Raw genomic sequence first — 121,896 nt, forward strand, 5'->3', positions numbered from 1 at the left:
TCTGTCAACTTGGTGGCAGTCGTCCATCATCCCTCCCAATGTGGTCCACGGTCCTGAGAGTAAAGATAGTGAAGAGATTAGTGTTTGTGTAATGAAGAGATTAGCAGATGATGTTAATAGATATATACTTGCCTTTATGGGTATCTGTCGACTTGGTGGCAGTCGTCCATCGTCCCTCCCAACGTGGTCCACTTCTGTCCATGATCCTCTGTATCTGGGGGACTTCACGGTCCATTTCTGCCCCCAGGATGATGGTGTCCAGGGTCCTGAGAGTAAAGATATTGAAGACATTAGTGTTTGTGTAATGAAGAGATTAGTAGATGATGTTAATAGATATATACTTGCCTTTATGGGTATCTGTCGACTTGGTGGCAGTCGTCCATCATCCCTCCCAATGTGGTCCACGGTCCTGAGAGTAAAGATAATGAAGAGATTAGTGTTTGTGTAATGAAGAGATTAGTAGATGATGTTAATAGATATATACTTGCCTTTATGGGTATCTGTCGACTTGGTGGCAGTCGTCCATCGTCCCTCCCAACGTGGTCCACTTCTGTCCATGATCCTCTGTATCTGGGGGACTTCACGGTCCATTTCTGCCCCCAGGATGATGGTGTCCAGGGTCCTGAGAGTAAAGATATTGAAGAGATTAGTGTTTGTGTAATGAAGAGATTAGTGTTTGTGTAATGAAGAGATTAGTAGATGATGTTAATAGATATATACTTGCCTTTATGGGTATCTGTCGACTTGGTGGCAGTCGTCCATCATCCCTCCCAATGTGGTCCACGGTCCTGAGAGTGAAGATAATGAAGAGATTAGTGTTTGTGTAATGAAGAGATTAGTGTTTGTGTAATGAAGAGATTAGTAGATAATGTTAATAGATATATACTTGCCTTTATGGGTATCTGTCGACTTGGTGGCAGTCGTCCATCGTCCCTCCCAATGTGGTCCACGGTCCTGAGAGTAAAGATAATGAAGAGATTAGTGTTTGTGTAATGAAGAGATTAGTAGATGATGTTAATAGATATATACTTGCCTTTATGGGTATCTGTCGACTTGGTGGCAGTCGTCCATCGTCCCTCCCAATGTGGTCCACGGTCCTGAGAGTAAAGATAATGAAGAGATTAGTGTTTGTGTAATGAAGAGATTAGTAGATGATGTTAATAGATATATACTTGCTTTTATGGGTATCTGTCGACTTGGTGGCAGTCGTCCATCGTCCCTCCCAACGTGGTCCACTTCTGTCCATGATCCTCTGTATCTGGGGGACTTCACGGTCCATTTCTGCCCCCAGGATGATGGTGTCCAGGGTCCTGAGAGTAAAGATATTGAAGAGATTAGTGTTTGTGTAATGAAGAGATTAGTGTTTGTGTAATGAAGAGATTAGTAGATGATGTTAATAGATATATACTTGCCTTTATGGGTATCTGTCGATTTGGTGGCAGTCGTCCATCGTCTCTCCCAATGTGGTCCACGGTCCTGAGAGTAAAGATAATGAAGAGATTAGTGTTTGTGTAATGAAGAGATTAGTAGATGATGTTAATAGATATATACTTGCCTTTATGGGTCTCTGTCGACTTGGTGGCAGTCGTCCATCGTCTCTCCCAATGTGGTCCACGGTCCTGAGAGTAAAGATAATGAAGAGATTAGTGTTTGTGTAATGAAGAGATTAGTAGATGATGTTAATAGATATATACTTGCCTTTATGGGTCTCTGTCGACTTGGTGGCAGTCGTCCATCATCCCTCCCAATGTGGTCCATGGTCCTGAGAGTAAAGATAATGAAGAGATTAGTGTTTGTGTAATGAAGAGATTAGTAGATGATGTTAATAGATATATACTTGCCTTTATGGGTATCTGTCGACTTGGTGGCAGTCGTCCATCATCCCTCCCAATGTGGTCCAGGGTCCTGAGAGTAAAGATATTGAAGAGATTAGTGTTTGTGTAATGAAGAGATTAGTGTTTGTGTAATGAAGAGATTAGTAGATGATGTTAATAGATATATACTTGCCTTTATGGGTATCTGTCGACTTGGTGGCAGTCGTCCATCATCCCTCCCAATGTGGTCCAGGGTCCTGAGAGTAAAGATATTGAAGAGATTAGTGTTTGTGTAATGAAGAGATTAGTAGATGATGTTAATAGATATATACTTGCCTTTATGGGTATCTGTCGACTTGGTTGCAGTCGTCCATCGTCCCTCCCAATGTGGTCCAGGGTCCTGAGAGTAAAGATAATGAAGAGATTAGTGTTTGTGTAATGAAGAGATTAGTAGATGATGTTAATAGATATATACTTGCCTTTATGGGTCTCTGTCGACTTGGTGGCAGTCGTCCATCGTCTCTCCCAATGTGGTCCACGGTCCTGAGAGTAAAGATAATGAAGAGATTAGTGTTTGTGTAATGAAGAGATTAGTAGATGATGTTAATAGATATATACTTGCCTTTATGGGTCTCTGTCGACTTGGTGGCAGTCGTCCATCATCCCTCCCAATGTGGTCCAGGGTCCTGAGAGTAAAGATAATGAAGAGATTAGTGTTTGTGTAATGAAGAGATTAGTAGATGATGTTAATAGATATATACTTGCCTTTATGGGTATCTGTCGACTTGGTTGCAGTCGTCCATCGTCCCTCCCAATGTGGTCCACTTCTGTCCATGATCCTCTGTGTCTGGGGGACTTCACGGTCCATTTCTGCCCCCAGGATGATGGTGTCCAGGGTCCTGAGAGTAAAGATATTGAAGAGATTAGTGTTTGTGTAATGAAGAGATTAGTGTTTGTGTAATGAAGAGATTAGTAGATGATGTTAATAGATATATACTTGCCTTTATGGGTATCTGTCGACTTGGTGGCAGTCGTCCATCATCCCTCCCAATGTGGTCCAGGGTCCTGAGAGTAAAGATAATGAAGAGATTAGTGTTTGTGTAATGAAGAGATTAGTAGATGATGTTAATAGATATATACTTGCCTTTATGGGTATCTGTCGACTTGGTGGCAGTCGTCCATCATCCCTCCCAATGTGGTCCACGGTCCTGAGAGTGAAGATAATGAAGAGATTAGTGTTTGTGTAATGAAGAGATTAGTGTTTGTGTAATGAAGAGATTAGTAGATAATGTTAATAGATATATACTTGCCTTTATGGGTATCTGTCGACTTGGTGGCAGTCGTCCATCGTCCCTCCCAATGTGGTCCACGGTCCTGAGAGTAAAGATAATGAAGAGATTAGTGTTTGTGTAATGAAGAGATTAGTAGATGATGTTAATAGATATATACTTGCCTTTATGGGTATCTGTCGACTTGGTGGCAGTCGTCCATCATCCCTCCCAATGTGGTCCAGGGTCCTGAGAGTAAAGATATTGAAGAGATTAGTGTTTGTGTAATGAAGAGATTAGTAGATGATGTTAATAGATATATACTTGCCTTTATGGGTATCTGTCGACTTGGTTGCAGTCGTCCATCGTCCCTCCCAATGTGGTCCAGGGTCCTGAGAGTAAAGATAATGAAGAGATTAGTGTTTGTGTAATGAAGAGATTAGTAGATGATGTTAATAGATATATACTTGCCTTTATGGGTCTCTGTCGACTTGGTGGCAGTCGTCCATCGTCTCTCCCAATGTGGTCCACGGTCCTGAGAGTAAAGATAATGAAGAGATTAGTGTTTGTGTAATGAAGAGATTAGTAGATGATGTTAATAGATATATACTTGCCTTTATGGGTCTCTGTCGACTTGGTGGCAGTCGTCCATCATCCCTCCCAATGTGGTCCAGGGTCCTGAGAGTAAAGATAATGAAGAGATTAGTGTTTGTGTAATGAAGAGATTAGTAGATGATGTTAATAGATATATACTTGCCTTTATGGGTATCTGTCGACTTGGTTGCAGTCGTCCATCGTCCCTCCCAATGTGGTCCACTTCTGTCCATGATCCTCTGTGTCTGGGGGACTTCACGGTCCATTTCTGCCCCCAGGATGATGGTGTCCAGGGTCCTGAGAGTAAAGATATTGAAGAGATTAGTGTTTGTGTAATGAAGAGATTAGTAGATGATGTTAATAGATATATACTTGCCTTTATGGGTATCTGTCGACTTGGTGGCAGTCGTCCATCATCCCTCCCAATGTGGTCCAGGGTCCTGAGAGTAAAGATAATGAAGAGATTAGTGTTTGTGTAATGAAGAGATTAGTAGATGATGTTAATAGATATATACTTGCCTTTATGGGTATCTGTCGACTTGGTGGCAGTCGTCCATCATCCCTCCCAATGTGGTCCACGGTCCTGAGAGTGAAGATAATGAAGAGATTAGTGTTTGTGTAATGAAGAGATTAGTGTTTGTGTAATGAAGAGATTAGTAGATAATGTTAATAGATATATACTTGCCTTTATGGGTATCTGTCGACTTGGTGGCAGTCGTCCATCGTCCCTCCCAATGTGGTCCACGGTCCTGAGAGTAAAGATAATGAAGAGATTAGTGTTTGTGTAATGAAGAGATTAGTAGATGATGTTAATAGATATATACTTGCCTTTATGGGTATCTGTCGACTTGGTGGCAGTCGTCCATCGTCTCTCACAATGTGGTCCACGGTCCTGAGAGTAAAGATAATGAAGAGATTAGTGTTTGTGTATTGAAGAGATTAGTAGATGATGTTAATAGATATATACTTGCCTTTATGGGTATCTGTCGACTTGGTGGCAGTCGTCCATCATCCCTCCCAATGTGGTCCAGGGTCCTGAGAGTAAAGATATTGAAGAGATTAGTGTTTGTGTAATGAAGAGATTAGTAGATGATGTTAATAGATATATACTTGCCTTTATGGGTATCTGTCGACTTGGTGGCAGTCGTCCATCATCCCTCCCAATGTGGTCCAGGGTCCTGAGAGTAAAGATATTGAAGAGATTAGTGTTTGTGTAATGAAGAGATTAGTGTTTATGTAATGAAGAGATTAGTAGATGATGTTAATAGATATATACTTGCCTTTATGGGTATCTGTCGACTTGGTGGCAGTCGTCCATCATCCCTCCCAATGTGGTCCAGGGTCCTGAGAGTAAAGATATTGAAGAGATTAGTGTTTGTGTAATGAAGAGATTAGTAGATGATGTTAATAGATATATACTTGCCTTTATGGGTATCTGTTGACTTGGTGGCAGTCGTCCATCATCCCTCCCAATGTGGTCCAGGGTCCTGAGAGTAAAGATATTGAAGAGATTAGTGTTTGTGTAATGAAGAGATTAGTGTTTGTGTAATGAAGAGATTAGTAGATGATGTTAATAGATATATACTTGCCTTTATGGGTATCTGTCGACTTGGTGGCAGTCGTCCATCATCCCTCCCAATGTGGTCCAGGGTCCTGAGAGTAAAGATATTGAAGAGATTAGTGTTTGTGTAATGAAGAGATTAGTGTTTGTGTAATGAAGAGATTAGTAGATGATGTTAATAGATATATACTTGCCTTTATGGGTATCTGTCGACTTGGTGGCAGTCGTCCATCATCCCTCCCAATGTGGTCCACGGTCCTGAGAGTAAAGATATTGAAGAGATTAGTGTTTGTGTAATGAAGAGATTAGTGTTTATGTAATGAAGAGATTAGTAGATGATGTTAATAGATATATACTTGCCTTTATGGGTATCTGTCGACTTGGTGGCAGTCGTCCATCATCCCTCCCAATGTGGTCCACGGTCCTGAGAGTAAAGATAATGAAGAGATTAGTGTTTGTGTAATGAAGAGATTAGTAGATGATGTTAATAGATGTATACTTGCCTTTATGGGTATCTGTCGACTTGGTGGCAGTCGTCCATCGTCCCTCCCAACGTGGTCCACTTCTGTCCATGATCCTCTGTATCTGGGGGACTTCACGGTCCATTTCTGCCCCCAGGATGATGGTGTCCAGGGTCCTGAGAGTAAAGATATTGAAGACATTAGTGTTTGTGTAATGAAGAGATTAGTGTTTGTGTAATGAAGAGATTAGTAGATGATGTTAATAGATATATACTTGCCTTTATGGGTATCTGTCGACTTGGTGGCAGTCGTCCATCATCCCTCCCAATGTGGTCCACGGTCCTGAGAGTAAAGATAATGAAGAGATTAGTGTTTGTGTAATGAAGAGATTAGCAGATGATGTTAATAGATATATACTTGCCTTTATGGGTATCTGTCGACTTGGTGGCAGTCGTCCATCGTCCCTCCCAACGTGGTCCACTTCTGTCCATGATCCTCTGTATCTGGGGGACTTCACGGTCCATTTCTGCCCCCAGGATGATGGTGTCCAGGGTCCTGAGAGTAAAGATATTGAAGAGATTAGTGTTTGTGTAATGAAGAGATTAGTGTTTGTGTAATGAAGAGATTAGTAGATGATGTTAATAGATATATACTTGCCTTTATGGGTATCTATCGACTTGGTGGCAGTCGTCCATCGTCTCTCCCAATGTGGTCCACGGTCCTGAGAGTAAAGATAATGAAGAGATTAGTGTTTGTGTAATGAAGAGATTAGTAGATGATGTTAATAGATATATATTTGCCTTTATGGGTCTCTGTCGACTTGGTGGCAGTCGTCCATCGTCTCTCCCAATGTGGTCCACGGTCCTGAGAGTAAAGATAATGAAGAGATTAGTGTTTGTGTAATGAAGAGATTAGTAGATGATGTTAATAGATATATACTTGCCTTTATGGGTCTCTGTCGACTTGGTGGCAGTCGTCCATCATCCCTCCCAATGTGGTCCATGGTCCTGAGAGTAAAGATAATGAAGAGATTAGTGTTTGTGTAATGAAGAGATTAGTAGATGATGTTAATAGATATATACTTGCCTTTATGGGTATCTGTCGACTTGGTGGCAGTCGTCCATCATCCCTCCCAATGTGGTCCAGGGTCCTGAGAGTAAAGATATTGAAGAGATTAGTGTTTGTGTAATGAAGAGATTAGTGTTTGTGTAATGAAGAGATTAGTAGATGATGTTAATAGATATATACTTGCCTTTATGGGTATCTGTCGACTTGGTGGCAGTCGTCCATCATCCCTCCCAATGTGGTCCAGGGTCCTGAGAGTAAAGATATTGAAGAGATTAGTGTTTGTGTAATGAAGAGATTAGTAGATGATGTTAATAGATATATACTTGCCTTTATGGGTATCTGTCGACTTGGTGGCAGTTGTCCATCATCCCTCCCAATGTGGTCCACAGTCCTGAGAGTAAAGATAATGAAGAGATTAGTGTTTGTGTAATGAAGAGATTAGTAGATGATGTTAATAGATATATACTTGCCTTTATGGGTATCTGTCGACTTGGTGGCAGTCGTCCATCGTCCCTCCCAATGTGGTCCAGGGTCCTGAGAGTAAAGATAATGAAGAGATTAGTGTTTGTGTAATGAAGAGATTAGTAGATGATGTTAATAGATATATACTTGCCTTTATGGGTCTCTGTCGACTTGGTGGCAGTCGTCCATCGTCTCTCCCAATGTGGTCCACGGTCCTGAGAGTAAAGATAATGAAGAGATTAGTGTTTGTGTAATGAAGAGATTAGTAGATGATGTTAATAGATATATACTTGCCTTTATGGGTCTCTGTCGACTTGGTGGCAGTCGTCCATCATCCCTCCCAATGTGGTCCAGGGTCCTGAGAGTAAAGATAATGAAGAGATTAGTGTTTGTGTAATGAAGAGATTAGTAGATGATGTTAATAGATATATACTTGCCTTTATGGGTATCTGTCGACTTGGTTGCAGTCGTCCATCGTCCCTCCCAATGTGGTCCACTTCTGTCCATGATCCTCTGTGTCTGGGGGACTTCACGGTCCATTTCTGCCCCCAGGATGATGGTGTCCAGGGTCCTGAGAGTAAAGATATTGAAGAGATTAGTGTTTGTGTAATGAAGAGATTAGTGTTTGTGTAATGAAGAGATTAGTAGATAATGTTAATAGATATATACTTGCCTTTATGGGTATCTGTCGACTTGGTGGCAGTCGTCCATCATCCCTCCCAATGTGGTCCACGGTCCTGAGAGTGAAGATAATGAAGAGATTAGTGTTTGTGTAATGAAGAGATTAGTGTTTGTGTAATGAAGAGATTAGTAGATAATGTTAATAGATATATACTTGCCTTTATGGGTATCTGTCGACTTGGTGGCAGTCGTCCATCGTCCCTCCCAATGTGGTCCACGGTCCTGAGAGTAAAGATAATGAAGAGATTAGTGTTTGTGTAATGAAGAGATTAGTAGATGATGTTAATAGATATATACTTGCCTTTATGGGTATCTGTCGACTTGGTGGCAGTCGTCCATCGTCTCTCACAATGTGGTCCACGGTCCTGAGAGTAAAGATAATGAAGAGATTAGTGTTTGTGTATTGAAGAGATTAGTAGATGATGTTAATAGATATATACTTGCCTTTATGGGTATCTGTCGACTTGGTGGCAGTCGTCCATCATCCCTCCCAATGTGGTCCAGGGTCCTGAGAGTAAAGATATTGAAGAGATTAGTGTTTGTGTAATGAAGAGATTAGTAGATGATGTTAATAGATATATACTTGCCTTTATGGGTATCTGTCGACTTGGTGGCAGTCGTCCATCATCCCTCCCAATGTGGTCCATGGTCCTGAGAGTAAAGATATTGAAGAGATTAGTGTTTGTGTAATGAAGAGATTAGTGTTTGTGTAATGAAGAGATTAGTAGATGATGTTAATAGATATATACTTGCCTTTATGGGTATCTGTCGACTTGGTGGCAGTCGTCCATCATCCCTCCCAATGTGGTCCAGGGTCCTGAGAGTAAAGATATTGAAGAGATTAGTGTTTGTGTAATGAAGAGATTAGTAGATGATGTTAATAGATATATACTTGCCTTTATGGGTATCTGTCGACTTGGTGGCAGTCGTCCATCATCCCTCCCAATGTGGTCCAGGGTCCTGAGAGTAAAGATATTGAAGAGATTAGTGTTTGTGTAATGAAGAGATTAGTGTTTGTGTAATGAAGAGATTAGTAGATGATGTTAATAGATATATACTTGCCTTTATGGGTATCTGTCGACTTGGTGGCAGTCGTCCATCATCCCTCCCAATGTGGTCCAGGGTCCTGAGAGTAAAGATATTGAAGAGATTAGTGTTTGTGTAATGAAGAGATTAGTAGATGATGTTAATAGATATATACTTGCCTTTATGGGTCTCTGTCGACTTGGTGGCAGTTGTCCATCATCCCTCCCAATGTGGTCCACGGTCCTGAGAGTTAAGATATTGAAGAGATTAGTGTTTGTGTAATGAAGAGATTAGTGTTTATGTAATGAAGAGATTAGTAGATGATGTTAATAGATATATACTTGCCTTTATGGGTATCTGTCGACTTGGTGGCAGTCGTCCATCATCCCTCCCAATGTGGTCCAGGGTCCTGAGAGTAAAGATAATGAAGAGATTAGTGTTTGTGTAATGAAGAGATTAGTAGATGATGTTAATAGATATATACTTGCCTTTATGGGTATCTGTCGACTTGGTGGCAGTCGTCCATCGTCCCTCCCAACGTGGTCCACTTCTGTCCATGATCCTCTGTATCTGGGGGACTTCACGGTCCATTTCTGCCCCCAGGATGATGGTGTCCAGGGTCCTGAGAGTAAAGATATTGAAGACATTAGTGTTTGTGTAATGAAGAGATTAGTAGATGATGTTAATAGATATATACTTGCCTTTATGGGTATCTGTCGACTTGGTGGCAGTCGTCCATCATCCCTCCCAATGTGGTCCACGGTCCTGAGAGTAAAGATAATGAAGAGATTAGTGTTTGTGTAATGAAGAGATTAGCAGATGATGTTAATAGATATATACTTGCCTTTATGGGTATCTGTCGACTTGGTGGCAGTCGTCCATCGTCCCTCCCAACGTGGTCCACTTCTGTCCATGATCCTCTGTATCTGGGGGACTTCACGGTCCATTTCTGCCCCCAGGATGATGGTGTCCAGGGTCTTGAGAGTAAAGATATTGAAGAGATTAGTGTTTGTGTAATGAAGAGATTAGTGTTTGTGTAATGAAGAGATTAGTAGATGATGTTAATAGATATATACTTGCCTTTATGGGTATCTGTCGACTTGGTGGCAGTCGTCCATCATCCCTCCCAATGTGGTCCACGGTCCTGAGAGTGAAGATAATGAAGAGATTAGTGTTTGTGTAATGAAGAGATTAGTGTTTGTGTAGTGAAGAGATTAGTAGATAATGTTAATAGATATATACTTGCCTTTATGGGTATCTGTCGACTTGGTGGCAGTCGTCCATCGTCTCTCCCAATGTGGTCCACGGTCCTGAGAGTAAACATAATGAAGAGATTAGTGTTTGTGTAATGAAGAGACTAGTAGATGATGTTAATAGATATATACTTGCCTTTATGGGTATCTGTCGACTTGGTGGCAGTCGTCCATCGTCTCTCACAATGTGGTCCACGGTCCTGAGAGTAAAGATAATGAAGAGATTAGTGTTTGTGTAATGAAGAGATTAGTAGATGATGTTAATAGATATATACTTGCCTTTATGGGTATCTGTCGACTTGGTGGCAGTCGTCCATCGTCTCTCACAATGTGGTCCACGGTCCTGAGAGTAAAGATAATGAAGAGATTAGTGTTTGTGTAATGAAGAGATTAGTAGATGATGTTAATAGATATATACTTGCCTTTATGGGTATCTGTCGACTTGGTGGCAGTCGTCCATCATCCCTCCCAATGTGGTCCACGGTCCTGAGAGTAAAGATAATGAAGAGATTAGTGTTTGTGTAATGAAGAGATTAGTAGATGATGTTAATAGATATATACTTGCCTTTATGGGTATCTGTCGACTTGTTGGCAGTCGTCCATCGTCTCTCCCAATGTGGTCCACGGTCCTGAGAGTAAAGATAATGAAGAGATTAGTGTTTGTGTAATGAAGAGACTAGTAGATGATGTTAATAGATATATACTTCCCTTTATGGGTATCTGTCGACTTGGTGGCAGTCGTCCATCGTCTCTCACAATGTGGTCCACGGTCCTGAGAGTAAAGATAATGAAGAGATTAGTGTTTGTGTAATGAAGAGATTAGTAGATGATGTTAATAGATATATACTTGCCTTTATGGGTATCTGTCGACTTGGTGGCAGTCGTCCATCGTCCCTCCCAATGTGGTCCAGGGTCCTGAGAGTAAAGATAATGAAGAGATTAGTGTTTGTGTAATGAAGAGATTAGTAGATGATGTTAATAGATATATACTTGCCTTTATGGGTATCTGTCGACTTGGTGGCAGTTGTCCATCATCCCTCCCAATGTGGTCCACGGTCCTGAGAGTAAAGATAATGAAGAGATTAGTGTTTGTGTAATGAAGTGATTAGTAGATGATGTTAATAGATATATACTTGCCTTTATGGGTCTCTGTCGACTTGGTGGCAGTCGTCCATCGTCTCTCCCAATGTGGTCCACGGTCCTGAGAGTAAAGATAATGAAGAGATTAGTGTTTGTGTAATGAAGAGATTAGTAGATGATGTTAATAGATATATACTTGCCTTTATGGGTATCTGTCGACTTGGTGGCAGTCGTCCATCATCCCTCCCAATGTGGTCCAGGGTCCTGAGAGTAAAGATATTGAAGAGATTAGTGTTTGTGTAATGAAGAGATTAGTGTTTGTGTAATGAAGAGATTAGTAGATGATGTTAATAGATATATACTTGCCTTTATGGGTATCTGTCGACTTGGTGGCAGTCGTCCATCATCCCTCCCAATGTGGTCCAGGGTCCTGAGAGTAAAGATAATGAAGAGATTAGTGTTTGTGTAATGAAGAGATTAGTAGATGATGTTAATAGATATATACTTGCCTTTATGGGTATCTGTCGACTTGGTTGCAGTCGTCCATCGTCCCTCCCAATGTGGTCCACTTCTGTCCATGATCCTCTGTATCTGGGGGACTTCACGGTCCATTTCTGCCCCCAGGATGATGGTGTCCAGGGTCCTGAGAGTAAAGATATTGAAGAGATTAGTGTTTGTGTAATGAAGAGATTAGTGTTTGTGTAATGAAGAGATTAGTAGATGATGTTAATAGATATATACTTGCCTTTATGGGTATCTGTCGACTTGGTGGCAGTCGTCCATCATCCCTCCCAATGTGGTCCATGGTCCTGAGAGTAAAGATAATGAAGAGATTAGTGTTTGTGTAATGAAGAGATTAGTAGATGATGTTAATAGATATATACTTGCCTTTATGGGTATCTGTCGACTTGGTGGCAGTCGTCCATCGTCCCTCCCAATGTGGTCCACTTCTGTCCATGATCCTCTGTATCTGGGGGACTTTACGGTCCATTTCTGCCCCCAGGATGATGGTGTCCAGGGTCCTGAGAGTAAAGATATTGAAGAGATTAGTGTTTGTGTAATGAAGAGATTAGTGTTTGTGTAATGAAGAGATTAGTAGATGATGTTAATAGATATATACTTGCCTTTATGGGTATCTGTCGACTTGGTGGCAGTCGTCCATCATCCCTCCCAATGTGGTCCACGGTCCTGAGAGTGAAGATAATGAAGAGATTAGTGTTTGTGTAATGAAGAGATTAGTGTTTGTGTAATGAAGAGATTAGTAGATAATGTTAATAGATATATACTTGCCTTTATGGGTATCTGTCGACTTGGTGGCAGTCGTCCATCGTCCCTCCCAATGTGGTCCACGGTCCTGAGAGTAAAGATAATGAAGAGATTAGTGTTTGTGTAATGAAGAGATTAGTAGATGATGTTAATAGATATATACTTGCCTTTATGGGTATCTGTCGACTTGGTGGCAGTCGTCCATCGTCCCTCCCAATGTGGTCCACGGTCCTGAGAGTAAAGATAATGAAGAGATTAGTGTTTGTGTAATGAAGAGATTAGTAGATGATGTTAATAGATATATACTTGCCTTTATGGGTATCTGTCGACTTGGTGGCAGTCGTCCATCGTCTCTCCCAATGTGGTCCACGGTCCTGAGAGTAAAGATAATGAAGAGATTAGTGTTTGTGTAATGAAGAGATTAGTAGATGATGTTAATAGATATATGCTTGCCTTTATGGGTCTCTGTCGACTTGGTGGCAGTCGTCCATCGTCTCTCACAATGTGGTCCACGGTCCTGAGAGTAAAGATAATGAAGAGATTAGTGTTTGTGTAATGAAGAGATTAGTAGATGATGTTAATAGATATATACTTGCCTTTATGGGTATCTGTCGACTTGGTGGCAGTCGTCCATCATCCCTCCCAATGTGGTCCATGGTCCTGAGAGTAAAGATAATGAAGAGATTAGTGTTTGTGTAATGAAGAGATTAGTAGATGATGTTAATAGATATATACTTGCCTTTATGGGTATCTGTCGACTTGGTGGCAGTCATCCATCATCCCTCCCAATGTGGTCCACGGTCCTGAGAGTAAAGATATTGAAGAGATTAGTGTTTGTGTAATGAAGAGATTAGTGTTTGTGTAATGAAGAGATTAGTAGATGATGTTAATAGATATATACTTGCCTTTATGGGTATCTGTCGACTTGGTGGCAGTTGTCCATCATCCCTCCCAATGTGGTCCACGGTCCTGAGAGTAAAGATATTGAAGAGATTAGTGTTTGTGTAATGAAGAGATTAGTGTTTGTGTAATGAAGAGATTAGTAGATGATGTTAATAGATATATACTTGCCTTTATGGGTATCTGTCGACTTGGTGGCAGTCGTCCATCATCCCTCCCAATGTGGTCCACGGTCCTGAGAGTAAAGATAATGAAGAGATTAGTGTTTGTGTAATGAAGAGATTAGCAGATGATGTTAATAGATATATACTTGCCTTTATGGGTATCTGTCGACTTGGTGGCAGTCGTCCATCATCCCTCCCAATGTGGTCCAGGGTCCTGAGAGTAAAGATAATGAAGAGATTAGTGTTTGTGTAATGAAGAGATTAGTAGATGATGTTAATAGATATATACTTGCCTTTATGGGTATCTGTCGACTTGGTTGCAGTCGTCCATCGTCCCTCCCAATGTGGTCCACTTCTGTCCATGATCCTCTGTATCTGGGGGACTTCACGGTCCATTTCTGCCCCCAGGATGATGGTGTCCAGGGTCCTGAGAGTAAAGATATTGAAGAGATTAGTGTTTGTGTAATGAAGAGATTAGTGTTTGTGTAATGAAGAGATTAGTAGATGATGTTAATAGATATATACTTGCCTTTATGGGTATCTGTCGACTTGGTGGCAGTCGTCCATCATCACTCCCAATGTGGTCCACGGTCCTGAGAGTGAAGATAATGAAGAGATTAGTGTTTGTGTAATGAAGAGATTAGTAGATAATGTTAATAGATATATACTTGCCTTTATGGGTATCTGTCGACTTGGTGGCAGTCGTCCATCGTCCCTCCCAATGTGGTCCACGGTCCTGAGAGTAAAGATAATGAAGAGATTAGTGTTTGTGTAATGAAGAGATTAGTAGATGATGTTAATAGATATATACTTGCCTTTATGGGTATCTGTCGACTTGGTGGCAGTCGTCCATCGTCTCTCCCAATGTGGTCCACGGTCCTGAGAGTAAAGATAATGAAGAGATTAGTGTTTGTGTAATGAAGAGATTAGTAGATGATGTTAATAGATATATACTTGCCTTTATGGGTATCTGTCGACTTGGTGGCAGTCGTCCATCATCCCTCCCAATGTGGTCCAGGGTCCTGAGAGTAAAGATAATGAAGAGATTAGTGTTTGTGTAATGAAGAGATTAGTGTTTGTGTAATGAAGAGATTAGTAGATGATGTTAATAGATATATACTTGCCTTTATGGGTATCTGTCGACTTGGTGGCAGTCGTCCATCATCCCTCCCAATGTGGTCCAGGGTCCTGAGAGTAAAGATAATGAAGAGATTAGTGTTTGTGTAATGAAGAGATTAGTAGATGATGTTAATAGATATATACTTGCCTTTATGGGTATCTGTCGACTTGGTTGCAGTCGTCCATCGTCCCTCCCAATGTGGTCCACTTCTGTCCATGATCCTCTGTATCTGGGGGACTTCACGGTCCATTTCTGCCCCCAGGATGATGGTGTCCAGGGTCCTGAGAGTAAAGATATTGAAGAGATTAGTGTTTGTGTAATGAAGAGATTAGTGTTTGTGTAATGAAGAGATTAGTAGATGATGTTAATAGATATATACTTGCCTTTATGGGTATCTGTCGACTTGGTGGCAGTCGTCCATCATCACTCCCAATGTGGTCCACGGTCCTGAGAGTGAAGATAATGAAGAGATTAGTGTTTGTGTAATGAAGAGATTAGTAGATAATGTTAATAGATATATACTTGCCTTTATGGGTATCTGTCGACTTGGTGGCAGTCGTCCATCGTCCCTCCCAATGTGGTCCACGGTCCTGAGAGTAAAGATAATGAAGAGATTAGTGTTTGTGTAATGAAGAGATTAGTAGATGATGTTAATAGATATATACTTGCCTTTATGGGTATCTGTCGACTTGGTGGCAGTCGTCCATCGTCTCTCCCAATGTGGTCCACGGTCCTGAGAGTAAAGATAATGAAGAGATTAGTGTTTGTGTAATGAAGAGATTAGTAGATGATGTTAATAGATATATACTTGCCTTTATGGGTATCTGTCGACTTGGTGGCAGTCGTCCATCATCCCTCCCAATGTGGTCCAGGGTCCTGAGAGTAAAGATAATGAAGAGATTAGTGTTTGTGTAATGAAGAGATTAGTGTTTGTGTAATGAAGAGATTAGTAGATGATGTTAATAGATATATGCTTGCCTTTATGGGTATCTGTCGACTTGGTGGCAGTCGTCCATCATCCCTCCCAATGTGGTCCAGGGTCCTGAGAGTAAAGATATTGAAGAGATTAGTGTTTGTGTAATGAAGAGATTAGTGTTTGCGTAATGAAGAGATTAGTAGATGATGTTAATAGATATATACTTGCCTTTATGGGTATCTGTCGACTTGGTGGCAGTCGTCCATCATCCCTCCCAATGTGGTCCACGGTCCTGAGAGTGAAGATAATGAAGAGATTAGTGTTTGTGTAATGAAGAGATTAGTGTTTGTGTAATGAAGAGATTAGTAGATAATGTTAATAGATATATACTTGCCTTTATGGGTATCTGTCGACTTGGTGGCAGTCGTCCATCATCCCTCCCAATGTGGTCCACGGTCCTGAGAGTAAAGATAATGAAGAGATTAGTGTTTGTGTAATGAAGAGATTAGCAGATGATGTTAATAGATATATACTTGCCTTTATGGGTATCTGTCGACTTGGTGGCAGTCGTCCATCATCCCTCCCAATGTGGTCCACGGTCCTGAGAGTAAAGATAATGAAGAGATTAGTGTTTGTGTAATGAAGAGATTAGTAGATGATGTTAATAGATATATACTTGCCTTTATGGGTATCTGTCGACTTGGTGGCAGTCGTCCATCATCCCTCCCAATGTGGTCCAGGGTCCTGAGAGTAAAGATATTGAAGAGATTAGTGTTTGTGTAATGAAGAGATTAGTGTTTGTGTAATGAAGAGATTAGTAGATGATGTTAATAGATATATACTTGCCTTTATGGGTATCTGTCGACTTGGTGGCAGTCATCCATCATCCCTCCCAATGTGGTCCAGGGTCCTGAGAGTAAAGATATTGAAGAGATTAGTGTTTGTGTAATGAAGAGATTAGTGTTTGTGTAATGAAGAGATTAGTAGATGATGTTAATAGATATATACTTGCCTTTATGGGTATCTGTCGACTTGGTGGCAGTTGTCCATCATCCCTCCCAATGTGGTCCACGGTCCTGAGAGTAAAGATATTGAAGAGATTAGTGTTTGTGTAATGAAGAGATTAGTGTTTGTGTAATGAAGAGATTAGTAGATGATGTTAATAGATATATACTTGCCTTTATGGGTATCTGTCGACTTGGTGGCAGTCGTCCATCATCCCTCCCAATGTGGTCCACGGTCCTGAGAGTAAAGATAATGAAGAGATTAGTGTTTGTGTAATGAAGAGATTAGTAGATGATGTTAATAGATATATACTTGCCTTTATGGGTATCTGTCGACTTGGTTGCAGTCGTCCATCGTCCCTCCCAATGTGGTCCACTTCTGTCCATGATCCTCTGTATCTGGGGGACTTCACGGTCCATTTCTGCCCCCAGGATGATGGTGTCCAGGGTCCTGAGAGTAAAGATATTGAAGAGATTAGTGTTTGTGTAATGAAGAGATTAGTGTTTGTGTAATGAAGAGATTAGTAGATGATGTTAATAGATATATACTTGCCTTTATGGGTATCTGTCGACTTGGTGGCAGTCGTCCATCATCACTCCCAATGTGGTCCACGGTCCTGAGAGTGAAGATAATGAAGAGATTAGTGTTTGTGTAATGAAGAGATTAGTGTTTGTGTAATGAAGAGATTAGTAGATAATGTTAATAGATATATACTTGCCTTTATGGGTATCTGTCGACTTGGTGGCAGTCGTCCATCGTCCCTCCCAATGTTGTCCACGGTCCTGAGAGTAAAGATAATGAAGAGATTAGTGTTTGTGTAATGAAGAGATTAGTAGATGATGTTAATAGATATATACTTGCCTTTATGGGTATCTGTCGACTTGGTGACAGTCGTCCATCGTCTCTCCCAATGTGGTCCACGGTCCTGAGAGTAAAGATAATGAAGAGATTAGTGTTTGTGTAATGAAGAGATTAGTAGATGATGTTAATAGATATATACTTGCCTTTATGGGTATCTGTCGACTTGGTGGCAGTCGTCCATCATCCCTCCCAATGTGGTCCAGGGTCCTGAGAGTAAAGATAATGAAGAGATTAGTGTTTGTGTAATGAAGAGATTAGTGTTTGTGTAATGAAGAGATTAGTAGATGATGTTAATAGATATATGCTTGCCTTTATGGGTATCTGTCGACTTGGTGGCAGTCGTCCATCATCCCTCCCAATGTGGTCCAGGGTCCTGAGAGTAAAGATATTGAAGAGATTAGTGTTTGTGTAATGAAGAGATTAGTTTTTGTGTAATGAAGAGATTAGTAGATAATGTTAATAGATATATACTTGCCTTTATGGGTATCTGTCGACTTGGTGGCAGTCGTCCATCGTCCCTCCCAACATGGTCCACTTCTGTCCATGATCCTCTGTATCTGGGGGACTTCACGGTCCATTTCTGCCCCCAGGATGATGGTGTCCAGGGTCCTGAGAGTAAAGATATTGAAGACATTAGTGTTTGTGTAATGAAGAGATTAGTGTTTGTGTAATGAAGAGATTAGTAGATGATGTTAATAGATATATACTTGCCTTTATGGGTATCTGTCGACTTGGTGGCAGTCGTCCATCATCCCTCCCAATGTGGTCCACGGTCCTGAGAGTAAAGATAATGAAGAGATTAGTGTTTGTGTAATGAAGAGATTAGTAGATGATGTTAATAGATATATACTTGCCTTTATGGGTATCTGTCGACTTGGTTGCAGTCGTCCATCGTCCCTCCCAATGTGGTCCACTTCTGTCCATGATCCTCTGTATCTGGGGGACTTCACGGTCCATTTCTGCCCCCAGGATGATGGTGTCCAGGGTCCTGAGAGTAAAGATATTGAAGAGATTAGTGTTTGTGTAATGAAGAGATTAGTGTTTGTGTAATGAAGAGATTAGTAGATGATGTTAATAGATATATACTTGCCTTTATGGGTATCTGTCGACTTGGTGGCAGTCGTCCATCATCACTCCCAATGTGGTCCACGGTCCTGAGAGTGAAGATAATGAAGAGATTAGTGTTTGTGTAATGAAGAGATTAGTGTTTGTGTAATGAAGAGATTAGTAGATAATGTTAATAGATATATACTTGCCTTTATGGGTATCTGTCGACTTGGTGGCAGTCGTCCATCGTCCCTCCCAATGTTGTCCACGGTCCTGAGAGTAAAGATAATGAAGAGATTAGTGTTTGTGTAATGAAGAGATTAGTAGATGATGTTAATAGATATATACTTGCCTTTATGGGTATCTGTCGACTTGGTGACAGTCGTCCATCGTCTCTCCCAATGTGGTCCACGGTCCTGAGAGTAAAGATAATGAAGAGATTAGTGTTTGTGTAATGAAGAGATTAGTAGATGATGTTAATAGATATATACTTGCCTTTATGGGTATCTGTCGACTTGGTGGCAGTCGTCCATCATCCCTCCCAATGTGGTCCAGGGTCCTGAGAGTAAAGATAATGAAGAGATTAGTGTTTGTGTAATGAAGAGATTAGTGTTTGTGTAATGAAGAGATTAGTAGATGATGTTAATAGATATATGCTTGCCTTTATGGGTATCTGTCGACTTGGTGGCAGTCGTCCATCATCCCTCCCAATGTGGTCCAGGGTCCTGAGAGTAAAGATATTGAAGAGATTAGTGTTTGTGTAATGAAGAGATTAGTTTTTGTGTAATGAAGAGATTAGTAGATAATGTTAATAGATATATACTTGCCTTTATGGGTATCTGTCGACTTGGTGGCAGTCGTCCATCGTCCCTCCCAACATGGTCCACTTCTGTCCATGATCCTCTGTATCTGGGGGACTTCACGGTCCATTTCTGCCCCCAGGATGATGGTGTCCAGGGTCCTGAGAGTAAAGATATTGAAGACATTAGTGTTTGTGTAATGAAGAGATTAGTAGATGATGTTAATAGATATATACTTGCCTTTATGGGTATCTGTCGACTTGGTGGCAGTCGTCCATCATCCCTCCCAATGTGGTCCACGGTCCTGAGAGTAAAGATAATGAAGAGATTAGTGTTTGTGTAATGAAGAGATTAGCAGATGATGTTAATAGATATATACTTGCCTTTATGGGTATCTGTCGACTTGGTGGCAGTCGTCCATCGTCCCTCCCAATGTGGTCCACGGTCCTGAGAGTAAAGATAATGAAGAGATTAGTGTTTGTGTAATGAAGAGATTAGTAGATGATGTTAATAGATATATACTTGCCTTTATGGGTATCTGTCGACTTGGTGGCAGTCGTCCATCATCCCTCCCAATGTGGTCCACGGTCCTGAGAGTAAAGATAATGAAGAGATTAGTGTTTGTGTAATGAAGAGATTAGTAGATGATGTTAATAGATATATACTTGCCTTTATGGGTATCTGTCGACTTGGTGGCAGTCGTCCATCATCCCTCCCAATGTGGTCCAGGGTCCTGAGAGTAAAGATATTGAAGAGATTAGTGTTTGTGTAATGAAGAGATTAGTGTTTGTGTAATGAAGAGATTAGTAGATGATGTTAATAGATATATACTTGCCTTTATGGGTATCTGTCGACTTGGTGGCAGTCGTCCATCATCCCTCCCAATGTGGTCCAGGGTCCTGAGAGTAAAGATATTGAAGAGATTAGTGTTTGTGTAATGAAGAGATTAGTGTTTGTGTAATGAAGAGATTAGTAGATGATGTTAATAGATATATACTTGCCTTTATGGGTATCTGTCGACTTGGTGGCAGTCATCCATCATCCCTCCCAATGTGGTCCAGGGTCCTGAGAGTAAAGATATTGAAGAGATTAGTGTTTGTGTAATGAAGAGATTAGTGTTTGTGTAATGAAGAGATTAGTAGATGATGTTAATAGATATATACTTGCTTTTATGGGTATCTGTCGACTTGGTGGCAGTTGTCCATCATCCCTCCCAATGTAGTCCACGGTCCTGAGAGTAAAGATATTGAAGAGATTAGTGTTTGTGTAATGAAGAGATTAGTGTTGGTGTAATGAAGAGATTAGTAGATGATGTTAATAGATATATACTTGCCTTTATGGGTATCTGTCGACTTGGTGGCAGTCGTCCATCATCCCTCCCAATGTGGTCCACGGTCCTGAGAGTAAAGATAATGAAGAGATTAGTGTTTGTGTAATGAAGAGATTAGTAGATGATGTTAATAGATATATACTTGCCTTTATGGGTATCTGTCGACTTGGTTGCAGTCGTCCATCGTCCCTCCCAATGTGGTCCACTTCTGTCCATGATCCTCTGTATCTGGGGGACTTCACGGTCCATTTCTGCCCCCAGGATGATGGTGTCCAGGGTCCTGAGAGTAAAGATATTGAAGAGATTAGTGTTTGTGTAATGAAGAGATTAGTGTTTGTGTAATGAAGAGATTAGTAGATGATGTTAATAGATATATACTTGCCTTTATGGGTATCTGTCGACTTGGTGGCAGTCGTCCATCGTCCCTCCCAATGTTGTCCACGGTCCTGAGAGTAAAGATAATGAAGAGATTAGTGTTTGTGTAATGAAGAGATTAGTAGATGATGTTAATAGATATATACTTGCCTTTATGGGTATCTGTCGACTTGGTGACAGTCGTCCATCGTCTCTCCCAATGTGGTCCAGGGTCCTGAGAGTAAAGATAATGAAGAGATTAGTGTTTGTGTAATGAAGAGATTAGTGTTTGTGTAATGAAGAGATTAGTAGATGATGTTAATAGATATATGCTTGCCTTTATGGGTATCTGTCGACTTGGTGGCAGTCGTCCATCATCCCTCCCAATGTGGTCCAGGGTCCTGAGAGTAAAGATATTGAAGAGATTAGTGTTTGTGTAATGAAGAGATTAGTGTTTGTGTAATGAAGAGATTAGTAGATAATGTTAATAGATATATACTTGCCTTTATGGGTATCTGTCGACTTGGTGGCAGTCGTCCATCGTCCCTCCCAACATGGTCCACTTCTGTCCATGATCCTCTGTATCTGGGGGACTTCACGGTCCATTTCTGCCCCCAGGATGATGGTGTCCAGGGTCCTGAGAGTAAAGATATTGAAGACATTAGTGTTTGTGTAATGAAGAGATTAGTAGATGATGTTAATAGATATATACTTGCCTTTATGGGTATCTGTCGACTTGGTGGCAGTCGTCCATCATCCCTCCCAATGTGGTCCACGGTCCTGAGAGTAAAGATAATGAAGAGATTAGTGTTTGTGTAATGAAGAGATTAGCAGATGATGTTAATAGATATATACTTGCCTTTATGGGTATCTGTCGACTTGGTGGCAGTCGTCCATCGTCCCTCCCAATGTGGTCCACGGTCCTGAGAGTAAAGATAATGAAGAGATTAGTGTTTGTGTAATGAAGAGATTAGTAGATGATGTTAATAGATATATACTTGCCTTTATGGGTATCTGTCGACTTGGTGGCAGTCGTCCATCATCCCTCCCAATGTGGTCCAGGGTCCTGAGAGTAAAGATAATGAAGAGATTAGTGTTTGTGTAATGAAGAGATTAGTGTTTGTGTAATGAAGAGATTAGTAGATGATGTTAATAGATATATGCTTGCCTTTATGGGTATCTGTCGACTTGGTGGCAGTCGTCCATCATCCCTCCCAATGTGGTCCAGGGTCCTGAGAGTAAAGATATTGAAGAGATTAGTGTTTGTGTAATGAAGAGATTAGTTTTTGTGTAATGAAGAGATTAGTAGATAATGTTAATAGATATATACTTGCCTTTATGGGTATCTGTCGACTTGGTGGCAGTCGTCCATCGTCCCTCCCAACATGGTCCACTTCTGTCCATGATCCTCTGTATCTGGGGGACTTCACGGTCCATTTCTGCCCCCAGGATGATGGTGTCCAGGGTCCTGAGAGTAAAGATATTGAAGACATTAGTGTTTGTGTAATGAAGAGATTAGTAGATGATGTTAATAGATATATACTTGCCTTTATGGGTATCTGTCGACTTGGTGGCAGTCGTCCATCATCCCTCCCAATGTGGTCCACGGTCCTGAGAGTAAAGATAATGAAGAGATTAGTGTTTGTGTAATGAAGAGATTAGCAGATGATGTTAATAGATATATACTTGCCTTTATGGGTATCTGTCGACTTGGTGGCAGTCGTCCATCGTCCCTCCCAATGTGGTCCACGGTCCTGAGAGTAAAGATAATGAAGAGATTAGTGTTTGTGTAATGAAGAGATTAGTAGATGATGTTAATAGATATATACTTGCCTTTATGGGTATCTGTCGACTTGGTGGCAGTCGTCCATCATCCCTCCCAATGTGGTCCACGGTCCTGAGAGTAAAGATAATGAAGAGATTAGTGTTTGTGTAATGAAGAGATTAGTAGATGATGTTAATAGATATATACTTGCCTTTATGGGTATCTGTCGACTTGGTGGCAGTCGTCCATCATCCCTCCCAATGTGGTCCAGGGTCCTGAGAGTAAAGATATTGAAGAGATTAGTGTTTGTGTAATGAAGAGATTAGTGTTTGTGTAATGAAGAGATTAGTAGATGATGTTAATAGATATATACTTGCCTTTATGGGTATCTGTCGACTTGGTGGCAGTCGTCCATCATCCCTCCCAATGTGGTCCAGGGTCCTGAGAGTAAAGATATTGAAGAGATTAGTGTTTGTGTAATGAAGAGATTAGTGTTTGTGTAATGAAGAGATTAGTAGATGATGTTAATAGATATATACTTGCCTTTATGGGTATCTGTCGACTTGGTGGCAGTCATCCATCATCCCTCCCAATGTGGTCCAGGGTCCTGAGAGTAAAGATATTGAAGAGATTAGTGTTTGTGTAATGAAGAGATTAGTGTTTGTGTAATGAAGAGATTAGTAGATGATGTTAATAGATATATACTTGCTTTTATGGGTATCTGTCGACTTGGTGGCAGTTGTCCATCATCCCTCCCAATGTAGTCCACGGTCCTGAGAGTAAAGATATTGAAGAGATTAGTGTTTGTGTAATGAAGAGATTAGTGTTTGTGTAATGAAGAGATTAGTAGATGATGTTAATAGATATATACTTGCCTTTATGGGTATCTGTCGACTTGGTGGCAGTCGTCCATCATCCCTCCCAATGTGGTCCACGGTCCTGAGAGTAAAGATAATGAAGAGATTAGTGTTTGTGTAATGAAGAGATTAGTAGATGATGTTAATAGATATATACTTGCCTTTATGGGTATCTGTCGACTTGGTGACAGTCGTCCATCGTCTCTCCCAATGTGGTCCAGGGTCCTGAGAGTAAAGATAATGAAGAGATTAGTGTTTGTGTAATGAAGAGATTAGTGTTTGTGTAATGAAGAGATTAGTAGATGATGTTAATAGATATATGCTTGCCTTTATGGGTATCTGTCGACTTGGTGGCAGTCGTCCATCATCCCTCCCAATGTGGTCCAGGGTCCTGAGAGTAAAGATATTGAAGAGATTAGTGTTTGTGTAATGAAGAGATTAGTGTTTGTGTAATGAAGAGATTAGTAGATAATGTTAATAGATATATACTTGCCTTTATGGGTATCTGTCGACTTGGTGGCAGTCGTCCATCGTCCCTCCCAACATGGTCCACTTCTGTCCATGATCCTCTGTATCTGGGGGACTTCACGGTCCATTTCTGCCCCCAGGATGATGGTGTCCAGGGTCCTGAGAGTAAAGATATTGAAGACATTAGTGTTTGTGTAATGAAGAGATTAGTAGATGATGTTAATAGATATATACTTGCCTTTATGGGTATCTGTCGACTTGGTGGCAGTCGTCCATCATCCCTCCCAATGTGGTCCACGGTCCTGAGAGTAAAGATAATGAAGAGATTAGTGTTTGTGTAATGAAGAGATTAGCAGATGATGTTAATAGATATATACTTGCCTTTATGGGTATCTGTCGACTTGGTGGCAGTCGTCCATCGTCCCTCCCAATGTGGTCCACGGTCCTGAGAGTAAAGATAATGAAGAGATTAGTGTTTGTGTAATGAAGAGATTAGTAGATGATGTTAATAGATATATACTTGCCTTTATGGGTATCTGTCGACTTGGTGGCAGTCGTCCATCATCCCTCCCAATGTGGTCCAGGGTCCTGAGAGTAAAGATATTGAAGAGATTTGTGTTTGTGTAATGAAGAGATTAGTGTTTGTGTAATGAAGAGATTAGTAGATGATGTTAATAGATATATACTTGCCTTTATGGGTCTCTGTCGACTTGGTGGCAGTCGTCCATCGTCTCTCACAATGTGGTCCACGGTCCTGAGAGTAAAGATAATGAAGAGATTAGTGTTTGTGTAATGAAGAGATTAGTAGATGATGTTAATAGATATATACTTGCCTTTATGGGTATCTGTCGACTTGGTGGCAGTCGTCCATCATCCCTCCCAATGTGGTCCAGGGTCCTGAGAGTAAAGATATTGAAGAGATTAGTGTTTGTGTAATGAAGAGATTAGTAGATGATGTTAATAGATATATACTTGCCTTTATGGGTATCTGTCGACTTGGTGGCAGTCGTCCATTATCCCTCCCAATGTGGTCCAGGGTCCTGAGAGTAAAGATATTGAAGAGATTAGTGTTTGTGTAATGAAGAGATTAGTGTTTGTGTAATGAAGAGATTAGCAGATGATGTTAATAGATATATACTTGCCTTTATGGGTATCTGTCGACTTGGTGGCAGTCGTCCATCGTCCCTCCCAATGTGGTCCACGGTCCTGAGAGTAAAGATAATGAAGAGATTAGTGTTTGTGTAATGAAGAGATTAGTAGATGATGTTAATAGATATATACTTGCCTTTATGGGTATCTGTCGACTTGGTGGCAGTCGTCCATCGTCTCTCACAATGTGGTCCAAGGTCCTGAGAGTAAAGATAATGAAGAGATTAGTGTTTGTGTAATGAAGAGATTAGTAGATGATGTTAATAGATATATACTTGCCTTTATGGGTATCTGTCGACTTGGTGGCAGTCGTCCATCGTCCCTCCCAATGTGGTCCAGGGTCCTGAGAGTAAAGATAATGAAGAGATTAGTGTTTGTGTAATGAAGAGATTAGTAGATGATGTTAATAGATATATACTTGCCTTTATGGGTCTCTGCCGACTTGGTGGCAGTCGTCCATCATCCCTCCCAATGTGGTCCAGGGTCCTGAGAGTAAAGATAATGAAGAGATTAGTGTTTGTGTAATGAAGAGATTAGTGTTTGTGTAATGAAGAGATTAGTAGATGATGTTAATAGATATATACTTGCCTTTATGGGTATCTGTCGACTTGGTGGCAGTCGTCCATCATCCCTCCCAATGTGGTCCACGGTCCTGAGAGTGGAGATAATGAAGAGATTAGTGTTTCTGTAATGAAGAGATTAGTGTTTGTGTAATGAAGAGATTAGTAGATAATGTTAATAGATATATACTTGCCTTTATGGGTATCTGTCGACTTGGTGGCAGTCGTCCATCGTCCCTCCCAACGTGGTCCACTTCTGTCCATGATCCTCTGTATCTGGGGGACTTCACGGTCCATTTCTGCCCCCAGGATGATGGTGTCCAGGGTCCTGAGAGTAAAGATATTGAAGAGATTAGTGTTTGTGTAATGAAGAGATTAGTAGATGATGTTAATAGATATATACTTGCCTTTATGGGTATCTGTCGACTTGGTGGCAGTCGTCCATCATCCCTCCCAATGTGGTCCAGGGTCCTGAGAGTAAAGATAATGAAGAGATTAGTGTTTGTGTAATGAAAAGATTAGTAGGTGATGTTAATAGATATATACTTGCCTTTATGGGTATCTGTCGACTTGGTGGCAGTCGTCCATCATCCCTCCCAATGTGGTCCAGGGTCCTGAGAGTAAAGATATTGAAGAGATTAGTGTTTGTGTAATGAAGAGATTAGTGTTTGTGTAATGAAGAGATTAGTAGATGATGTTAATAGATATATACTTGCCTTTATGGGTATCTGTCGACTTGGTGGCAGTCGTCCATCATCCCTCCCAATGTGGTCCACTTCTGTCCATGATCCTCTGTATCTGGGGGACTTCACGGTCCATTTCTGCCCCCAGGATGATGGGGTCCAGGGTCCTGAGAGTAAAGATATTGAAGACATTAGTGTTTGTGTAATGAAGAGATTAGTAGATGATGTTAATAGATATATACTTGCCTTTATGAGTATCTGTCGACTTGGTGGCAGTCGTCCATCATCCCTCCCAATGTGGTCCACGGTCCTGAGAGTAAACATATTGAAGAGATTAGTGTTTGTGTAATGAAGAGATTAGTAGATGATGTTAATAGATATATACTTGCCTTTATGGGTATCTGTCGACTTGGTGGCAGTTGTCCATCATCCCTCCCAATGTGGTCCAGGGTCCTGAGAGTAAAGATATTGAAGAGATTAGTGTTTGTGTAATGAAGAGATTAGTAGATGATGTTAATAGATATATACTTGCCTTTATGGGTATCTGTCGACTTGGTGGCAGTCGTCCATCGTCCCTCCCAACGTGGTCCACTTCTGTCCATGATCCTGTGTATCTGGGGGACTTCACGGTCCATTTCTGCCCCCAGGATGATGGTGTCCAGGGTCCTGAGAGTAAAGATATTGAAGACATTAGTGTTTGTGTAATGAAGAGATTAGTAGATGATGTTAATAGATATATACTTGCCTTTATGAGTATCTGTCGACTTGGTGGCAGTCGTCCATCATCCCTCCCAATGTGGTCCAGGGTCCTGAGAGTAAACATATTGAAGAGATTAGTGTTTGTGTAATGAAGAGATTAGTAGATGATGTTAATAGATATATACTTGCCTTTATGGGTATCTGTCGACTTGGTGGCAGTTGTCCATCATCCCTCCCAATGTGGTCCAGGGTCCTGAGAGTAAAGATAATGAAGAGATTATTGTTTGTGTAATGAAGAGATTAGTAGATGATGTTAATAGATATATACTTGCCTTTATGGGTATCTGTCGACTTGGTGGCAGTCGTCCATCGTCCCTCCCAACGTGGTCCACTTCTGTCCATGATCCTCTGTATCTGGGGGACTTCACGGTCCATTTCTGCCCCCAGGATGATGGTGTCCAGGGTCCTGAGAGTAAAGATATTGAAGACATTAGTGTTTGTGTAATGAAGAGATTAGTAGATGATGTTAATAGATATATACTTGCCTTTATGGGTATCTGTCGACTTGGTGGCAGTCGTCCATCATCCCTCCCAATGTGGTCCACGGTCCTGAGAGTAAAGATAATGAAGAGATTAGTGTTTCTGTAATGAAAAGATTAGTAGGTGATGTTAATAGATATATACTTGCCTTTATGGGTATCTGTCGACTTGGTGGCAGTCGTCCATCATCCCTCCCAATGTGGTCCAGGGTCCTGAGAGTAAAGATATTGAAGAGATTAGTGTTTGTGTAATGAAAAGATTAGTAGGTGATGTTAATAGATATATACTTGCTTTTATGGGTATCTGTCGACTTGGTGGCAGTTGTCCATCATCCCTCCCAATGTAGTCCACGGTCCTGAGAGTAAAGATATTGAAGAGATTAGTGTTTGTGTAATGAAGAGATTAGTGTTTGTGTAATGAAGAGATTAGTAGATGATGTTAATAGATATATACTTGCCTTTATGGGTATCTGTCGACTTGGTGGCAGTCGTCCATCATCCCTCCCAATGTGGTCCACGGTCCTGAGAGTAAAGATAATGAAGAGATTAGTGTTTGTGTAATGAAGAGATTAGTAGATGATGTTAATAGATATATACTTGCCTTTATGGGTATCTGTCGACTTGGTTGCAGTCGTCCATCGTCCCTCCCAATGTGGTCCACTTCTGTCCATGATCCTCTGTATCTGGGGGACTTCACGGTCCATTTCTGCCCCCAGGATGATGGTGTCCAGGGTCCTGAGAGTAAAGATATTGAAGAGATTAGTGTTTGTGTAATGAAGAGATTAGTGTTTGTGTAATGAAGAGATTAGTAGATGATGTTAATAGATATATACTTGCCTTTATGGGTATCTGTCGACTTGGTGGCAGTCGTCCATCATCACTCCCAATGTGGTCCACGGTCCTGAGAGTGAAGATAATGAAGAGATTAGTGTTTGTGTAATGAAGAGATTAGTGTTTGTGTAATGAAGAGATTAGTAGATAATGTTAATAGATATATACTTGCCTTTATGGGTATCTGTCGACTTGGTGGCAGTCGTCCATCGTCCCTCCCAATGTTGTCCACGGTCCTGAGAGTAAAGATAATGAAGAGATTAGTGTTTGTGTAATGAAGAGATTAGTAGATGATGTTAATAGATATATACTTGCCTTTATGGGTATCTGTCGACTTGGTGACAGTCGTCCATCGTCTCTCCCAATGTGGTCCAGGGTCCTGAGAGTAAAGATAATGAAGAGATTAGTGTTTGTGTAATGAAGAGATTAGTGTTTGTGTAATGAAGAGATTAGTAGATGATGTTAATAGATATATGCTTGCCTTTATGGGTATCTGTCGACTTGGTGGCAGTCGTCCATCATCCCTCCCAATGTGGTCCAGGGTCCTGAGAGTAAAGATATTGAAGAGATTAGTGTTTGTGTAATGAAGAGATTAGTGTTTGTGTAATGAAGAGATTAGTAGATAATGTTAATAGATATATACTTGCCTTTATGGGTGTCTGTCGACTTGGTGGCAGTCGTCCATCGTCCCTCCCAACATGGTCCACTTCTGTCCATGATCCTCTGTATCTGGGGGACTTCACGGTCCATTTCTGCCCCCAGGATGATGGTGTCCAGGGTCCTGAGAGTAAAGATATTGAAGACATTAGTGTTTGTGTAATGAAGAGATTAGTAGATGATGTTAATAGATATATACTTGCCTTTATGGGTATCTGTCGACTTGGTGGCAGTCGTCCATCATCCCTCCCAATGTGGTCCAGGGTCCTGAGAGTAAAGATATTGAAGAGATTTGTGTTTGTGTAATGAAGAGATTAGTGTTTGTGTAATGAAGAGATTAGTAGATGATGTTAATAGATATATACTTGCCTTTATGGGTCTCTGTCGACTTGGTGGCAGTCGTCCATCGTCTCTCACAATGTGGTCCACGGTCCTGAGAGTAAAGATAATGAAGAGATTAGTGTTTGTGTAATGAAGAGATTAGTAGATGATGTTAATAGATATATACTTGCCTTTATGGGTATCTGTCGACTTGGTGGCAGTCGTCCATCATCCCTCCCAATGTGGTCCAGGGTCCTGAGAGTAAAGATATTGAAGAGATTAGTGTTTGTGTAATGAAGAGATTAGTAGATGATGTTAATAGATATATACTTGCCTTTATGGGTATCTGTCGACTTGGTGGCAGTCGTCCATCATCCCTCCCAATGTGGTCCAGGGTCCTGAGAGTAAAGATATTGAAGAGATTAGTGTTTGTGTAATGAAGAGATTAGTGTTTGTGTAATGAAGAGATTAGCAGATGATGTTAATAGATATATACTTGCCTTTATGGGTATCTGTCGACTTGGTGGCAGTCGTCCATCGTCCCTCCCAATGTGGTCCACGGTCCTGAGAGTAAAGATAATGAAGAGATTAGTGTTTGTGTAATGAAGAGATTAGTAGATGATGTTAATAGATATATACTTGCCTTTATGGGTATCTGTCGACTTGGTGGCAGTCGTCCATCGTCTCTCACAATGTGGTCCAAGGTCCTGAGAGTAAAGATAATGAAGAGATTAGTGTTTGTGTAATGAAGAGATTAGTAGATGATGTTAATAGATATATACTTGCCTTTATGGGTATCTGTCGACTTGGTGGCAGTCGTCCATCGTCCCTCCCAATGTGGTCCAGGGTCCTGAGAGTAAAGATAATGAAGAGATTAGTGTTTGTGTAATGAAGAGATTAGTAGATGATGTTAATAGATATATACTTGCCTTTATGGGTCTCTGCCGACTTGGTGGCAGTCGTCCATCATCCCTCCCAATGTGGTCCAGGGTCCTGAGAGTAAAGATAATGAAGAGATTAGTGTTTGTGTAATGAAGAGATTAGTAGATGATGTTAATAGATATATACTTGCCTTTATGGGTATCTGTCGACTTGGTGGCAGTCGTCCATCATCCCTCCCAATGTGGTCCACGGTCCTGAGAGTGGAGATAATGAAGAGATTAGTGTTTCTGTAATGAAGAGATTAGTGTTTGTGTAATGAAGAGATTAGTAGATAATGTTAATAGATATATACTTGCCTTTATGGGTATCTGTCGACTTGGTGGCAGTCGTCCATCGTCCCTCCCAACGTGGTCCACTTCTGTCCATGATCCTCTGTATCTGGGGGACTTCACGGTCCATTTCTGCCCCCAGGATGATGGTGTCCAGGGTCCTGAGAGTAAAGATATTGAAGAGATTAGTGTTTGTGTAATGAAGAGATTAGTAGATGATGTTAATAGATATATACTTGCCTTTATGGGTATCTGTCGACTTGGTGGCAGTCGTCCATCATCCCTCCCAATGTGGTCCACGGTCCTGAGAGTAAAGATAATGAAGAGATTAGTGTTTGTGTAATGAAAAGATTAGTAGGTGATGTTAATAGATATATACTTGCCTTTATGGGTATCTGTCGACTTGGTGGCAGTCGTCCATCATCCCTCCCAATGTGGTCCAGGGTCCTGAGAGTAAAGATATTGAAGAGATTAGTGTTTGTGTAATGAAGAGATTAGTGTTTGTGTAATGAAGAGATTAGTAGATGATGTTAATAGATATATACTTGCCTTTATGGGTATCTGTCGACTTGGTGGCAGTCGTCCATCATCCCTCCCAATGTGGTCCACTTCTGTCCATGATCCTCTGTATCTGGGGGACTTCACGGTCCATTTCTGCCCCCAGGATGATGGGGTCCAGGGTCCTGAGAGTAAAGATATTGAAGACATTAGTGTTTGTGTAATGAAGAGATTAGTAGATGATGTTAATAGATATATACTTGCCTTTATGAGTATCTGTCGACTTGGTGGCAGTCGTCCATCATCCCTCCCAATGTGGTCCACGGTCCTGAGAGTAAACATATTGAAGAGATTAGTGTTTGTGTAATGAAGAGATTAGTAGATGATGTTAATAGATATATACTTGCCTTTATGGGTATCTGTCGACTTGGTGGCAGTCGTCCATCATCCCTCCCAATGTGGTCCAGGGTCCTGAGAGTAAAGATAATGAAGAGATTAGTGTTTGTGTAATGAAGAGATTAGTAGATGATGTTAATAGATATATACTTGCTTTATGGGTATCTGTCGACTTGGTGGCAGTCGTCCATCATCCCTCCCAATGTGGTCCAGGGTCCTGAGAGTAAAGATAATGAAGAGATTATTGTTTGTGTAATGAAGAGATTAGTAGATGATGTTAATAGATATATACTTGCTTTATGGGTATCTGTCGACTTGGTGGCAGTCGTCCATCGTCCCTCCCAACGTGGTCCACTTCTGTCCATGATCCTCTGTATCTGGGGGACTTCACGGTCCATTTCTGCCCCCAGGATGATGGTGTCCAGGGTCCTGAGAGTAAAGATATTGAAGACATTAGTGTTTGTGTAATGAAGAGATTAGTAGATGATGTTAATAGATATATACTTGCCTTTATGGGTATCTGTCGACTTGGTGGCAGTCGTCCATCATCCCTCCCAATGTGGTCCACGGTCCTGAGAGTAAAGATAATGAAGAGATTAGTGTTTGTGTAATGAAAAGATTAGTAGGTGATGTTAATAGATATATACTTGCCTTTATGGGTATCTGTCGACTTGGTGGCAGTCGTCCATCATCCCTCCCAATGTGGTCCAGGGTCCTGAGAGTAAAGATATTGAAGAGATTAGTGTTTGTGTAATGAAGAGATTAGTGTTTGTGTAATGAAGAGATTAGTAGATGATGTTAATAGATATATACTTGCCTTTATGGGTATCTGTCGACTTGGTGGCAGTCGTCCATCATCCCTCCCAATGTGGTCCACGGTCCTGAGAGTGGAGATAATGAAGAGATTAGTGTTTCTGTAATGAAGAGATTAGTGTTTGTGTAATGAAGAGATTAGTAGATAATGTTAATAGATATATACTTGCCTTTATGGGTATCTGTCGACTTGGTGGCAGTCGTCCATCGTCCCTCCCAACGTGGTCCACTTCTGTCCATGATCCTCTGTATCTGGGGGACTTCACGGTCCATTTCTGCCCCCAGGATGATGGTGTCCAGGGTCCTGAGAGTAAAGATATTGAAGAGATTAGTGTTTGTGTAATGAAGAGATTAGTAGATGATGTTAATAGATATATACTTGCCTTTATGGGTATCTGTCGACTTGGTGGCAGTCGTCCATCATCCCTCCCAATGTGGTCCAGGGTCCTGAGAGTAAAGATAATGAAGAGATTAGTGTTTGTGTAATGAAAAGATTAGTAGGTGATGTTAATAGATATATACTTGCCTTTATGGGTATCTGTCGACTTGGTGGCAGTCGTCCATCATCCCTCCCAATGTGGTCCAGGGTCCTGAGAGTAAAGATATTGAAGAGATTAGTGTTTGTGTAATGAAGAGATTAGTGTTTGTGTAATGAAGAGATTAGTAGATGATGTTAATAGATATATACTTGCCTTTATGGGTATCTGTCGACTTGGTGGCAGTCGTCCATCATCCCTCCCAATGTGGTCCACTTCTGTCCATGATCCTCTGTATCTGGGGGACTTCACGGTCCATTTCTGCCCCCAGGATGATGGGGTCCAGGGTCCTGAGAGTAAAGATATTGAAGACATTAGTGTTTGTGTAATGAAGAGATTAGTAGATGATGTTAATAGATATATACTTGCCTTTATGAGTATCTGTCGACTTGGTGGCAGTCGTCCATCATCCCTCCCAATGTGGTCCACGGTCCTGAGAGTAAACATATTGAAGAGATTAGTGTTTGTGTAATGAAGAGATTAGTAGATGATGTTAATAGATATATACTTGCCTTTATGGGTATCTGTCGACTTGGTGGCAGTTGTCCATCATCCCTCCCAATGTGGTCCAGGGTCTTGAGAGTAAAGATAATGAAGAGATTAGTGTTTGTGTAATGAAGAGATTAGTAGATGATGTTAATAGATATATACTTGCTTTATGGGTATCTGTCGACTTGGTGGCAGTCGTCCATCATCCCTCCCAATGTGGTCCAGGGTCCTGAGAGTAAAGATAATGAAGAGATTATTGTTTGTGTAATGAAGAGATTAGTAGATGATGTTAATAGATATATACTTGCCTTTATGGGTATCTGTCGACTTGGTGGCAGTCGTCCATCGTCCCTCCCAACGTGGTCCACTTCTGTCCATGATCCTCTGTATCTGGGGGACTTCACGGTCCATTTCTGCCCCCAGGATGATGGTGTCCAGGGTCCTGAGAGTAAAGATATTGAAGACATTAGTGTTTGTGTAATGAAGAGATTAGTAGATGATGTTAATAGATATATACTTGCCTTTATGGGTATCTGTCGACTTGGTGGCAGTCGTCCATCATCCCTCCCAATGTGGTCCACGGTCCTGAGAGTAAAGATAATGAAGAGATTAGTGTTTGTGTAATGAAAAGATTAGTAGGTGATGTTAATAGATATATACTTGCCTTTATGGGTATCTGTCGACTTGGTGGCAGTCGTCCATCATCCCTCCCAATGTGGTCCAGGGTCCTGAGAGTAAAGATATTGAAGACATTAGTGTTTGTGTATTGAAGAGATTAGTAGATGATGTTAATAGATATATACTTGCCTTTATGGGTATCTGTCGACTTGGTGGCAGTCGTCCATCGTCCCTCCCAACGTGGTCCACTTCTGTCCATGATCCTCTGTATCTGGGGGACTTCACGGTCCATTTCTGCCCCCAGGATGATGGTGTCCAGGGTCCTGAGAGTAAAGATATTGAAGAGATTAGTGTTTGTGTAATGAAGAGATTAGTGTTTGTGTAATGAAGAGATTAGTAGATGATGTTAATAGATATATACTTGCCTTTATGGGTATCTGTCGACTTGGTGGCAGTCGTCCTCGTCCCTCCCAACGTGGTCCACTTCTGTCCATGATCCTCTGTATCTGGGGGACTTCACAGTCCATTTCTGCCCCCAGGATGATGGTGTCCAGGGTCCTGAGAGTAAAGATATTGAAGACATTAGTGTTTGTGTATTGAAGAGATTAGTAGATGATGTTAATAGATATATACTTGCCTTTATGGGTATCTGTCGACTTGGTGGCAGTCGTCCATCATCCCTCCCAATGTGGTCCAAGGTCCTGAGAGTAAAGATATTGAAGAGATTAGTGTTTGTGTAATGAAGAGATTAGTAGATGATGTTAATAGATATATACTTGCCTTTATGGGTATCTGTCGACTTGGTGGCAGTTGTCCATCATCCCTCCCAATGTGGTTCAGGGTCCTGAGAGTGAAGATATTGAAGAGATTAGTGTTTGTGTAATGAAGAGATTAGTAGATGATGTTAATAGATATATACTTGCCTTTATGGGTATCTGTCGACTTGGTGGCAGTTGTCCATCATCCCTCCCAATGTGGTCCAGGGTCCTGAGAGTAAAGATAATGAAGAGATTAGTGTTTGTGTAATGAAGAGATTAGTAGATGATGTTAATAGATATATACTTGCCTTTATGGGTATCTGTCGACTTGGTGGCAGTCGTCCATCATCCCTCCCAATGTGGTCCAGGGTCCTGAGAGTAAAGATAATGAAGAGATTATTGTTTGTGTAATGAAGAGATTAGTAGATGATGTTAATAGATATATACTTGCCTTTATGGGTATCTGTCGACTTGGTGGCAGTCGTCCATCGTCCCTCCCAACGTGGTCCACTTCTGTCCATGATCCTCTGTATCTGGGGGACTTCACGGTCCATTTCTGCCCCCAGGATGATGGGGTCCAGGGTCCTGAGAGTAAAGATATTGAAGAGATTAGTGTTTGTGTAATGAAGAGATTAGTAGATGATGTTAATAGATATATACTTGCCTTTATGGGTATCTGTCGACTTGGTGGCAGTCGTCCATCATCCCTCCCAATGTGGTCCAGGGTCCTGAGAGTAAAGATATTGAAGAGATTAGTGTTTGTGTAATGAAGAGATTAGTAGATGATGTTAATAGATATATACTTGCCTTTATGGGTATCTGTCGACTTGGTGGCAGTCGTCCATCATCCCTCCCAATGTGGTCCACGGTCCTGAGAGTAAAGATATTGAAGAGATTAGTGTTTGTGTAATGAAGAGATTAGTGTTTGTGTAATGAAGAGATTAGTAGATGATGTTAATAGATATATACTTGCCTTTATGGGTATCTGTCGACTTGGTGGCAGTCGTCCATCATCCCTCCCAATGTGGTCCAGGGTCCTGAGAGCAAAGATATTGAAGAGATTAGTGTTTGTGTAATGAAGAGATTAGTAGATGATGTTAATAGATATATACTTGCCTTTATGGGTATCTGTCGACTTGGTGGCAGTCGTCCATCGTCCCTCCCAACGTGGTCCACTTCTGTCCATGATCCTCTGTATCTGGGGGACTTCACGGTCCATTTCTGCCCCCAGGATGATGGGGTCCAGGGTCCTGAGAGTAAAGATATTGAAGACATTAGTGTTTGTGTAATGAAGAGATTAGTAGATGATGTTAATAGATATATACTTGCCTTTATGGGTGTCTGTCGACTTGGTGGCAGTCGTCCATCGTCCCTCCCAACGTGGTCCACTTCTGTCCATGATCCTGTGTATCTGGGGGACTTCACGGTCCATTTCTGCCCCCAGGATGATGGTGTCCAGGGTCCTGAGAGTAAAGATATTGAAGACATTAGTGTTTGTGTAATGAAGAGATTAGTGTTTGTGTAATGAAGAGATTAGTAGATGATGTTAATAGATATATACTTGCCTTTATAGGTATCTGTCGACTTGGTGGCAGTCGTCCTCGTCCCTCCCAACGTGGTCCACTTCTGTCCAGGATCCTCTGTATCTGGGGGACTTCACGGTCCATTTCTGCCCCCAGGATGATGGGGTCCAGGGTCCTGAGAGTAAAGATATTGAAGATATTAGTGTTTGTGTAATGAAGAGATTAGTAGATGATGTTAATAGATATATACTTGCCTTTATGGGTATCTGTCGACTTGGTGGCAGTCGTCCATCATCCCTCCCAATGTGGTCCAGGGTCCTGAGAGTAAAGATATTGAAGAGATTAGTGTTTGTGTAATGAAGAGATTAGTAGATGATGTTAATAGATATATACTTGCCTTTATGGGTATCTGTCGACTTGGTGGCAGTCGTCCATCATCCCTCCCAATGTGGTCCACGGTCCTGAGAGTAAAGATATTGAAGAGATTTGTGTTTGTGTAATGAAGAGATTAGTAGATGATGTTAATAGATATATACTTGCCTTTATGGGTATCTGTCGACTTGGTGGCAGTCGTCCATCATCCCTCCCAATGTGGTCCAGGGTCCTGAGAGTAAACATATTGAAGAGATTAGTGTTTGTGTAATGAAGAGATTAGTGTTTGTGTAATGAAGAGATTAGTAGATGATGTTAATAGATATATACTTGCCTTTATGGGTATCTGTCGACTTGGGAGGGACGATGGACGACTGCCACCAACGTGGTCCACTTCTGTCCATGATCCTCTGTATCTGGGGGACTTCACGGTGCATTTCTGCCCCCAGGATGATGGTGTCCAGGGTCATGAGAGTAAAGATATTGAAGACATTAGTGTTTGTGTTATGAAGAGATTAGTAGATGATCTTAATAGATATATACTTGCCTTTATGGGTATCTGTCGACTTGGTGGCAGTCGTCCATCATCCCTCCCAATGTGGTCCAGGGTCCTGAGAGTAAAGATAATGAAGAGATTAGTGTTTGTGTAATGAAGAGATTAGTAGATGATGTTAATAGATATATACTTGCTTTATGGGTATCTGTCGACTTGGTGGCAGTCGTCCATCATCCCTCCCAATGTGGTCCAGGGTCCTGAGAGTAAAGATAATGAAGAGATTAGTGTTTGTGTAATGAAGAGATTAGTAGATGATGTTAATAGATATATACTTGCCTTTATGGGTATCTGTCGACTTGGTGGCAGTCGTCCATCGTCCCTCCCAACGTGGTCCACTTCTGTCCATGATCCTCTGTATCTGGGGGACTTCACGGTCCATTTCTGCCCCCAGGATGATGGTGTCCAGGGTCCTGAGAGTAAAGATATTGAAGACATTAGTGTTTGTGTAATGAAGAGATTAGTAGATGATGTTAATAGATATATACTTGCCTTTATGGGTATCTGTCGACTTGGTGGCAGTCGTCCATCATCCCTCCCAATGTGGTCCACGGTCCTGAGAGTAAAGATAATGAAGAGATTAGTGTTTGTGTAATGAAAAGATTAGTAGGTGATGTTAATAGATATATACTTGCCTTTATGGGTATCTGTCGACTTGGTGGCAGTCGTCCATCATCCCTCCCAATGTGGTCCAGGGTCCTGAGAGTAAAGATATTGAAGACATTAGTGTTTGTGTATTGAAGAGATTAGTAGATGATGTTAATAGATATATACTTGCCTTTATGGGTATCTGTCGACTTGGTGGCAGTCGTCCATCGTCCCTCCCAACGTGGTCCACTTCTGTCCATGATCCTCTGTATCTGGGGGACTTCACGGTCCATTTCTGCCCCCAGGATGATGGTGTCCAGGGTCCTGAGAGTAAAGATATTGAAGAGATTAGTGTTTGTGTAATGAAGAGATTAGTGTTTGTGTAATGAAGAGATTAGTAGATGATGTTAATAGATATATACTTGCCTTTATGGGTATCTGTCGACTTGGTGGCAGTCGTCCTCGTCCCTCCCAACGTGGTCCACTTCTGTCCATGATCCTCTGTATCTGGGGGACTTCACAGTCCATTTCTGCCCCCAGGATGATGGTGTCCAGGGTCCTGAGAGTAAAGATATTGAAGACATTAGTGTTTGTGTATTGAAGAGATTAGTAGATGATGTTAATAGATATATACTTGCCTTTATGGGTATCTGTCGACTTGGTGGCAGTCGTCCATCATCCCTCCCAATGTGCTCCACGGTCCTGAGAGTAAAGATATTGAAGAGATTAGTGTTTGTGTAATGATGAGATTAGTAGATGATGTTAATAGATATATACTTGCCTTTATGGGTATCTGTCGACTTGGTGGCAGTTGTCCATCATCCCTCCCAATGTGGTTCAGGGTCCTGAGAGTGAAGATATTGAAGAGATTAGTGTTTGTGTAATGAAGAGATTAGTAGATGATGTTAATAGATATATACTTGCCTTTATGGGTATCTGTCGACTTGGTGGCAGTTGTCCATCATCCCTCCCAATGTGGTCCAGGGTCCTGAGAGTAAAGATAATGAAGAGATTAGTGTTTGTGTAATGAAGAGATTAGTAGATGATGTTAATAGATATATACTTGCCTTTATGGGTATCTGTCGACTTGGTGGCAGTCGTCCATCATCCCTCCCAATGTGGTCCAGGGTCCTGAGAGTAAAGATAATGAAGAGATTATTGTTTGTGTAATGAAGAGATTAGTAGATGATGTTAATAGATATATACTTGCCTTTATGGGTATCTGTCGACTTGGTGGCAGTCGTCCATCGTCCCTCCCAACGTGGTCCACTTCTGTCCATGATCCTCTGTATCTGGGGGACTTCACGGTCCATTTCTGCCCCCAGGATGATGGGGTCCAGGGTCCTGAGAGTAAAGATATTGAAGAGATTAGTGTTTGTGTAATGAAGAGATTAGTAGATGATGTTAATAGATATATACTTGCCTTTATGGGTATCTGTCGACTTGGTGGCAGTCGTCCATCATCCCTCCCAATGTGGTCCAGGGTCCTGAGAGTAAAGATATTGAAGAGATTAGTGTTTGTGTAATGAAGAGATTAGTAGATGATGTTAATAGATATATACTTGCCTTTATGGGTATCTGTCGACTTGGTGGCAGTCGTCCATCATCCCTCCCAATGTGGTCCACGGTCCTGAGAGTAAAGATATTGAAGAGATTAGTGTTTGTGTAATGAAGAGATTAGTGTTTGTGTAATGAAGAGATTAGTAGATGATGTTAATAGATATATACTTGCCTTTATGGGTATCTGTCGACTTGGTGGCAGTCGTCCATCATCCCTCCCAATGTGGTCCAGGGTCCTGAGAGCAAAGATATTGAAGAGATTAGTGTTTGTGTAATGAAGAGATTAGTAGATGATGTTAATAGATATATACTTGCCTTTATGGGTATCTGTCGACTTGGTGGCAGTCGTCCATCGTCCCTCCCAACGTGGTCCACTTCTGTCCATGATCCTCTGTATCTGGGGGACTTCACGGTCCATTTCTGCCCCCAGGATGATGGGGTCCAGGGTCCTGAGAGTAAAGATATTGAAGACATTAGTGTTTGTGTAATGAAGAGATTAGTAGATGATGTTAATAGATATATACTTGCCTTTATGGGTGTCTGTCGACTTGGTGGCAGTCTTCCATCGTCCCTCCCAACGTGGTCCACTTCTGTCCATGATCCTGTGTATCTGGGGGACTTCACGGTCCATTTCTGCCCCCAGGATGATGGTGTCCAGGGTCCTGAGAGTAAAGATATTGAAGAGATTAGTGTTTGTGTAATGAAGAGATTAGTGTTTGTGTAATGAAGAGATTAGTAGATGATGTTAATAGATATATACTTGCCTTTATAGGTATCTGTCGACTTGGTGGCAGTCGTCCTCGTCCCTCCCAACGTGGTCCACTTCTGTCCAGGATCCTCTGTATCTGGGGGACTTCACGGTCCATTTCTGCCCCCAGGATGATGGGGTCCAGGGTCCTGAGATTAAAGATATTGAAGATATTAGTGTTTGTGTAATGAAGAGATTAGTAGATGATGTTAATAGATATATACTTGCCTTTATGGGTATCTGTCGACTTGGTGGCAGTCGTCCATCATCCCTCCCAATGTGGTCCAGGGTCCTGAGAGTAAAGATATTGAAGAGATTAGTGTTTGTGTAATGAAGAGATTAGTAGATGATGTTAATAGATATATACTTGCCTTTATGGGTATCTGTCGACTTGGTGGCAGTCGTCCATCATCCCTCCCAATGTGGTCCACGGTCCTGAGAGTAAAGATATTGAAGAGATTTGTGTTTGTGTAATGAAGAGATTAGTAGATGATGTTAATAGATATATACTTGCCTTTATGGGTATCTGTCGACTTGGTGGCAGTCGTCCATCATCCCTCCCAATGTGGTCCAGGGTCCTGAGAGTAAACATATTGAAGAGATTAGTGTTTGTGTAATGAAGAGATTAGTGTTTGTGTAATGAAGAGATTAGTAGATGATGTTAATAGATATATACTTGCCTTTATGGGTATCTGTCGACTTGGGAGGGACGATGGACGACTGCCACCAACGTGGTCCACTTCTGTCATTGATCCTCTGTATCTGGGGGACTTCACGGTGCATTTCTGCCCCCAGGATGATGGTGTCCAGGGTCATGAGAGTAAAGATATTGAAGACATTAGTGTTTGTGTTATGAAGAGATTAGTAGATGATCTTAATAGATATATACTTTCCCTTATGGGTATCTGTCGACTTGGTGGCAGTCGTCCATCGTCCCTCCCAATGTGGTCCAGGATCCTGAGAGTAAAGATATTGAAGAGATTAGTGTTTGTGTAATGAAGAGATTAGTGTTTGTGTAATGAAGAGATTAGTAGATGATGTTAATAGATATATACTTGCCTTTATGGGTATCTGTCGACTTGGTGGCAGTCGTCCATCGTCCCTCCCAATGTGGTCCAGGATCCTGAGAGTAAAGATATTGAAGAGATTAGTGTTTGTGTAATGAAGAGATTAGTAGATGATGTTAATAGATATATACTTGCCTTTATGGGTATCTGTCGACTTGGTGGCAGTCGTCCATCGTCCCTCCCAATGTGGTCCAGGATCCTGAGAGTAAAGATATTGAAGAGATTAGTGTTTGTGTAATGAAGAGATTAGTGTTTGTGTAATGAAGAGATTAGTAGATGATGTTAATAGATATATACTTGCCTTTATGGGTATCTGTCGACTTGGTGGCAGTCGTCCATCATCCCTCCCAATGTGGTCCAGGATCCTGAGAGTAAAGATATTGAAGAGATTAGTGTTTGTGTAATGAAGAGATTAGTAGATGATGTTAATAGCTATATGCTTGCCTTTATGGGTATCTGTCGACTTGGTGGCAGTCGTCCATCATCCCTCCCAATGTGGTCCACGGTCCTGAGAGTAAAGATAATGAAGAGATTAGTGTTTGTGTAATGAAGAGATTAGTAGATGATGTTAATAGATATATACTTGCCTTTATAGGTATCTGTCGACTTGGTGGCAGTCGTCCATCATCCCTCCCAATGTGGTCCAGGGTCCTGAGAGTAAAGATATTGAAGAGATTAGTGTTTGTGTAATGAAGAGATTAGTGTTTGTGTAATGAAGAGATTAGAAGATGATGTTAATAGATATATACTTGCCTTTATGGGTATCTGTCGACTTGGTGGCAGTCGTCCATCATCCCTCCCAATGTGGTCCAGGGTCCTGAGAGTAAAGATAATGAAGAGATTAGTGTTTGTGTAATGAAGAGATTAGTAGATGATGTTAATAGATATATACTTGCCTTTATGGGTATCTGTCGACTTGGTGGCAGTCGTCCATCATCCCTCCCAATGTGGTCCAGGGTCCTGAGAGTAAAGATATTGAAGAGATTAGTGTTTGTGTAATGAAGAGATTAGTGTTTGTGTAATGAAGAGATTAGTAGATGATGTTAATAGATATATACTTGCCTTTATGGGTATCTGTCGACTTGGTGGCAGTCGTCCATCATCCCTCCCAATGTGGTCCACGGTCCTGAGAGTAAAGATAATGAAGAGATTAGTGTTTGTGTAATGAAGAGATTAGTAGATGATGTTAATAGATATATACTTGCCTTTATGGGTATCTGTCGACTTGGTGGCAGTCGTCCATCATCCCTCCCAATGTGGTCCAGGGTCCTGAGAGTAAAGATATTGAAGAGATTAGTGTTTGTGTAATGAAGAGATTAGTGTTTGTGTAATGAAGAGATTAGAAGATGATGTTAATAGATATATACTTGCCTTTATGGGTATCTGTCGACTTGGTGGCAGTCGTCCATCATCCCTCCCAATGTGGTCCAGGGTCCTGAGAGTAAAGATAATGAAGAGATTAGTGTTTGTGTAATGAAGAGATTAGTAGATGATGTTAATAGATATATACTTGCCTTTATGGGTATCTGTCGACTTGGTGGCAGTCGTCCATCATCCCTCCCAATGTGGTCCAGGGTCCTGAGAGTAAAGATATTGAAGAGATTAGTGTTTGTGTAATGAAGAGATTAGTGTTTGTGTAATGAAGAGATTAGTAGATGATGTTAATAGATATATACTTGCCTTTATGGGTATCTGTCGACTTGGTGGCAGTCGTCCATCATCCCTCCCAATGTGGTCCACGGTCCTGAGAGTAAAGATAATGAAGAGATTAGTGTTTGTGTAATGAAGAGATTAGTAGATGATGTTAATAGATATATACTTGCCTTTATGGGTATCTGTCGACTTGGTGGCAGTCGTCCATCATCCCTCCCAATGTGGTCCAGGGTCCTGAGAGTAAAGATATTGAAGAGATTAGTGTTTGTGTAATGAAGAGATTAGTGTTTGTGTAATGAAGAGATTAGTAGATGATGTTAATAGATATATACTTGCCTTTATGGGTGTCTGTCGACTTGGTGGCAGTTGTCCATCATCCCTCCCAATGTGGTCCACGGTCCTGAGAGTAAAGATATTGAAGAGATTAGTGTTTGTGTAATGAAGAGATTAGTGTTTGTGTAATGAAGAGATTAGTAGATGATGTTAATAGATATATACTTGCCTTTATGGGTATCTGTCGACTTGGTGGCAGTTGTCCATCATCCCTCCCAATGTGGTCCACGGTCCTGAGAGTAAAGATAATGAAGAGATTTGTGTTTGTGTAATGAAGAGATTAGTAGATGATGTTAATAGATATATACTTGCTTTTATGGGTATCTCTCGACTTGGTGGCAGTCGTCCATCGTCCCTCCGAACGTGGTCCACTTCTGTCCATGATCCTGTGTATCTGGGGGACTTCACGGTCCATTTCTGCCCCCAGGATGATGGTGTCCAGGGTCCTGAGAGTAAAGATATTGAAGAGATTAGTGTTTGTGTAATGAAGAGATTAGTAGATGATGTTTATAGATATACTTGCCTTTATGGGTATCTGTCGACTTGGTGGCAGTCGTCCATCATCCCTCCCAATGTGCTCCACGGTCCTGAGAGTAAAGATATTGAAGAGATTAATGTTTGTGTAATGAAGAGATTAGTAGATGATGTTAATAGATATATACTTGCCTTTATGGGTATCTGTCGACTTCATGGCAGTTGTCCATTGTCCGTCCCAACGTGGTCCACTTCTGTCCATGATACTCTGTATCTGGGGGACTTCACGGTCCATTTCTGCCCCCAGGATGATGGTGTCCACGTTCCTGAGAGTAAAGATAATGAAGAGATTAGTGTTTGTGTAATGAAGAGATTAGTAGATGATGTTAATAGATATAAACTTGCCTTTATGGGTATCTGTCGACTTGGTGGCAGTTGTCCATTGTCCCTCCCTCCGTGGTACACTTCTGTCCATGCAGTGTCTTCGTGGCAGTCGTCACTGTGTGTGGGGGACTTCACGGTCCATTTCTGCCCCCATGATGATGATTTTCACGTTCCTGAGAGTAAAGATAATGAAGAGTTTAGTGTTTGAAACAATTCGATTTACTTGCCTTTATCGGCCTCTGTCTGCTTGGTGGCAGTTTCCCATCGTCCCTCCCTCCACGGTCCTAATAGAAAAGATCACGTGAACTTGAATGTGTAGCCTCATTGTCGCTCACTGCATTTATAATGAATGCCAAAGGTATGTGTTTATGTCTCTACCACGATCCTACTAATAAAGGTAAACATAGTTTATCTCTTTCATACTTACCACAGATGTTCTGACTGCATGAGTGTAGTATGAGCGCCGCTTTTAGCAATATTACAACGTCACAATTTGGAACAACAAGTATAAAATGATGTTAACAAAGAATTTAATGCAAAAGATATATGTCGGATCGTGTAAAACGAGATTTAACCTGAATATCAAACTGAAATATTGCAATATTTTAGCAGATGGTGGCCACAGGTGGCCAGTACACTGCCCTCAAAGAGACCATATAGGACGTGTTCAGAATGGGAAGGACCTCCTGAAGAAATTAATAGTGGGTAAGCACTGAATTATGAGATCTCTATGACAACATCATGCAGGGCATGCATGAGGAGGCTCTATCTACCTAACCCCCTAAACTGGGCCCACTGGGGAATGCCGAGAAACACTGGGTGCACAGAGTGTACCAACCCTAACTTGCTACAACAACCATCCTGACTGGACAGTCAGGCCCTAGCACCGAACCTACTCCACAGTTTCATCGGCTGAGAGCAGGGACCGCATTTCTTACTGAAAACAGAGGGGGTACGGGTGGAACTCTTTCCACACAAAATACATAATGGTCAACCTTAGATTCCAGATAAAGTAATACATGAACTTACCCTATGTTCCCTGGCGCAGAACATGTGCTCACTGGCAGAAGGGAGAAATAGTCTGCTGATGAGCCAAACGTTTGAAGTTTCATCGGCTGAGAGCAACGCGAAAAGTGGAGACACTGTAGAGTCACCATCAGACCTGAACTCATCCCATCAGTCTCTCGGAGAAGCAGTGTACTGAAGTTCGAGTAGAAGCGGGTGTGGAGGGATCAAAACCAAATCCAAAATGTGCCAATGTTCCTGCGTCTGAAAGAAACGGGTCATGGAATCACATTTTAAGGTATGTAGATTTGTTTAATAACAGTGTGTAAGTGTGGTTTCTGTCGTTTTTAGCAATTTTCCAACGGGTCGTCATTGACACGGTTTAGGAATGTAACTGCAGTACTCATGTACTCTCAATCACAAGCGAGTACTTGCGGGGTTCGAGGGATATATTTGTGTAAATGGTAGTCCAGACCTGTTCTAAGACATAGTATTACATAATTCAATCATAAATATCATGCCACTGCACAGACACAATGTAACCATGTTATTTATAACACTTTCAGGATTTACAATTCATTTGTATATACTTTACAAATCCCTTTAGATAAATCATATTACACTTTATACAAAGATCGTGCACATAGATACATTACCTCCTCAAAGGGACGCAGGCTGGATTAACATACTCTATAAATTTATGATAAAGTTTATGGAACACTAGCATGTACAGATTATGTTATACACTTCCAGAAATAATATACATACATGATATATAAGAAACTTCTAACCCCCGTTTACACATACAAAATGTACATTTATATCCTGTGTAATACATTTTGTCTATACCTCTATGAAGTACACAGGTAAGTTGAATAAACACTACCATACAACATAATACATTACATACTAAAATACTGCACATATAGCAAGGCTTAAAATACAGGTAAGAGTTCAGCTAGTACACACCCCCCCCCCCCCCCCCCCCCCCAACCCAACCAAAACATAAAACATGTAAAGTATAGACCTCTACTGTCCTCCAGAGTAAATGGAGCCAGTGCCCTCTAGGATTTGAATAAAAATGTCTCTCTCAGCACTACAGTGATACATATATTCGGCTAGATGTAGAGCAAAGTAGTGTCGCCGAGTGTGTGTTGTCGGTAGTTGCCTTTTGATGCACCACCGCCGGTTTTCGATCAGGTTTGTACAGGCACCGGTGGTGGGATTTGGTACGAAATACAAACGATTATTACTGGAAATTGTGGATCATTTGCAAATTATTCGCGCGCATATACTCTACTGCATACACTAACCTTAAAATATTGAATATTACCCCCAATCCCCATTAAACGCTTTAACCCCCCCCCCCCCCCCCCCCAAACATTTATATCATCGCCCCTTTTTAGCATATTAGATGGGGGAATAAATCCCCGGGACCGCATTTCTTACTAAAAACAGGGGGGGGGGGGGATTGGCGGGAACTCTTTCCGCACAAAATACATAATGGTCAACCTTAGATTCCAGATAAAGTAATACATGAAATTACCCTATGTTCCCTGGCGCAGAACATGTGCTCACTGGCAGAAGGGAGAAATAGTCTGCTGATGAGCCAAACGTTCGAAGTTTGACCTCACATGACTGAAACGATCACGTGACCCCAGAGAACAATAAAACCCCAATCACAGGCCAAGCCCGTGACTGCCCAAGTGACAATACCCAGGAACCTATATACAATAAAGAGGCTAAACTATCCAAGTGCTGGAGTTAACACAGGTATTAAAGTGAAATTAAGTGTTACATGCTTAGGTTTAAGTCATGAAATATTTAGGTTTAGGTTATCAATTTACTTCATATAAGATTAATATGATGATGATTTAAAATCTAACAATATACTAACAACATACTGCTACATGAATGCGAAAAGCATATGCTGGATTGTAAAAGTAAACCTGTAACATGATGTCTTGGTCGTCCGTTTCCCTCGGAATTTGTCACGTAGCCCTTTAAACCTGGTTGAGAAAGTAAGTGCATGATTTGGAAAGCTGTGGGTAGTTTTATGCCGTTTGTGTTTCCCTGTGATCTCTAATGTCTTGCTAATCAGTATCCATGCTCTGATAGTAAGACCAGAGCGTGAGAGGAGTGGAACAATGGTGACCAATCAGCCACCCGTTTACTCCTGATTATCAATCACACAATCAGTGCACCAACTTAATTGTCCGCCAGTCAGTATAAACACACTATATGTGAAGGGGAAAATAAGGAAAGGATGTTTTAGATTTGGATGGAAAGTGAACAGTCTATGTACCGTCCATGCGACTAACCACGAACGTTTACAAAACAAAACCAGTAATAGTTCCAACTGTTTACTCAATGCTGTCGTCTGGAATGTTCAGTTTTCCCAAAATACATCCACAGATATAGCTGACTTGCTTATGGAATATGACATTATGTTTTATTCTTAACTGAAACTTAGCTTCAAGAGGCAGGGGATGAAGCAATATATAGCTGAAATGACGCCACTAGGATTCCGTCATGTGCATGTCCCTGGAGAAGGAAGAGGAGATTGAGTCACAAGGACTGTCTTGTTGAGCGGATCAAACCAAAGGCATCCTTTTCCTCAAACCTTCATCTAAAAATAAACTTTGTGTTTTGGCGCTGCATCCCACGCAAGAACTGAAGATGTTTTACTTGTTTATGTTGCCAAATCGTTGATTGATGTTTATGTTTGTGATAACAAAACAAAAGAACCGGACAGGTGACTCTATAAACTTTACGAATCATTTGTCTTGTGGGCTGTGTGGCCCATTCTACAAATAAACACCTTATAATGCATACCTAGATATCAGAACTGAAGTGATTCTTTACCGTTCAGTAAAAAGTAATAAAGAATCAGCCACAGGTATGGGATCGTTTCCAGGAAACTGAATATAAAAGGAAATCGCCCTAAATGTTTTATACCATGTTTACACATCGGAGAGTAACGCAGTTTATGTCACGTGACTGCTGACTAACCCTCCAAACTCTGTTTCTATATTTTGGGAGATAGCCTAGTGGTTTGTATAGTGTGTAAAGCCCATTTCTGGTGATATTGCTGAAATTGCTTAAACCCCTGTAAACCCATACTCACCTACTTTCGTCTGTTCAATCATACTGTACGTTTTAAACAACTGGTGATGTTTTTCTAGTCAATACCACAGTCAGTATTCCTTAGTCAAGTTTAAAGTTTGAAGGCCGAAAGTTGAGGTTAACACTATTCCTGGTGGGTTTCGGCATTTGAATCCCGAATCTGAACATTTTGTTCAGATTCGGAGTTATGAACAACAATGTCAATATACTTTATCTCACCCCTTCTAAGGTACTAGGGGCCGCTAGTAAACCTGGGTATCGCAAACGCATGAACACCCAACCCTACATTTTTCCATGTTTCAGCCTCAAGTTAAACTTTTCTTCAAATCGAGGGTTTTTTTTATATTTTTTTCAGATTCGGGATTCGAATCTGAAGTCAAAGTTGAGGCTGATACAGACATACGTACGTACGTATGTCGCAGGGTTTCTATAACTGGACCACTGGGCTGGTGTTTGATGCCTTTATTTACTGTCACTTGACAAAACATGCGCCATAAACATATCTGTAATTAGTGAAATTACTTGACGTAATTGAGCTGTCACTGCCAGCACGGTGTGTCCACCATTAGTGACAATTTATAAACTATTGCGACATTTACATGAAATATAAACACAATTGTAAAAATTACCTATTACTGAACCATTATTAGATATGAGTAATTATGAATACTAATGGTTTCTAACCTATCATTAAATACAATTATTTAAATACACGCCAACAAGAAACTGTTTTAAAATAAACAATTCAAACAAACTTGCATACCTGTAATTAGTGAAATTACCCGACGAAATTGAGCTCTCACCGCCAGCACGGTGTGTGCCAGGCACATGGCACATGCAGTTTTTATAGCACCTCATTGCACAGACTGCAGGAGCAGCATGTGCCAGCGCCCCGGATGCACCCGCTGGCCGCCAGCCCAACTGTACGGCAAGCTGTTAGGGACAAAATTATCAATTTGTGATGGGTGTTGTGCAATATAAAAAATGCAACCTGTGATACATACATACATACATACATACATACATACATACATACATACATACATACATACAGTTTAGAATATGTTCACGCCCTTGTAGCCCTCTGTATATTATCTGTAATTTTCTTTAAAAAGAGTCTTTTTCAAAGACTTTGAAAACCATCCATGAGTGAGTGACGAGAACGATTAATTATAAAAAATACAAATAAATTGATAGCACATACATTCTAAAAAGCTGTCAACGAAAGACATTAAAACTAACTAGAATACCACAGAGTAAAGCGTAAAACTAGTGATTAACCCTAAAACAATTTATCTATAGAGGACAATACAATATAAATATGAACTATAGGTAGCCAAGAACTGAAGATAGATCACTATACTAAGGACCATGGAGACTTACAGTACATTTGCTTCCTGCATGGACTCTAGTTGGATTTACATCATCAGCAATTTAGACAAATCTAGCCATACAATAAAAGAACACTTATTCTACGATTAAAAACCTGGAAAACGTACATTTACATCAAATATTTGGGACTTAAGTACCCTCTCAGGAGGACAATGTTTTTACAGTACTTCAACCCCCTTTGAGGGTACAGCCACTAACGATTTGAGGTACTAATTTAATCTTCCAATCATAAAACATTTTATGTATTAACAATTCATTCAACAAATCTAATTCCTTTAAAATGCAATAATTAAACGAGGACTAACATTGCTGAAAAGATCCTTCATAGTTCGTGAATTAAAATACTGATCCCTTGTAATGGAATATTCAACACAGTCAAGCTGGATATGCTCGACTGTGATTCTTTCATCACAAGGGATGCAGAACGGAGGATCCTCGCTTTTCAAAAGGTGTATATAGAATATATGAGTGAGTTAGTGAGTTTAGTTTTACGTCGCATTCAGCAATATTCCAAACAATCCAGTGATCAACGGCATGAGCATCGATCTACGTAATTGGAAAACGATTACGTGCATCAACCAAGTCAGTGAGTTTGACCACCCGATCCCATCTTACGACAAGCACGGTTTGCGCTAAAGGATCAGTTCTATTCCGGATCTTCACCGTTTTTAGTCCATACCACCACCAAAGGATGGGGAACAGTTGCTCAGACATAAATGTTATACTCCGTATAGTATATAACACACACACACGCCTAGTATAATTTCACCGCCAAAGGCTGATTTGCTTATCACGTGACCGGACTTTTCTCTTGTTTGTAAACAAATGCGCACATTCATTAATATGCTGTGACTGGTATAAAGCAAGCGTAAAGCAAGGTTTTCGTAATGCTTTACACTGTTACGTAAATACAACTGCTTCTTTTTAAGGAATCCATGAAAGATTCTGTCAAAGAGGAAATTATCTAGAACCTCTTCCCCAGCGCGATACCCAAATGTTTCTTCTAAACAGAACTCAGTCATGTCATTTTTGTTTCTCCACATTGCTTGCATTTGTCACGTTGAATCTAAGTCGATGTAACACGTGTTCTGATTGGACAGAAAAAAGAGAGATAAATCTGCTGCCATTTTTTGCCGCAAAGGGATTTTATGAGAACCACCAAATACGGCCGTATTAGAACAGAGGTTCGTATGAAAATATGACAAGTACCCTCTGTGGGAAGAGAATGTACCTTAGGATGTAATTTCTCAATCGGCATGGAGATTTATTGTAGCATGATTAGCATTACATTGGGTGAGTGAGTCGAGTTTTACGCCGCACTCAGCAATATTCCAGCTATATGGGGGCGGTCTGTAAATAATCGAGTCTGGACCCAGACATTCCGTACTTTGATTGGTCGGCTGTTTACAGCGTTGCGAGTTTCAAAGCAAGCACAGACGAATATACTGTGTCAAATGCGTCTAGGTTTATGTTAAGGTAAGGGAGTTACGGTCACCTAAGGTCGCTTTCTACAGCGGTATTCAGGCCCCAATATCTTGAAACAAACTTAAGTCTGAGTTTTGAGTTTTTGCTCAAATTTGAGAAAACGCAGGAACATGCATTTTCCAGAATGAACGGAAATCGGAATCAAAGTGAGTGAGTGAGTTTAGGTTTACGCTCAGCAATATTCCAGCTATATGGCGGCGGTCTGTACATAATGGAGTCTGGACCAGGCAATCCAGTGATCAACAGCATGAGCATCGAACTGCGCAATAGGGAACCGATGACCCGTGTCAACCAAGTCAGCAAGCCTGACCACCCGATCCCGTTAGTCACCTCTTACGACAAGCACAGTCGCCTGTCATGGCAAGCATGGATTGCTGAAGGCCTATTCTACCCCGGGACCTTCACGGGTCTCAGAATATATACACACGTAATTATGGGGCAAGCACAGTCTCCTTTTGTGGCAAGCATGGGTTGCTGAATACCTTCACGGGTCATTACATGGAGAGAAATAAAAGTAAAAATCTACCTCTTAAACATTAGAAATCATCATAAATACATTTAGAATTGTGGTTATTTCGCAATGACGTCAGTAAATCTTTAGGTCCATATGAGGTCACACTGTTTCTGACAAATCAAATAAAACTCGGACACCATAAACACTATACCATTAAAGGAGCGGCCGTTCTTGGTCCCTCTCTAAAGGAGTCTGTCCAGTCCGTGACGTCACATTGAAGACATCGATTGAGACACTGGAAAGATATACGTGAACAGAACAGATTTTGGGTTAATCCTTAAATAAATGTCAGTCACCCCATGAATACGTTTCTGGTTCGGGGCAGCGGGCATCCGACCCCTCACGCCTTGTCTTAGCGCAACCTCGCGCCCAGGGGAAGGACAAGATAATATCTTGACTCATCCTGAAGCCTCGGGATGTGGTAGAAAAGAGTTAGCCGTGCTCAAAGGTTGTACCGAATGCTACGCCGATGGATGTAATTCTATCCGTTAAAGAGGCAAGTCTCTAACGTCTGCTATTAATATTTGTGTAGAATTTCATTTAAATTTATAATTATTTCCTTAAAGACTTTTGCAGGTCTAGATCAGAGTCTCTGTTTGGATAAGTGTCGTCCCGAGTCTGTCTCACAGTTCCTGAATCACATACATTCCATATATTCAAAATATTCTCAGTAGTGCTAAAGCCCTAAATAGAGCAGATCTAGATTTCCTTAGTTTTCTGAATCTCAGTTCATATGGGTTCATTTCAAACCATCAAAATTATGTGCATGTATGTTAAGAAAATAAGCGTTAGTCGATAGGGTCCCTTGTCGTCCCAAACAGGAATGGGTTCCACAAGAAGTACCAGTTTACCAACACAAGATCAAATCAAAGTATCAGTGATACGTTGCAGAAAGCTATCGTGATACAGTGTAGGAGGTAACACAATCGTAGCGCTACGATAGCTTTCTGAAATGTGACGAAGTATTGAAAGTACGAGAATCGCAGCGCTACGATAGCTTTCTGAAATGAGACGAAGTATTGAAAGTACGACAATCGTAGCGCTACGGTGGCTGTCTGAAATGTGACGAAGTATTGAAAGTACGACAATCGCAGCGCTACGGTAGCTTTCTGAAATGAGACGAAGTATTGTAAGTACGACAATCGTAGCGCTACGATGGCTTTCTGAAATGAGACGAAGTATTGAAAGTACGACAATCGCAGCGCTACGGTAGCTTTCTGAAATGAGACGAAGTATTGTAAGTACGACAATCGTAGCGCTACGATGGCTTTCTGAAATGAGACGAAGTATTGAAAGTACGACAATCGCAGCGCTACGGTAGCTTTCTGAAATGAGACGAAGTATTGTAAGTACGACAATCGTAGCGCTACGATGGCTTTCTGAAATGAGACGAAGTATTGAAAGTACGACAATCGTAGCGCTACAGTAACTTTCTGAAATGAGACGAAGTATTGAAAGTACGACAATCGTAGCGCTACGATGGCTTTCTGAAATGAGACGAAGTATTGAAAGTACGACAATCGCAGCGCTACGGTAGCTTTCTGAAATGAGACGAAGTATTGAAAGTACGACAATCGTAGCGCTACGATAGCTTTCTGAAATGAGACGAAGTATTGAAAGTACGACAATCGTAGCGCTACGATGGCTTTCTATATTTGTATAGTAATCGCTCTTGAAAGATGATTGGTGTATGACGTGAAATTTGTATGCGAACGAATATCATTTTCCAAACAAAAACAAACATCTAAAAACAATGCTAACAACTGTGGATGCATCATGATTATCAAGACTGACGGTCAACAGAGAATCATGTAACTGCTTGAAAACCATCAAAATCAAGAATGACACTCCATGCACTTGTATGGGGCTACTGCGTTGTGCACCTGCATCCCTTTTTGAAGAGTATGCATGTACTTTGCTGGGTGCAACAAGGATACTTCAAAATCTTTTATAGATTAACCATAATCCTTATTTATCAAAAACAAAGCAACAAGTATTTTCAGTGCAATCGCAACAGTGATTCTGGAGGTTGTTACTTGAAGGTAAATATTCAAAGAATATATAACCTTCAGTGACAGTCAAAATTGATTTATCTGATAGCATTGATCACCCGAACACAACCACCTAGCATGCAAAATGTGTGGCCTGAAGTTGCTCCACGTTCACACATGCAGACCGGTCGGTTAAGTGTTTTTTCAACAGCGATCTACAGTGAAACACTTGTAATACAATTTTACAGGTTTTAAGGCCTAGGACCAAGTAATAAAATGAAAGATAATTCTAACATTAAGTTAGGTGTGTTTGAAGGCTTTCCTTGAGTCACCTCGTAGGTTGTCATAGATTATGCAGTGGTATGTAGAATAAAATAGTTGTATTTGCAGGTGAACAGTTACCGATTGGGACAATATGGTTGCCGTCACCAACTCTGGTCCTAAGAGGCCGAAAAGAGATTCGACAGCTTGTATAATCCACAAGGGTAGATCTCTGTACCATGCTTTGATAAGCGACAATTTCGCAACGAATCATCCAATGTCTGCTGTTCATTTGGCATTGTATTATAAAGTCACAGACTGAAATAAATCTAAATACAACAATAAACTGTATTTCCCTGGGTTGCTGAAGGAAGGTCCATTACGGGTTGAATCACAGCTGAGATTACAGCAGTTGCCTCCCTTCGCCATATGGGTCAGTTGTAATTAATAGTATGGACATTCTAGTGGATAACATCACAAACATCGATCTACAAACCTGGGAGTAAGTTAAGCAAACTTTGTTCTTTCCCAGTATACAGCAACAGCATATACGTTCCTCTAAACCATACATAATATTTTGAGTTAGTGCGTGCATAAACATTGCCAATTAGCCAGTCAGAAGATCAGTTTTAACCGGGATCTTCACGAGTATTTTTCTCTTGTATATGCTCAGATGTATGCTTGTGTTCTTGTGTGAGCCAAATGAAATACTATCCTTCAATTAAACATGGATACGTCCGGACGCACTAAAATCTGTTCTCGTTCACTGGACATATATATACATGGAATGAGGTCTTTGGAGAGACCAGGGGAAGCACCCATCTCGTCAACAGTCCAAATTCTAAGCCGAAAAACTACTCCCAAGGCACCCGAAAAGCTAAAAGATACCCCATATATCTGGAAAAAAGAGACAGGAGGATAAGTAGTTTTAACAGCAGGTCACACAGAATTCAATTCCCACCAGATGTAATTGACACCAAAAGATGGAAACATACACACAGACTTCGACCAGAGACACCTGAACATCCTCTTGGACACTGCGTAAGTGACAAACACAGAATGCATGTGCTTCAGAGTTCACGGACACTCCTACACTGCCATCGTTACGACTCTCCTAACCCCACTTCATAACGCCACAACCTACAAAAGCCTTCTGTATGAGTCTTATCGAAACTACCCTTAAGGGCTGTATATATTCCCACTTCTAAATCTAAACATAAATCTAACACAACCTTAAGATACAACCCCCACAACCCCACCCCAAAAATAGCAACGAACAATAGCCAAAGTTTTCCGTACCTCGTGTTTTCATCTTGCCCCATAATTACGTGTGTATATATTCTGAGACCCGTGAAGGTCCCGGGGTAGAATAGGCCTTCAGCAATCCATGCTTGCCATGAAAGGCGACTGTGCTTGTCGCAAGAGGCGACAAACGGGATCGGGTGGTCAGGCTCGTTGACTTGGTTGACACATGTCATCGGTTCCCAATTGCGCAGATCGATGCTCATGCCGTTGATCACTGGATTGTCTGGAATATTGCTGAAAGCGGCGTAAAACTAAACTCACTAACTCACTCATATATTCTATATACACATGTATATAATTTTTCTGTATGGTTAGAGTTGACCATTGCTGCAATTCTGTAATTTCTAGTTTCTAACTAAAGGGCCTACACACTCTGACCAGGGCAAGCAAAGTCGTAGGAAAATATGTCATAGATTTGGCTAGGATAAACCGCCATAAGAAAGACAGTAATAAACTCAAAAAGGTCAATATCTGACAATGTATTTATTTAACATGTCATAACAAAATTATCAATAGCACTACATACATGTCTGTGAACCACATCTGAACCTAATATATTTAATGTATTTATTCCAGTGAAATAGATGACATCATACAATGAACAGATCACAAAACTATCAATCTCAGTTGTTTTAGCAAATTTTAACAATGATATCACTTGTGACTCCTGATCCTCTAATAACGACTTCCGCTTCTCCTGTTTTGCTAATATCCACAATGGAAGAAATAAATCACTTAAAAGTGAAATAGTATAAACAAAGTAAATGAAGAACAGGACAGTTGTTGCTGTTGAATTAGTTTTTTGCAAATAACTGGAAAACAGATATTTTTAGTATTGATGATGAAAGTGAAACATATAAAATACAATATAAACAAAGTAATTAACTCGAAAACAGGATGTTTTAAGATAGCCATTTTACCAATGACTTTTTTCCTGACATATTTTTTCCCCTTGACCTATTCTCCTGACTTTTTTCCCGACCACTTACAGAATAAGACCTCGCTGATCAAAGACTCAACGGCTTAAACTATTAGGTATCTGATAAATAGTGAAAGACAAAACCACACATTTAACACAAAAGTAATTTTATTCAGGTTATGAACTCGACCGATTTTACAAAAAAAAACACCATAGTTCTGTACAGCGGGAACTGAAAACATTAACAACACTTAAAATAAGCAATGTTATACCTTGTTTTCTATGTATCATGACAGGGGTAAAAGCTGTCTATGCTCAATAGGAAGCTAAGTGAGATGTTCACAAAGGCATTAACTGTGCACGCCGATGGTAGTTGCTCATATAAACAAATCAATTGTAGCGGCTGCAAAGGTACTGTTCAGGTAGTTGGTGTCGTCTGATTGATCAACTGTACGGGTAGTTGGTGTCTTATTTATCAACTGTACGGGTGGGTGGTGTAGTCTGATTTATCAACTGTACGGGTCGGTGGTATAGTCTGATTTATCAACTGTACGGGTCAGTGGTGTAGTCTGATTTATCAACTGGAGGTTGGGCCTTGGTTTGAAGCATGCAGCTGTGTATAGAATTTTATAAATCAATAAATTCATCAAAGCCTCATGCACACACGTACACTGCATTGCGGTACATTCTAACGTTACAGAATAACGTACATTACATTCTGCGTAGAACAAAGTACATTGTCTTGTCTGGATCGTGTCATTAAGTTCATGGTTTTCAACATCAGCTGTTTGCCGAAAGTCTGCTTTTCCTTTCCTCCAACGATGGCCATTTTCGTACCCAGATGTATCTATATCGCCATGCCTTTGTTTTACCTTTTCATCGTTGATTTTGTCCCATCTACGCAGTTTTAAAGCAATGCCACCGACAGGTTTTGATATCATAGCAAGAACCTCATTGAAGATACTTGGGCCATCTGTGCGCTTAAATGTGTTTTCAACCTTATTCAAAATGTGTCTTTATGGCAGAGCAAAGTTAATCGTGGAATCTCTGGCTTTAAATCATTTTGTCTGATTCTTCGAGGTGACCTGCACTTTTGTCCCACTGATAAAACGGAGGATTTGTCGGTGCAATAAGTGAAGGTCCGGGTAAGAATACTGGCCTTCAGTAACCAATGCTTGTCGTAAGAGGCGACTAACGGGATCGTGTGGCCAGACTCGCTGGCGCGGTTGACACGTCATCGGTTCCCGTTGCTCATGCTGTTGATCACTGGATTGTCTGATCCAAACTGGATTACTTACAGACCGCCGCCATACACAGCTGTAGCTGTGCGGTGTAAAACTAAACTCACTCTTTGAGTTGTTTCAAGTGAATGCCATATTAATGGATTCCCAAGGGAGTTATATTTTCAAATGTTTTAGTTTATTTTGCCAACGTCAGTATCATATATCCCATGGAGAGTCTTGCTGACTTTCTGTCGATGGTGCTTACACAATTGTTCAAAAGTGTTACATCTACGTCTCATTTTCCTGCAACCATGGAAATGCGCATCCATGACTTGCAGCAGCTGAACAAATCATTGGAGTATATACTTTTGTTGTAATACATGTAATAATAGGAATACAATAGAGGAAACGGGAACGAATCAAAATTCGATAGCTGCAACTACCAAGACACGTTTGTGAAAGAAGAAACCAACAACCCGTACAGTGATGAAGAAACTACCATCAACGAGTAGAGTTACATTTTTTGCGAATATCTCACTTGTTTATATTGACAGAAGATAAAATCTTGACACAGTGGCTACATAATCCCATTCAGCCTGAAAAAAGCATAATACGTGAAATGATTTCTGTTGATAATGGTGTAAATACGTCTAAAGCGGTCGATGCCTCAGCTTTCCCGAATCGCGCCGATAAACGTGTCAAGAAATGTTTCATCGGTTAATAAGATATAATGTGTCATGACTCAATGACTCAATGACATAGGGGTTATAATCCTCAACCATTCAGCTTAATAGACGAGGCGATTTAATAAACATTTACTACTGAGGAAATATCAAAATATTATAAAGTTTGGGACTCTGGGAAAATGGTAGCCGGTTCCGGTTGAACATAGACAGCGTTTACCCCTATGTTTTCCTTTCTGTTCGTCTTAACAACTACAGGTATTGCACAATCATAGTCTATATGGACATTCAAAATTTAGTCGAAACGTATGTGATTTGTGAGGTAAAACGTGTTTCAAGTGTATTTGAATGCCTGTCTGTGAGAAGAAATAGCTTCCTCTTACGTTTGCTGAACCCAGGGCCGCAGCTACCATAAAAAAAAGTCCGAGCTTATTGTTGCTGACAAAATTGGACAAATCCTCAATACTGTATAAACAAGAGTCATCAGAAATGACATATCCCCCAGCCCAACATATTTGAAAGGACACTTCATCTGACAGTTACTTGATGTTTTCTTAGATTACGTTTGAATCGTTTCCATGGAAGTCATGAAAAATATAAATGCCTTATATCTGAAACGTTTCCATGGAAACCAAGAAAATTATAAATCACAAAAACCGGTAAATAGCAAAAGGCATCACGTTGGGGTCTGCCACATATATCTACCAAGTTTTGCTGATAGATATTAAGAACTTTTTGAGATGTGCTCCGGAAAGGAAACACACCTCTCACTTTTGAGACAAAGTCCTAATCATTTCCATGGAAACCAAGAAAATAATACATCACAAAAACCTGTAAGTACCAAAAGGCACCACTCTAGGTCCTGACTGATGTATGTAAAAGGTTTTGCAGAAAAGTATTGAACGGTTTTTGAATTCTGCTCCAGAAACGAAGCCCATCACCCCATTTTGAGACTAAGTTCGAAACGTTTCCCTTGAAACTGGGAAAGTAATACATCACAAAAACCTGTAAATACCAAAAGGCACCACTTTTGGGTCTGCAACATATATCTACCAAGTTACACTGACAGATATTAAGAAGTTTTTGAGTTCTGCTCCGCAAACGAAACACACCTCTCACTTTAGAGACAAAGTGTGAATCGTTTCCATGGAAACCGAGAAACTAGAAAATCACAAAAACCAGTAAATAGCAAAAGGCACCACTTTAGGTTCCGATTGATATATCTACCAAGTTTTGCTGACAGATATTAGGGCCTTTTCGAGACGTGCTCCGGAAATGAAACACACCTCTCACTTTTGAGACAAAGTCTGAAACGTTTCCATGGAAACCAAGAAAATAATAAATCACAAAAACCTGTAAATACCAAAGAGCATCACTTCAGGTCCTGACTGATATATCTACCAAGTTTTGCAGAAAAATATAGAACGGCTTTTGATTTCTGCTCCTGAAACGAAGCCCACCCCACCATTAGACTAACACTAAAATGGTCCATGGAAAAACAAAAAAAAACCAAAACGCCAAAACTCTGTAAATAGCAAAAGGCACAACTATAGGTTGAGATTATTATATCTATCAAGTTTGGTCCGAAAATATTGAATGGTTTCTGACTTATGCTCTGGAATCAAAATGATAATGGACAGATGAACGGAGGACGGATGGACAGACAGACAGATGAGCCATCGACAAGTATCCCCCGCAAATAGCCTGCAAAAGGCACCACTTCAGGTTCTGACTGATATATCTACCAAGTTTTGCTGCAAAATATAGAACAGTTTTTAGCTCTACTCTGAAACAAAAGGCACCTCTCAATTTTGAGACTATTTCCGAAACGTTTCCATGGAAACTGAGAACATAATAAAAATAAAAATGCCAAAACTCTGTAAATAGCAAAAGTCTAAAAATATCGAATGGTTTCTGAGTTATGCTCCAGAAACAAAATGATTACGGACGGATGGGCTTACGGACAGACAGACAGACAAGGCATCGACTATATCCCCCCGCATTACAAGCTGGGGGGATAATAAAAATCTTTGCAACCTTTCAGGCTTACACACAAAAGTTAGCTTGCTACATTCCGTTGTTCTAAGGTCTATACTTACAACAATTAGTGTTCTGGTAGAGTTTTCAGTATTACCCTGCTACGTTTCCAGGACATGAAGTATGAAAATTTTGGAAGCTGTGGAGCTCAGTCCATTTTGAGAGACAAGTACTCAGAAAAATGGAGAAAAAAAAGTCCTTCAGTCCAATATGGCTACCTAACCGTGCGAGCTAATTGCCCTTCACATGAAATGATAGGGATTCAGATTCTGGATCTGTATATTTGGAGATTTACTGGTCTGGAAATTGAAAGTTCTTTTATCAACTTGGAATTATCTCCCCTTTGTCTGCGTCTAGAGACTTAAGCATTTGTGGTAACCACATCTAGATGCTTGTTTTTAAACGATTGTGACTACTGATTGATTAGATTGGATAAAAGAATGCCGAATGATAGTTAAAAAAATAATCCTAAATCGAAAAATTCCAATAGGTCTCCAGCCATGAAGCCACGTTCACTTTATACCTTTCTTTCATTCTTAGACACATGTAAAGGTATGTATTTTTTTCAGTTTCAGACGGAATAAATTTTGTGAGAACTATTTGGCAGTCCACTGGCTAGAACAATGCCAGATTCTATAAAATACCAAAATGTCAATAACAAGTGTTTTTTGGAGCAAAGCATGACCCCATGGTTTACAGTGTATTCAAGTAAGGTCTGACGCTTACAATGACAAGCACACTTCTTAAATTAATTTATAACATCCATTTCCTCATGTCATACCAAACTGTAGATAGATTGGACAAAACATTTCTACAAAAAGGTGCAAACTATCATCGTTCTGGGACAAAAAGAACTAAACATTAGATTGTTTGTAAATCTAACAAATTTAAGCTGTATTGTAAGCATTGTTATGGTTTCATATCCATAAAAATTAATTCATACAGAACAATACAAATAGTTAACAAGTGAGTGAATCAATACTTTGATGTGTATATTTAGTTATGTTTTTAGTTTATTTTTTTCCTTTGCACCACTATGAGTGAGTGAGTGAGTGAGTATGGTTTTATGCTGCTTTTAGCAATATTCCAGCAGTATCATCATTTGGGGACACCAGAAATGGGCTTCAGACAATGTACCCATGTGTGGAACCAAACCCGGGTCTTCGGCGTGATGAGCCAATGCTATAACCATTTAGGCTACCCCACAACCCCAGAGACAGAAAGAGCAAGGTATCATACAGACAAGCTACTAGAAACAGGGGATGCATTGTTTTTACCAGGTACCGACATCAGCAAAGATAGATGTTACATCTTAGATACCTGTGTCAACAGTCAGAGGATATACTGCGACTGCAAAGTGGACAAGGTGAAGATATAGGTATGTATTTCAGCAGGTAACCATCACTGGAAAAAGAAACTTTACAACCTTAGCAATTTAAATCCAGATAAGAGTGAGTGTTTTACACCACACATAGCAATATTCCAGCTATATGGTGGCAGTCTGTATATAATCCAGTCTGGACCACATAATCCAGTGATCAACAGCATCAGCATCAATCTGTGCAAATGGGAACCGATGATATGTGTAAACCAAGTCACCAAGCCTGACCACCCAGTCCCATTATTCACTTCTTATGACAAACAGTCACCTTTTATGGCAAGCATGGTGAAGGCCCATTCTATCCCAGATAAGAGGACTGTCAGGATGTATTGGAGACTTATCACACAGCAGACTGCAGAACATATCAATTAGGCTAAAACCTTCGGAGTACACCTTCGTAGTTTCAATATATATTTTCAACACTTCAAAAACTACAACACACACTGACAGACCAATTTCCATAACATGTTTATTTCCCCTATCTCTCCCTACCCTACTATCTTCCCTCCTACTTCATTTTTAAGTAAATATATTATTATTTGGAATTTAGAACTGGAATTTGGAATTTTATGCAAAAAATCTGTGATCCCCCACCTCTTTCTGACAATTTCATAGTGGGTTGAAAGTCCATGAGGAGATATGTATATTCACCTCTGCATGAATAACCACAAATCTAAGATTACTTTACAGTTTTACTCTTTTTCAATCAAGAAAAACTTTACCTAACTCTTTCATACTTGTACTCTGAAATGATATGAGAAGTCTAAACAAAGAGAAGACCATATACTCATAAAACTACACAGAATATCTAAAACCTTTAACTACAAATATGATAAAACATTTCTCCAATAAACTCAACAAAAACGTGACTAGAAGGATAAAATGCTTCAGAAAAACAAAGTTGGGTGATGAAACTGATGAAATATGAACTAAAATTATCTTCACAGTCCTCATTTCTGGCTTGATGCTGCAACAATGTAGAACATCATCACAGACAGTTTGGATTCAAGGAGTTTAAAGTCATCAGGACAAGTAATTTTGCTGATATGATGAGTGAAGTTCCTTAGGTGACTCTTGATTCTCTGGAAAATGTACAGATCATCGTCTTCATCAGTGCATTCCAATGAGGAGTTAGTTTTAGCATCATGGTTTTGAGGTAAAATCCATCTACTCTCGTCTCCATGGACAGCTGTTTCGGTGTTGCTTAAATCTTCTTGAAGAACTTTCCGCTTTCCCAAATCATAAGAGCCAAATTTTGTCGGTTGTTTCCTCAACCTGGTTGACACTCGACCAGGATGCTGGTTCTCTTTCACTGCCGTTTCGGATACGACCTTTACTGTATGTGAAGATACTGGTCGTATCTGCTGCACTTGAGTCTGTTGGGTTTGTGTCTGTTGCCTGTGTGTTTGATGTTTAGACAAGAGTTTGCTGGCATGAATGTAGGACAACATGAGGTGTGTCACGAGGGTGATATACAAGCGACAATCTGTTACATCAGCTGTCACCTTATTGTCTTCCTCACCCAACACTTGCTGGTATAGGAAGGCAGCTGGCATAAAGTCTGTCTTGTTAAGTCTGGGAGAGTCCTCTGACTCTGAAAGGAGAATTGTGCAATCTGTCAGATTCAGTGTCATTTTCTCTCAGAATCCATAGGCAAATCCAGGAATTTTCATCAGGATGGTGGAGTAGGGTTCAAATCCTCTTACACACACATCCCTGCCTCCTTAGACCCATGAATGGAATCAATACAATGCAGATCATTTTCAGAGTTTAGGAGTGAATAACCTTCCTAAACTCTGTGTGAAAGCCCTCTGACCTCACTACTATAGTGAAAGCCCTCTGACCTCACTACTATAGTGAATCTCTCTGACCTCACTACCATAGTGAAAGCCATCTGACCTCACTACCAACATCACTACTATAGTGAAAGCCCCTGACCTCACTACTATAGTGAAAGCCCTCTGACCTCACTACTATAGTGAAAGCCCCTGACCTCACTACTATACTGAAAGCCCTCTGACCTCACTACCATAGTGAAAGCCCTCTGACCTTACTACCATAGTGAAACCCTCTGACCTCACTACTATAGTGAAAGCCCTCTGACCTCTCTACTATGGTGAAAAACCTCTGACCTAACTACTATGGTGAAAGCCATCTGACCTCACAACTATAGTAAGCTAATCTGAGTGAGAGTGTTGTGCTCAATTTGAATAATGGTACTAGTGTCAAAAAATTAATTTTAATGAAACATGTTGTATGAAGATACCCTGAGAGGAGTTGAAGTCCATGCCCCTGTGTTTCGTAGAAGTGGGCGGCGTGGTCAGCAGGGTCTGCATAGTGGGAGTCCTGGCCAGGTCAGAGGGACACTGACCTCTTGAAGTCTTAGCTGTCAGTAAGCCAGACCCTAAAACAGAGCATGCATACTGATAAACAGGGCATGCAAACTGATTTAAACTGGTAACAGAGCATGCATACAGAATTCAATGGCTGTATAGGCCATGCATGCTGAGTTGAATAGAAAACAGGCCATGCATATTGAGTTGAAATGATAATAGGACATGCATTCTTAAACAGATAAACAGAGTATGCATATTGTACTGAACAGATAAATAGGCCATGCATACCAAAATGAACTGATAATAAGCCATGTATTCTGAATTGAATTGATAAATTGGGCATTCTTACTGGCAAAGAGCTCGAGGGCATGCAAACTGACCAAAACGGAATAATAGGCCATGCATGCTGAGATGAATTGAAAATATGCCATGCATTGAAAAAATGTCATTCATACAAAGTTGGATTGATAAATAGGACATGCATACTGAGTTGAAATGAGAATGGGCAGACATAATGACTTAAATCTACCAACAGGGCCTCAACTGACTTGACCTAAATTGTGTTTTGAACCTCCAGGTGTATGCAAAAGAAAAAACACCCACAAATGCCTGTTTCCCTCAATATTCTGTTGTGAAATTATGACAACCTTGAGATGCCAAAGTGATGTCATCTTATGTAAAATGATCACAGACATGATGTTCATCAAGACAACTAGCATAAAAAAACTAATTCTTCGTCTCATTTTTAGACACGATCAAACATGGTTCTGTCTACAGCCCAGGGCTTCATGTTTGAGAACTATATTTAGCCTTTGATCATGGTGTCACAACCTCATGGTATTTACATGGTATTTCTGGAGAGTGGTATTTAAGGATTTCTACAGAAGTTACCTCCATGTGTAAGCAGGAGGCGACACACATCCAGATGGTTGCTGGCTACAGCATCGTGGAGAGGTGTGATGCCATCCGGGGTGCAGGCAAGCAGGTCAACCTTCTTGCAGGGCTGGTCTGGAAGTAAACCAAATTCATCCACCCATCATAGACGTAACACTGCATCAGAGGATGTGTGACCCTTTCATAACAGTGAGAGTGAGGTGGGTGAGTGGTTGCTTGTTACTGGTGACCTTCATGGAAACTTGTTACAATCCTATGACCAGATGGTAACCACATAAATATATGCCTACACCAAGCTGCAGGTACAGGAACATGCAGTAAACATTGACAAAGTACTGTGACTATGTGTCCCAGTCCACCCAGCTGTGATTGGGTATTTCGTAACATGAACTCTCTGTGTCTACTGGCTGCAAGAGTTGTATGTTCCCAAGGGAGTTGAGATTGATAATACAAAGTGCATTGGGGACTGACATCCAGTGACCAAGGGAAAAACAAAGCACCTGTAAGGAGCCAAGCTAAAACTTTACAATAAATATGAAGATTATACTAAATGTAAATATCAAGCCAAATTTCTTAAACAAAAGATAATTTATCTGTGTATTCTGATAAAGGCTACTCTAAATATTCAGTTCATTTGCCACCATATATCTGTTTTTTGAAGCTGAACTTTTTCATATGTCAGAAACAGGAAGAGTAAAATAGCTAATGAACATCACATGCTTTTCAAGTTTCAAGTTCACAGGCAGTTATACTTTTGTTGAGATATGAATCCATGGTTCTGGCAGGTACATATTTGAGCAGCAAGTCAACGCATTCCACATTGCCTTTGTTACATGCTTCATGGAGAGGGGTCCATCCAGCATGGTCACGTGCATTCACATCCACACCTGAAACATAGACAGGTGATGAGCAGGACCTGGAACAGTGGCTTCACGAGGTGGAGGAAAGTACTACAGTGAATTACACAGGGTGGGTGAGTGAATGAGTGAGTTTTTAGCAATATTCCAGCAATATCACGATGGCTACACCAAAAACAGGCTTCACACATTGTATCCATGTGGGGAATCAATCCCGCGTCTTTGGTGTGATGATTAACCCTACACAAGTGAGTGAATATTGTTTAATGCCACATAAGCAATGTTCTTTGCACACACTCATTAATAATCAGGTTATATAATAATTATCTCAGCAGGTAAAACAGTCTTTCAATCCCATGCTCTGGGGAACAAGAAGAGGCTACCAACCATCACAGGTTACTGGGGACTGAACTGAGAATCCATACAAGAATAATACCAGCAACATTACGTGACCTCAACATACCTGGCACTGCTAACAACTGTTTCAGCTTCACAATTTGGTTCTTCATACAGGCTAGATGGAGTGCTGTCTCACCTACAAACCCAACAAAAATTTCAATCGTTGAAACAAATTAACCAAAACAATGACTTGTCATACATCTACTATCTTGTTACTTGAGTGAGTGAGTGCGGTTTTAAGCCACTTTTAGCAACATTTCAGCAATATCACAGCATGGGACACCAGAAATGGGCTTCACATATTGTACCCATGTCATTGCTGAATACTGATTCTAACATGGATTTTCACTGGTTTCTACAACATTGTGCAAAACCATGATTATGTAGCAATTAATACCTGACGCGCTTGGTGCTTAACAATGTAATGAACAATGTCTTGGAGCACAGCGAAAAAAGTGCAATATCACCATTTCCTGAAATCCATGGACAGGTGCTGACAAACCTGTTTTATATTCAGAGCACATTTGGTACAACCGATCCATGACAAGCACATTCTGATTACAAATAAAGGTAATTACAAGGTCACTATTCTTCAAAACCAAGGAAATCCTGAATTGCAATTCCTCAGCTGTTCATCAGAATGTGCTGAAAACAGGTATTCAAGTCTGAACCGCATGGGTTTTGGTGGGTATACAAGGACTTTTGACAGCAAACCTCACTGGACGACAGACATTTTACAAGACATGCATTTAGCTCAAGCACACAGACTTGTGCCCTAAAGAAGACAGCTGGTTACCCTTGGTGTTTGTTTTGTTGATCTTTGCAGCCATGTACTGTGTGAATCCTTCCCCATTACCATCTCTTTCTCCATCTTTCTCACTCTCATGGCGTCTGCCATATTTTCTGCAGTAAAAGTTAACACTCCATGATAAGCTATTCTGTACCACTGTTCATACATGCATGCTACTAAAGAGAGGACTGTGTTGCCATACCGATCAGTTAAGTTTGTTGGTTTGTTGTTAACGCTGCAATAAGCAATAATCCTGCTATATGGCAATGACTGTAAAAAAATCAGACTGGATCAGACAATCCAGTGACCAACATCATGAGCCTCGACATACACAATTGGTATATGATGACACCACCAGCTGTCACAAAAAAACATTTTCATGTCAAGAAAACAGTTTAACTTATTGGGTAGAATGAATACATATAAATGTATAGTTAATGTTCTTAACTTCTTAGTATCATGCTCTTGACAAACATCACAAGATCAAGAGTTGTCTGCTATGCCTCTTTGAATCACATTAGTTATATCACTCAATGACAATTTAATAGGGGAGTTCACCCCAAAAGTGAGGCTAGATTTATACATTTAGTACTTAGCTGAAACCCCTAAGCAAAAATCACAATCAGGGCAAATCTTGTATTCCAACAGATAATTACTGGCTCCTGGCAGATATAAGGGACACAACTCAGTACAGATAATTGCACCTATCGAGATGATCATTTCCAAATAATGCATACTGCTGACATTTCAGCAACAGTTATTTTGCACAAACTTGCACCATGGCCAAAATACTGATTTCATAATATAGTTTAACTACCTCACCTTTGTTGCAGATCATGAATGTCCCTCATAGCTTTCTTTGTACCTGACAACCTTGGTAAGAGGAAGATGTACTGAGACACCTGTATGTAACAGAGGAAGATATACTGAGACACCTGTATGTAACAGAGGAAGATATATTGAGACACCTGTATGTAACAGAGGAAGATATATTGAGACACCTGTATGTAATGGAAGAAAATATATCGAGACACCTGTATGTAACAGAGGAAGATATATTGAGACACCTGTATGTAATGGAAGAAAATATATTGAGATACCTGTATGTAATGGAAGAAGATATACTGACTGAGACACCTGTATGAAACAGAGGAAGATATATTGAGACACCTGTATGTAATGGAAGAAAATATATTGAGACACCTGTATGTAATGGAAGAAGATATACTGACTGAGACACCTGTATGTAACAGAGGAAGATATATTGAGACACCTGTATGTAATGGAAGAAAATATATTGAGACACCTGTATGTAATGGAAGAAGATATACTGACTGAGACACCTGTATGAAACAGAGGAAGATATACTGAGACCTCTGAAAGTAACGAAGGAAGATATGGGGGAGATACCTATATGCAATGAAGGAACACATACTGAGACACTTGTATGTAAATGAAGGAAGATATACTGAGAAACCTGTATGTAACAAAGGAATATGCTGGAACACCTGTACGTAATGGAGGAAAATATGCTGAGACATCTGCATGTAACGGAGGAAGTCATGCTGAGACACCTTTATGTTATGGAGGAAGATATGCTTAGACACCTGTATGTAACGAAGAAAGGTATACTGAGGCACCTGTATTTAAGTGAAGATATTCTGAGACACCTGTATGTAACAAAGGAAAATATACTGAGACAAGTTTGTGTAACAGAGGAAGACATATGGAGACATCTGTATGTACTCGGACCTCGTATCGCGGCATTCATGGTATCGCAGCAAACAGTATTTCCGGTTTTCTGATCGAGACATGCCTCCTAGAGATCATTTGCATATGTAAATCGGCAGTCAGACGTCAGTCGCTTGTTTACATTTTGGAAAACAAGCACGATGTATCAAATCTTTATAAGTATTATCCAGGAGAAATGTTAACATTAAATTCTGGAATCTTTTGGAATCTGTTTCAACCCCATCCATGAAATAATTGCAATAATATTTACGTGTCGTTTACTACAACTCCCACTTGATCTGAACTAGGTCGCCTGCATCTTATTGATGCCATATAAGGTAATGGAAGTGACATTAGGAGCTATATTAATCTACCGGCGGATCGCAAAATTGTAATACAAATAAGGAAAGAAAATGTAATATGATCCCTGATCAATGAATGCGAATTTGCACACTCAAACAAAATAGAAACTGAGAAAGAATTTTATTGTACTCCTGTAAACATAATTATTTATTCATATTCTCTCAAGATTTAACATCATATTTTGCATTGAAATATGGTTGAAATCATGCCTAAAGTATATAATCAAACAATATATGAAATAATATAGAACATTACAATGAAAATGAAATATTTTAAGATATTACATTTTCTGAAAAATATTCTTTTCTCTTTTTTATTAAAATATTCTTAAAAAGAAATCATTTTTGAAAATATAATTTCAATTTAAACAATCATATTTATTCAGGATTGTCGCAAAGCTAAGAGAAAACTCAATTTTTCTGCTAAGGCAAGACGACAGTATGATCCTGTTAGCTTGTATCAGCATTGGACCCATTTGTCATTTTGCACTGATTTCACTTGTGTCTTAGGTGCCACAGTGAATTTCTCTGTCCACATTGTGAATAAATTCTCTAAATGACTGTGAAATTAATTTGATTGAACATTTGTGCATTCTATTTTTGGAAGCCTGGTGATTTCCCGGGATAATGTTTCATTATGGACACAGTTTTGTGCAATTTGGATAGCCAAAAAATATCTCAACCTTTTTCACATTGAGGGGAGTAAAGAAATTTCATTTTCTTTCCCAATTTCCTTTTGCAATCCGAGTTTTAGTGTTTACCGCGATATGATGGAGTCATCTCCTTTGGTAAATATTAACCGGCTTCGTTTGTCTAATGGCTCTCGCTGAAACACTATCAAAGTTAAAATAATATTTCCTACACAAATGTGCTGATTAAATGTCATGGTAATCGGATTTCATGATGAAATAGGCCATATAAGTTCCAAATTCTATTGACGATTACGGATATGCTAAGTACCGCGATACAACGAGGTCGCAGGCTAATGAAGGAACCTGTATGTAATGAAGGATGATATACTGAAACAACTGTATGTAACTAACAAAGATATACTGAGACACCTGTATGTAATACAGACGATATACTGGAGCACTTGTATGTTGATATACTGGGACACCTAAGTAAGGATTGCAAGCAATACTTGGACACTGTAAGCATCCAAGGAAACAGAAAAGAGAAATTTTCATGAAACAAAGTCAGAAGTACCAATACCAAGACAACAATATTGCTAAGATAACCAGTCAAACGCTAAGAAGAACATGATAACCACTTGGAAGTAATCATTTTAGATATACAAGCATGTTTACATCATGAATCCTTTAATGATAAAGAACTAAAACCTTAAGAACTTACAATTTTGGTGAGGTTGAGACGATCTAAATCGAGTCCTTTGACTAGCAAGTAGTCATCCATCTTGGCCAGCAGCAGCTGTAGAGAACAGTTCATAAAAATGAGCACCATGCTAAGTGCTGTCCTGTGTCCATAAGGCAGCGCACTTGCCTTGCTGACAGGTCAAATAAGATCAAAATGAAACATTAAGCTTGGAGGTAGCAACATTTCAGACTAATTACAGAAACCTCACACTAGAGGTAGTGAGTGATTTTGGTTTTACACCACTTTTAGCAATATTCCAGAAATATCATGGCCAGGGAACAACAGAAATGGGCTTCACACATGTCAAGCAAACGCTTTAACCACTAGGCTACCCCACCACCCCCTCTCATAGAAAAGTGCACCAGAGATGGGCTTTGCACACTGTACCTATGTGGGGACTGAAAATGGGTTCTTGGTGACTGGTGAACACCAAGTTCCCCGTGGTCTGGAAATTCTGTATAATTAAGATTGGTTAACAGAACAATATTCCTTCGTCTATCAATCCCTGACCTCTCAACACTAAATGGGTAAAATGACTCAATATCAGGGATTTATGTAATCAGTCCAAACTAAGTGAAAACAGAAATAGACACTCACCTGAATAACACGCAGGCACAACCAGCCTGGCTGCAGGTTACGAAGTGTAACTAGCAGAGTTGTCTCCTCCTTGATACTACACCCTGAATGGGACAAAGAGAGAGTAAGGATGGAGAGTGGGTCATAGAAATAATTAACACAACTAACTTTAATGTTACTATTGTCACTTGTGACACATCAACAATATTTAGATGATTATCAGTTTGTTCACCTGTAATTTTTCGAGCAAGTTCATTCACGAACAATGATGTCCGCTCTCCAATGTCTGGGTAGCCATCTGTCATCTTACCCTTGTCAGCTATCTGACAACATTGGGTTGCCATAGAAACAAGGCTAAGGATGCTCTCCAACAGCTGACTCTGCAACAAAACCAAAGAATTTGAAGAGAAGAAGGAGAATTGACAGCAGTAAGTACTGTTCTACAAAGTCCAACAGACTTTAAGAGTATCTGACCTTGTGTGCAGTCACTCGGCAGTGTAAGTACTGTTCTAAAAAGTCCAACTGACCTTAGGAGTATCTCACCTTGTGTGTGCAGTCACTCAGCAGTGTAAGTACTGTTCTACAAAGTCCAACAGACCTTAGGAGTACCTCACCTTGTGTGTGCAGTCACTCAGCAGTGTAAGTACTGTTCTACAAAGTCCAACAGACCTTAGGAGTACCTCACCTTGTGTGCAGTCACTCAGCAGTGTAAGTACTGTTCTAAAAAGTCCAACTGACCTTAGGAGTACCTCACCTTGTGTGTGCAGTCACTCAGCAGTGTAAGTACTGTTCTACAAAGTCCAACAGACTTTAGGAGTATCTCACCTTGTGTGTGCAGTCACTCGGCATCTGTAAGCACAGCTCCACAAAGTCCACTAGCTGCTGTGTTCGAGTGTTCGGGAACAGCAGGTAGGAAGGGTACCACAGACACTGAACCAGCATGCAACATCTCAACAGCTTCATCCTGTCCTTAACCTCTGATGACTGCAGTCTGAACAGAGATATATTACTGAAACAGATCTGGGGTTCCTTTCACAAAGCAACCTTAACTAAGGTTAACCTTAACTCCCATTCTCTTAACATTGCACTAAAGTTACCTTATACTTAGGTAACCTTAGTGCAGTGTTAAAGAATGGGAGTTATGGTTAACCTTAGCAAGGTTGCTTTGTGAAAGAAGCCCCTGTACAGTACATTTGGATTTTGTAGTTACAGTGGAAGCCCTCTACACTGTCATTTGTTGGGAACGGCAAAAAAGTCGGTTCAGAGAACTTTTCCCTCTTCAACCTGAGAATGACCTGTTGATAGTCTTCACACTTTTTATCAGCTTTACTTGTCTAGCCATCTTGGCACAGTGAGCAATTGACAAAATGTGACATTACAATTTATTTATAATACAAATGACATGTGTCACTCACCAATTTGCTACATCAATGAGTTTAATACCACAGGTAATCCTCTGTGTTGTTAATACACATTTAGTCATCAGCCAATCAAATTACTGTACAGTCAATTGGGCGGTTTTAGTTGTGCCGAAATACAAAACATAATACAATACAATACAAAATGATCATAAATTCACTACCTGCTGCCAGTACCAAATTCTAGTGCTGATATTGAGAGCATGCCGGTTTGGGGAGCTGCTGATTTCGAGAGCTTCCACTGTAATTGGTTTTGCTAACACCCAGATCTGGATTTCTAAAGAGCAGCTACAAAATCACATTACTTCATTGACCATAGATCAGAATGCATTCAAATAATATTCTCAGCTCCCTACAAAGCGTGATGAATGTGTTGTGATAAATCTTTAGTCAACTTACTCTGACAGAAAGTTGCAGAAGCTGTGTCTGAAGACGGCGACGAGGAACTGCAGCAGAAGGTGGTAATTGTCACTGTTGATATCTTTCTCCAGGGCCCCCCTGGTGAAAGAGGGATCAACAAAACATTAAACTACACAATGTCAACAAATGTACAGTGATTGGCTGATTGCCAACTCACTAATTCTGATAAGACACACGTAGCTTCGGGTATTAGAAGAACAAGTGCTATGAATCACTGTTAACTTGCAATAAAAGAGTGGCTGATCTTGTGTCCTTCATCAGTCAAGCTTATAATGCCTTTTAAAGATGGATACAAGGATACATGTTCTCCACCTATCCTGCAACAAAGCTGCCAAATTCCCATACAGGGCCTGAGGATGCATGATCTCCACCTACCCTACAACAAAGCTGATGAACTCCCATACACCCTCCCCATGGCCATCGTCCAGCAGATGGAAGGAGTTGAGGTAGATGTTCCTCATCAGTTTACTGTTGGGTGGATGGGCAGTCAGGATATTCATCAAGATCCTGTATGCCATCTGAGAGATGTGCCTAGACTTGGCTTTCTGGAATAGAGGTTTACTTAAGCATTTACTTCTTCCTTCAAGAGACTCCATTACCTGTTTTCACCAAGTTTTCATGACTTACTTTCTTGAATATAATGCAGAATATAATGCGGGGTTAGTTTTCTGCTGCTTCTAAGAACATTCGAACAATATCAACGTGGGGAAACCACAAATGGGCTTAATACATTGCACTCATGTGGGAAATTGAACCTATTTCTTTGCTTTAAAGCTCTAACCACTAGGCAGCAATCACCATTAACCATTTCACTTACCAGCCTTTACATGCAGTTTGTCAAAAATTTTAGAAATATAAAATGGATCAATATATCTTGCAGGTATCATCCATAAACCAAGGGCAAAATCCACATACAATCATAGCACTATGACATTCATAAGCCTATGACAAAATACAAAGTTATGAAAGGTCGTAACGTTATGAATGCTTTGTGGATCAGGACCCAGTTTTAAAGTCATTCACCTGTGAACTTTTTGTCTCATCAATATTAAAACAGTTTTTCATGAGGACAATGTGTGGACCACAATGGTCACTACTTATCGATCTGATGACAGTAACTATCTCACCAGAAGGACCTGCATCATTAGTGTGTGCAGCAGCTGAGATGATGGATACGTCCATATTGACGCCTGGGTCATTGTCAGGGCCTCTAGCTGAAAGTTTTCCTCAACACAGATGTTGATGATGTTGCTGATGGAGGTTGGCATCTGTCTTGGTAAGGTGTACTCACAACTCCTGGACTGAATATAACAGTAATGATGTTTAACCTAACAAGAATAATATGTAACATGTTTAAGCATGTTTTGAAAGTCATATTAGATGAAATACAGAAATGAAATGAGTGACATTTAAGACTACAACACTTACACATGTACATGGATGAACATGTGCATGGGGGCAGTGGGGTAGCCATGTGGTTAAAGTGTTTGCCAGTCATGCAATAGACCTGGGTTCAATTCCCTAAGTTGTGTGAAACCCTTTTTCTGCTTTCCCTGCCGCGATATTTCTGGAATATTGCTAAAAGCGGCGTAAAATTAAAACTCAATCAATCATTGAGCATGTATGTGTATTGGGCTGATGCTGGTGTTAAGGTCACAACCATATGCATAAGAGGTACTGTGTCCTAACTTGCCACAAAATAACCCACTCTGACCTATTATATGGCGGTTGAGCATTCTTGATTCATCCCCTTAATTAGTGAGTTTACACGGCTTTTAGCAATATTTCAGCAGTATCAAAGCAAGGGAAACCAGAAAATGGGGTTCACACATTGTTCCCATGTGGGGAATCAAACCCAGGAATTTGGCATGATGAGCAAATGCTTTCACCACTAGCCTAACCACAGGCTGGGAAAGAACAAACATCTTTTAATGTCCTGAAATTGAAGGTACCAAACAATCAACCCTCTGTACACAAAGTTAATGCTCCATCCGTGGCTATAAATCACCTGAGGTGAACATGCAAGATGAAGCAGTCTTTAAGGCATAGGAACCAAAAGAATATCCTGATGTTCCTTACAAACATCATTTCTATCATCCTACCATCTGCGAGTCCATCTTCACTCCAGACCAGAGAGGACACCATGGCTGAACTGGATGTGTTAACTGGAAAACACACATAATTTTCACACATGTTAATGACATATTATGACATGATGTAATAGTATGACCCTTTTATGCATGTTTCCATACAAGACAATACCTGCAAGCACCAACCCTAGATTAGAGCTCCAGATAAGATGCATGTTTGCATAAAATATGCTATAGAAAAGTTGAAATGCTCAAGAAAAATAAATGCCAGCGTGTGAAAAAACACTAAATATATGTTTACACTATGCCAAAATAACAATGCATATTTACTCAATACATCAAAATCATGTTGTATATTGCATCAATTCAAGCTAATCTAACTTAAAGTTTTTCCACTTCTAAATTTTCGCAATTAAAAAAAAATCTTGAATAATTCTAACTGCAAGTAAAATGTGCAACAAAAATAAAATACCATTTGATTTTTATCAATGCTTGACTGTTTGGCCCATCTGTAAATAGCGACCAATCAAATAGCTGTTTTTTTTCAGTAAACAAATTGATGACGGTGAACAAGTGTGATTGAAAGCTTCCACAAGCATTTTGGAAAAAATAACTGTTAGAGTGAAAAGCTGTTATATCATCTAATAGCATTCCGGGTATTTTGTTTAACATCAATATGGATGTAGAGTAAGGAACATATTATATCTTGAGGATAACGCGCTATTAGCTATTATTTGGCATTATTGGGGGATTTTGTGTTATTCTAATATTGCATAAAACAATGTTGCTGCAACTTTATACTTATCTGAAATGAATACCCACATTATAAAATGATGGTGGGCATCTAAAACTATAGATACCCACATGAAGTTGGAAATACACACTTTGCATCAAAAGTGTGGGTATCATTCCCTTATGACCAAAAGGTGATCTGGAGCTCTGCTACACTACACCCAGCCCAACCATAAGACCCCACACCCATTTAACACCACACCTAACCCACCCAAAATATGCTACACCTGCCCAACACAATACCTAACTCACCCACAGCACCCTTAAGCCAGCTGTTTTTAACATTACATTGTCACAACACCTTCAGCTGTCAGCATGGGTTGCTGGGGAATCATTCTCATGTGGATTCTGTACAAGTGTGGCCTATACTCCACGGTAAAAGACACAGATACTTTGCAGATGCAGACAGAATTTATGGTTTTAAGACCATGGGGGAAATTCAGCAATAATTCTGGCTACACATATCACTGCACCTTCATCTTCTTTGTCAAAGGCTGCACGCCATCACCAGCATCGTCAACATCATCCTCAAAGATCTTCCTCTTCACAGGACATGATTGCATCTGAGGGTTGGTTGGTGTCACAGACGTCTTCTCCTTCACAAGCACTTTGAAGAGAAAAAGAGAGACTCAAACCTAACGAAATCAAAGAGAGGAAGGGCAGTGGTCTCAGTCTCATCCACTGGCCATATAATACAGGATCTGAAAAGAAGGAACTACATGTTTCCTGTCTGGTGCTGGTTATTAAAGGATATGATCATGATCATGGAGATCAATATCCATCTAATCACTTTGACAAAACTAGTTTTCTAACTTTTCTAAATAACATAACAAGAGTCTTCAGCTGATGACAACCCCCCCTACCCCCACCCCCACCCCCACCCACCACTCACAAATTTGAAGGACAAATCATCTGATAGTCCACCTGTCAACCTTTTTTTTAAAGACTAAATCAAAATCATTAATGGAAACAAATATCTGCAAATAGTCAAATTAAAAAATTCAAGATCTGTTTGATATTTCTGCTAAGTTTTCTTGAAAAATATTGAACATTTTTTTAGTTATGCTATGGAAATGATTATGGATACATGGACGGATTACCAGATGAGGCTTCAACTATATACAGAACAAAAATAACTAAAGACCCAACCAGACAAGTGATATAAATATTCCTTAACCCAAAGTTTTTGTACAGCATTAAGTTACTCTTATGTATGACACAACAGTGCTCATTTTGGGGTACCCAAAAAAGTTACTTTTGAAAAGTAAAAAAAGCTCTCTAAAAATGGACTTACTTTTGTGTGATTTCTCATCAATGTCTGACTGGACTTGTTTTCTGTTGTCAGGGATGGCCTCACCAGTCTTTTTTTGAGGAGAGAAATATGTTGACAACTTCATCTCACCGACAAGCTCTGGTTGTGAACATTTTTCTGGAATACAGTTCATTAATGACTTTACGTTGATACTAAGCAGTATGTTATGTGTGAGTGTGTGGGTCAGTGGGGCTTTCAACCATGTTAACCCATGTCAGCTAGACTTGGTGGGAAAGAATAAAGTGATGCAGAACACAGATGTATATCACATCAGTGACACCCTCGACTATAGTCATTGTGTTGACAAACCTACAGGCTTATAAGGGCAAACTCAGATTTAAACCAGGATCAAAGCTCTCTGGTACACATAAAGGACCCAACTGGCAACCAAAATCTGCACCTCAGAATGGACCACCTTAGTCCTTAAAGGTACAATATCACACATTTCCACAACATTTTGGCCTATATGATATACAGTGGGACATATGAACTGACTTTAGCTTCCCACTGATGTAATGCCTGAAATCGATAATTGAAACTTTGAGGCAAACAGTTTCAAAACAGAGAACATTTGCCATATGTGAATGTGTGTTGTCGGAGTTTGCCAAACTGGTTCCAATCACAAACCATGAGTACGATATTCATAGCGAGCCTTCCAAGTGACATAACTCTATGGGGTTCACTTAAAATGTTTGAATGATAGAAGGCACAGGAATCTATTTAATACAAAGTTGCATTAATTCTTTTGAACTTTTAAATTTGACATCGTAATCTAAATACATGATTTTGGCAGGAATAAGTTAAATGGCAGCTTCCCTGAGGGCTTATAGCTAGTATTATTGAGAGAAATGAATTATTTACACTTAGAGATGTGTCATGTGCCTATTATCATAAAAGAAGTCACATCTTTATGAAAACTTTCTTTTCACTGATATACACAAAATCATGATGAAAGAATAGTCAGTGCATAATTGACCGAATTGAAATAAACATAAACATCAATCTCTGGTTGGAAATGCTAAGGGATGACATTATTCTCACCTTGTGAAGAAGACAAACTCCTGCGCAGACTACCGGACACCGTAGTTCTGGCATGCTGTTTACAGGTAGAACTGAAGCCGAAATCTCCCAGGGAACTCTGCAACACCTTTCTGGCACTGCCCTGAGACATGGGACTAGATGCAAATGATGACATGGAACTCTGTGAAAGCTTCCTTTGAGAATCATTCTTATCTTCAATGGCCTTTTTCAAATCAGATGTAGGTCTGGCAGAAATGCATGATGAAAGTGAGCCAGAGGATGAGGCAGCTGAAGCAGAACATGTTCTGAAATCTAAAACATTAGACACACTTTTCCCCGTAAGACTTCCATGCCCAGAAGCACCTTTACTCCTGACTGCTTTCAGTGACCCGCGTCTTACCCTGGGGCATGGAGAGCTGTCCGAAACAAGCACAGGTGAACTAGACATTGTAGGGGGTACAGTTTCTGGTTTCTGTGAATTGCACTTATTTTGCTGTCCAATAATCACTTCAGCATCTAAAACCACCACAGGTGTTCTTGACTTCACAGAATGTAAGAATTCAGTTTCTAATTTCTGCAAATAGCACTTCTGTTGTCCCACCACATGTCCACTGGATGTCATAGAGGTTGAAGGTTCAGTTTGTGGTTTCTTTGAATTACATTTATTAAGTTGACATTTGTTCTCTTTAATGCCTAAATCAGAATTAGATGCAGTAAGACTCATTGCTCTTCTCAGGGACCTTCTAGGCTCCTGCATGGATCTCACAATGTCTTCATCCATTATATCCCCTAACATGGATCTAGAGTCCATGCTGGATGTTTGGTTATTGGCACATCTGCTTACAAGTGCTGTAGATGATGGTCTTGAGCCTGGAACTCCTTTATATTGTGCTTGCCTTGAGAAGTTCCTTCCTTCCTGAGATGAACTTAGGCCAAAATCTGTCTCAACAGATACACCAAAAGTAGAAAGCGACAGTTGTAACTGTGACCTTGTCTTCAGAGAGGACAGATGATCTGGATCAGTTATTGCTCTTTTAGTATTCTTTGCCCTTTGTGAGAGTTCCTTTCCCTGCCTGAATCTCTGCTCTAATCCAACCAGTCTCCTCGACATCCGCTGACGGTGACGTGATAAGACTGTAGAACTAGCTGATGCCAGTTCAAAAGAGACATGTCCTTCTTCCATCACAAAATCCACATTATCTGCATCTGGAACCACAGATGTATTTTCAGCTCTTGAACCTTCTGAAGGAGACAAATGATCCAAATTTTGCCTTTGCTTGATGATGTTTGAGACAGACCTAGACAGCCTTTTGTTTTTCTTACCAGTTACACTTTCTTGCAGTTTAGCTCCAGACCTATTGGGAACTATCTGAGATCCACTACAAGGTTCTCTTCTTGTGCTGGAATCTGCAGATATCCCTTGGAGACATAGAAACTGTCCTTCTTGGAACTCGGTGACATTTTCTTGTTTATTCCTGCTAGATCTCCTTGTCTGGACATTTTCCATGACTTTCATCTTTTTATTTTTCATCTCAGATGAAGAAGATTTCAACCGTTCTGAACTTAAAAGGGATCTTCTTGGTTTATTTGATCTAGATAATGTCTCAAAAGAGCTGTCAGGATCCTTATTGGGAAAGACTTCAGAAAACCTTGAAGACCGTAATGAAGATGACCTTGGCCGGTGAGTAGATGAAAGTGTTTCTGCATCAGTCTGAGAGGAGTTTTGAGGATTAGAAGTTCCATTCATAGACTTAGAAAACTGTGTGACTAAAGACTGCTGTGACTGGAGAGTTTGTGATACTTCAGAAGACTGTGATAAAGACTTCTGAGAGGAAGTGAAAAAGGTAGGGGATTTTGAGGACGGTGTCCTGGATGCAAGATAATCCATTGGGTCAGGCTGGGGGTCCTGTTAAAATAAACATCATAGCTGTCATCATTACCACCACCACCATCATCAATCATCATCATCATCATCAATCAATCATCATCATCAATCAATCATCATCATCATCATCATCATCATCATCATCATCATCATCATCATCATCATCATCATCACCTGTGGTGATGCTTCACAATGGACTACTACCAAGAAAACAGATGGATTTTAACCCATTAATAAAAGATAGTAACTGTAATCAAAGCAAATCCAACAAAAATGCAAAACTTTCAACTTCAACAGATACGTCTACGCAGCAGAGCGAATTTAGTTTTACTCCACTTTTAGCAACGTTCCAGAAATGGGGGGTATTCAACGTATTGAGCAAATGCTTTAAGCACTATGCTACCCAACCACCCAAAAAGCACAACAGAATATGCGTCCTTAAGAACTGTGAGCAGAAGAATGTAATTTTTAAGTAAAACTGTTATTTTACACTTATCCTGACTCATGCTTATTGTGCATATCTCCTTCTATGCAAATGATAGTGGAACCATGAATCCCTCAAAATTCCCTTGATGGGGACGTAAAAGTTCACCCATTCACAAGTTGAACTCTTTTCCCACCAAAACAGTCATGTGACTTGCCATGCTTGTCAGTCTGTCCAGAATAAGCCCTAGGGCGAAACCACATTATCAGTGGTTCGAGTTGCAGGGTGAGACAACCCTAAATACAGCTTGGAGCTATGATGTTTAGTTTCGTATCTGAGAAAAACATGGCGCTGCGAAAGCGATGTATGATATCGTCCGTCAGGTTTATCATTAAAATGCTCAGGTTATTCTGTTTAGAGAGCCATTTCCATCACTATGAATAACATTATTGAGCTTCAAGACTTCTCTGCGTGTTTGTCAAATATTACCGAATTCTAGATCACCCACTTGCTGGTTACTGGAGGGACTCGGATGTGGGCCCACATTGTATAGATAGAGGTATTTTCTTAGTAATCCTACTCGAGTTATAAAATTACAGAGTACCCCATGATGTAACCAATGTCAGAGCCAGGAAAGGTAGCCTATTCTATTGTCCTTCCTTAACAGTTGAGACAACCACAAAATTACGATGCTGCATTGACATGACAACACATGTGGGCCCACTTATTTTTTATCCCTATACAGCAACTTGTGGGTGGGCCCACATTTTAAGAAGATAAATAAATCTGCATTATGTGATCGAGCTCACCTTCTAAACTGAAGTTCTTAAAGTGGACAGATTTATGGGTCCATAATTTATTTGATGTTTTCAAAGTACATTAGTTTCGAATGTGGGCCCCTGAACGAGGTAGAGGGAGAGAGTAATCTCCCTTGAACCACTGATAATGCAGTTTTGCCAGCCCTAGCAAACCAGTTTTGCTGAGACCCCAAAGTGCCTCCTGCAGGGAGGTTGGGAGGGCTTAACATCATGAGTGAGAATAAGTATAAAATATCGATTTTACTTTAAAAAAACATATTTTTCCTTATCCGGACTCACATTCAAGAATCTGACGGAAACAGTGGTGAGTCAGATCACTTCATGGATTCATCAGCAGTCCTTAGAGACATCCTCTATTTCCCCCATGTTTCATGGCACTTCTTGGATACCGTTCTTCCAGCTTTCGCTGTCAACTCGGGGAGACTACATCTTGTAATATCTTCTCTAAGACAAGGAAATCTCATAGATTCATGTGGATTTTAGATTACTACTATCTTCTTACTATTTATCTATAAACAACCCATACTTTATGATAGTATCATTACCATAAATGAGTTGCAACACCCTTCCATACAGTAAGGGTCTAGATTTTCAAAACTATCTCAGTGCAAAGGTAGTTGTAAGACTAAGAGCCATACATTAAGCTTAACTTACTACTATCTTAGCGCTAGGGGAGATTAAAAAATCTATGCCGCCATCATTACCCATACAGAGTCTTAATCATTCATGCTAGTCTGGCCTAGACAGTGCGCAAGAACTCTCAACCAAAACTCCCCTTAGTGAAGGTTTAATTGATAAAGATTGTGATTTCCAACTTAGTGACTCTGTGGAACCGTTAGTTGTACTACAACAAGTGGCCTAAACTGGTGAATGCTGTAGGTGTCTTCAGTGGCGACGTCTCTGAGGCAGTGTTTGGCAAACACTTCCAAAATTAGCCCTCCATTATAGATGATATCGTACAGTTTCCTGGTAGAGCCTGGGTGGATACCAGTTCTCTGACTTAGTGTGGGTTGGAAGTTCTTGGAGGTTCTAGTCCTGCTGCTTTGTTGGCCCTCAGTCCAAGAGCTCTCCTCCAGCATCATTGTCATTATTGACATTTCTACACACATTTCTGCTGACAAGGGGATAAATAGGCGCTTGAATTTTCTTCTCCTTGATGTAGTCTTTTGAAGATGTATCTTCAGGTCTCTGACAGGACAAAGGGATGATTCGTGGGTGTCCTCTGGTCCATGGGACCTACATAGCGCTTGGACGTGGAACTATCTATCCGGTTGGCCAGGTAACTGATGCCTTGCAATAAAGTCCCTGAACAGCTGTTGACGTTGCAGTGGACAATCATCTCACCATAAAGGTAGACTGCGTGTACCTCTCGCAGCAGTATCGGAGGGTCAGCACATATATTTGCTTTGTCAGGAACCACAATGTCTTGTCAATGTTGAATGACCTGTGATGCGTTGTTTTACTGGAATGAGTTGACGAGGTCCAAGCTAACGATGATTTCTTCAAAGCTGCAGACAATGAGGACATCTTCCTTTCACTTTCCGATGGTGCTGACTCAGCAGTAGTAGACCTCGTCTTAGACACACCTAACTCCTGACCAGCACCAGATAACTGCCCATTTTACATACTTTGCAAATCACCTGAGTTACCAGTTTCAGCAGTCGTTAACAACATACGGCTACTGGTTATTATCTCCAGATTTATCTCCAGTGACTTGATGTAACACAAATAAATGTCACAAAATATGGATACCTTTCACAAAATTCTGACACTCAATGAACGTTAACTATAGCTAAATGCCAGAAACAGCTTAATTTAGATAAAGGATCTAACATAAAAAGGCTATGGTGCCAGAATACGGGACTCCATTGCTCGCCCAACCATCTGCTTAGGCAATGAAGGAAGGAGTGACATACTGACAAGCATGGCAAGTCACATGACTGTATTGGCGGGAAAAGGATTCAACAGAGGAACTCGTGGGTGAGTGAATTGTTACGTCCTCTTCAAGGGAATTACAAGGGATTCAAGTGTTTTACTATCATTCGCATAGAAGGAAAGAAACATAATAAGCATGAGATAAGGAACAATAAATATTTACTTTAGATCAGTCTTGCCAAAATTACCATTTGCCATATCTGAAGACAGTAACATTCAATTTGGACTAGTAAGCTAAATTTGTAGTAGTCCCACTGACAACACCAAAATCTACTAGAGGAACAACATCTAATCATGACAATAGGTACAGGGGTATTTAAACAGAGTGGAAGCATGAAGCCATACCTGTAGTAGATAATCTCCGATGAAGTCTGGCTTGACCAGCAGAACTCCATACTCCATGAGAGACTGATTATAGAGTTGAACTGCCATCTTGCCATCCGTGAACATGTATGTTATAGTGTTGGCGATCTTTGATGGACTTTCCACAGGCAGTTTGACACTGTACACTTCTGCACCCCCACTCTTCAGGAGCCTGGTGGGATAGTTATATACAGCACATATTAGAATTGATCAGATAAGGAGATAAACATCACATGTTGACCAGTGAGTGAGTGAGTTTAGTTTTACGCCGCACTCAGCAATATTCCAGCTATATGGCGGCGGTCTGTAAATAATCGAGTCTGGACCAGACAATCCAGTGACCAACAACATGAGCATAGATCTGCGCACTTGGGAACCGATGACATGTGTCAACCAAGTCAGCGAGGCTGACCACCCAATCCCGTTAGTCGCCTCTTACGACAAGCATAGTCACCTTTTATGGCAAGCATGGGTTGCTGAAGGCCTGTTCTACCCCGGGACCTTCACGGGTCCACATGTTGACCAATGTCTGGGTGTTCTTCGAAGTACAGAAATTCATTTGGAATCAACAGTGTCTGCTGATGGTTTCAAATTATATATTAGTGTGCTTCAAATACTGAGTAACACCCGGAAATTGGCCAACACATGATGTTTATAGACACTATAAACACAAAAGTAAACCAATAGGCCCACATGGTTTTTACTGACTCAGTATTTAGATTGAGTATGGGTATAACAATAAAGTGTCATCAGCTAGCTGTTTCAGCTGGTTTTCTTGGCAGCATCAGGAGCTGCTCATTTGTGATGTACTAACACTTTACATCACAACATGATTTGAATGCCGTCACCACTGCTGACAACACAACAATACCAATGTGTGCAATATCTGTACGGGTCAATACATGGCGTAAATTATTGCAACTTTCGGGAATAGAATACCATTCAGTCATGCTTTTCAACCAATCAGATTAATGAACACAGTGACATTTGGCTTACAATGTAACATACACTGGGATTACACTTTCTCAGCAAAGTACAGATTCTAGTACTTTTTATGCTTTGTTTCATCCGGGATTTGAACCCAAACCCACAGTATGAGCAATTAATCGCCAAAGTCTAACCAACTATGCTACCAGAGCTTCGATTTTGTTTGCTGTCAGTTAAGTGTTTGACTAATGTTGATGCTACTTATGAAAACAGGAAGATATTCCACCAATTTTCTAAGCCTCATTTTTCACCTTTTATAGACATGTCCTCTCTTCTTGTCAGAAACAAGAACAGACACATTCCATCCCTTGAAGGCAGGGGCACCTGTGAGGGAAATATGTAGCCGCCATCTGATTGGTGCAAGCATCAAGGGATCCGATTGGCCCTTCTGTCCATGTTTTGGCTGCCACTCAAAGTCTTCCTCAGGAAGCCACTCCTTCATAAGGTCACTGGCTGTTATGTATTCAGGTCTAAGGATCCATCTTCCTGGAAAAGTTTTTCTACATCTCAGAATCCTTCCTCCTTTCTGATTCATTGTATTATCTGACTACATCTCACGTCGTACACAAATACCCATGATCCATTCACAATCAAGGCTCCAGATAAGGGGCGCATAGGCGTATTTATGGATACAAAATATACATGATACGGTAGGAAAAAAATCAGAAAACAAAGCAGATACACACCATAGCAATGGAGTACGATCTTAGAAACATTTCTGGACATATTTATCAGAAAAAAGCATTGCTTTATTGTTTATTGACCTGTTTACACAAGAGTAGCAATGTTGTGGTGCATATATGAAATGAAACATGAGATTACAGTCAGTACCCTAACATTTCCAAGTACTCTTATATTGACAAAAATAAGGCGTACATACTCTTCATGTTGAAAAATTATCTGGAGCCCTGCACAATCATGACATTGTTTTGAATGAGTATAGTTTTACACTGCTTTTAGCAATATTTCAGCAATATCATAATGGGAGACACCAGACATGGGCTTCACACATTGTAGCCATGTGGGGTTGGAACCAGGGTCTCCAGAGTGATGAGGTAACGCTTTACCAACTTGGCTACCTCACCACCCCATTATGGTTTTGCGTCATGTTTAAATATCACCATACTAAAACTAGCCATCCATTCAAATTACTCTTTCTCTCAGGGTTGAAACAAGTGGCTATAATACAGTGTCTACAATGCATAACCTGTTATTCTTTTAACAGAAATACAGCTGTGCAGCTAAGCAAATACAGCTTAGGCAAATACTGTATTGCAATCCCATTTACATATCGTACAGCTGCCAGATCTACTTTTTCCAAGGACGTACTTGGATTCAAATCAGAAATGTATGCAGATATTTGATAAAGCATCGGGTACAGTACTGTGGACATGGTGAGGTCTAAGGAATGGCTATCCAATTTTTGTATCTGGTAGCCATGTTGAAATAAGAATTTTGAAAAATCTCAAACCCGTTTTCAGTAGCAAATGTTGACACAAGATAGTTTTCAGTAGCAAATATTGACACAAAATAGCTAGGCTGAATTAGTCAAGCCTTTTTTGAGAAATGGACAACAGTCAACACGCAATGACATACCTACCAGACCTCTTAACCTAGATCAGCTAGAAGGAATAAGGTGCAATATTAAAGCATGAACACCTGGGACAACCTCATAAACATCCTTTTATAAACAAAGTGACATGATCAGTAGCAGTATTACATTCAAATGGAATAAATCAATTTATCATGTGCGATGAACTGTTTTGCGTAATTTGCATGTGTAAGCAGACCACCCTGGGCGTGGTGTTTCAGCTTTTCCAATGTTTTCATATGACGCAAAAATAGAGAGTCCCAGTATATATCAACCCTGGATGATTTTGAATATTTTCTCAGACAAAAGATCGATCGAGTGATTAAACTAATGGTAGGCAGAAACAATCAACTTTAGAACTTGCGGAATACAAGGTTCAACCACGGTAATCCATTCAGAGCAAATGACAAAAGCATGTAATCTGAGACCGAGAAACCTGTTTATTCACAACTGTGAAGTAACCACCACTCTCGGGGATTTTCCGGGGAACTTTAATTACTCGCCGAGTTCACACCCAAACGAGTTGGTTCAACGATGACTGAATTAATCAGGGTGTTATTAGGTAATTCAGTCAGTACCGTCTCACATACAAGACACAATATGCCATCTTGCATACATGTTACATCTCAGACATGATAATGAAAACAAACTAGCCATACCTGTTGCACAAGCACCCAGATACTTCTCACTGCGAGACAGTTTGCCACAGATCACGTGGGTGCAACTAGCCTTATAAGACTGAAACATAATAATAACAATTTGAAATAAATATACATGTATGTGATTGACAATAAGATCAGGCTTCAAATGTCTTTATTATAGTGCAAATCACAATGGTATGGATGAAATATATTTTAGAGTGTGTGGTTGTACAAAGGAATCTTAGCACTAAGATTATCTCCCTTACTTTACACAGAAGGTTGTTTTGTACAACAGGACCTTCATACCCAAAGCTTGATTAGTGCTTTGTTACTTGCACTGGTGGAGCTCAATATTACAAAGTGTAACACTGTTACAAAGGTTACTTGAAAAATGTGCTTCTAAATTTTTGAGAAATATATCAATAATAAATCTAACGTTATAACAATAAATGTGTCAGCTCATTTTCTTCTAAATCTTGAATAACTATGGCACCGAAACACTGCTATTCATAGACACATCTCAGCTATAACAGCTCTTGTAAACAGGGATCAGATGTGTTACTGTGTTGCTATGGTTTCATGGGTACTACATCATGGAAATATTTACCGGAGAACAAGAACACTGTTTATGTGCACAAAAGCCTCTGACTAGTTTTCATGCTACATTGCAACAGAAATTTGGTGGGTGCAATTAGGTCTTTATCTTTTGTTGCAATGGGTGCAAGTAGCTTAATATCTCTCAAATTGAGCCCAGGTACCATAAGCACAGTTTAAATCCTGGTATCAATGGATTTTGTATTCATGATAGATTTCATGCCTGCTATATCTGCAGCTTATTACGATCAGTGTTTGCCCTAGACATGAAAATTATGCGTCATCATGACTCCTTGGTGTCATGAGAAGGAGTCATGGACATGTTTTTGGGAGTCAACTTCAGTATGGAACTTTCATCAAAACATTAACTGTGATTGTTTAATTACGATAAACACAAGGTAAAGCAAGTCAGGTATTTCATCAGCACTGAGCAGTTAAATAGAAACAAGAAAAACTAAGTAGTTTTAATCAACAGCAAGTTACAAGTTTAGATTACTTGAACTTAGGCCCAGCAGCATTGCCTCAACAGTGACGCAGGCATGTAACTTCAATGCATATGTGAGTGGATTTGTGCATCAAGTTTTCTGTGTCAGGGCAAACACTGATTACGATGACTACAAACCATATTGTAGCTGACAGAATAAGGAAAGCACAACTTAAAAGCAGCAATTTAGCAGGTTATCAGAGGTAAAGTACTCTATAAAATATTCAGGCAAGGCTCAGTAAAGTTACTCACCCATAGTTCCATGTACCTTGCCTGTTCTTGGTTCAATACTTTGACTGTGACTAAATATGAAATTTCAACTTACATCAGTGTCAAAATAGATTCCTCCCAACTGCTGTATAATTTTTCCATATTTTTTCCTCTCCTCTCTAGCCAAGCCAGACATCAGAAAGACGCGACTTGTCTGCAGACGAGTCCTCAATGTACCCGACATCCTACATCTTTTGTCTCATCAGTACTCCTGATAAAAAGATGGAAGACATTCTAGAGAGACTATCTTCAATGTAGCATCGTTGCCCTCTAAATGTGTAGATTGTTCTTTAATTGTTTCACAGATGTCTACAGACAGGTGATGTTTGAACTTTTGACACGACGGCTTGAATGCAGTCTACCGGGCACAGCACCAGCCAGCCACAGCTTAGGGTTAGGGTTAGGCACCCTTTACGATCTTTAGGGTTAGGGCTTGGGGTTAGAGTCTGGTACCCTTTCTGATCTTTGGGTAGCATATCCAGGCCGACTGATCATATAATTTTTCTTTTCTATTTCTATTTTATGGATTATATACTGTCAGGTTGCGTTCTGAATATAGTTTACTGTTGTGATACTTTTTGTACCACAGCTATTCAAAGATTGATCATACATTAATGTTACAAGTAATATACAAATAACATCATATATTCATTATTGATTTGAGTGCTTCTGCAAATGCTATAGTCTTTCAAGGACCAACTATTTTCCTTCTATACTATGTATTAAGAATTGTTGAACATGTAAATCATCCACTGATAATGGATACCTGTTACAAGTATTAGATTCATCATACTAAAATACAGTCATCCTGAGCTACAATAACTGAATCTTCACCGAGGACAAGAATTGTCCCGCTTGATGGATCATAATATCAAATGCTATAGTCTTTCAAGGACCAACTATTTTCCTTCTATACTTTGTATTAAGAATTGTTGAACATGTAAATCATCCACTGATAATGGATAACTGCTACAAGTATTAGATTCATCATACTAAAATACAGTCATCCTGAGCTACAATAATTGGGTAAAGAATTATTGTAAGAAATGTTTTTCAAGTTGTGTTATGTTGTTCACTGACTGTTACCCTAATGAACCAACGGTCTTTACTTTACATATTTTGTCTTCTACTGACCATTAACTGAACATTTTTCCCCTTGAAAATATTAATTCCTTTACATTTCTTACTGACATTTTGATTCATGTCAAAGATAATTTAATGTAATATTTCATATGAGTGAGTGAGTTAGTTTAGTTTTACGTCGCACTTAGCAATATTCCAGCTATATGGCGACGGTCTGTAAATAATCGAGTCTGGACCAGACAATCCAGTGACCAACAACATGAGCATCGATCTGCGCAATGGGGAACCGATGACATGTGTCAACCAAGTCAGCGAACCTGACCACCCGATCCCGTTAGTCGCCTCTTACGACAAGCATAGTCACCTTTTATGGCAAGCATGGGTTGCTGAAGGCCTATTCTACCCCGGGACCTTCACGGGTCATTTCATATGCATACAGACTCATAAAATGATTCTTCTGAAATTGTAAGGATCATTTATGCAAATCAAATGAAGATAAATTTAAATTCTGTCTGCAATAAAAGAATAAATAAATACATGGTTTCCTGTAAGGTATGAAAAAAGAAGCAATTATTCATGTTTTTCTTTTTCCTTCTTTTCAAGGATTAACTCATGAAGTTACAGGAAATACAGAGGTTACTCCAGAAGCTTTAATATGAAATGTGTTATGATCAGTTTACTTGCTTGAACACTTTTGAGATGACTTAAGGGCAAATGTAGATATCGTCATCACAGAACTCCAGATAAGCTGTGAGTAAAATATGTTGTAGAAAAGTTAATAAATGCAAGAAAAATACATGCCAGCGTATGAAAAAACACTAAATCTTCACATATATGCTACATCAAAATAACAATGCATATTTACCCAATACATCAAATCATGTTACATATCGTATCAATTCAAGCCTAGCGAATGTAAAGTTTCTCCACCTCTAATTATTTGCAATTAAAAAGCTTCTAAATGCAAATAAAAAGTACAACAGACACGGCCCATCCATAAATAGCGACCAATCGAATAGCTGTTTTCTTTTTGTAAACAAATCAATAATAGTGAGCAAGTGTGGCAGAAAGTTTCCACACACTCATAGTAAACTGTCTTGTTTTATTAAATTTTACAAACCGAAAACTACTTCATTGGAGGACTGCTACATGAATTAATAGGCAAGCACTGTGTTTCACAATCAGAGTCTATTGCCGAAGATATTTTAAATGAACTTAACATTAGCTGTTCACAACGCGATGGGAAAAAATAATAAATAAATAACTGTTCAAGGGAAGATATGGCTGTTACACATCTAATATCCACCTTGGTATCTTGTTTCACACAAAATTGGATGTAGATTATGGCATATATTATTTCTTACAGCACAAATGACAACACTGTATTAGCTATTAGCTATAATTCAGCATTCTGAGGGGATTTTGTCTTTTTTTATAACTCAAAAAAGAATGTTGCACTTGTACTGTTGTAATGAGTACCCAGATTTTAGGAACATGGTGGGTATCTATATTTTAGATACCAACTTGAAAATAGAAATACCCACTTAGTTTCAAATACTCTTGCGGCCAAAAGAATATCTGGAGCTCTGCATCACTTTTGAAAAAAGTTTGGTTTTTTTCTCTTGATACCTTGTTGATGTTCTGTATACGTTATACATGCCAATGTGTTCTTGTAAAATCTTTTGTAACATAGATATCTAACACAGTCTTAATTGTTAATCATGCACAGCTAGTCATTCTGTTTCATTTCAGGATCCTACTCCTAGTCAAAATGGCCACAAAAAACATCAAAATTGCCATAAACCCCTAGTCAAAATGGCCATACCAAAAAGTCATAATGGCCACAAAAAACAGTCAAATGGCCATACATTATTTCATTATATTTTAATACTTGTAACATTTGTATTATTTGATATCAAGGTGTGAAAATGACAAGAGAAGTTATATCAGGCAAAACTTGATGTTTATTATGCATGTATCATCAAATCATTTTCAACAAATAACAAAACATATATGTATGTTCTTTATTCATATACAAGCACTTTTTTACAGTTTATTTTTACATATTATTCATGTAGACAATTTACTTCTAGTCATAATCTACTATACATGTATATTAAATTATTTTCAACAAATATATCTGTATGTTCTTTATTCTTTCATCGATCAATTATGGCTTAATTAGTTAAAGAGGCATTTCCATCGTGGGACCTGTCTACTGATTTGTTTCCCATCAATGAGTGAGTTGTTGAGCGCATGGCTGAGTGCATGTTTGTCTGCGAAAGTAATTCTAAAGCCTCAACCACAATTGTTAATGTATTTGTATTCTATGATGTGTTTTTGGAGGCAGAGAGCAGATATCCAGTTCATAACTGTCCAGCATTATATTGTAAAGTATCATGACACTGAGTTAAGTCAATTGACATACCCGGTAGGTAAGTGAATTACTTATTGTTATGCTATCAAAACACTACCAAATAATCAAAGGGTCTAGAAATAACCCCTCTAGTCTATGTATTAAGAAAGCATTGCAAGGTTAATTAAACATCTGCAAGTATTAATTAAGAGACCATTGCTAGAGTAATTAAGCAACGTAAGCTCAAAGTATTACATAAGAAATGACGTCAAAATGTACATAGGATAAATTTTTTTCAAATCTTAAAATATCAAATAAGTAACAATCTCAGTATCAATGGGGAAAGTAATTAAAAAGACAAACACCAAGTTTTGTGTGATATAACTTTGTTTCAACACTTTAATGTCAAATCATATAAATGTTATGATTATTAAAAACATAAATAAATAAAATGATGCATGGCCATTTTGACTTTTGTGTGTCGCCATTTTGACTTTTTTGTGTGGCAATTTTGTCATGTGGTTATTTTGACCTGTTCTCAGTTTGAAAGCTGAAATAAAGAGAATGAACATGTACATTTGTGCTCTTTATGTTTAATCATTTTTCACCTAAATTCAAAAGACATAATTGGATCAGAATGAAAAAAGTGTGTGTGGCCTGTTGACGTCAAGAAATGGCTGGGTTTCTTCTGTCTCACTGAACTTATTTCCAACAAGTAACATGTTTTCCTTTTCTGGGGCAAATAAGAATAATATAATGGAGAAAGAAACATAAATTTAGTAATTTTAAAAAATGAAATGGACATGTCAATGGATTTTTTCTTTGTTATACCAGTTCCAGTTTTATTGAATGTCTATATTTAGGGTGAGGTATGCATGTCAACTTGTAACTTTGGTATTTGATTGGGGTTTGGGGTAGGGGCTGAACTCTAACCGCGCTAATTAATCTGAAAAACCGCGCCCAGTAAAGTGCAGTACTCGCCATACGACGTTGATTTTAATTTTGTGATGCTTAGAAGGCCGTGTTTCATCACGCTGGAGGTACGCATGCATAATACTGTTCTCTCTGGCGAGAGCCAATATTTGGCTGAAGTCAAGACATTATTAGTAAACTTCAAAATAACTCCATGACAGTTGGCATACATACGCCTGCAGCTAAGTACAAACACTTCAGATGTAGTATTTTGAAAAAGGAAGCCGACACAGAGTGAAAGCCATCGACATTTTCACAGGATTCTTTACTTCATTTGAAAAAAATCATGAAAACTTACATTTGCCGCCATTATGTTGTCATTTATATGGGAGGTTACTCTAATACCTTTGCTTCAAGAGTTAATGTTAGAAGTGGCAGTAAAATCCTTCAACGTACCCCGAGACAGAGAGTTTAGTTTTACGCTGCAGTCGGCAATATTCCAGCTATATGACGGCGGTCTGTAAATAATCGAGCCTGGACCAAACAATCCACTGACCAACATTATGAGCATCGTTCTACGCACAATGGGATGCGATGGTATGTGTCAGCCAAGTCAGCGAGTCTGACCACTCGCTTCGTTAGTCGGTCGCCCTTTACGACAAGCATGGCAACGGTTATTGAACATCAGTTCTAACTCGGATCTTCACGGGTATCAGGTACTACAGGCCATACATGCATAGATTCGGTAAGTAAAAACTACAAGCATAAATATACTATAATTATATACATGGCTATAAACAAATACATACACAAAATGAATGGGTTCAGTCAGAAACGAGACAATAAAATGTCTGATTCAGGATATTTATGATTATAGAACGGAGAAATAACACCCTTGATGTTCACTCCAAGGATGAAGAAGTGAAGAGACAAGCCGTGTGCAGTCATTTTGATTCAATATGTTAATGACATGTTACCATGTTAAAAAGTTCACATGTTCAAAAACTTCAGAGAAGTTAAACTGGAGTTGGTTACTTCAGTTTAGGATCAGTCCTTTGATATAAATTATAATTTTACTGGAAAAATTAAGGCTTTGGAATTTTACAAAGCAAAGAGTGACTATTATTTCTCAAAAACATAGGGACAGGTAAAGTGAATGAGGTTAGGATTACGCCACTTTTAGCAATGTTCCATCAATATCACACATCAATATATTCTGGAGACACCATAAATGGGTTTTACACGTTGTACCCCTGTGGGGAATCGAACCCAGGTGTTCGGCGTGATAGGCGAACGTTCTAGTTACTGGGCTACTCAACCGCCCCTACAGGTAAAGTGATGACGGGGATTATTTCCAACAATTGCATCGTTAATACAGCTGTTATAATATTAGTGCACTCGTATGTTTATAGTTAGTTTCTGTTACTAAAATTGTATTAATAAGCTTGTGATATTTTAAGATTGATATAGAAACTTAATAGTATGGCGAAACATGTATCGTCTCAATGCTTATTAGTAAGCTTTTAATTATTTCGTCATTGTATCTCCGGACACGGAGAACAGAGTGTCATCTGCAAGCCTAACAAGGTGATGCTCAGTCACCAGTTGAGAAATATTTTTTGAGAAAAAGTTTCAAACCTTGTTTGTATGGGTATAAAGATTTATACAGATACATAGAGAGAACCAAAGTCGGCAAAAGCCATAGTTGGCAATAATACCGCACATTCGCCACGATGGACTGACAACAGAGGTTGTCAGTAACTACAGTCAGAACAAAATGTTAACTATGGGAAAACGAATTTTCTTGAAAATATGGGATGACAAATGGTAACTTTAGGAAGTGCGTTGTATATCTTATAAATGGATCATTACTTACTTGGGGAGTACAAAAAATGCGTTTCAGCAAGGGACTAAATGAAACTAATTATATATTTTCGTAACAAAAACATACACATTCTTCCTCAGAGCAGGATATATTCTGGGAAACACTGTTTGGACAAAGGAGACAAAGGAGTTCATTTCAGAATTGTCTCCCTTTGACAACGAAACTATCTACACGGTTATCGCCGTTTATTCTCATGAACCTGAATTTTTTGACAGGACAAAGGAGATGATTTCAGAGTTGTCTCCCTTTGATAACGCAACTATTTACACCGTTATCACCTTTTATTCTCAGACACCTGAATTTCTTGACAGGTTTGAGTGATATATGTTAATTCGAATCAGTCATACAGACTCTGAAAAAAGAATATCCAGGAAATCCCATGCAGTTCATGACTACGGCAGTTTCACACTCTGAAAATTAAGAAAGACCCTAGGCTCCTTTCATATTATATTTTATTGAGTTTACTTAAGAACTGTTTATCTGTAAGCTATATTCATTTCAGATGTGATTATTGTAAAACAAGTACCTCTGTTTAACCTCTTTCAGTATAACACGACCAGATGAGTGAGTTTGGTATTACACCGTTTTGAGCAACATTCCAGCACTATAGCTTGGGAGGACACCAGGGATGAGCTTCATACATCATGCCAACGTGGGCAAGTTATTATCCGTGTGGGCGCTGCTGTAGTCGAAACGAAAACTATGGCCAAAGGGGCGTAACTCTAGTGCCCAACACAGCGTCGCCTCAGGCGACATATCAGGGGTGTACACAGCTTTTTCAGAAAGTGGGTGGGGTTGCACACTGTGGAAAAAAAGAGGGTGCATATTTCATTTTCCCCCGAGTTTCAGTGGTCATTTAACACAATATCAGGACAAAAAGGAGAGTTGCGCACCCCTGCATCCCCACTCTGGATCCGCCTATAATTCTTTCTCTAAAGGGAGATTTGTTTACAGGTAATAAATAGCCGGATTAACGCCCGTGACTGTGCTTATTATATGTGTTCTTAAAATGTAATAAGAGGCGATTTTGACCTTAGCAAGTATTGGGACGAAACTGAACTGACGGTGTCTCACCTCCAATAGCGTGGCCGAATTGTTCAAGCGTTCGCTTGTCACCTCGAAAAACCAGGGTTCGATTCCCCAGAGGATTAAAGATAGGGACTGGTTTCTTACTGGAAGCTGGTTTCTAGTGCCATGGAAGTAAACCAACAGTTAACTGACCCATCCTTGGTGTTCAGGGGGAAATGCTTAGACTATATACGTTTAGGCGTGGTATGTCAGAGTGACCCAATGACGTAAGTCTTTCATTCTTACTATCGGATTCTGCACGTAGGCATTATTTGTCATAGTAAAGGGCTTTGGTTATTTTGTGCATAAAAAGTACCTCTTGAGAAGGAGGTTTCATCAACTAATTAATGCACAAAGATGGTTCATAATCGGTGAGGAATGCTCACCCCACATGTGCATTTACCACACACTGCGTCCACAATCGAGACCTCTTCTAATCAGTTATTAATGTATGTGTAGTCACAAAGTCGCCTGTACCATATATGTTTGAAATGAGTCGTACATCTGCACTTTCGGAACTGATAAATGATTCCAACGTGTCTCTAACAGTAGTTTTGCAACGTAGCGTAGGATTCCAGGTTAGGACGCCCCGGGCGTTGATCTACGCAATGGGGATACGGTGACACATATCAACGAAGTCACGGAGCCTGACCACCTTGTTCCGCTCGTCGCCGCTTGGGACAAGCATGGGCAGCTAGAGACCGAATTTAACCCCGATCTTCAAGAGATTGTTGCATGCTATTGGGTCCCAGTTGCTCGGATCGATGCTCATGCGGTCGATCACTGAATTGTATGGTCCAGAATAGCTTATTTGCCCTAATCCAAAAGTCCAAAGAGTCCTATAGCTCTTGGTCCATTGTTTTTTACAAACTACATTCTGTTGCTTAAATATACAACATATAGCATCGGTTTCTAGGTCACTCACAGCAATATGTCAGTATTGACCCACAATGACCATACGACAGATGCAGTAGCAACTGCACTGTGACTCAGCTGTCTGCATGGGATGATTTCTTGACCTGTCGCTTATGTTCACCTCTGTCACATGAAGTCGTGACTTGGCATTCATGGTAAGGGCGGATGATGTTACTGACAATTCGTCTCGCATGTACAAGTACGACATCAGTCTCCCAAAAAATTAATAACGTCGATGAATTAATAGAAAGAATCACGTCTAGAATGACGTTATGGCCCAACTGGGATTATTTTGAAATTGTACATCTATATTTTTAAAAAGGATAACGTGATTCACAGAACTAACTTTCTGTATAATTCGAAGTCGGTCAGGTGCATCTACAGCTCGCTTGCACGCAAGCAAGCATACATGCAAGCAAACACGCAAGCGTACAAGCAAACATAATACAAGACATACGTTTACGTTTATAAGCTGGTAGTAAAGAGCACCTAAAATATGCATTTCTAAATACATTTTGTAGTAGATTCTACACACGTGGAAACCTTATCGTCTTACGAACGTAACAAATATGAATTAAGTAATTATGTACACGATTAACGTAAGGGATATACCATATTGCGGACGTACTACTAGCTAATTACAATGCATATGAAAAAAATATATATATCCATACAGATGAAACATTCCCAAAGGAATGGAATAAAGTGACACATTTTCCTTTAATTCCTCTTCATCGTCTGTTTCCAACTTGCCTTATATCCTCTGCAATTTTTAATGGTATATTTAGAAAATATGAAGGCCCACCCTTTCATTCGTCAAAGTGGTACTTTCGAGTTTAAATTTTGCATCAATCAGTCATGCTGTTTGACACGTTGTTTGTATGAAGACCTAGGAAAGAAGTGATCTTCACCAGCCTTTGCTTGTCGTAAAAGCCGACTAACGGGATCGGGTGGCCAGGCTCGCTGACTTGCTTGATACATGCCATCGGTTCCCACTTGTGCATATTGATGCTCATGCTGATGATCGCCGGATTGTATGGTCCAGACATTACTTACAGACCGCCACCAAATAGCTGAAATACACCTGAGTGCGGCATAAAACTAAACCCACTCACTCATTCGTAAGAGGCCAACCAATAGATCGGGTCAAGTGTGGTCACTTGAATGGATGTGGTATAATGAACGCTTGACAATGTGGAACGTTGACCACACTCATAAGACTTTCTGATCCAGACTCCTTCTACATTGGCAATATACTAAGTAGGAACGGTTCCATGGTTTACATGGGGTTGATGCTCAACCCCTACCCATGTTCTTTTGGGGGAGGAAGGATGATGTTACGCTCAACTCCTACCCATGTTCTATTGGGTGAGGAAGGGCGATGTTACGCTCAACCCCTACCCATGTTCTATTGGGTGAGGAAGGATGATGTTACGCTCAGCCCCTACCCATGTTCTATTGGGTGAGGAAGGGTGATGTTACGCTCAACCCCTACCCATGTTCTATTGGGTGAGGAAGGATGATGTTACGCTCAACCCCTACCCATGTTCTATTGGGCGAGGAAGGATGATGTTACGCTCAACTCCTACCCATGTTCTATTGGGTGAGGAAGGATGATGTTACGCTTAACCCCTACCCATGTTCTATTGGGTGAGGAAGGGCGATGTTACGCTCAACCCCTACCCATGTTCTATTGGGTGAGGAAGGATGATGTTACGCTCAACCCCTACCCATGTTCTATTGGGTGAGGAAGGATGATGTTACGCTCAACCCCTACCCATGTTCTATTAGGCGAGGAAGGATGATGTTACGATCAACCCCTACCCATGTTCTATTGGGCGAGGAAGGATGATGTTACGCTCAACCCCTACCCATGTTCTATTGGGTGAGGAAGGATGACGTTACGCTCAACCCCTACCCATGTTCTATTGGGTGAGGAAGGATGACGTTACGCTCAACCCCTACCCATGTTCTCTTGGGTGAGGAAGGGTGATGTTACGCTGAACCCCTAACCAAGCTCTATTGGGTGAGGATGGATGAGGTTACGCTACTTCCTACAATGACATATTGTCTTTCTGGTCGCGCATCTGTAACTCCATGAAATGACATCTGTATTGACAATTTAATGTATATTCCTTTCGTCGAAATGCCACCTAGGACTGAGTACCTGAAAATTGTGATTTACTTTAGTGGTCCGACAAAGTGTTCATTATGATCACGCAAAGAGTTATCAAGCAGTGTAATGCATTGTGGATTACCTCCATTCTATTACAAGCACCTTTACACTTGTTGTTCGCGTGAATTTGCATTGAAGGAAACATGGATGCCATTTCAAACATACCGTGATTATTATAGTAATGACAATAATTCATAAAATCTGACGACGGTGGACGATTAGGCACACACAGTTTGTTTCTTATAACTAAACCATTAAAAGGTAAGAATCAAACTTGTAAACTTCAACGACAGGTATTAATGAAAGGTGACTGGTAGTAACGGCTACGCCCGTGTATGTATTAACATTCGGCAAGAAATAGAGTTGTACCCGCCCCTGCATACGACATCCCTTTCATCACACAGCACCACCATCCCTCCAAACTACCCCATGTACAACATGGACACCACACATTGCGAACACACCACGCCTTCCACCTGACCAAACCATCACTGCACATCTACACCACACCACCGAACTACCACACCAACCCATCACTGCACATCTACACCACACCACCGACCAACCACACCAACCCATCACTGCACATCTACACCACACCACCGAACTACCACACCAAACCATCACTGCACATCTACACCACACCACCGACCAACCACACCAAACCATCACTGCACATCTACACCACACCACCGAACTACCACGCCAAACCATCACTGCACATCTACATCACACCACCGAACTACCACACCAACCCATCACTGCACATCTACACCACACCACCGACCAACCACACCAACCCATCACTGCACATCTACACCACACCACCGAACTACCACACCAAACCATCACTGCACATCTACACCACACCACCGACCAACCACACCAAACCATCACTGCACATCTACACCACACCACCGAACAACCACACCAAACCATCACTGCACATATACACCACACCACCGAACTACCACACCAAACCATCACTGCACATCTACACCACACCACCGACCAACCACACCAAACCATCACTGCACATCTACATCACACCACCGACCAACCACACCAAACCATCACTGCACATCTACACCACACCACCGAACTACCACACCAAACCATCACTGCACATCTACACCACACCACCGAACTACCACACCAAACCATCACTGCACATCTACACCACACCACCGAACAACCACACCAACCCATCACTGCACATCTACACCACACCACCGAACTACCACACCAACCCATCACTGCACATCTACACCACACCACCGAACTACCACACCAAACCATAACTGCACATCTACACCACACCACCGACCAACCACACCAACCCATCACTGCACATCTACACCACACCACCGAACTACCACACCAAACCATCACTGCACATCTACACCACACCACCGACCAACCACACCAAACCATCACTGCACATCTACACCACACCACCGAACTACCACACCAAACCATCACTGCACATCTACATCACACCACCGACCAACCACACCAAACCATCACTGCACATATACACCACACCACCGAACTACCACACCAAACCATCACTGCACATCTACACCACACCACCAAACAACCACAATAACCCATCACTGCACATCTACACCACACCACCGAACAACCACACCAAACCATCACTGCACATCTACACCACACCACCGACCAACCACACCAAACCATCACTGCACATCTACACCACACCACCGAACTACCACACCAAACCCATCACTGCACATCTACACCACACCACCGAACAACCACACCAAACCATCACTGCACATATACACCACACCACCGAACTACCACACCAAACCATCACTGCACATCTACATCACACCACCGACCAACCACACCAAACCATCACTGCACATATACACCACACCACCGAACTACCACACCAAACCATCACTGCACACCTACACCACACCACCAAACAACCACACCAACCTATCACTGCACATCTACACCACACCACCGACCAACCACACCAAACCATCACTGCACATCTACACCACACCACCGACCAACCACACCAAACCATCACTGCACATCTACACCACACCACCAAACAACCACACCAACCTATCACTGCACATCTACACCACACCACCGAACAACCACACCAAACCATCACTGCACATCTACACCACACCACCGACCAACCACACCAAACCATCACTGCACATCTACACCACAATACCGAACTACCACACCAACCCATCACTGCACATCTACACCACACCACCGAACAACCACACCAAACCATCACTGCACATCTACACCACACCACCGAACAACTTCACGGCTCCATCACAGTCACACAATACATCGCTGCACAACTACACCACACCACCGAACAACCACACCACACCACCACACAGTCAAACATTACATCACTGCACATCTACACCACACCACCGAACAACCACACCAAACCATCACTGAACACAATACATCGCTGCACAACTACACCACACCACCGAACACCCACACCACACCACACCACACCACACCACACCACACCACACCACACCACACCACACCACACCACACCACACCACACCACACCACACCACACCACACCACACCACACCACCACACAGTCACACGTTACATCACTGGACATCTACACCACACCACACCACACCACACCATCACACATTCACACAATACATCACAGCACATCTACACCACACCACCGAACACCACCGAACTCCATCACACAGTACATTACTACATATCCACATGGCGCCACCAACGTGGCGTGATACAGGTGCCAGATGACAGGTGCTTCCGCTTGTACTTTAAGTCAATAGTTGGACATGCCAACCTGTCCATACGTCTATGAGGTCATAAACACATGAATCTTCATACACCTGTCAAATGTGATAAGTTAATGCCAGTAAGATCGTGATACACGCACGTCCCGCCAGTGTAAAGGGAACAATTTAACACCAGACTGTTCCTGTCGACAGGTCTATATGGCGTGAGACACCAGACTGTTCCTGTCGACAGGTCTATATGGCGTGAGACTCCAGACTGTTCCTGTCGACAGGTCTATATGGCGTGAGACACCAGACTGTTCCTGTCGACAGGTCTATATGGCGTGAGACACCAGACTGTTCCTGTCGACAGGTCTATATGGCGTGAGACACCAGACTGTTCCTGTCGACAGGTCTATATGGCGTGAGACTCCAGACTGTTCCTGTCGACAGGTCTATATGGCGTGAGACTCCAGACTGTTCCTGTCGACAGGTCTATATGGCGTGAGACACCAGACTGTTCCTGTCGACAGGTCTATATGGCGTGAGACACCAGACTGTTCCTGTCGACAGGTCTATATGGCGTGAGACTCCAGACTGTTCCTGTCGACAGGTCTATATGGCGTGAGACTCCAGACGTGAGGCGTAAGATTTGTATGTAAAATGTACGGCAGCTGTCAACTTGTGACGTACCGGTGACGTTGAGTTGAGTTGAGCTTGGTTGAGTTTTACGCCACACAAGCCATAATTCAGCCATATAGTGACCAAAAGAGTTTTTTAAAATAATTTTTTAAACATATGGATTCATTAAATTATTATTCACAAACAGCACACAGCACCAAATTCAAAACAAGCAATCCGTCGGGGGAAATTACTAAACTAGCATCTATTATCTGAAAACAACTTAATTTACAGAAAAAACGGTTCCTGAATTATAATCATGAAATGTAATGAAAAGGAGAACAGTTACCGATTTTCGTTCTCAGAAATTGTGGTAATCTGGACTTGCGACATATTCTAGACTTGTGTGTGCGTTTGGGTGAATATTTGTTTCAGGGTCTGTATGGCAGATTAGTTAATTACCATCCTCAGTGATCCAGTGGAATATAGTTCCATTTAGTTATGATAAAAATTATCACTCACTGTGTTCCGTTAGCGTTTCTCTCACTCAACGGCGTACTTTGATTGGTCGGCTGTTTACAGCGTTGCGAGTTTCAAAGCAAGCACAGACGAATATACTGTGTCAAATGCGTCTAGGTTTATGTTAAGGTAAGGGAGTTACGGTCACATAAGGTCGCTTTCTACAACGGTATTCAGGCCCCAATATCTTGAAACAAACTTAAGTCAGAGTTTTGAGTTTTTGCTCAAATTTGAGAAAACGCAGGAACATGCATTTTCCAGAATGAACGGAAATCGGAATCAAAGTGAGTGAGTGAGTTTAGTTTTACGCTCAGCAATATTCCAGCTATATGGCGGCGGTCTGTACATAATGGAGTCTGGACCAGGCAATCCAGTGATCAACAACATGAGCATCGATCTGCCCAATTGGGAACCAATGACATGTGTCAACCAAGTCAGCAAGCGTGACAACCTGATCCCATTAATCGCCTCTTACGACAAGCATAGTCGCCTTTTATGGCAAGCATGGGTTGTTGAAGGCCTATTCTAACCCAGGACCTTCACGGGTCGTATCAAACTCAAACTGAGTAGACAATCTGAGTTTGGTGGACAGATTTCTTCAGTTGTTTGGACTTTTTATCTAAAAAAGTGCAGCTGAGTTAAAACAGCTGTTTCAAACTGACAAATTGTCAAACTCATTTTCAGATTTCAGTGAAAACTTAAGTTTGTTTCGAGAAATCGGGGCCTGGTATTCACCATTATACTGTTTCAACAAACGGCAAATCGAAGATGTTGAACAATTAAATGGGCCGGGTGTTTGATAGACATTTTGAACCTGGAAGGTAACATAACAACGTCATAACAACGTTTGATATGGATTTACAACATTTTAATTTTTTACAACACGACGTTTCCCTTCAGCAGGCGAATGACAGAACATTTTATATGACTTTTCTGTGCTACCTTTTTCCCTTCAGCAGGCGAATGATAGAGCATTTTATATGACATTTCTGGGCTACCTTTTTCCCTTCAGCAGGCGAATGACAGAACATTTTATATGACTTTTCTGGGCTACCTTTTTCCCTTCAGCAGGCGAATGACAGAACATTTTATATGACTTTTCTGGGCTACCTTTTTCCCTTCAGCAGGTCAATGACAGAATATTCTACACGGCATTTCTAGGCTACTTCTTGTCCCCTCAGCAGGCCAATGACAGAATATTCTACACGACATTTCTAGGCTACTTCTTGCCCCTTTATTGGGTGAAAAACATACAGAAGTTATAAATCCATAACATACGTGTTTGAGTTAAATAGGGACCATTTTCCATGCCATGTTGTCTAAACCAAACCTACACAAGCAAGTACAATAAATGCTCAAATACTTAGACCCGTCATTTTCAGCATGTCATTAGCGTTATATATTTAAGACAGCAGGGTGACAATGGGATTTTAAGGCGCTTGAATCAGTCCAGTCAGGACTTTACAAATGTAAAGTCTAGAAACTATTACTGCGTATGAATTCGGAAGTGAGGCTTACCGTACCTTTCAACAGTATCGCCATAACATGGCATTAAAGTTTGGTTGCTTAGCTGTTTAAACGACACACTCAGCAATATCCTTGCTATCATGGACGTAACAAACCATTTTTGTTGTGTAAACCCGATAGGTTGCCCCGAAAACCCCGTAGAATAACAACAGAATGGAGCAACGCACAGGTTTTCGTTGAAGGGCGATTGTAAACACCTTCATTTCAGTTATGATTCTCGAATTTCATGACTGTAACAAAACATTCGCATGACAGAAAGACACCTTTAAGATTTGTGTATGAAGAACATATCATGTTTACTGAAGATGGTGACTGAATGGACGTGCTTTGTAATCAAAGAATATTGTAGTGAATATGGTTCACAGAGGGATTACCATTTTCAAATCGTTCTGGTAAAGTGTTTGTGGGTATCTTTGGCAAGAATTAGCGAAAGAAGTATTTTAGCAAATATTATGTGTAGGCCCGGGCTTGTTTCTACAATTGTAGGTACACCCTTGGCGGCGGTCGGTGAATATTGGCACCCGGACCGGACAGTTCAGAGATGAACAGTATGAACATGGATCTGCGCAACTGGGATGCGATGACATGAGTCAATCAAGTCAGCAAACGTCACCACCTGACCCCGTTTGGAATTCAGTGGAGAGAAGATGGATATTGAGTAACCTACTCGAGGCAATTAAAATTAATAATACTGAAAGTGAGTGAGTGAGTTAATACTGAAAGTTGGTCACTTACAAGAACACGAAAAGCAAGTCTTATTTAACATCTATGCAATGCCGTGGAAGATGGGTTCTTAATACACACGGAGTAAATTCTCTTCGGATGCGATCATCGTAGCTCACACGCCGATTTCTTAAAGGTGTTCTATTTTTATGATAACCATAGGTCAGTGGCCTTTCAGCCCCTTAACCTACTGAACATGCGCAATGTTTGAACTGATCCCTAGTTCCGAGATACTAGTACGAAGCACGTCACGTGAGTTCTTATATGCAAGAACATGACCTCTCATCTCTATCGCGAAGCCTGTCCGAGTTAGGAGAATATATGTGACCTACATATCCATTGCACATCAAATTACATAAGGAGTATATAGGTCACGGGTATGTGAAAATTCAGGCTAGTCTACTTATTTGCGATGGATCGATGACAGGTCAGAGAAAGTCTTATCAGAAGATTTGCATACAATGACAGCTCCTTAGGTTGAATCTAGGTTTCGGAGTATTTGTAGTGAAATAAGTATGGAAAGTTTGTTCATGTCTTCAAGGCGGAAATTTCCAGCGTTGGATCAGCAAATGTGAAGTAATCTAATTTCAGCTTTTGAATTCATTGAGTATTCAAATAGTAGTGGTATATGGTTGCTTGATACACACTGTACTCACGTTGCTTCATAACTACCTTAGTCTATCGGAAAAGGCTGATGATAAAAGCTGATATAGATTTTGAAACGCATATATAAATAAGCCATGTGGGATTTTCAAAAGATATGCTGGAAGATGCGCAGACAGGTCACATATGTGTCACCCCTAAATGGCGCACGTCGCAACAAGCGTAAAATACCAGTCATTTTTCATCCAGCAACGTGAACCTAGCTGGATTCATGCCAGGGTCCCTTCATCCACGACCGACTTTTAGCGCAAGAAGTGATGATCATAGAGATATCATAGCAATATGTCCAGGTCATGCAAAGATTTCCAGTAGCAACAGGTGTATGTTATTCAGGGATCTCCGGTAGTAATAGGTGTATGTCATACAGAGACCTTCGTTAGTTATAGGTGTATGTCATACAGGGACCTTTGGTAGTGATGGGTGTATGTCATGCAAGGATCTCCGTTAGTAATAGGTGTATGTCATGCAGGGGCCCTCGGTAGTAATAGGTGTATGTTATTCAGGGATCTCCGGTAGTAATAGGTGTATGTCATACAGGGACCTTCGGTAGTTATAGGTGTATGTCATGCAGGGACCTTTGGTAGTGATGGGTGTATGTCATGCAAGGATCTCCGTTAGTAATAGGTGTATGTCATGCAGGGGCCCTCGGTAGTAATAGGTGTATGTTATTCAGGGATCTCCGGTAGTAATAGGTGTATGTTATACAGTGATCTCCAGTAGTACTGGGTGTATGTCATACAGGGAACGCAAGTAGTAGTACATGTATTTCATACAGGGATGTCCGGTAGTAATAGGTCCACGTCATACAGGGATCTGCGGCAACAATTGGTGTATGTCATACAGGGATCTCCGGTAGCAATAACTGTGTATCATACAGGGATCTCCGGTAGTAATAGGTCCACGTCATACAGGGATCTCCGGCAACAACTGGTGTATGTCATACAGGGATCTCCGATAGCAACAGATATAGATCGTAGAGATAACATTGTGTTTAGGTGATAAGGGAAAGTTTAGATGATCGAGCAGTTCGTGATTAATCGAATATGGATGTTCAGTTGCAATAATAGATGACAAGATTTCCTGAAGCGGCAAGGGGAAAACAAAAAGGGACCTCAAGATTATATGTATATGTTACAGTCAGGTTGTGAAATCAGTTATTACGTGATATGACTAAACATTTCAGTCATTTTGCGAAATGACTTAAATTATCGGCCAATAACAATCAACATATTCAATCATCTCGTCAAATTTCATTTCATATGTGGTGGACAGGGGTTTGTGAGATGCGCCTGCTCTGGACTCAGCAAAAGCCGAACAGGTGTAAATGCTTCAAAGCCAAGCTGAGGTGCAATAGTCGCTGCCACAACAGCTGTAACTGTTAGTGACAATAAGTGATGTTGAAATAAAATCCACATTTGTACATTAAGTTGTTAAGTGAAATTTCATGAAATGACTGAAGAATATTGATTGTTGTTACGCAAAATGACGCGAAATGGCAGACCGTCTTAGTCATTTCACCAAATGACTGATTTCACAATCTGACTGTTAATATATATGGTAGCAACATCACCTGATAATGTGATTACTGACAACTATAGGTGTGCTGCATAAAGAAGCCAACTGGAGATGTAGAACAACACCCCTTCAGTAAGACGGCAAACTGAATCAAACGAAGAATGTCGAGGGTCAGGACAGCTGTTAAAGATATAAATAATACTTAATATGCATATATACATTTATATTGATCCTCAGAGTGTAAATATATAAACAAATATGTGAATATGAACCGTAAAATCAATTATACATTTAGACCGTGTAGCACGGGTGACATATGTGTAGTCCATTTTCACTTTGAATTGTGTTTTCTTTTTCAAGGAGACATTATTGATTGTATATTGCCGAATCAGCAATATTGAAGCTGACTCGGTCGTTCAACGACAATACTTTAAGACCCTGCTAATGTTCACGCTCTTCATGGGTCCAGCGATTAAATTAGTTAGAAATAACACTGCTGTATGACAAGAAGATCTTGAGAGTGTGTACGATTCAAAACAAAGGTTTGTGTGTGTCAAACCATGTGCCAGAACACCCTGTTGCCGACAGGTCAGTCACCGAGAACGCCTTATTAACTTCCAATAGAAATATGTATACATACATTGTATAGTTTTGCTAGATGTGGTCAGGGATAGGTCAAAGGGAAACCGCTAAACGTTAGGTAAGCGTTAAGGGATAGTATTTACTGGATGATGGCATACAGTTTATAGTTTGAATGTTCTTTTCTTGTATAAGTATGGACAGGGTATGTGTTTGTCAACTCCAGTGGTGTGGGGCACACACACGCTCGCACACACACACACACACACACACACACACACGCGCGCGCGCGCGCACAGAGAGAGAGAGACAGAGAGCGAGAGGGATAAATTACGTCACATGAGGATAAAAACGATGGTACGAAAAGCTGATATTAAACAATTATTTAGTAATAAATCGGGATAGTATATGTCTCACGACGACTCTTCTTCATTTACACTGTCCACTGTTTTCGTTCTTTGTGCCACATGAAAGCATTAGTGCTAGACATTGAAGGCCAAGTGATCCATTGCATAAAACGTCACAAGCGACGTAACGTCATTCTGATAGCAGGCCTACTTAGCTGACCAATCTTACAATCGTGAGCTAATGGTAAAGCGCTTGGCCGCTTTATTAACGTGACCAGGTGTTTCAGCATATATTGCATAAAGACCATACATGGATAATATGAAATATTAGTCAGCCACCGACAACGCATTGCGGATTATGTATATCGAGTAAATACGTACTACAGGTTCCGAGCCTTCAAATGTATGATTTAAGACTTGGTGACGTTAATGGATTAGAATAGATAATTTCAAATAAAGTGACAATAAAAGTGAAAAAAAACAAGCAGAACACCCTTTATAATTATTAAAAGTATAAAAATGGTTTTATCTTCGATCTATCATTTGGTACAAAATAACCCTAAAATATTCTTATATTGAGAAGGTATTAAATTTCTAAAGGCTTAGCGAAGAAATAGTGTGCTGTAAGTTTTGGCAGCCTTCACGTAAATTAAACAAAACCTTCGTTTTACATACTGGAATTATGGGCGTTGGGGAGCCGAGTGGTTAAAGCTCGTACAGGGCGTGCTGGAATATTGCTAGAAGCGACTTAAATTAGAGTCACTCACTATACCGGAATAGTGAGCTGTACTCTTACAATCACACTGTGTACTGTCCCATGTCCTACAAAGTCGAAGACGATATACAGGTTAGTAAAAAAGATGTGTTAACATATGTAAGTCCGCATACCTGTGATTTATCGCACAGCTGCCCATCATAAAAACATAAAACAGACCTCAGCGTCTTGTAAACAAGTGGATACCACCCCTAAGGTCACTCATATCGGCAAATAAATCAGCTTGTTATACATATACGTGGTATATATTTAGATATTTACACCGCTGCTACAACAGATATCCAGTTATATAAGACTGCTCAAACGACATGGTTTTAAAACGATGAAAACAACTAATCAAAGTGTGAAACACCTAGATTTGCCTTCACTCACTCGCATCCCTGAGAAGTATTAGGCTTCACGTGTTGCTGGAAAACCCCAACACCAAACGTTGATCTCGCTAGACTTGACGAGGCTCCTTCTGTTCATCAATAAACATCACCAAAGAACGTTAATATCTGTGGATGATAATTTCAACATTTATATCATAACACCTAAATTGGTATTTTGAAATAATAATTGCAACGTGATTGTTGTTTGTTAGTCTGTGGCTGTTAATATTGCAAAATGTTATGAAATAAACTTACTGTTCATTCACATATTAATGACGTATTAGGGCGTTGGTATTTTCTGCCTTTGTCTATCATACCTTTCAGGAGAAAACTTGTTATAGATGTGTTTCATTAGAGACAGGTGACGATAAAGATGTAACTTGCTTGGTTTTCAACAAAATTGAATTTTTTCAAAATAGACATATGCAAGTGTAGGGGCCTGTCGCACTGCGAAATGTGTAAACACTGTGGTCATGTGACCAATGCATGGAAACTGGTTGGAACGAGTTGCTGTAGCCGGAATATTCTGGATGAGACAGAGGTAACAGTAGTGAGCAAGACGTTGTGACAAGAGACTGAACCACGGTAAGATAAACATTTGGAATCACTTATCTCGCTGAAACCTTTCTTGCATGTTTCACAAGTCCGGCGACTGGCCGCACGGCGAGAAAAGTGGGTCATTCTACCAACAGCTGATTACTGCAAACACTCGCTGAACGCTAACCGACATTTTACTGCTATTTTCTCGCCAGCATTGCTTTAACTTGTTTTTTCTTGCACAAAATATCTCTTTTAACGCACATCACTAATTGTGGCTAGTTGTTTCCTTTCTAGCAACAAAGGTTGCCAAATTTGCCCGTTTTGGACGTAAATTGTTGGTGCAGTATGGCATTTTTTTCGAATTCAACCGACGCTTACTATTGGTGACAGACGCTACTCTGTGACTTTGTTTCAGTAAATATTTATTTGTGAACAAACTAGGAAAATGCTGGTGTAAGTGATACTCTCAACGTTGTAAATAGTCACAAACTATGATCAAACGAGAAGACTCGTTGTTATTCGCTTCAAATTTCACTTTGTGTGTGCGTCTTTGTAGGTGTATCAGTGCAGAAGTTAGAGCCAAACATCAACATCAGATGACCTTTTCCGTGAATTCCAATTAAAACAAAACTTCTGTCGTATTTGTGAATCAATTCAGAGTACTATGTGATGAAAGGGTGGGCCACATAAGGAACATTTTCTGATGTAACTCTCAAGGATTCTTTCCTGCCGATCCCCACGCACGATCTCCTAGCACTGCAGAGACAAAGCTATACACAATTTTCATATTTATATGAAATTTAGTTAAAGTAGTGTTTTAGGTCTTTGTGTTGTTAACAAATGAAATACAGATGTTTTACTCTGACGCTATCTTTGTAATTGGAAACGGACAACGCTGCGCCTGCATTAGTTATGGGCCCGGCCGGCGTTTCGTCAGCTGATTCCAGCTGGTTTGAACTAGTACTCTCACAAAGGGAACGACCAAACCTTTGAGTCACATTGTACTAGCTAAGTCGTGCCGGAACCATAGCGACCACAAAGGTGATAGATAGACAGAGTAGACTTGCAATAGTGAAGGATAATTTTGTTTATGACAAAAGTATAACCATATTGAATTATATTACTTTAGTGACAAATGTTACACTCTGTTTGAAATATGTTTCTGTTTTGTTTCAAGTGAGGGGAAGAAATTAAAGTTATTCCCAGTTCATTTGTTGATGTTAGTATTATTACACACAAAAACCATTCACATAGATCATTGCATTGTGAATATTGTTTTTCTAATTAAAGCTTTCCAGAAATTAAGCAGATTTTGTTTCAAATCATAGATAATGAACATAGATCTATTGTTGCTGCAATGTTTCAGTGTACATAATGAAATGTAGTACATGTTTGACTTACTGAGAATTTATGAAATGTTGTTGCTTTCAACAGTAATCCATTTATTTGTCAATTTTAAGCACCAAGCATGTTAGTTTTGCTCTTGTAATCTATTTGTTAAAAGTGAGACAAGAAACAAGAAATATTTAAACACAAGCACAGTCTTTTAAATTCTGGGGTGATGGTGTAACCTTGTGGTCAAAGTGTTGGCTTGTCACACCAAACATCCAGGTTTAATTGACGACATGAGTGCAATGTGTGAAGAACAACGTTCATTTATGGTGTCCCTTAAAGTAATGTTACCAGAATACTGCTGAAAGCTGTGTAAAACCATACTCACTAACTCAGTTCGAAAAATTTTATCACTTAATGAGATAATGGTTTGGATTTGAAACGTGTTAGAAATTCATAATCTCTACTTGTCTTTTGAAAAGGAGAAATACCAGTGTTATTAAAAAAGCAAAATAAGGGGAAAACACTACAAGTAAAGAATACTGCTGGAAGCTGTGTAAAACCATACTCACTAACTCAGTTCGAAAAATTCTATCACTTAGTGAGATAATGGTTTGGATTTGAAACGTGTTAGAAATTCATAATCTCTACTTGTCTTTTGAAAAGGAGAAATACCAGTGTTATTAAAAAAGCAAAATAAGGGGAAAACACAACAAGTAAAGAAACAAAGAAATTATATATTTGTTGTCTCCTGACAGAGAAGTATTTTAAGCATGCATGAGTTTGTTGGCACAATCACTGGTTCACACATACTAACCCTGCATGAGCTGTATCACTGCGAGAGCTCTAGTCAGACTTAAATATAGCAACCCTGGTTTGTGGCCTGGATTCTACCTTCACCTTGGCAGTTACCTGGATCAGCTGATTGCTATAGGCTGCCTATCTTGGCAGCATTTGTGTAACCTGTCAGCCAGCTCTCACCAACTTGTGGTCTGATGATAGGGATAACCTCCATTACTGCACAGGGGAAGTAACGGTTTATATTCACCCCACAGCTGATTAGAAGGTGACTTTTGTTCTATGATGGTTTTATTTTGTGTTTTCGACTATAATTACCAATATGCTGTTTTATGTTACCTCAAAATGTGAAATAGTAGTGTCATTGTGTCACTGTGCAACTTGTGCAATTTGTCCTTGCATTTTTGGGAAACTTGTCTCTCCTGTTAAGACTTAATTGAGATGTGCATAGCACTGTTTGTTGATATTACTTGTGACATTGTGATCATAAGGACTCCAGTTATTTGTATGTGATGTTGTGTTTGGTTGAACTATGCAGGCTGGTTGACCCACTGTAGTGCTGTTCATAGCACAGTTACTGAGGTGAGCTAGAGAGGTTACACCCTGGCCATGATTTCTTGAAACAAACTAAAGTCTGAGTTTTGATTTAAGTTCATGTTTTTGCTCAAATTTGAGAAAATGCAGGAACATGCATTTTCCAGAATGAAAGGAAATTGGTATCCAGATCAAACATAGTAGACAACCTGAATTTGATGGACAGATTTCTTTAGTTGTTTGGACTTTTTTAGTCTAAAAAATGCAGTTGAGATAAAAAAAATTCAGCTGTTTCAAATTGTCAAACTCAGTTTGAGATTTTAGTTAAAACTTATGTTTGTTTCGAGCTATCGGGCCCTGGTCAATGGCCATGCATAGCACTGACTACTTTACACAGAGCAGCGAACCTTGTTACTACTGTTAGGAATGGCCGTTCTGCTATGTTAAACTCTACTTTAGAAAGATTTCTATCCTATCAGTGTGATATTTCCCCATCTAGAATAGGAGAGGACAGTTACAATCTTACATTCATAAAGAATAGTGGATTATTTTCCTTTTGTCAGAACATGCTGAAAGCAGATACATTTCTCTTATTCAACAGAATTTGATTTGGAAACATTTGGGAAATTCAGTGAAAATTGAGTTTTTGTTTACTTGTTATAAGTGGTTGAAAACACTAGCGACTATCTTTGATGTGGGGAAGGAGTGTTGGAGTCAATATCATCTGTGGCACTGCTATTTGTTGCATACCAGGAGCAGGCAAGATGCATATGATAGTGATCACGTTCAGCTGGTTGATAGGCTTGATAATGTTTCTAGGTGTGTCAAGTCTGTACCTGTGCTTGGAGTTTGACCAAGGTGGTACACTTCCAGAATGTGCATCACTTGTAGCTTTTAGCCCACATTTTCCACAACATAACTAGAACACATTTGAAAGAATGAGCAGCAAGTGACTTTAGTTTTACACTGCTTTTAGAAATATTCAAGAAATATCATGACTGGGAAATGGACTTCACACAGTGTACCCATGTGGGGAATTGAACCCAGGTCTTCAGTTTGACCAGCGAATAGTGTAACCACTGGGCTACCTCACTAACCCACTTTTAACACAAGTGTGAGACCGTACTCACAGACTTCTGATTCTGATTTCCATGTCTAAATCATCTCCTTTTGTTTTACAGTTCAGACATCAGTAGTCTTGGCACAATGGCTGACCTAGAAGGCAAGTACATGTGCAGTGAAGACATCACACAGGCAGAGGAATCTCTGTTGTCCAAGTCTAATCAAGACCAATTCTCAGTTGAAAATGAAACCGTAAACCTGCCTCCAGTGGAAGTTGAGCAGGGGAATGAACCTGACCACCGAGGAGGGGAGGAGACTGAGGGTGAGACAGAGCCGCTCTACGACACAGACACAGACTGCACCCATAGCTGTGCCTCCAGCTCACAAGGCTCCCCTCTCCCCTCCAAGAAGTTCTTGGCAGAGCAAATGGGTATGGGTGGCCCAGAGAGCTGTGTCACTAATCCTGTGATGGAGCCATTGCCCCTGAAGAAGTATCTTTCCACGGAACTTGGGTGTGGAGATGCTGACTGTCCCAGTTGCCTGTCCAGCAGCAATGTGACTCCACTACCGTACAGAAAGTTCAAGCCTCCAGAATCTGATGCAGGAACTGATCTGTTACCTGTGTGTCGCATCTGCCAACTTCCAGGAGATGATGATGAAATACTCTTCTCACCATGTCGGTGTGCAGGCTCTCTCAGATATGTGCATTACCATTGTTTGTTGGTGAGTAGAATGTCATACTGCCCCTTTGTTAACAGTAGCATACCACTAATTCTAATGTCATAGTACTAAACCCCATGGAATTATGGAGTCTTTCAGTTCAGATACAGAAGTACATCAGGCTAGAAGAATTCCTTATTTAAAACTGGAATAATGATTTATGTATTTTAACATCTTCTGTTAATCAAAAACCTGTGTTAATGTTTGATCCGCTTTCCGGCTAGGTTTGGGTCAGCCAGGTCTTTACATATTTTTCTCTCTTCCCTTTGCAGAAATGGATAGAAGTGTGCTCAAGGAAGACAAAGAAACCCCCAAAGTGTGAACTCTGCTTCTTTCCTTACATCCGACACAAGAGATTTAAGGTTAGTATCTATATTTGTCCTTTTTCATTGTCTGTGCATGTTTGTATTTACCTGATTACTTCACTGTACACATAACCCTACATCAAAGGATCCAATACAAAAACAAGCACCTGTCCACCTATTATGAAAGTACTTTGCCCTAGCTGTGTAGAAATACAAGCAAATTTGATTCCAGAGATACCATTTTGTCTGCTACAATAGCATCTGTGTTAGTATGTGTCTGTCAGTGATTGCCGTAAATGTTGAGGGACAGCTTGTCAGTTTTATTCATTGATTATATCATCTCATATTTGATTATTAAATGTCATCGGCACTAACTAGGTCATCTTGAAGAGGGGGCAATCTGAAGCAAGGTCTAGAATATTAATGTGAAAATTCCTATGAAGAGGAGACTACACCAACTTGTCCCAAATAATATGCATTGTCTATTCAGAACAGAAAGAAGTGTCCTAATACAATATTCCTGATGAAAATATTCATTATCCCACTAGGTAGAAGGGTGGTGCTAGACATTGAATGATTGTGTGTGGAACAGGTAGTCATTGAATGAGGGAGGAGCATTGGTGCTGGTAGTTGAATTAGGGTGGGTGGTGCAGTTACTTGGGGACTGAGAGAAACAGCTAGTCATTCAATGAGGGTAGGTGGAAGCGCTAGTCATTGAATAAGGGATGGTTGGGAAAGCTAGTCATTACCTGAGGGTGGCGGAAACGACTAGTCATTGAGCGAGGGGGATGGAGAGGGACAGCAAGTGATTGACTGAGGGTTGGTGGAACAGTACCTCTTCTAAGTGGATAATTCTGTCTGAGAAACAAACTGATTATCAAATCAGCTGAGAGGTAGATTCCTTTGACCTTTAGTTTATAATAAGTTTGAAATGTATATCTCACCAGATGGGATAGGAATTTCTAATCTTTGCAAGTCAGTCTTTGTTTAACTATCACTGTAGTTGGCAAGGGCAGGCAGTTAGCTATTTCAGGCCTGACCTTTGCCCTTTATTGCCAGCAGACTGACCTCTGTCTCAACTCTGACAATGTTTGATTACATAGAGACCTAAAAGTCCATGCTATAGGGAAACCTTTAGTTAATCAGCAACTTTATCCTGTTATATAGTCTGTGTTTTAATGGACATGTCAATAAAATGGATTGGAAATTCAGTTTACATTATTCAGTCATGCTTGTTAATTACTGTGTGTATGAAGGGGGGAGTACTTATTCTTAGATCTTTGTGTGTGGGAGAGATTAAGTGAGCGAGATGAGTTTTACACCACTTTTTAGCAATATTTTAGCATTATTCCTGTGAGGTACTTCAGAAATAGGCATCACATATCAGATCTAGGTGGGGAATTGAACTTACATGAATATGAGACATACACACTTGATCTACTTTTGAATTTGTACTACACTGATGAAACAAGAAGTTCTGTAGTGGACCTACTGAAATGCATTTGTTCTACATGTTACTGAACTTCATGTCAAGGGAGTGTTTTTGTAGAGATCCTGGTTCGAGGGTTGTGTTGCCTGCATTAGTATGTTGTCTTTGATTTTGTCTTAACATTAGTCATTGAATTCCTACCTTAACAACACTGCTGTCATTATCAGTTCATATTGCCATTGAAACATGTAAGAGTTTTTTCCAAACAGGAGAGAAATCAGTTTAGTTATGACTTTGTTGAAAAAAAGATGTATTAAGATCAAGTCAAAACATGAACATTGGTGTTCTCATGGCAATACGTAGTGATTGTGCTGGCTAGTGTTCTTCAGTCAATGTCTCTTCTTATTGTCACTGTATGGTTGTATGGTATAGAACCTTATAATGACTTATTATAAAACATTGCTTCAAAAGAAAATTAAAGCATTGTGTCGAAGATTGTCGTCAAACATGCCTGTCAAACCGGTTTTGATACTGAAGACAGCATGAAAAGGCATTGATGTGAAAAGACTGATAATTGTACTGGGACATTCTGAAGAGAGAAAACTCATCACTTGTCCTTGAGATTTATTAAAACTATTTCTGGAATAAGAAACAACTGTACGATTCAATTTGCTTATTACTGCATCTTAATTAATTTCTGTGTATGAGTTGGTGGTGATTTTGGCTGTGTAAGCAAAATGAGCTACATCGCTCACATAATTTATTCATAAGCTGTTACATACAGCTGTTTAATATGAAGAGAACTTGATTGACATAGTCTTTGTTCCATCTTGTATTCTATAGTCAGTTGGAAAACAGTTTCATAACTCATTGTCACAAATGTATGTGATAAATATTCATGGTGTTAGCCAAGAAATTGCTGCTGTCATGTTAAAGATTTAAAAATAAATTGAAGGATACGGCATATACATGCAGCTGGCAGCTAACTGCATCCAAATAAGCATGTTCATAGTATGATTTGTACATGCATTTGATGAGATATTTAGAATAGTCATGCAGAATCAAATAGTGTTTCCTAGATCTTTTTCCAGAGTTGGAAATATAAATATTTATGAAAATTTATACCATATGTGGTTATCGGAATATAGGAACAAAAGTTGAAATTTTGGTACATCATGAGAAATTATGTTTTCTAGTTTATGTTACAAACTTGAATATTAGGAAATCTGATTAATTAGGAATTGTTTAATGGATTATATTTTGTTGCTATCCGATTTCAGGTGTTAATTTTGGGTAGTAATTTGCTAATTCATGCTTCCTTTGCAGCCTTTTTTTCAACTTGTGCATGTGAGCGATTGGCCGAATCAGGCAGCGTGCTTGCCATTGTTGGCTGTCAACACATTTGTGGATTCGTCACATGGTCCACTCATGTGCATGTGCCCGGCTCAATTCTTATAATATTTTATATTTTTTCAGCTGGGTGTTGGAGGATGAAAATCGGGTCCACTGCTGATTAAGACAATATCGAATGAGAAAGATTGAATGAAAGCAGTGCTTAAGCGAAAGAGGACACACAACAGTGATCCAGATCATGGTATATGGTATATTGCAGGTAGTTTTCTACTTTTCTTTCATGCCTTGTTATTTAGTTATGTCCCCATTACCATGTCAACATGTTCCTGAGCTTACTGGTCATGATTTTGTTTCTTCCAGTTCCACCACTGGCGTCTACCAAAGGTGAGCAAGAGGGACAAATGTCTACACACAGCGTTCCTGTTCAACCTGATAGTCATGATTGGATGTGCAGTGGCCACTGTTCTTTGTTTTCTCTCCGACAAGGGACAGATCACAAACTTGCCCAAGAACAAAGTGGAACTGACATCGGAGGAAGTGATAACCCTAGCATGCGGTGTGTTCTTCTTTGTGTCGTTCTTCATCGCCATGACCGTTGAGATCAAAGCGAAGCATACGGTGTACAAACTCTTCATCAAGTTCCTCACTCAGAACACAGAATGGCAGATCGAACCCTATGAGCGCACAAAGGATCCGATGTACAATATCCACCCATCGCACAATGTGTGATGATGATGTCAAAGATGGTGATGACTGATGAACTCTCTGCTTTTGTGGAAGTGGAACAATAACATTTGTCAGAGTGCATGACTTTGCTTCAAAATGGCTTGGCTGAACTCGCACTCAGCCCTTTTCTGTGTGTTCATAGCACACAAGTTCACTCTCAGTAAGCTTATGATTCATTTACACTGAACACAAATCTAAGGAGACATTTTTTAGGCTGCACTGTCACTTAGACCAACAAAGGATGAAGATGTTATGTTAAGCCTGTGTACGTGCATCCTACAGCTGAAATGTGTCCTTCCAGAGGCAGGTGTTTACCGATGTGCATTGTAATGTCTGCTGTTGGATCCTTAAGTCCTTTGCAGGTTCTCGTTAGTGATATTATGGTATGTTTTGTTCAAAGTTGTCATTTCCCAGAGATGTTTAGTTGTATCGTTTTTCTGACAACTTTGAACAAATTACCCTCAGATTATTAAACACTCTGACTTTGGAAGCATTTCATAATGCTGTTTGGAAAGGTTTGTGAGAAATATTGAAATCCAATCACTTTTATTCTCACAGGCAAAAAAAAAAAATTTGGTTTCTTACAATTAAAGCTGAATTAGTCTCTCTTTTTTTGTAAGTTAATGATTATTATGAAACTTGAGTGTGTTTATCTGTTGATAATTTTTGTATTAGAAAGCTGAGCCAGTAAATTAATCTTCTTTTGCTGCCTAGAACTCCTGTAAGAACATCTCATATATTTTAACTTTTAATAAATAAATTTGTCATTGTTTTTTCTGTGATAAGCCATTATACATCAATAGCTATCAACTATACATTTTTTTAACGAAAATATAAATTATTTAAGCTACTCTTGCCATTAGTATTATGCTTAAATTATTTTCATAAGGTTTCCTGGGTTGTCCTTCAAGACATTTTTTTGGGTGAGATTTCAGATTTTTAAAATATTCCTAGTACTTTCATCAGTGACCTGTCTGACACCTTTTCAAAATATCAGTATTATGTTTGATGTGCAAGTATTTAACAAGAACAGTTCCCATGACGACATGTGGTCTGTATCATGACTTCATTACAGTATGTACAGACAGGAAACACATGTCTCAGATGAGTATTATTTTCCAGGGTGCAGTACCACAAAGTCATCTCAGTACAAAGTTGATCGTGACACTGATTCTTTAACACAGAATTGTGAGACATTGCAGTACGATTGCTTAGTGGGATGGCCCTGTAAGAAAACATATGAATATAACACTCATTTCAAGACCGTTAATATAGCTAGAAGATTCGTTTTTTATCTAAAGCACTGCAAAATATTTGATATTACAAGTAATTAATCTGATCTAGTTGCCATGTATGAAGCATCTGCTGGCAGCAGTGCTAAAAATTCTGAAGGAATATGTCGTCACGTCCTTTGCATGATAATAATTGTGACACAGAAGCATTTTCGCAAAGTTGCTGGATACAATGTCAACTGTGATACTCAACGGTAAGGGTAAATTAGTACCTTGCAACATGATCAGCAAAGACTTTGCGACATATTGTTGGTAAGGCATAGTAGATATAGTGATAGATTATGATTGGTAGTTAGAAGAGCACTGATGATGTGAGCAATAGAAGAACAAATTGTTAAATCAAGTACTGTAGAGAGGATGAGTAAATGTTCACCAGCCAAGATTCTACTTGTTCATCACATCCCCCTACCATTATGATAGACCTATTAAGAAAAAGGGTGTTTCCTAACACCTGATTTTCAAAGATGTCTCAAGTGGCAGCCATTTTGTTTGTCTCTTTCATAATTTCTGCAAGATAATCCAGCAGAAATCTAGGTTACAGATTAGTGTCAGAAATTAAAGAAATACTTCAGTATTGTTGGCACACAAAAGTACAGTCAGTCACATCAATGGTAACAGAAGAATCTCTTTTCAGCCAGAGTATGTTGTTAGGGAAGCATCCTCCATGGAACATACAATCATTAGATCTATGCAACCCTAGCATGGCGGTGGTTAGAGCTTTCAGCTTGATCTCACTACACTGCAATGCTGTCAGATCACATGTGCACTTTGGTTACTTTCATAATCTCAATATTATACCTGAATATCATTGTACAAATTACTGTCTTCTTGGAGTTATTTGCCCATTTGCCCATTTCCAGTGTGAACCTTGAACTGTTATGGGTTCAAACTGGTATTCCCATGGTCTTGAAATTGACCTGATCATCAAACAACCCAGCATCTCATCAGCAACCCCAGTCTGCAGTCAAGACTAAAGTTCATATGTTCATCAAAAAGTCTGTCATGAATATCATGCTCATCCTATCACTCATGAATATTTATTTCACCTCTGTACATGGGCTTATATCACTGAGAACAGACAGCTGCTGTTAAGTGATAATGGTGAATGCCATATACCCATATCTAAATTTAGAAAGAGGTTTTATCATATACAGCCTGAGATGTGATGTTATACATTTTGTATACCATAGCGAATACCAGGTGCTATCAGCCATTTGAATACTATACTGCACCTTTTCAGTGTAGTTTTGAATTTATATGTTAGTTCATAATGTAATATTTTCATATGTTTCTTTGAAAAGACCAAGTGTTAATTATTGGTATTGATCATTGTACAAATCCATTTTATGAGACTGACTGGATGTTAGACTACTTACTCTGGCAATGGTAACCATGTTGGTTAGTAAGACTGGGTCTGAAATGCATGTCGGTAGTGCATTGATCACTAAGTGATTTAAATCATCATTTCGAGTAATCAAAGTACTGAGTTTGTGTGTAAATTTAGTGCTGTGAGAGATATATATTGCCATTGTACAAAACATTATTTAAATCTTTATATATATTCTTTCTATTTTTAATAAAATGTGATCATATGATTCATGCTGTTGTCAAATTATTAAATGTTGTGAGTGAAAGTGAAATATTTATGGTAATTATCAATGTTATTTGTCTCGGTGCTGTTGTACATATGACCAAGGTATAGATGTTCAAAGCTCCCTTAGCACAATGATAGTCAGTGTTAAAGTATGTGAGTTACAATCGCTTTGTTGAAGGGGGTCCAAAATGCTAAGACTGTGGTCAGTCTCTGTTAATGTATCAACACAATCACCTTAAACAGCTTCATACAAGGGAACCTCAGTTGGTAGCACAGAGCAATAATGTTAGCCTGTCTTACACCAGTCATTGAGCTGATGGTATAGCTCAGAGGTAAGAGTGAATGGCACATCAGGTAAATAAGGTTCTGTTCCCAACAGAATAATCTCAAAGACACTCTTAGAAGTTTTTGTTTTTGATAGCAAGAGATATTACTGGTAATATAACACAACATTGTTTCTCTGATTTTATTTTTTATCAGATGATAATCTAAATGAATAGATTATGCATGTTAAAATTTATTATTGTGGCAGACAGATTTTCAGCTGGATGGCACCTGGATGACAAGCTAAATGAATAGATTATGTATGTTAAAATTTATCATTGTGGCAGACAGATTCAGGAATCAAGAGTTAATTTTAGGATTGAACAGGAGATTCAAATAATACACTATTTGGTAGGAAATCTAACATTTGAAATACAATAAGGTGTTTGTCATAAATTACCTGTTATATTTTCAGCCAGTAGTTATGAAACCTTTTTCTCATTTCTTGGGTTTACTAGTATTTTGGATTCAAAGGTGTACAAGATGTTTGGGAGTTAGATGGTGCTTCAGAATCAGGGGTGTGATTGGTGAGTTTGGATACAGTGTAACCCTTGGCAGTGAGGTCCTCTTGCAGGGGGCCTCATCCACTGCTGGGGTTTACTGTGTTGATTCTTTCACAATGACTGATACACTGATAATTAAAAGCCAGAAAAGTGTAACAAATATTGTTATGTTTTAATTAATACAAGGCTCTGTTGTCTCACATCAGTCAAATTGAGAAATAATTTCCTCCTTATGTTTGTGTAACACTGATAATCAGCAGTGAGTGAGTTGGGTGTTAGGCAACATTTAACAACATTCCAGCAAGATCATGGAGGGAACACCAGAAATGGGAATCACACATTGCAGCCATGTGCAGAATTAAACCCGGACCTTTGGCATAGGAGTGAATGCTTCAACCACTAGGCTACCCCACTGCCCTTAATCATAGCTGATGAAAGTAAATGAATATTGAGTCAAGACTGACAGTATACTTGAAGTAATAGCTTGACTTTGGTTTACTGAACGTTGTGTCCAGAATGTGGCAAAGCATGGACTAATAAGGGGAAATGTGTTGTCTTGTATTTACCACCAGGCATTATCTGACTGAAAGAATTAATTGTTTGTGCTTAGCTGATGATTACAGCGCCAGTGGGTGTAGATGGAGCCATATCACAGCAAGCTGGTTGTAGTGTAGTCGTATGCAGAGATTTGACGTCAGCCACCATAAATAGACACAGTCAGTTCCCGGGCGTTGTGGAATCAAT

The 121,896-nt window shown here is 40.1% G+C and overlaps 3 protein-coding genes across 3 annotated transcripts; 2 read left to right on the plus strand and 1 right to left on the minus strand.

Moving 5' to 3' along the window:
• Positions 1-61,905: 61,905 nt before the first annotated feature.
• Positions 61,906-92,565, minus strand: LOC137290978 (uncharacterized). Its single transcript, XM_067822211.1, has 23 exons — positions 92,529-92,565; positions 87,875-88,030; positions 86,490-86,568; positions 84,491-84,725; positions 83,235-83,424; positions 77,849-79,733; positions 76,790-76,924; positions 75,969-76,102; positions 74,716-74,778; positions 73,741-73,914; positions 72,989-73,158; positions 72,593-72,691; positions 71,601-71,766; positions 71,008-71,155; positions 70,797-70,879; positions 70,179-70,253; positions 67,555-67,634; positions 66,739-66,845; positions 66,007-66,078; positions 65,439-65,573; positions 64,684-64,800; positions 63,723-63,860; positions 61,906-63,050 (listed from the first exon to the last, which is right to left on the minus strand). Exons 2-23 carry the CDS (start codon positions 88,001-88,003, stop codon positions 62,407-62,409), a joined length of 5,058 nt encoding a protein of 1,685 aa, XP_067678312.1. The 5' UTR covers positions 88,004-88,030; positions 92,529-92,565; the 3' UTR covers positions 61,906-62,406.
• Positions 92,566-98,184: 5,619 nt separating this feature from the next.
• Positions 98,185-99,515, plus strand: LOC137291931 (uncharacterized). The gene is made up of 2 exons (XM_067823485.1): positions 98,185-98,214; positions 98,619-99,515. The coding sequence occupies exons 1-2, from the start codon at positions 98,185-98,187 to the stop codon at positions 99,513-99,515; spliced, it is 927 nt and encodes a 308-aa protein (XP_067679586.1).
• Positions 99,516-109,063: 9,548 nt separating this feature from the next.
• Positions 109,064-120,326, plus strand: LOC137290295 (E3 ubiquitin-protein ligase MARCHF4-like). Its single transcript, XM_067821100.1, has 4 exons — positions 109,064-109,225; positions 113,026-113,629; positions 113,899-113,988; positions 117,074-120,326. The coding sequence occupies exons 2-4, from the start codon at positions 113,051-113,053 to the stop codon at positions 117,440-117,442; spliced, it is 1,038 nt and encodes a 345-aa protein (XP_067677201.1). The 5' UTR covers positions 109,064-109,225; positions 113,026-113,050; the 3' UTR covers positions 117,443-120,326.
• The last annotated feature ends 1,570 nt before the right edge of the window (positions 120,327-121,896 follow it).

The sequence above is a fragment of the Haliotis asinina genome, chromosome 7 (genome assembly GCF_037392515.1).
Source record: "Haliotis asinina isolate JCU_RB_2024 chromosome 7, JCU_Hal_asi_v2, whole genome shotgun sequence".
Taxonomy (NCBI): domain Eukaryota; kingdom Metazoa; phylum Mollusca; class Gastropoda; order Lepetellida; family Haliotidae; genus Haliotis; species Haliotis asinina.

What these genes read in the sequence shown, in the direction of transcription:
- LOC137290295 (XM_067821100.1), top strand. Translation starts at nt 113,051, where the DNA reads ATGGCTGACCTAGAAGGCAAGTACATGTGCAGTGAAGACATCACACAG. An exon ending in TGCATTACCATTGTTTGTTG is followed by an intron (nt 113,630 to 113,898) that starts GTGAGTAGAATG and finishes TTCCCTTTGCAG; the next exon opens with AAATGGATAGAAGTGTGCTC. An exon ending in TCCGACACAAGAGATTTAAG is followed by an intron (nt 113,989 to 117,073) that starts GTTAGTATCTAT and finishes TGTTTCTTCCAG; the next exon opens with TTCCACCACTGGCGTCTACC.
- LOC137290978 (XM_067822211.1), bottom strand. Translation starts at nt 88,003, where the DNA reads ATGTCGGGTACATTGAGGACTCGTCTGCAGACAAGTCGCGTCTTTCTG. An exon ending in GAGTTTGTCTTCTTCACAAG is followed by an intron (nt 76,925 to 77,848) that starts GTGAGAATAATG and finishes ACTGTATTCCAG; the next exon opens with AAAAATGTTCACAACCAGAG. An exon ending in TGTGCCTGCGTGTTATTCAG is followed by an intron (nt 70,254 to 70,796) that starts GTGAGTGTCTAT and finishes TGTTCTCTACAG; the next exon opens with CTGCTGCTGGCCAAGATGGA.
- LOC137291931 (XM_067823485.1), top strand. Translation starts at nt 98,185, where the DNA reads ATGCCACCTAGGACTGAGTACCTGAAAATT. An exon ending in GGACTGAGTACCTGAAAATT is followed by an intron (nt 98,215 to 98,618) that starts GTGATTTACTTT and finishes TTCATCACACAG; the next exon opens with CACCACCATCCCTCCAAACT.